Below are 142,503 nucleotides of genomic sequence, written 5' to 3'. Positions count from 1 at the left end.
CTTCACCTCGAAACAGCTGCAACACAAGAATGCTAGGTTTAACACTTACGCTGTCGAGACTGATTTTTATTATAGCTTTGTTGCCCTGGCAGGTGCTGTTTCCGAAATAAACATTCTTCTGAGGAAGTTCAGCCAGGTTTTTGTAAGATTATTTTTGACAGTAAAACATGAATCAAAATTAAACTTGCTGTGCAGGGTGCCACAGCACTGGGCCAGTGATTTCGTGACAGAGAGCCTCCCTCGTGAAGCTGGCAAGCTTCTCCCTCTCATTTTGCGTGACTGAGAGCAACCACTGTTGTAACAGACCCTGCATGGCCTCCACTCATTCAGCCCTGTCATAAATATACATTCATTACAGAACTGAAAAATACTAATTGCTCAAGTTAATGACAGTTTTATGAAACCAGTTCTTCTCTCTGATAATATACCTGATACCATTTTTTAATTACGGACTTATTATTCACCCAATGAAAACAACAGTCGTAATTTCATTGATCTTTTCAGTTTGTAATCCAAGGAGGAAAACCACACTGGTGAAGCGTACAAATTAACATTATGCTTGTGCTAGATATGTACTCCTGAGAGTAAATCTCCGTGTACCGTGGCAGCAAGCAAGGTTAGTACTAGTTCCTGTCTTTGAACACACAGAGACGGACAGCTTTTGGATGCACTTGCTGCCTACGAGTGCAAGTCAGGTAGTTATTCAGCCAACGCGGCTCAAGTTCAGCACTTGGGCAGCACAGCACAAGCCCAGCTTTTAAGCCTGCAAACTTTTAGGGTTTGTTGGCTTGGGCTTCCGACAGCTGGGGGTGTGTGTAGCATCTGTAGGGCAGACAATGCATTACAATACAGCGGACATGTGCGCTCTGGGGCTAACACCAGGAGAGCGTTACTTGGCCAGTGAAGGCACTCAGCAGTTATCGCTAATGCTATATACATCAAAAAGCAAGTTAGATGCTCTGTCAGTAAGGTCCCAGTTCCAGCTAAAAAGCCGAGAGTTTTGGCATTACCTTCTACCAGTGAGATTAACAGGTCACCCTTCACGGCCATTTCTCATTCTTTTGCCAAATGCTAGATTTTTATTAGTCATATTTATAACAGTGTATTTTTTCATCTCCATGATATTTATCTTATACACAACTTCAGGGAGAAAAGCCTCTCAGTTTAGAATGACACTTCTAGAGCTTATGAGGCGTTGTGGATCACTTGGCTAAATCCGATTCAGTGAGGCTGAAAAGGGGGGAAGAAAGGAAGTTATGCGCAGGAAAAGGGATAGAGCAGAAGAGTCACAGTCGGGAAGAACGATGCTACCTTTGATGGAAGAAAAGATGTCAATCAAGGAGGGAGGTCACAGCATGCAATGAAATAGGAGATGAAAAAAAAAATTATTATTCAAATAGAAGAGATCAGGATTCGTTGTTACTGTGATCACCAGGAGAGCTGGGGAGTTTGTTACAGCTGAAGGCAGGTATCTAATGTTCTCAGGATTGACCACTGCCTCTTCCCAACCATTTTTCATCTGCCCTGAATCACAGGAGTTTCATTGATATGATGAGGAAAGAAGGGGAAAGGTGACCCAGCCCAGGACTGGAAGAGTAAATAGTCTTAGCTAGTAAAAACAGAGACAGTGCTTTGCCTATGAACAGAGTTCCTAGTGAGGAAGCTCAGGTTTATCAAGCGTAGCTCCATCCACCTGGGGATATTCTCTTTCCAAGTAATTTACCATTGTTATTTCATTTTGCATGTTTATATATTTACTATTATTACACTCACAAACACTTTGACTGTCACTGAGTTGGCATGACTAGTAGTTTCTGCTTGGGCAATATACGATTGCCAAGGACGCTTATGCTCGGGCCTGAGGTGTGCTGACAACACATGACTTTATAATGCCAAACCTGAGTCAGTCCACGCATTTTTATTTTCATTAATATCTTTATTTTCATGAATATGAAACTGGCCCTCAAACTTTCCTTAGAAAAGAAGAGATGGTTCTATCTAGGCTCTGTATAACCCAGCAACAGCAGTGCAAATAATTTCAGGTTGCTACAGCATGTTCTTCCACTCCACCCTTAAAATAAGGCTTTTGGTGAGAACACTGTTATGTAAGGCTGCAAACGAGATTTGGAACAATAATAATTATCCAACTTGCCACCTATTTTTAATACCCAAGATGGAAGGCACTGAAATTCTGAATGATAATATTCAAAGAGCAAAGCACAGCAGTGAATCCACCTATTACAATGAAATCTGATTCAGTATTAGGTTAAAAATAAGGTCAGGTTATTATTTTGTATCTAGCTATTACTAATAATACACTTGTTAACCACAGTGAAGCGAAGTCATGATCTAAGAATAAGTGTGCCCGTGCAGTGAATATATCACGGTTCTCCTTTGTCCTTTAGCACATACACAAATAGATTTCAAAGGAAAATTTCCCTCCCCAGTCTCTCTATTCAGAGGAAGCGTTTAAGCAGCAGCCAGGACACAGCACTGCTTGGAACTGAGCTTGAGAGCTGCTGCGGAGCCGGATGGCAAGGCAGCAGTTCAGGCAAGCCATCTTTAGCAGGTTGTGGGTACCTGTTTTGTCATGCAAGACATCTGTGACATCTCCGAGACAACACAGATATTGTATTAACACGCTTCTAGAAGTCATGAGTATTCCCCAACTGGGTTCATCCTTCCTTCACCACAAGATACTGGCAGTGCTATGAAGATTTACCTGGCAGGAAAGTGAGGGAGGAATACCTCACATTTTCTTGCTGCAATCCTTTTTTGCAGTCCTTCTATAGCTTAACTGTCTAGTTGCTTGGCCCAGATGAAGGTCATTATGACAGTAACTGTGATATAGTATTAACCGAAGAGTAAATATCTGAAAAAAAAAATGCACTAGCTATAATATGCAGAGAATCTCATTCATTCACTCAAATGAATAGGCTGCAGAATGGCTACATCAGTTAGGTGTTGCCTGGCTTAAGTGTAACAGGATCTCCAGGACAAGACAAGAAAAAGAGGCACAGAATAAAGGTAAGAGTCCTACTTATTGGTTCAACTGCACTGCGTACTGCTTTGCAAGGGCACAGTTAAAGAGCAGAAATGTTAAGACAAGCATGGGCAAAACGTCTCGGAGAGTTCGGGCTTAGTATCCTTAAGCCTGCAGGTACAGCACTTGGTCCTCCTGGATTTATAGGCATTTAATAGGATCGCAATCTTGTTCCAAGGAAAACGATCCTCATTATGGCCCTGAAGCCTCCCCAGCTACACTAGCCAGCTGCCTTCTTTTGGATTAGTTACTGCATTTTGCCATAAGTCCATGCACCAAGATGAGGAGAGAAAATACATCCTGCAGAGGTTTTAGCCATAATTCAGCCGTCACACTGTGTTTGAGATTTCACAGAAGTGAGCAGCGCAGCCCCTTGCTAAGATGTTGCGACTCGAAAAAAAACACTTCTTACAAGTCCTACATTTTTCAAATTCCTAAAGCCAACCATCTGAAAGCCAGAAGCAGTGGTTTCTCCGTAGTGTGCTGGCACAAAAAGCAAAGATATATATCTATCCCATGCCTAATGCAGGAAACATGTAGGAATTGTCTGTACATGGCATGTGGGATGTGTCAAGTTTGTGTCATTTATTTAAAAAAAAAAATAAAATCACTTTGGATCATATTATCTCCATGACAACTGCTTGTATGTATTAATAATTTGTTGCGTGCCTGAACGTAGCTTATGGAAAAGACTGAACAATAGGAGAGCTTTTCCAGAGGAAGTACTTGTAACATGAGCTACACCGATCGGAGCAGCACACCAGCAATCAGCAGGCCTAAAGCCTCCTAGCAGAAGCTTAGCAGGACATTTCAGAGACGTTTACATTATTTGTTTAAAAGGGAGGAATTTAAGCATGTGCCCAACTATCTGTTGAACTGGGGTCTCTACTCTCTAAATGCTTCTGTCATGTTTGGCAAGGTGGTTAACTTCAGCATCTGTTTCCTCAACGGGGCTGAAATCGTGTGTTTGTCCATCTGGCAACGATAGCATTTGTCCTGGCAGCGGTAGCATTTGTAAAATGCTCTAAAGATAAGAGCTGTTAGAGGATACGTAGCATTTTCGGGACTGAGGAAGAACACGGCCACGTGCTTGGGTGCACAGTGATGTGCCGGTGCTCCTGCCCCGCCAGCCAGGAGCCAGTGCCAGGCTGGATGCGCAAGCTGAGAGCGGCGTTCGGTGCCATGCTGTGGGGAGAGAGTAGGACACAAGATATTAGTGAAATATTAAAAACCTAGTATTTGCAAATGAGCACCCTTTTCCTAGCTTTTTAAAGATTCTTGACTACGAAGTATCTGTACCCACAGCGATGTGAAAATGTGATTTTCACAGTTAGTTTGTAACTTCTTCTTTCAATAAGACTGTACACTTCCCGCTTTCTCTACAACACCAGAGCGAACTATGAACTAGCACATTTCAGGTAATAAGTTTTGCGGTACATGAGGTGATTAATAATGAGATTCCACCCTGCACAGAAGCCATTTAATTGAACTTTGCAAGTGAGTAGGCCTCTGTTGATAGTGGTATTACTGATGTCACTGATTTTGTCACACACTATCTGGACTCTGGAATGAGTCAAATATACAGAAATAGTATTTGTTCATGCTGATGTAACAGAAATATCTGATGCAAGCAGCTTCTCTCTAGATCCTACCTTTTGCAATTGTTCTACTAAAGATTGCAAGATTTATCTGATTGACTGGGACTCCTAGGCACAAAACATACAGTATTTTGTCTCAGTAAGTGGCCAGTATCTGAATACGTGAGAGATGACACGATACGTACTTCTGGCTTCATCTGATCAGGAAAAGCCCCTTTCCCCATAGAGGCAGTTGACTTCTACACTATAGTACCAGTGTCTATATCCCTTGCTTACAAAAAAATGTAGTAATCAAAGAAGGCAGCCCTCCATCAAAAGGTGGCAACTCATTATTACAATACTGCATAGCCTTTTAATTCTGCATTTAGTATTAAAACACCATAGCAACAGACACTTCAGACATGCATTGACAGATAATTTAGAACCAGTAAAATATTCAGAGGGAGCTAAGTGTGAAGAAAACTAATTTACGTGTTCCTTACCCTACAATGCTTAATCAACGCTGCATTCACAGAGTTGTACAATGCCCGGCAATATAAATCCGCCTAATTTAAACACTGACTGATGTCTCTTATACTACAACAGAAATGTCGGTGTTACTGCAGTAACCGATAAGCTTATTGCGATTGCTAACACACACGTCGGGGAGTTTGAGATTCATTTCACACCCTTACAGAAATAGTTGGCACTATAGGTGGTTTTGCAAAAAAGCTGAATAACCTACCAACTCGCTGTGTGTAAACGTTAAGTGCAGTCAGCCTGAAGAGTTAATCTTTTTAAGGAATGCCGTACATATGAAGCACTCGTCACCGACGCAAGTGCTGGGATCGCGTACAGCAGCATGGGCTACCCTTGACTCATCGCGGCAGCCACACCCAGCCGATCTCCTTAGTTACAAACCACACACACACGAAAGCCTGGCATATATTCACATACTGAATGCGAAGTATTATTACTGCCGTCTCACAATTCGCAGTTTAATCTTACTGTCTATCTGAAGTACTGACAAACCCCCAACTTATGCAACACAGCAGGTATTCTTTCATTATTTAGTTCTCCTTTGAAGGCTCAGATAACTATCTAAGAAAGAAGAGAAAAGCAACCGTGATTCTCTAAACTATTGATTATGACTCTCAAGTAGGAGGGAGGAATGAGATCTGACTTCTGATCCACACACAGACGATTTGAAAGAATATGAGGATAAAATGCAGAGCTAATGCTTGGGGTGGAGATGGAAACCAAAATTTTCCCCTTCTCTGTGAGTGTCCAGATAACCGAATCCTGAATTCCCTGTGCTGAGTCCTGAATTCTCTCCCAGACAACGGCACAGCTTCAGCTGCAGGCAGGGAGTGCTGAATCCCCTACCCCTTCCCAAGTGGGGCTCGTCCTGGCAGTTAAGAGCTCCAACTGAGTCTTTTCAAACAAAAAGGGTTCCTTTCTTAGGAACCTTAATGCCATAGCACTTAGCGCCTTAGCACTTTAACACTATGCTCCTGTGAAACAGCGGTGGGTTTGGGAACCATCACACTTGCTCTAAAGACAGCAGCGATAGTTATTGCAATCTGTAAGGAACCCTGTCTAATCCATGCTAGCTGTGCTTTCCCCACACCTATCAGATAAAACATCACAAGAGTTTGGTTGTAGTTTCATAAGCAAATTAGCCAGGTTAATAGTTGCCTGCTGCTGAGAAGGTTTTGTTTCAGCTCTCGCTCCATCTTTCCTATTCCGGCAACGCAGCCGGCAGCGGGCAAGGCAGTCCTGCCCCGTTTTGAGCACTGGGACCGCTACCCAGCACAGCCTCTTGTTCAGCTGGACCAACTGACTGCCACAGAGAGCCCCAGAACTGCAGCTGACCCCCCAAACCAAGGCGCTGCCTTCAGCTGAAGGCTGGACCAGGCGATCTCCACAGCTCCCTGTCAACCCGGCCCCTTCCGTGATCCTGACCCCCTGCCTCCCTTCCCACGTCAGCTCAAACCAGCTGTACACCCGCATAAAGAAGTGGACAAGGGTACAGATGCAACAAAGAACACTTTTTCAAGTAGATCAGGTTTTTCTGAACACTCATTTTTGCTGGCAACAGAGGAAATAATATTGAGAGGGGACTGCCACCGCTGCCCTCTTCCTGTCAGCCCAAAGTGACTGTCACCCAGCGCAGAGAACACCTTGTTCTGGATCAGAGTTCAACCGCAACAAGGTGCTGAAGCACTCATTTCTCTTGAGACTGAGGCACAGAGTAGCAAAAATTGCAGGTTCGGATTTTTCTGAATGTTGTGGACAATAAGTAAGAAGTAACAGCAATTAGTTACTTGTTGTAGACAAAAGCATAATTAACTGACACCGTGAGTTCACAGATGCAACCTACTTGAGTTTCACCAAGAACTTCACTATCTGTATGGAAAATACTGAGCTAAATGTGGTGTTAAAACATCTTACTATGCCAGAAGGTCAACAGTTATTAGGGAAAAGAAACTTTAGCTTGGCCAGTTACACAAGAGGTGATGGTATTGCTTCATGTTCTCTGCACTTATTTGTTCAAGATTATTTTGGGAGTATTAAGGAAGACGTGCTACAAAGTAAATTCTTGAAACCTATCATTTTTCAGTGAATAACACTTCCCCTTCTACAACTTTACGTACAAAACTAAGAACATCGAAAGACGGAAACCTATGTAAAAAGTGCAAAAACATCCTGGGAGAAAAACAAACCACCCGAGTTAGGTTATTCAAACAAACTGATGTCTACTAGGAGAGTATGACACCAAGAAACCGAGACTGACCTATGAAAGCAAACATTCTTTTCCCCTTGCTCACTATGTAATTGTTAATTTGCTTCAATACTAGGCAAAGAATTTAACAATTTAGACTCTGTATGAGGCAAACCCTGACCAAGACAATTAACCAGGAAAAGTCCTTGCTGATGTGAGAATTTCAACAGGGTACATTGTCCAAATTTTGACCCATTTCAGTGAAAGAATTTTTTTTTACTGATCATTTCATGCATTTAGGAAGTTATTGAAGGGAAATCTTGCATTCTCTATAATTTAAGACGCAAACTGCAATAAAGTACCTAATCCATTACAGATCACTGATGCATGTTTCTTTCGCTCCTTTTTATTGCATCTTATTTGTCTCTTATCTTGCTGACATATTTTCCTTTAGGTAGAACACAAATGGCTGAGTACACTACGGTAGCTGAGGTCCACCACTAGTTTCCTGTATTTTGCTGAAAGCTTACCCGTCGCCTCACTTATTCCTTCTCACTTAAAAGGGCATAATAAACTCAAGTCTTCCAAGAACTCTGTCGGTATAAATAGTTTTAAGGAAAAGCAAAGCAATACAGCCTTTTTTAAACTAAGCACTACGTGGTGGTACAACCGAGACAGTATTTAACGCTCATGCTTGGGCTGGAAAGATTTATTTCCGAGTACCTAACACCAGCAAGTGCCCTCCACTGCCTTGTTCCCAGAGGGACGCGGTAAGCGTGCTCAGGACGGCAAGGAGAAGCACGAACACCGTGAAGCCGGGCGGAGCGATTGAAAAGCACTCCCTGACCCCCCGGCAGGTATTTGGCAGGCCGGCCACCCCGTCCGGGCTGTGCCCCCGAGGAGCCGGCGCTCAGCACACCGGGGCCAGGCCGCCTCGCTGCCCTCACGGTTCTCCCGGGCAGGCACCGCCATGCCAGGCCGCCGGCAGCGGCCCCCTCACGGCAGCGGCCCCCTCACGGCAGCGCCCTCCGCTCCCGCCTCAGGGCTGCGGGCAGAGCCCCGCTGAGGAGGAGGGCGCCGGCCCTCAGCGGCACCGCTGGTCCCACGCACCAGAGGCCCAGCGGAGTGCTCGGGACCAGGACCGGGACCCGGCGCCTCACAACGCATCGGGCGGGAAAGACCCGTCCCCACAGCCCCCCCCGCGCATGCGCCGCAGCCCCTCTCACCCGCAATGCGCAAGCGCCGCCGCCGCGCAGGCGCAGCCGCGCCCCGGCCCCGGCTCCGTCCCGCCGCCGCCGCCGCCACCGCCGCCCCGCCGGTCGGGCTGGTCCCGCGCAGGCCGGGCCAACGCGCAGGCGCGGCCCCGCCCGGAGACTGCGCATGCGCCGTTGCTTAGCGTGGCGTCTCCCTCCCCCCCCCTTCCCCGTAGTAGAAGCCGAGGCGGTGACGTCAGGAGCGGCAGCCATTACAGGGTCTGGTGCGAGGCAGCGGGCGGCAGAGCTGCAGCAGCGGGGAGCGCCGCGCCGCCCGCTCGACTTCCAGCGCCCCGGGCCGCTTCCGCCGTCTGTCTTGCCGCGTCGCGGCCGCCGCTGGGTAGCGCGGATCGCAGGGGTCTCCGGGGTGGTGCGGCAGCAGCAGTAGCAGCCGGCGAGGAGGGGGGAGAGCGGGATGGAGGAGAAGGTCTTCACCAAGGAGCTCGACCAGTGGGTGGAGCAGCTCAACGAGTGCAAGCAGTTGTCCGAGGGGCAGGTGAAGAACCTCTGCGAGAAGGTGAGGGGCGGCGAGCGGGCGGGCGGGCGGGCGGGCGGCGGGGCTGCTCCCCGCCGGGCGGGCGAGGGGTTGCGGGAGGCGGTGGGGGCAGGGGCCCGGGCGCTGCGGGGCCGCGGCGCCCGGTGGGGGAGCCGGGGCGGCCCCTGGGCGGGAAGGCGAGCGGCCGGGGAGCCGGGGAAGGTGCTGCCGGGCGGGGGGGAGGCGCCTCTCCGCCGGGTAGGCGGGGGGTCTGCGGGCGGGACGCGGGAAGAGGCGTCGGGGCGAGCGGGCTGGCGGGCCGGGGCCTCTCGGGCGGCCCCGCGGGGCTGGCTGGCGGCCGTCCCGCCGGCGGGGGTAGCGGGCCGGGGAGCCGGGCGAGCCGCGGCCCCTCGGCGGGCGGATCCGCGCCCCCTCTCGCTGCGCTGGGCCTGGCTCCGCCTCCCGCCTTTTCATCGCCTCCTAAAATGGCGCCGCTGCCGGGATTCTCGGGAGAGACCCCCGAGCGCGGCCGCCATCCCGGGGCGGAGGGAGGCGGGGGGCCCGGCCGGCCGGCGGGCGCTGCACCGGCCCCGGCGCTTCCCCGCTGCCCCGGCCCCTCCTCGGGCCCCGCTCGGCGCCGGGCTCGGCTGGGCGGGGGGAGCCGTGCCCGCCGGTCTGGCCGGCCGTGGTGCGCGGAGGGTCACGCGTGAATGGGCGCGACGGCCTGTCACGATACGGTTAAAATTTTAAAGCAGCCCCGAAAAGCGTAAGTTACTACAATGAAAATAAAAGCTTATGGTAATCAGTTGAAAATTACACGGGGTAAAGAGCTGCTGCTTGAACCTAACAGCTTTGATTTTTTTTTTTAATGCTCTAAATAAGCACAGACGCATTTATAACTAATTGAAGGGTAGATGAGCTTTGGGACTTTGGTTTCTCTGAACATAAGATTCAGGGTTTCATGAAATTCATGGAATAGGCAGTTGGGATGCCATACAGCTATTTATTTTTATGGTGACGGATTGAAAATGTTGAGACTTGGATGTTAGAGTGCTGTGCTGTTTGAGGCATTTATACTTTAGAAAGGTCTTAAAATCAGCCCAGAATAGATGGCCTTTTGGAAATTCAAGGAGAAATTTGTTCTAGTAGCATCCAGCTGCATTTTCCAATTGGATTCTAATTCTGGATGTAACTTAATAGCTGAGCAGTTTTTTTGGTTACTGAAGGTTTTATGTGTTCCTACCTTTCTAGACCGAAGGAAGTAGTATTTGTGGACAGTTTGGGAACAAGAAATTAAGAAATATGGGAAGATACTGGTGTCCTGAGTTCTAAAGAAGGCTGCATACCTGCCACAAGAAGTAATGAGAATATTTTAAATTTGGCATCATGCCTCCAAATACTACAGTGTGTTGTTTTGGAAGCAAATTGTTTCCAGAGGACTGACCATGAACTTACTAAAGAACTTGCAGTGGTTTTGGCTAGATGGGTTCTTGCTCCAGTTCAAATTTTAGTTGACTAGTATTCTAGCAACTTGAAATTGTTACCATTTGATACAGTTTGTGTATTCTAAATTGTGTTGCAAAGAAGCGGCAATGTCACGGCCTGGCTATTTTTCATGCGTGTCTCTAATGACGGTGGTCCAGCTTCCTCCTTGTATCGCTTCGTTGGAGAGGCGAGTATTCCACTTGCCACCGTTTATAAACCGATGCTGGTACAGGGGCCCAAATACCGCGTGAGTGGGTGTGTTTTGTAAGGTTGTGTGGTAACTTGCAGGAGCGTGAGGAATATACAGAAAGCTTTCAATTTACTGGGAGTTTTCAATAAGTGAGGAGTAGGCAGGCCATTAGAAATTCCTTACAGAAGATACCGTAGTCCCATTGTCATCGTTGTTGCGCAAGATGACATTTTCATTTTTTCCCCAGTGAAGAATGGAAACGAGCTGTATTTCTGGATAAATGCGTAATGCTCGTCACCAAAATAATGGCGGGTAAAAGGAAAAGTTACAGCAAGTTGTGTCTCTTAACTGCTGTGTTTTGAGAGGAGAGACCGCAAGAATGTGCGTGAGAAGTCTACCTGAAAAATACCATTTATCAGTAGCATCTTTGCCTTGAGTTGGGTGGATACGAGCCAGCTCCAGACCAAAGGTATTTATTTCTCTGGGTAGCGTGATACCGTGCTTGAGCTGAAATTCCCTCTCTCTGACTGGTTTGCGGTCAGCCCTTTGCAGAGTACAGCCACATGGCTGTTTATGTTAAGGAAAGGTGATTTGTTGCTGGTAACTACAGGTGCATTTACTGGGACTTCCTGCTAAGAGTAGTGAAGTTCTTACATAGTTGCTGATGCAAGGAATTGAAAGTAGGCCCCCAAAGTCCGAGTTTTCCATCAAGTTGTCTCTGCCCCCTCGAGTGGGAAGCCATATTCGGGAAAGTAGGGCGTTAGTTGAATTCTGTGCCCTCCTGCTGAGAGACAGCGTTCGCTTTAACGTGTTTCTGCGCTCCCAGCACTGACTCTCAGCAACTTCGCTGAGTTGTGCTTCGTGTTTTGATTGTCTTAAGTAGTTTCGTGGATGTAATCGCACCCAAAGGTTATGTTTTTCCATAAATAGCTTAATGTGTTAAGGATGGTGTCACATACAGCTAACTGTTCCAAAGGACAGATAAAGACCCTACCAGGTACAAACTGGCATCCTTCACCACATGGAATTGTAGCTAGGGCTAGTTAAAATAAATAAATAAATAAAAATCTTTGTGAGGACTTTTTCCCCATAACGCTATTTGATTGGATGATCTTCCTGACTGGTATTTCTTGATCTGCTGGGACTTGGTGTGTGCAGACTGGTGCCTGTCTAATAAGAATAAGCCTAAGGGCTCTCTTGTAGTTCAGTATCGATATCTAAAGAACATAACAGCTATTTACAAACATAATAATTAAGTGTGGTCATTCATTCATCCCAGTTACTTTCCTAGCGCCTCTTACCTTGTGCCTGGTTACCTGCGTGGTGGTGGTAACTGGGCAGAAATGTCTTCTCAGTCTAGGAATAATTTGTAACCATGAATAATACATAACACTTTCACAGATGATTTGAAAAAAATATGAGCCTCTGAGTGGCAGTTAAGTTATTCTAGGCTTAATATGTGCTCTGTATTTTATGATACATCATTTGTGTGACCAGTTGTGCGTGCTTTGCTTAAGGATTTGGTAAGTGTAAGCTTTGAAGAAGCAGTCAAAATGTACACCGTATAGTCACTGTTGCATATCAGCAGCGTTTGTCCTGCTAACGCTGAATCATTTATTGACTGTTGTCCATGAACAGAGGAGAAAGGAAGTCCTTTATTGCCAGGTGAGGGTTTTTCCGCTGGCCATTTTGAATAAAGGGATGCTGTTTTGGAGTACTGTTGTTTTCCATACTCTGTGAGAGTAGAGGGAAGCGGTCTTGCCTCCTCACTGTGTGCATAAATGCACTTTATCACAGGAGATGGGGGTGTGGTACATTGCTCAGGAAGGTGGGATGACAGTCTAAAAATTCACAAAGGAATGAGTTGAATTTGTGGATAGAGTTTCCATTGGTTATTCCAGAAGGTATCTAGTGCAGGTGGAGGGAGAGGTATCGGAGACTCTCCCCTGGAAATACTCGCTGTAATTAAGTGGGTTTGAACATGGCATCCAGTTTTTAGAAAAAGATGACAGTTTGGTCATATATGCTGTGTAGAGTGTTCGGGGTTCTCTTCCAGTGTACTTGAATTACTGCTAGTAAAATACGTCTGAATAGACGGTGCTGCTATCGAAAATTTTTTAAACGAAGTGAAGGGCTGATGCTGGTAAAGGCATTCAAGAAACATTAATTCCAGCCTTGTCTCCTGCAGCTTTTGATCTGTAACAATGATCTTGGTTACATTCGCTTTTTCATTTGTCACCAGCGCTAATTTTCATGGTATAAATATGTTTCTGGGCCATACTGTTCTCTGGTATGTACCTTGTTAATGCTGTAGTTTTCTAATTTTTTTTCCTGTTGCAGAACTTCCACCTTTGTTTAACACCAGATCTTCCATGTTAGATTTTCTGAGGCTGATTGCAGATGAGAACTAACCAAACATGTGTGTACCCACTGCAGCTGCATAAGCTGCTTGAGCTCGTTCAGCTTATGTTAAGTGCCTTAGTTCTGGGAGGGCAGTATGTTACTGATGAAGCTTTCTTTTGGGTCAACACCCCCCGCGCAATCAAAGTTCAGTTCCTTGCACAGGACTGGCAAGTTTTGTCAACCTCACTCCTGTGTTTTAAGCTATTACGGCCCTGAGATGTCTGCCCTGCTGCTTTTTCAGACAGAGAGGGGCACATGTTCCCTTCTGCTGCCTTTGCTGTTGGGGAGTTATCTTTCTTAGGTAATTATTTTAAATTGTCTCCAGCCATGTTTGCAAGGGCTTTTCCATTAGCTAGCTTTTGTGTTCCCATATCTTTACATGTAACAATCACATATAACTATTTTTCAAATAGGATGATTGTAAAAATGAATGTTCCCGTCTGAACCTGCTGTAAATCAACTGAAAAACCTGCCCCAACAGAATTTGTAGCTATTGAGAGTTTCCGTGCGGTGGGCTGTGTATTGGACAAGTTCTGTGTCCCTCCATCCCTCTCCTTCGCCTGGCAGAAGAGGAGCGTGGGTCTGGAAGGCACCGCATTTCAGTTCCTCCTAGCTACTTGCATTGGCTTCTGGATTCACCCACAGGGAGACCCTTAAACCGCTGCCGATGGCGGGAGGGCCCTCTTCAGTTGTTCCAGGGGCTGTGGGAGACCAGAGGATGGTTTAGGACTCCTTTGCTGCTGCTTCGTTGAACATAGCCGGGGATCGAGCTATTGATGGGTGCATATAGTTACACCTTCCATCTCTGAAGAGTTACAGGCGGATTGTGAAAAGCTTTTTGTGACATTTTAATAACCGCATTTCAGATTATTCTGGAACACTTGCACAAAAAAAGATCCTTTCACTCCCAGTGTTCTGTGGGGTTTTTCTTTTTTTTTTTGTGATGGTTGGTAATATAAAATGGAAATTGTCTCTTTACACAAAAGGCATTTGAAGTGTCAACCTTGCCAGCCTTCTCGCCTAGTCCTGATTCTACTTAGAACATTTTGATGTGCGTATGAGAGTTTAGTCTTGTATGCGCCAATTCTTGTAGCATCAGCACCTTTCTAATTTTTTTCAATTCTAGGAAATTCTGTAAAATTGAGTTGTGCTGGCGGTGGGGTGGTTTTTGGTTTGTTTTGTTTTAATTACAACATGAGTTGTGATCAAATAGGAGTGACAGATATTTTTGTGGTGTTTTGGGAGTTATTTTGGGCATAGCTTAAGATAACAGAAGTAAGGACTCTTAAGTCAGAGCAAGTTCCTACTCAAGTTGTACCAATTTAATGCTCAGGACACGGATGAGGCTGTAGTTTGATGTCCCCTTCCAAATCCACCTGTGGTGAGGCTGTTGCCTCCTCAATCTGATGACAGTGCTGCTCTGTGATTGCTCCCCAGCCATTTTCAGTTAGTCATCTGGGTTGCCTTAAACAGTGTAATAACCTGACCTGTCTGGCATGAGTTAAGGAGGCCTTGTGCAAAAGGCTGTGCGAAGGGAATCGAAGGAGCAGTACTTGAATTTCCATCCTCGTTTAGGGACCCTTAAACACTACACCCATATTCAGCGACATAGTTGTTACCCTTGGTTCCTTTTCTTTAGCTGGTATGTGAAGCTGGAAAACAGTCCTAGCTAAAGAATAAATACTGGAGCTCAATTGCTCAGTAGTCAGGTCTCCAGTATTTCTGCTGGGTATATTGAAAATACCTTCCAATATAGGTGTGACCTGCTTGCTAGCTGGTTTTGAAGTACATTTCTTGAGTTTTGACAGGCGTGCCTACCCCATCCTCCAGTTGCTATCCTGACTGTACCTTTAACATGACCGTACCTAGCTGTGGTTGGAGTTATTTGAGCAAAAGAGGTGAAAACCGCTTGAGTTTATTACATGAAGCTGGATTTGCAGGTGCTGGGCACAGCTAGTTTGGGAATACCTTTAGCCTATTTCTTTTTTTAACAACTTGAATGATACAAAATGGATACAGCTTGTTCTACAGAGGGGACTGAAGACTATCTCTGTGTAAGTAAGCAGTCAGCTTCATGCATTACTGCTGTTGTTGTGTTTCTTGGAACTCCCGTGTAGAGAGGATGGCATCTGGATTTCCTGACCTATTTGGCCTCCTATATTTTTTTTTAGAAAGATTTTGCTAGACTTTGTTTTTCTTTTAATTCAAAGTTAAAGATGCCAAGATCGTTTGTATGAAGCAAAATAATGACATCAAGTTCTTTCAGAGGAGCCCCTTCCTATCCTCTTTTTCCATCTGGTCTTGTCAGCCACTGATACTTAAATAGCAGTTCCCCTTTCCTTCTCCCAAATCTGTGTCTGAGGGAAAGAATGCTCCTTTCAGTTATGCTGAGTATGTACTATTGCTAATGATTTTTCGAAATTGAAGTGTTGAGGGGACTACGAAGGCTGCAAGTGTTGTCAGTCATTGCTTTCTAATACAAAGGCATAGAGGGTTATTTGGCAAAATTTTACTGCCTGTATGCTTTCTTGGTAGAGCTTCTAGAATTTACAGGAGAAAAAGGAAGGTGGTTGTCTCATTTAATCTTACATGCAGTACTGGCATTAGGATTGCTCTTCTGGTTGGCTAACATCTTGCGTTTAACTGGACTCTCTTCTAACTAAACAGGAATTGCTAAAAGAGTAAGGGAGCAGTTGTTGCCAAGTTGTGGGGCAGTGAAGAAGGGTACTTTGTTGTGTGTTGTGAAATACAAAGCTGGTTGGATTTTATGCTTTTTTTTTGGTGAGTTAATTGCCTGGTTTTGTTCACTGACAAATAGTCGTTGATACGTAAGCTACCAAACTTTCATTTTGAGCAATTTGAATTAAAATAAAACTTTTGAGTTAATCTGTTAGTTCTATTTGCCTTATCCCAAGAAAATTAAGGGCTACAAATGTAGTGACCACGTTGTGACACACGTTCTCAGGAGCTGCGCTGTGACTCTTTGACCGGGCGCACCTTGTTTTCTTTCACCGAGTTGTAAACCTCCAGTAGTGAAAGAGGTTGGAGATGGAGGTATAGGTGCTAGTCACAAAACCAGAGAGAAATCCTGGTTTTACTTACTTTGGAATACTGAATAATTAAATGTCAATGGGGAACTTTAATTTTATTCCTACTTATACATTCACATTGAACTCCTTAGTGGATTCTGAAGTTCAGAATGAATCAGTTTCCCATTTGTGTCATATGTAATCTGACTGCTGTCGTACCTTCACAGAAGGGCAATATTGGAGGCCTCATTTCTCTAGTTTTGTTTAAAATATCAGATGGTGGGTGACAATACTTTTTGTGCTAAAAATGGTGAGCCCATCTTGTCTGAACACCTTCTCCTTCCTCTGCAAGTAAGGGATGGGGGGAAACCCTTAAACTGAAGGCAACCAATGCATTCACTCTTCTGCAGAAGACTTGCTGACTGTAATGGGTGACTTTGCTTGGAACTGGAATCTCTTCCAGGCCACGATGTTTGGCCAGCTAAAACCAGTATTCATCCCAATTAGCTGATCGTTGTGCTGTCTTTAGTCACATCCTGTGCATCTTGATGACAGGAAATTATGGGTGTGGTTGAAGCCTTCGATCTCATCAAAATATCGGTATGGTAACTATAAATACCTTCCCCCCCCCCCTTGGTTACAGTGGATGCCTCTCAACACGCGCTTTACTAGACAGCATGGTGGATTGCAGGTGTGAATTCTGGGCTGCCAAGAATGACACATGACCATCTGCAACCATGACTTCGGAGCTGTGTTGTCTAATTAAAATAATGGTTGTATTTCCTTTACTGAGTTAGTGGTAATCTTTTGAGAAGTGCTTTATAGCACTGGTTTGCTGCTATGCAGCAGTTTCAAGCATTGTTCTACATTCTACAAAGGCACAGTAATGTTTACTGCTTTTTTTTTTTTTCTGATGTGCCCCAGAGTTTTTCAGGGTAGATACTTGGTTTGAGCTGTCAGCTCTTGCTGGAATGTGTGAATCTAAGAAGGGGTAGGAGTAATGGAGAAATAACTGATATGTTCTGGAAACACAAAGGAGTTTGGGTGCAGATGAATTCAGAGGATTTTTCCCAAAATGAACCACTTGAATTCTGTGAGGCAAGGTTGATGATATACTCTGCTCATGAGGGGAAACTTGCTTGTCCTCAGCGTAGAGCGAGTTGAGAGAGTGGATGGATGGATTATAGCCTTTATGGCACTGGACTCTGAGCCTTAATCTGTGACATATAGGATCAAAATATATGCAGGGAACAGGGGAAATAGGAGATACCTCTGCATACGTACAACCACTGCATCTCATTAAATGAAATTGTGAAGATCTGAAACCCATATGGTAGTAGTAGCTTTAATGGTTGTACAGTTTTCTTAATTCTTATCCCTGACTGTTCATTAAAAAAATGCAGAGTTTACACTTAGATCTTGCATTGTCTTAAAACAGTGAAGCTAATATTTGTATTTTAAGAACAGTGTTTTGCATAAAAGATGTTTTTTGTAAACAAAGGCAACCAAACAGTGCTTTACTGTTCGTCTGGCCATTTAGAAGATGTGCTGTGGTTCAGGAATGTTTTAATTCTTAAATAGTAGGTTGTGTTTTTATGCAGTACTACTTGCTTTACGATGAAGTGAAAATGGGATGTTTTCTTGTGTGTTTAAACCAATATTGCTTTTATTCTTGTTGTCTTTTGGGTGTTTTGGGATTGTACAAATTGCCTCTGTCCAGAGAAATTGCTGGGTAAGCCAATATTTCAGATATCAAGTAGGAATGAGTTCCAGTCACTATGACTAAGCTGAAGTGTATTTGATATGTGCTTACTGTTTGAACTTTGAGATTGCTCTAAGTAAAATATGTGACTTTCTGCCTCAGCAGTTGTTGTCTACAACAGTGTTTTACTTAGTTCTTCTTATGCTCTTCTTGTGCAACTGTGTCTTACAGCTGCATGTTTTTTCTGCACTAGACTTTATTGGTGCTTGGCTGTAAAATTAGCATTTATCAGTTTGAAATAATGGGTTCTTTTCAGTCTTAGTCTGCATTTGCATTTGGTTTTGAAATTGGAGCGTGTAGTGAAAAAATAGTTAAGCTGCTTTGGAGGTAGGGGCTTATAATTGTAAGGTAGTATGCTGTTGATATCAAGTTTTTGCTTAAGTTTATTCATCTTTTTTAAATTGTAGAATACCATCACAAGTTAAACTTCCTGTGGTGTGGTGTACTTACGAGGATTGACAGAAGTTCAGGGCTGTCTTAGTATTAAGAATTGCTAGGAACTGAAAAAAGATTGAGAAACCAAAGCACTGATAAGTGTTCAAGAAAAATCTGTTTCAGAATTGCATAACTGTTTATCCTAGTGATAGGCAGTGAAACGTGGGTGTTTCAAAACATTGGTGTCAAAACGCTGCAAAGGTATTGCACTGTTATCCTTCTTGGCAGTAGGTCAGTGGGGTTTTGAAGTACAAGGGACCAGGCGCATGTCCCTCATCGGGTGGTTTGGCCAAGGAGTGCTCTGTCCTGTGTCGAAGGCTGCTGCGGTGCTCTGCTGCTTCCCTGCCCCGAGGAAGTGCAGGAGAGCTGCTGGTGGGAAGCCCCGTGTGTTGGGGGGAGCATGGATGGGGATGGACAGGGAGGGAGTTGCGGGATGTGGCTGAGCGAGCAGCATCATTGCGGATCTTGGGGAGAGGATCCATGAAGGGGGAGCGGAAGCAGATGAGGCTGCACAGGGCGGTGGGTGGTCCAGTGCAAAGGCAAGGTCACAGATGCTTCAGTCGTATTAGTGATAGCTTAACTTCTGTGAAATTTGAATTGTGAAATTGTAATATTACATGTGCTGTTGTCTTACCAACTTGTGTTTCTGTTATATTAGGGTATATTAAAACAATTTTTGCTTTACCCTTTTATAAGCATTTAACGTGGAAATTTGGGGTACAGTTGATGGACCACTTGGTGCTGCCTTGTTTTCAGGGTGTTGGTTTTTTCCCCACTTTCAGCTCTGCTGAAGCTCCTTTGTGGAGGCAAGTATGCTGCTTAGGCACTTCAGCATATGCCACTGTTAATACTGTGGGACATGATAAGACTGTAAATGGGCTAAGCAGTTCATGAGGCAGTATTTCATGGAACTAGTTTCAGAATGTGGAAATACTGAAATCCGTGCACCAGCATTCCTTCATTGCAGGAGTTAAATAGGGATTGCTGTTTTGCAAGTTGACCTGGAACAGTCTTTTTCCATCAGAGTAGCTGTCTGACTTATCTGCGTGTTTGGTCATATGCATATCTGAGTGATTTAATATTTCAAGAACTGAGGAAGCAACAACTCTGTTGCCGAGAACTATGCCATTTTAATCTCGGTCAGCATAAACGTCGCATACCTTTGATGAAAAATGAATGCTGCATTCTTTGTGCAGTGCTTCCAATGTGTTAAGAAAATAAGGCAGTAGAAAACATTCCAAATTAAAGAGTACGTTTTTTTCTATTGAAGCACTGTAAGTGTCTGCAACGTTCTCTGTCAAAAGGAGAATTAAGATGGCTAATGCTTCTGAACATAATAGTGTCTTAGAAGAGGCTAAGGCTGTTAAAACACCTTCAAAACATCCGGTGAGTGTCACTGCATTAAAATGAACTTAAGTCAGGCTATCTTAAAATAAATCTACACTTTTAGCATCTACCACAAGCCAACGATGACCTATCTTTAGTACTAGGCACAGCATGAGTGGAAACTGTCACATGAGATTGACTTTTGATGTAAATATGTCTGCAGAGTGATTTAACTCTATTGCTCATGCTGTAATATCTGAAGTTCTGTGCTGTGCAGGGTGCTTAACCATGATTGCGTTTTTGCAGTTCTTTCCAGTGTGGAATTTCATGTATCTCCATCATTAAACTACGTGTTGCTGGCACTTCTTGTGTTTGAAGTGGTGACCGTGGTGGTGAGCCTGGACAATATGCTGGAACAGTGAGACCACTTTTGGGGGCGGGGGTGTCAGTCACTGTCCAGGTAATGGCTTCATGACTAGGGTGGAAACCTGCACACAGCAGCACGTTTCTTAATAGCTTGGCTCATGTCAATACCCAGTATTTAATATACTGTTTTAGATTTTAACTTCAAATGTTTCTTTCCCAACCTTTTAAAATCCAGTGCTCTTCAGATCATGATGGATTTTTTTTCTAGTGTCTCAAAATGTTTCTTTGCTTAGCAACCCACCCCCTCCCCACCCCCACCCCCCCCAAAAAAAAAGTATGCTGCTTTAGTTGTCAGGTCAGGTTTGATAAAGTTAAGAAAAGTGACCCTAAAACCAATGTGGTGCTGTTCTTCCATCTGTCTTACTGGTGTACGTTTCAGAATATTTTGGATTCAGCATGGCCTGTGCATAGGTGGTATTTGGTGCTTTTTTTGCAAGTCTTGTAGATACCTTGGGTTATAAAATAGAATATAGTTTCTATATATTCTCTTGTCATTCTGGTAATGAGGTAAAAAAAGGGATCCTTTTTGAATAGGAACATTGGTGCTTGAAAGGCATGGAGATCTTTGTAGATGGTAACTTGCAAACTTGTTTATATTTCTAATAATGCATTTCTAATTGTATTTATATTTCTAATACACTCTTGATTTAGAAAATTAGTGGCGTGTTTGGTGACTTCTGGGAACAAACTAACAACTGGCGGTGTGATGGTACAATTAAGGAATTATTACGTTATTTCAAAATTACCTTTCTGATGCTATATTTAGCTTGTGCTTATTCATACGAATTGCCTTTGTCTGCAACTTTTATGTACATGGTTTTGTGGGAAAAATGGTGACGACAAAGATGTTTCCTTAATTTGGTTTATAAAGACACAGCTCAATGTTACTTGTGTGTACTGAAATACAAAATGTGTTCAGAAAGCTTGTGCAGGTAAATGACCTGCTCTGCAATTGCTGATACCACTGGGTATTAGTTACGTTCTCACTTCTGCTTCGTGTAGGACTCCCTGCCTTTGCCTTCCAAGCTGTATGTATGGATGGGTGGCAAACTCTTCTGAAGCAGGATGTCTGAATTACCGAACTTTTGCTAGCTGATAGGGCTGTGTTCACCTCGCTGAGGGAGAGTCTCGGTTTTGGCTGTGTCTGAGTTCAGGCTTTTGGCAGGTTGGAGATAAGACATTGGCATGATTTTTAGATTTAGTTTTTCCCAATACGTATGAACTTCTTCAGTTCTAGCAGTGATGGTCATTGTTTTATGCTTCATGGAACTATTTTTGTAGAAAGTCTAAGGGTTTGATGTGGTTTGGTGTGTGGTTTGTTCCCCCCCGCCCGCTGGAAACTAATTCTAAAATACCCTCCTTGAGGAGCGAAAAAAACACCAAAACAAAATTCTGCTACTAATACAGGGTTGCATAAAAGCAAAATTTTGATTTAAATAAAGATAAACTCTTATCCCAAGTGCTTCAGACAAGGAAAGGGACAAGAGTTGATAAAGAGGGCAGGCAGTAGAGAGCTGGAAGTGGTGTAGAGCATATTTTGAATAAAATAACTATACAGAGAAACTCACAATTTCCATGTCTTTTGTTTTATAGGCTAAAGAAATTTTGACAAAAGAATCTAATGTACAAGAAGTGCGATGTCCAGTCACAGTCTGTGGAGATGTCCACGGACAATTTCACGACCTCATGGAACTTTTCAGAATTGGAGGCAAATCACCAGACACAAACTACTTGTTTATGGGGGACTATGTTGACAGAGGCTATTATTCAGTCGAAACAGTCACATTGCTTGTAGCCCTTAAGGTAACTTTCCTTCTCAGCTGTACAATTCTGTATAAAACATATGTAATTACTATCCTGACTACACTTAGTATCTGTTATGATTTGTATTACATTGGTATTCTAGGTACAAAACCGGAAGTGTTGGCTGTCTTAGTTTTCTAAGATACTTCTGGGGGGAAAAAAAAAATTAATGTTCAGGTGCAAGCCTGAACTTTTTCTAAAATGAGTGCTGTATTTATTTTTTTATTTGCCTAAGTAGCAGTCTTTAAGAATTTGCTTGGAGAGATCAGCTTAATGCACAGGTGTAGTGAAGTCCACTTGTAACAATGAATAAAATTTGTAATTAATCTCAAAATTATTTGGCAGCTGACAAGTTGAATGAATTATCCCTTCTTTTCTCAAAGGTTATAATTGAATCTTTGTCTTGAAAAGGATTTGGTTTTTATAGCTTTATTGACATATGGGGGGGTGAGGGGTGCAAATTTTGTTTTTTGGGAAGGCATATGTATTTTGATGTCTCTAAACTCTTGTGTTTAGGTCCGTTACCGTGAACGTATCACAATTCTTCGAGGGAACCATGAAAGCAGGCAAATTACACAAGTATATGGTTTCTACGATGAATGTTTAAGAAAATATGGAAATGCAAATGTTTGGAAATACTTTACAGACCTTTTTGATTACCTGCCTCTAACTGCCTTGGTGGATGGTCAGGTATGTTGAAATTGTACAAAGTTAAATGTTACTACTGGTTGTAAAGGGAGCTATTAATGCTGTATTCTATCAGCTCTGAGCTTTAAAGGAATCTCTTGCAGATTTTTCTCCTAAACAATTATAATTGCAGTGATATAATGAATGTAAATGAATGAGATAAACTTCATATATCTAACTCTTCCAGATTTTCTGTCTACATGGTGGCCTCTCTCCATCGATAGATACACTGGATCACATCAGAGCACTTGATCGCTTGCAGGAAGTTCCCCATGAGGTACTGAAAAATAATTTTCTAAACCCACAGTGGGATTCATGATTCAGCATATACTGGGGTTTTGGGTGCACAGGCCGAAAATGAAATTGAAAACAACTTAGCAATATGAAAGTACCTGTCTTCCTGTTCTAGTTTTTTGAAGGAAAAGTAAGGGGGATGTTCTTGCCTAAAGAAACAAACATGTTGTAGTGTGCCTAGAATCTCAGCAGGTACCACTTAATGATCTCAGAGGTGAGAACTACTATGAAAATTCTTCATTCAGATTAACTTCTTGATAGTATTTCAGGTGTTAACTGGACTAGCCGTTGTAGTTGGTAGGCATGGGTTCCCCCCCCCCCCCCCCCCCCCCCCCCCCAAGTCTTAAAGAGATGCTGGAACAAGTTGTGCAGGGGTGGTGTGTGTGTGGGTTTTTTGTGAGGTCTCTGTTTCTGAAACATCTACATCTCTTACAGGGTCCAATGTGTGACTTGCTATGGTCAGATCCAGATGATCGTGGCGGCTGGGGAATTTCTCCTCGAGGTGCAGGTTATACATTTGGACAGGATATTTCAGAAACCTTTAACCATGCTAATGGCCTTACGTTGGTTTCAAGAGCTCATCAGTTGGTAATGGAGGTAAGCAGGACAGTCTGTGTGTTCAAACTCTTCATTGCATAGTTGGTGTGTTATACTGTACTCTGTGTGTCAGAGATGTGCATGTGCTGCTGTGACAGCTGTTGATCCAGCTGGGAGTCTTCCAGAAACTCTATTTTGACAGTATCCATGTGCTACTAAAGGAGTTTCTTGGTTTGACAGTGGAGTAACCTTTATTTTGGCCTTTTTTCTGAAAATTTACGGTAACATCCCAAAACAGACTTAACAGTATATGTGGGACTGCATTTCTGTGTAGATAAAAAGGTTCTTAAATGTAAATGCTGAGTCCCTTGATAAGAAAATGCACACAAATATGTGTGCCTTGAAAAAAAGATGTATTTTTCCTTTTTACCTTGGGGGTGGGTGTCTGTGTGTTCTTAGCATCTAGTTATCCCTGGCAGGTAAGATTTTTAAATGTATGTCCAGATTCTGGTTTTGTTGATTGCAGCTGAAGGTTCAGAATAGATTGTGTACTTCAGAATTGCTGTTTTAATTTTTTAATGCTAATGCAGTGGAGAATTTTTGCTGATTTTTTTAAAAATATGTTTAGCTGATGCTTACTAGTAAGAAGAAATGTAGGAAGGCCAAAATTCCTTTTGACCCTTTTTCTTTCAAGATGACAAATAAAGATACAGCCTTAATCTTACTTAAAATGACCCTACCAATGCTACTTAGGGTTTTGTGCTTTAAAAATTCAGCCTAGTAGTCAGATGGTTATATGGGGTACAAAAAATGAACTTGGTTGTCATAATTTTTCCTTTTTTTTTTTTTTTCCCCTCCTCTCCAGGGGTATAACTGGTGCCATGATCGGAATGTAGTAACAATTTTCAGTGCTCCAAATTATTGTTACCGTTGTGGCAACCAGGCTGCAATTATGGAACTCGATGATACTCTAAAATACTCCTTGTAAGTATGTTTAAAAATGAGATTTACATTGCCCGTGACTCTAAGATAGTTGCTGTAGCAAGATGCCACTTAATTACTGTGTTGAGGTGTGGCTTTTCCCTATACGCTTTTTGGGAGGTGAAGTGAATGTGGAATTGTTGGGTTAGTCGCATCTAAAGTCTTGGAGCCAAATATCTGGAACAGTTGTTGCTGATATCCTGTCTGTCAGGTTAAAGTGAGACTCCTCATTTTTGTTTTGTGTACCTGGAGTTTAATGAAATACTAGAGAGGTGATTTGAGAGTAGGAGTACTCTGTCACGACTGAGGTGGTGCCCTCCTATCAGTCTAGAGCAAGAGACTTTTGGAGTCTTTGAATTCTTCAGATGTTAAGATGTTGGCTTTTTTAACGAAGTTTCTGATTAACTACCACAGCAGCAACTTTACTAGTAAACGAGGCAAAAGCATTGTGGAGACTTGAACTTTCTAAATGTGTACTCATGTTTGACCAATATGAGTCTTCAAGTGAAGACTCATTTCTCTCCAGTTGACAATAGTAATCATAAGAGGAGTTTAAAATATGGGGATTATAAATACGTGCTAATAGAAGGAGTGGAAGAAGTTGAACGCTTGTTCTGGAAGACTTGAATTAGTTGAAAAAACTTGAAAAGGCTTACCTGTGTTCAGACCGCTGCTACTGTAATTCACATATAAAGCATACCTGAATGTCAACTGAACTCTTGCGGTTTCAGTAATATCTGTGCTTTTCAGTTTGCAGTTTGATCCAGCGCCACGTAGAGGTGAACCGCATGTTACTCGTCGCACCCCAGACTACTTCCTGTAAAGAGATTTTAGACCTGTACAGTATTGCCATGAACCATATGTTGACCTAAAGAAAATGGGAAGAGCAACAGTAACTCCAAAGTGTCAGAAAATATTTAACATTCAAACTTGTTTTCACATGGACCAAAAGACGTGCCATATTCAAATACAAAGCCTCTTGTCGTCAACAACTGTGACCACTTTAGAATGAACCAGTTCATTGCATGCTGAAGCAACATTGTTGGTCAAGAAACCAGTTTCTGGCATAGCGCTATTTGTAGTTACTTTTGCTTTCTCTGAGAGACTGCAAATAATAAGATGTAGACATTAACACCTCGTGAATACATTTAACTTTCCATTTAGCTATAGCTTTATTCAGCATGACTGTAGATAAGGGTAGCAGCAAACAATCATTGAAGCTTAAAGAACATTTTTAAAATAAGTACCAAGGCCTCATTTGTTCTGAAACTGTTCGTTTTATTTTCAGGGAATACTGTTTAATTTAATTGTATTGATTTTTTTTTTTTGTCTGCACTCAGTTCCCTTTTCCACTCTTTGCCCTACCATATTGTCCCTTGTAATTGTCCAAGGATAGTGAATTACTTTGAAGAGAACTGTTTTTTTCTGTAAAACAATGTTACTGCAGGACAGAGCTGCAGTGTTTTTCATAATAAACTTGTGAACTAAGTATGGAAAAATGTCAAATCCTAATTGCATCTCAGGTCAACTGTGGTTTAATAAACTAACATGTAGCTGGATGGGTTTTATAAACTTGCATAGAGATTTCCACCTTGAATAACTAAAACTGAGGTGATTGGAGTATGCTGGAAAACTCTGACCTTTTGAGCTCTGTCCCAGGGAGGTGCCTGGTCTGTGATCTCATGCAGCTGAGAACAGAGCTTGTGTATTACTGACACGTTGCTCTCTTTCCCTCTTGGTGCTCTACTGAAATATTCAAAACCGGAAGAATATAGGAGAACTTAATTGATTTGAGCGTGGCTTTTTTGTCAAGTGTAAATCTAAGTTTGAGTAATTTACAATGTAGGTGCTAATACTTAAAATCATTTTCTGAAAAACTAAGAATAAAACCAGTTTTCTAAATATTAAAGGAAATAACTTGAAATGTAGTACTACGTGTATTGCCCAAGCTTCCCTTCTGAAGAATAGTGGTATGTGTTTTATGTTAACTTCTGTTAAAATACTTGCTTTCTACTAATTTGTTGCAGAATTTGAATCCTGATTTGATTATTTTGTTCAAAACAAACTCAAATTTTATGCCTTCTGAAGGCTTGTCCTTGAAAACTGAACGGGCAGATCTTAAAAAGATGTACCTGGCCGCTGTTTTAATAGCGGCCTCAATATTCATGTTGGTTAAGGGACTGGAAATTCCTTGGGCACAATGTAGACTCTGCAACAACATAGAGGATTTTTTTTTTTTTTTTTATTGCTTGCTTCTAAGGGAGAGTACAGAAATTTTGCAGACGTCCAACTTACCTGGAGGCCTAGTCCTAGATGTACTTTTGGGGGCTTTCTTGCTCTTCTGCTGGAAGACTGCTGAATTCTCTTAGCTTGCAAAGAAGGTGCTGCGTTTCACCAAGCATTACTTCATTTCACCAAGCATTACTCCTCTGGAAGGCTTGAGTGGTTGCTTTTTTTTTTTTTCTTCAACAATAATTCAGACTTGTCCTGTAGGTTGGCTTCCAAATGGTTTCTGAGAGCACTTAGTCTTCTGCAGTTTGATCTCTTACAGGAAGAAATGCATACTAAAAATAAGTGCATCTGAAGTGTCTTTTTTTAGTATATTGGGAACTTTTGCTTTGATCACTATTAAAAAAAAAAAAAATCCTTTGCTGTAGAGAGTAGTTCGCTTTAAATTCCTTTCGCTTGCCATTCTCTGTCAGTGTTTTTTGTAGATAGAACTTTGTGCCTTAATTGACACCATTCCTTCAAGAGTAATGACTTTGCCCTATTTTTTGTTTTCCCTGTTATTTTAATTGGTGCGACTCATCTCCTGCTCTGGGGGGGAGCGCTCAGCTCATTTGTTCAGTTTCTGTACACAAATGCAAGCAGTTGTTAGTAGAAGCAGTGGAAAATGTTGAAAGTCACTCCAGATTTTGCACTTTCCCCCATAATTATGCTGTGGCTGGCCATTTGATGAGTTCATTGAGAATATCACGTTGTGAACAAAAAAATGTTACTCTGATGGAGATTGGCCACCAGCAGCACTAACCAGCTGAATGTGTGTTTGGAAGATTCAAGAGGAGAAGGAAAACTTCAAGTAGAAATAATTACTGTCTAATTGGTAGCTGATTGACTAAAGTTCACCTGAGCAAAACTTCCTTCACTTCAAACTGTGATGATGCTGGCTGCAGAGAAATGAGCATAATTTAGGGTTTGCACTTGTTTTGGAGATCAGTGTTGATGCTCCCTTCTTCACTACGAAGAGTGGTAAATTCCATAAACTGTGAAGTAGGAGTAGGTGGAAAGCCCGTGTTGTGGTAGTTCAAAAATATTTTTTTAAGCAAGATAGTTAAACCCTGTGGTTAGTGAGGGGAGCTGACACTGGGATTTGACTTGTCAGAAGGCAGTCGTGAATGGAACTAACACTTTTCTATGAACCGCTCTAAGAACTTCCCCTTTTTTTCTTCTGTTTCTCAGAATTTGGACAGAGTCAGTAGAATCCTGTTGTTGGACAGACTGGGGGTGGGGGGGGGTGAGCTTTCCACATTGCATTGCACTGAAGTCACGCTTACTGATGTCCTGTCATTTGGCCGTTTATCTGAATTTGTGTAGCAGACTGAAGTGAATGCCCTTCGTTTGTGGAGGCCTGTCCTTCTGAACTAGGGTCATTAGGTTAAAACCAGACGAAATTACACTCCTACACAGGAAAACACTCAGTAACGTTGTTTTTCAAAGGCAAAATGAGATGGATTTGAAGTGCGAAGATTGCCAGTTTTTTTTTCCCCTTCACACTCTTTCCTCTGCCTGTTCCGATCCCGTGCTCTGCTGTCCCTCTTCCACGGAGCAGGGCTGGCTGCTGCAGCAGCCCCTGCCCCGTCAGTGACTGGCAGGGAGTGCCGCCTGCATGCACGGACGTTTTCTCTGAGGTGGATCCGCGCGGGTGTTCGTCGGGTCGGATTGTTTCCAGCTGCTGACATTTGCATACACGCTCGGTCTCCCTGCTCCGAATGCTTGGGCAGCGTTGCCTGTTTCAGATCTGACAATACCCTGGGAGGGTACTTGATGCACGGGCGAGCGAAGACACCGAGCCAGTTGCCCTGTTCTTCCCTGTGTGTCTGGATGACAACGGAGTAAATTCTGCCTTGGGGAAAAAGGCGGCGAGCGTACGTACTGCTGATGAAAGCTCTGACGTTTCATCTGCCTGTATTTCAGTCTGGTTAGTATCAAAAGTCCATCTGGAAATGTTAGTAGAGAAAAGATTTCTGGGGGTTACTGATACCTGCTAATCCATGCTTCCACATTCCGCATGAGGGATTTTTTTTTTTCTTTTTCACAGTAGTAAACTTAAACACTGAAAGTCATTTTCACAAAGTAATTGTGCGTTAAGAGCCTGGGACAAAAATCTTTGCTCTGGCGATTTAGGAATTCAGCCAAAATCTTAAAGGCAAAGGATTTCTTCATGTACAATACAAAACCAAAACTGTTGTGCAAGTGCTAGGTTTATCTGGGGCCTTTTTTCATAGTTCAATAAACACATCCCTCCGTTTCTTCCCTCTCGCCCCTTCATTCCCTCAGTAACGCTGGAGCGCGGTTCCTGCTGTCGGAGGAGCTGTGACCTAAGGAGCAGGAGGGTCTGAAGGATAAATGCACTTGTTCGTTCTGCAGAAATGGGCTGTAAGAAGAGGCAAGTCTGATCAAATCACAGTTTTGAATTTCAAAGTCAGTGCTGCTCCAAATTCAATTCACTGCAGATGTGGCTCTGCTCTCACCACTTCCTTATGTACCTGTCAGGCGCTCGTTTATCACTTACTCTTTAATTGCTGCTTTTCTTATCTGTATGCTGAGTACTCATGGAAACTCGAGATAAATTTTAGGGGGTTTTTGCATAGGTTAAAGGAATGGTTTTTGAAGTCTCGTAGAATGCGTAGGGTGCCTTCTGCATGTTACGACGAAGTCTACGTGGAGTATTGGCTCTCTGCAAGTTCCAGGGGAAGGTTGGAAAGTGTTAAAGGTTGGAAAGGTAAAGTGTTAATAGAAGTCTTTCAGTACCCGTGAATACACTAAAAAAAGCCCTGCAGAGTAAGCATTCATGAGTCAGCCTACTGTGGTTTTTTAAAAAGTTATTTTGGTGCTCTAATTCATTTGGCTGTGCTCCTTTTGGATGAGAATAAAGGCAAGCTGCTCTCTTGAGCAAGGGACCAGAGTTCCTTGGCATATATACAGGAAAAAAAAGGCTGAAACAACAGTTTTGGTTTTAAATTAAGCAGTGCTGCATGTTTTAGCTTTGTAAAACCTGTGCTGTGGCTTAAAAGCTTTATTCTTTAAGATGGGTTAAACTACAGCTCCTGATCTCTTAATTACTCTATGGTGAACAGAACTGCTTTTGGATGAAGATTAAACTGATTGCTGGTAGTGTATAAAACATTAATCGCTAGCAGTACCTACATATTGTGTGTGTATATAGTTTGCCAACATAGGGGAAACATAGGAAAGCAGGTTAGATGTAATAGCTTTTTAGAACAGGAGGGCACTGTAGCACTGGAACAGGTTAACTAGCGAGGCTGCAGAATATCCAGTCTTGGAAATTTTCAGGGCTGGGCTAGAAAAAGCCACAGCTGAGCTGGCACGGGTGCTAGTGCCACTTCAGGGGGGAGAGCGAGGTCCCTTCCAGCCGACGTTTCTGTGTTTAAAACAGCATCTTGCTGGGTTACGGTACAGGAGGCTCGGGATCGGTGGCTATCCTGTTGGGCTCGTCCGTCAAGCAGCGGTGAAGCCAACAAGACTTTGGTTGTGGTTTGCAAAACATCAGCTAGAAATAAACGGGGGCGTGGATGTGTTCCTGTAGCTTCATACCAGCATCGGTTCGTTGTTGCTGACCTTGCCAATGGCTGCATCGTGCCAGGCTGCGCTGCCCCGGGACTGGTGATGGAGGAGCAGCAGCGTGTTAGGGGTGGCTATCTCAGACGAAAATCTGGGGGCAAGTGCTTCTGAGAAGACGGTCCATTTTGCAGATACTTGTATCATTGCATAGGGTTGTATAAATAAAACTAAACCTTTCCTATTTCATCCTTTTGTTGACTTCAGTATACATCTTCCTCACCAGATTTCCCCCAGACGCAACTGGAGTTTTTTGGAGTTTGGGTGTGTTGTTTTGGGGTTTTTTTTTTTTTATTTTCATTAAATATATAAACTGTTTTCTGGATTGTGCATTTAAAACCAAAAGTGCTGAACTGTCAAAGAGAAGTGTACTGTTGAAACTGCTAATTGCGTGATCGATTAGGCTGAAAGGCTTTAGCCTGGCTGCAAACTGCCTTTATTTTTCAGGAGTTTTAAAAAACACCGATCACCACCCTGCCTAATCATAAAACTTGCTGTGAAAACCCCTTATCATAGCGGTCAGGGACCCCTGCTCTCTTCTGTCTCCTTATTTTATAAAGAAAAAGCGGGGGTGGGGGCTGGAGGAGCCTTGTCTGAGAGGATCCCACGGCGTTCATTCCATGCCTGACCCACTTTGCAGGCAGCGTGGCTCCTTTTCCACCCCCGTGTTTGTCCTCGGGGAAGAGGAGCGCAGCCCGCCGCTGCTGAAGCGGGGACCCCTGCCCACGACGAGGGGGGCCGCGGCTCCGTGGGAGCCTGTTCTCCTTTCTCCCCCCTCTCAAAGAAAGGCTGGTAATGGGTTCTGTGTTGTGTCTGGTTGTGAGTTTATCTAGCTTTAGCTCGGCCATCTCCAAATGGCACTAGACTGTTCCTTTTTCCCTGCAATCTCTTTTTAAAATGTTTTGAATTAGCCTGACTTCTGAAACACACGCTATTTTTATTCCCATGGACTTTGAAACCTCAAATCAACCGCTCTTTATCATCTGTGGGGGCAGAACCAGCCCAGAATCTGCTTTTTGGACTTTGAACAGCTCCAGGGTTGAAGACCGGTGCCATGCAACCCTTGAACACCAACCTAGTTCACTTACTCTCACGCTTGGTTATTGAGGATATTCAGAGTTTTATACATTGCCGCTTAAAGCAGTTCTTCAGAGCGTTTAAAGCAAGGCTGCTCTTTTTCCATCTGTTTGTGGCATAAATACGAGCCTGACTTTTCCAGCCTAGATGATTCCGTGGTCTCTTGGGGGGGATGAGCCCCAGGAGCGCTCCGGGCCCTCGGAGCCCGGCACCACCGCGTGGCTGCGTCCCCCATGTCCCCGCCGCGCCTCCCCCGGGGGATGGTCGCCGATCGCCGAGGCTCGGGGTCCCACCGTCCGGAATTTGGCAGCCTGAGCAAGCTGGAAGTGTGGGTGACTCCCACCCAGCGGCATCTTCCTGGGTGCGAACGCAGCCCCAGCGGCTGCAGGATCTGAGCTTGGCTCCTGCTCCGCAGTCCGAACGCTTCCAAAGGATGCAAGGGCAGGAACGGTACAAAAATCGGTCTCTTCAGGTACGTGGAGGTGGAGTGAGGATGAGGTTAGGAAGCAGATGCTGCAAATACGCTTGAGGTAGGTGTGCTTCTATTTTTAATCTTCCCCCGCCCCCCCCCCCCCCATCTTTAGTCTTCTAAACTATCTTGAATCCCTGTAGCTACATCAGGGGAATATGAGTGTTATTGGAGGAAGAAACAGAAGCTGATAAAGAAAAAAAAAACAAACCAAAAACAGTTGGTGTCTGCTTGAAAGGATTTAGTTATTGAGTTTTGTCGGTCTATCAGTGTGTGCTGGTTTTGGCTGGGATAGAGTTAATTTTCTTTATAGTAGCTGGTATGGGGCTGTGTTTTGGATTTGTGCTGAAAACAGCGTTGATAACCCGGGGATGTTTTAGTCACTGCTGAGCAGGGCTCCCGCAGAGCCAAGGCCTGTCCTGCCTCTCACCCCACCCCAGCAGCGAGCAGGCTGGGGGGCACAAGGAGCTGGGGGGGGACACAGCCGGGACAGCTGACCCCAGCTGACCCAAGGGATGTCCCATACCATATTCCACACCATACGGCATCAGCTCAGCATATAAAGCTGGGGGAAGAAGAAGGAAGGGGGGACATTCAGAGTGATGGTGTTTGCCTTCCCAAGTCACCGTTACGCATGATGGAGCCCTGCTTTCCTGGGGATGGCTGAACACCCGCCTGCCCATGGGAAGCAGGGAACGAATTCCTTGCTTTGCTTTGCTTGTGCGTGCAGCTCTTGCTTTACCTATTAAACTGTCTTTATCTCAACCCACGAGTCTTCTCACTTTTCCGATTCTCTCCCCCATCCCACTGGGAGGGAGTGAGTGAGCGGCTGTGTGGTGCTTAGTTGCCAGCTGGGGTTAAACCACGACATTGTTAATCAGATTCTCATCCAACATGTGGGCTTTGCCACCCCCCCGTCTTGCATTGCGGGGGTACGACTTGGATGAAAAGCCACAGCTTCCCAAGGATGCTCCTGTAATACAAGTTTTGATGAAGTGGAAACGCAATAATTAGCTTTTTCCAGAGTTGTATTGAGAACAACAATTTTCCTCTTCTAGCTGCGTTGTTGCAAGATCGCTTTGAACAACAGTGGCACAGGCCTTGGAGCTCAGCAATGTCTTTCTACCATCTCTCTCACTTGAATAATTTTGATGTTTTCTGTTTTTACACTGATCCAGCCAGTTCCAATTTTTTTCCCCTTGTTGATGTGACTGTTTATTTTAAAAAATGTTCCCTATCTTTTGTGTTCCTGAAAAAAAGGAGGATTTTTGCTGCAAGTCTCATCCTCCCCTACGTGTAGATTAGGTTCTTGCTCAGAGTCGATGGTCACACCTTGCTTTCCAGCAAATCAAACCCAGCTCTCTCTGCTAGAGCGGCTGTGCTCTCAGGACAGAGATTCCCTGCAGTTCAGGGAATCCAGGCTGAGTTCTGTGAAGTTTCCCAGCTTGTCGATGGAGCAAAGCGGAGAGATCTCAAGCCTGATTCTCACTAGGCTTTGGCAATCCCACGTCACGCTTGCGGTATTGAAAAACGCTCACTGGTGTGTTAGAGCCATAGTCCCTACATCACCAGCAGCAGCAAAAAAACCCAACCCAGTTTCTCTGTAAAGGTGGGGAATGCGAGGTGGGGGGCACAGTAATTTTTGCCTGAGAGAAACAGCCCGGAAGAGAATCCAAGGTTGTGGAGCAGATGCAGTGCCGTGTCCGGGAGGCTGCTCTCTTAACCTTCAGTGGGTTAAAATCCCCTTCCCCCTGCGGCTGCGTCGCTGCTCAGCTGGCTTCGCCCACAGCCCGGTGATGCTGCGAGTATGTAGGTCAGAGCTCTTCTGGATCTGGTGAGCGTTAAATCAAGCTTGCGCTGATCTTGGTTGCTGTAATCTTTCCAGGTATTTGCTTTAGCGTTAAGCTTCTCCTTTTCTCCTCGGGGTTCTCAGTGGTAAAAGGCCCTTAATTGTAATTTATCTGTGGCTGATACGTGGTGCAATTATCTTTACGGCTCAGGGTGGCCGTGCTTAGGTTTAGGATTATTTGCATTGCAATGATTACCTATGTGTGTAACAATTGAAATTGGGACACCCATTTTTTGAAAAATCTTGTTCTTTGCCTTGCAGCTTTAGCGAAGGATGGGTCTTTTGTGTTATTAATACTGACTTACTCGCAGGACTTTGGCTATCAACGCTGCAGCAGCTGCTTTTTCACGACAGATAACGGAGAGCATCTGGACTAGCTGGGGAGGTTCATTGTACGATATGTAGGGCACAGCGGGAGGTGGCTGTTGTGCGATTATAGAATATCTGTGACAGCCATCTGCCACTTTTTTGGGGGTGTGTTTGTCGTTTTAACTTTTCCCAGACTTCAACAGCTAGATTCAAAGTCCACTGTGGACTGAATTTTCTCTTTTAGAAAGCTGTAGACAGCTGTGTCAAGTATAAAGCTCATCAATGGTATCGCTTTGAATTAAAAATTCATACACAGATCATAATTAAGCATGGAGCTAAGCTTCCTGCCTGTTCCTAGATTTTATTAGATTTGTCTTCAGCAGAGAGCAAACCCCATCCCCCCTCTGCTGAGCCTGATTTGCGGTCTGAGAGCTCGTGCTCACTGATCAGGAGCCAAATCGGAAACCTTGGTCTTTGGCAACTTGGGGAGAGGGGATTTAGGATTTGCAGATATGTTTTCCACAGACCACCTTCTGTCATCGTCTGATCCTCTAAACCAAGGAGCTTTAATATAAATAAAAAAAAGAACATTTAAGGAAAATAAAGGCAATGTTGTTTCCTTTTTTTTAGCGCAGTGAATGTGGTTCTTGGTGCTGGAGTACAAGATAGAGTGACTGAGGAGGAAGGAGGTAAATATGATGGTACCATCAGAAGGTCACATCAGGCATAGTTTGGAGGCTTCACACACACACACATATATATATTTATATAAAAAATACGATAATTAATTCCTGATGAGTGATGAACAAACAGCTTACCTGGTTACTAATACCAGGATCTTTGAGGAACCTCTGTTAGCATCAAAGTCTGCTGTAAAAGCATCACCTGACATCTTCGGATGCTCACTCAGCTGATATGAAGAGTTCCACTGAAGCGCATGTTACAGAAGCGTACAGTAATTCAGGCTGGAAGGGACCACAGAAGGTCCTCTGGACCACACTCTGAATTTACATCCATCTTCAAAGTCAGATCAGGTTGCTCAGAGTCATCTTCAAGTGTGCTGTAACGAGCTGCTCGGCATCCTAAAGCCCATGAAACAAGACTCCCAAGTCAGGCAGTCATCTCCAACAGTTCTTTGGAATTTATGTAGAAACCTATTTAAGTGGTATGACCCGATGTAGAACAGCTGGTCACCTGAGCTCAAAGAGGTTCTTCCTGGCTGAGAGTCTGTATTTGAGTCTTCCATCTCTCCAGAGTCAGCTCTAACCAACAGACTATTTAATATTAAATACTTCTAATATTTGTGGTCTCACTGGTTACGTCACTCAGGAAGAAAACTAAGGAAAAAAAGATGACTTGATACTTCCGTGGCTAGGCCACTGTCCTGGGCTGTGGACTCTGAAATGAGAATTTCTGAATCTCAGGAAAATTCTTTATGTTAGAAGGTATTTTCTAGATGGTACGACTGTCATTTGTTCAATAAGGTATGTGGCGCGCAGCCTGGGACCCTCTGGGATCCTCAGGAAAGGCAAAGCTGTGACCTAGGCTGTACTTGCGCTCTGCCCTGCCACGCTGTTTCAGGTACCAGTCTGCTTACAGGTAGCCTGGCTATGTCTGCACTGAAATGCTGTGAAAACATACTTTGGCTCTAAAATAATTTTTAATTAAGATTTGAAGTAAAGCAAACTGTCATATAATCATGTCACTATGTAAATATCTTAACTACTTAAAAGCTACTTCGCTGTGGACAGCTGATGCAAAACCACGCTTGAGTAGCGTGGAACGAGTGCTCCGTGTGACAGCACCCCGGACACCTCACAGTTACTTTGGCGGACTCATGCCCCGCTCTGCCTTCCTCACCAAGCAAAAACCTTCAGCTCTCCCTTTTTCTGCAAACCTAATGCCTGTTGCTGTCTAGCACATACTCCTGACCTCTCAGGAAATGTTACCTGCGCTGGGGTACAGCGCTCGGGTGGGCTGATGTGCTAACGCACCGCTGCTTTGGCTGCGTTTCACAGAATTGTAGAATCGTAGAATCGTTTAGGTTGGAAAAGACCTTTAAAGTTCTTAGCTCCTAGTCTGCTCCTCCGGCCTGGTGCCTCCTTGCGCAGCTGATGCCCGCAGATGCTTTAATGGGCTCCGACCATGGGCAGAGCTGTAGCTGCCTAAAATTCCTGGTGGGAGCTGGGGTAGGTGATCCGTGGTTGCTAGTTAGACCTAAATCCGTTTCTAGCACTGTGACCTGTCCTGAGCTGTTGCTCATGTACTTCCACTTGAGGAAAGCAACCTGTTGTCGTAACAATTTCAAATTCGCCAGTTTTTCAGTGTCGTTTTTTAGTTAAAATGTTTGCTGCTGCCCGAGCAGCCGCTGAAGATCGCGCATCGCTGTATTTACATGTGAGACGCCACCACAAACATAAAATCCTAGAATCGTTTAGGCTGGAAAAGACCTTTAAGATCATCAAGCCCAACCAAGCAGAAGTGGCCTTACCCGGCTCCCCGCTTTAAGTTCCCCTCACGGGGGTTCGGACACCCCCCGGGCCTCGGGCTTCCTCCCCGTGAAACCCCGCTAGAAGGAGAACACCCAACGTGGGCTTTTTGTGAGCAGCCTGGGTTACTCTCAGTTACCGTTTTTAAGCACACACGACGGCAGCCGTGCCCGCTGCCCGCCTCTTTCCCGAGGAGGGCACCGGGCCGGCCTCCAGCTACCAGCGGCCACCCGCCGCCATCACGGGTGGTTTCCACGGGGACCCCGCGCTCCCCCTCACGGGCGGCGCCACCGGGCCGCACCCAACGCCCTGCCCCGGCCCTCCCCAGCCGCCTCTCCCCCCCCGCAGCACCGGGCCCGGGGCGGCGGCAGCGGCCCCTTAACGGGGCGGGGCGGGGGGGGGGACACGGCCGCCGCGGCCGTTGGCCCGCGTGAGCCGCCCCCGCCCATTCTGCGGCTCCGGGGGCGACCACGTCGCTGCCTGAAAGACCCCACCGGGCCGGTTCGCCCGTCCCGCCTCGTTTCGCTGTAGCTTCCCCCTTCCCCACCCCGTGAAGGCGGCGCGGGCCCGTGTTTTTTTTACCTCAGCCGCGCTCCGCGCCGTTTGGGCGGCAGGACGTGGTGTTTTGCTCAGGCGTTCGCGGCGGGCAGCCCGGCAGTTGCGAGGCGGCGAGAGGCGGGTCCTTCCCCCTCCCTCCCGCCATATAAAGCCGCCGCCGCAGTTGGGCCTCGAGCGCTGCCGCCGCCGCCAGGCCCAGTCAGCGCCCAGCCGGACGCCGCCGCCTCACGGTGAGGCCTGAGGGCTTCGGGGGGGGGGTGCGGCTGCCCGGTGCCGGCGGGGGTGGGTGCTGGAGGTGGCGGCAGGGGCTGAGGCGGGGCCTGCTCGGTGTGGGGAGCGGGCCCGGCCTGGCCCCGCTGGGCGCGGGCGGCCGCGGGGCTCCCGGTGGTGGTCTGGGAGGGCCGCTGAGGGGGCGGGCCGAGGTCGGAGCCTTTCCTGGGCGATGTGGGGCTGGAAGGCCCGTGGGCCCCCTTAGGAGAGGGGAGGCGGCGGTGGGGGAGGCTGTGCGGGGAGGCGGGGGTCTGGTAAATAAAGCGGGGGCGGTCCCGCCGCCCCGGGCCGCACAGGGCCTGCGGGGCCGGAGCCTCCCCCGGGCGGCTGTCAGGCTGCTGCGGGGCACCCCGGCTGTCCCTCCGCAGCGAGGGGAGCTCCCGAGCGTCAGCGCAAGCAGAGCGTCTGAGGTGTGACTTTATGAAATAAACGCAGCGTTATGCCCGGTGACACGGGGCGGTGCAGGGGGGCATCCATCTGGAATGGCTTCGGGAGGCACGGAGCTGCCTTCTAGCGTTGTTTTAGATGGCCGAGCTCTGCGTTTCAGGCTTATACATGCAAATTACCGTCGTAATTCAGGTTTGTCTCTTGACTAGCTCCCAACCTGTTTTGCTGTTGTCGAGTAGAGCTTTTAGGACTAGCCTGCTTAGTCACCCAGTTGTGTTGCTATCCAAGGCCTTTCTATTTCCAGAGCTGTACTGCAGTTTGCTAAAAATGACTTTTTATTATTATTATTATTCCTGGTGACTGTGCTCAGTGGTATAAAAATAACAGATCAGGATTTCATCCAAATCTTGTTATCAGTGATAAGGCAGTAGCTTAACTTCATTCTACCCAATTCAGACTCGTAACAGTAACCTAAAGGTCTTGATAAAAGTGGCTTTGGGTGATGCAAGGGTCTCAAATGCAAATGTTCTTGCAGGGGCTGGACTCGATCAGGCAGCATCGCTGCCTTGCTGGCTCCGCTGTGCAGCATTATGTAATCCTCGACAAGCACAGGAAGGCTGGCATCTGAAGCTGGGTTTGTTCTTGAGTCCTCTCAGACAATCACTGCAAGAACAGATGCATTCAATCCAAAATGTATGCCTAGATCGTTATTTTTCAGAGCATCGTTCAAACTACCACCTCAGAACTATGTTTTAATCAGAATTTTATTTTTGTGTATACATATATATATTTTTATCTTTGGAACAATCATGACCATGCCTCTCCAGAACACCCATCTTAACTAGTAGTAGCACTGTCATATAGGGTTACGTGACTGTGTAAACATTAACTAGCTACTGGCTCTGCCAAATGGAAATTAAAGCAATGAGGACTTCAAGCTGGTGTGAGCTGCTTAATAACGTCCTTTGGCTGGCCTCCATTGGACTGGGTTTGTTGCAGTACTGTCAGGCTCGCTCATACTGATGAGCTACAGCAGGCCTTCAAAAAGCGATAACGTAAGTTTGCTGAAAGTGGTCCAGCTAATTCAGTTTTGGTGGTTCAAGTGCTACTGCAGGGAACTGACATGCATAGCTCTTAGGTTCCGTGGGGGAAGAACACTTGAAAATTAATTGAAATTAATTTGCAAATCTTTGTTTCTAGAGCTTCACTTTACAGTGCCTTGCAGGCTGTATTTACAAATACATGCTTTAGAGATCTTTAAGCAGGTAACTTGAGGGAAAAAAAAAAAATGAAGGTGTTGCAGTGGTCTGCTGCTAACAAATACTGTGAGTGGTAAAGGGACTTATTATAGCACATCCTACTAACTTGTTGAGAACTGACATAAAATTCATGTGACCAAGCAGTTGTGTTTATCATGTCCTTCAAGTCAGCCGATTCAAGTGCATTGATACCCAAACAGACTTCATGTGGTGTTTGAGGCAGAAGTTGTAACCTGCCAGCTGCTGTATCAAGTGCATGACTTCTGGGTTTCAGTTGTTAAATATCTGGAAAGATGCATTCTTGTAAAGTTTGATTATTTTCCTGCTAGTGACATCTTTGAAGTCTGCTGCTTCTATTGTAGGTCTTATCACAGCGTGTTTGAAAAACTTTGTTAAAATGCATAGTCATCTTAGTCTTTCCTAATGCTAACAAAGTGCTGATCTAACTTCCCACTCTGTTAAGGGTGGTATTAGGTGCTGAAAGCCTTCCTTGTAGTGGTACACTGCTTTTAATCTCTTCAGAAAACCAGACACTTCTCTGAAGGAAAGCCTTTGATCCTGAGTAACCCGGTCTGCTTGACTCTGGAGCAAGGGAGGCTGTACTAGTCTCTGCCTTGAGGGGTTCCTTCCAACCTCAGTTTTGTGATTCTGTTCCAGAGGCTGTCATTTGAAAACTGCTTTTGAGATCTGACTTCGTTTGAGTAGTCAAAGTGAGTAGCAATTGTTTGAAGACGAGTACTGTTTTGGAAGTGTTGTTGAAGGTTAATTCAAGAGAAAGATAGCTCTAGTGTTGCACTGTACAAAATGTAAGCGCTATTGACTAAAATATTGTATATTTATGCTTTCAAATTAAGGAAAAAGTTCTCTTAAATTGGTGTTAGGCTTCTTCCTCTCAGTCCCTGTTTCTTAAGCATGAGGATTAATGAATTTAGGCCTGTTGATTCAAGCAGTGAATAATCTGAGCGTGCTTCAAGTGGCACTGGGCTGTCTGCTGTTGGTAAGAACCAGCATAAATAGTAAAGGTAACGTACATCTTTGAGTCAGCTACACTTGTAATGCTTGCTGAATATTGTGTGGAAATAACTGTTCTTCTCTTATAGATGCCTTCAATTAAACTGCAGAGTTCAGATGGAGAAATCTTTGAAGTTGATGTTGAAATTGCAAAACAGTCTGTAACTATAAAGACTATGCTGGAAGGTAAGAGTGTGAAGCCTGAGGATCGCTAGCTCATGCAGAGGTAGCTGTGTGTTCAAGGAAGCCTCTTGAACAGGAATTGTGACCAAAGGAGATAAACCGGTACTGTGCTGAAACAGCATTCCTAGGCCCATGAAGCAGCTTGCTGTCTTATGTCAACAGCTAGAACAATTGCTGCTGTAGCTGAAACTATGTTTTGGGTGGATGTGCTCTTGCAAAAAGCTTAAAGTTCACTCCTTTTGTTAAGAGCCCTCACAGGGAGGCTAGTGAAATATAAGCACCCCACTGCCTTGCCTACAGCCTACTTGAGTTTTGTAGAAGTTAAGCAAACAGAACATACAATAATATTAAAACCTAAGTTTATTTAATCATACAAACCAGTCTTACGATGTAAGTACCTTTTAAATGGGGTGGGAGATCATAAACCAATGCAATAAAGAAAGAGCTAAAGTGAAACCTATATTGTGAGCTTATGGTTACAGTTACATTATTTGGGAAAAATACTTAGTTCTGATCTCCTGCTGACATAAATTTGAAACAAAAGAACTCATGGCGGGGGAGGGGAAATCTGCCAGATGGCTAGGATACAGAGCAAACTGTGTCTAATCCCTCTAGTGCAAATCCTCATTGTTTACTGGTGGTTTTTTCCAGTTTTTGGGTGTATTCATGAATTAACTTAGGAAAAAAACCCCTTTCTATAGATGTAGTTAAAATGATGTTCTTGGGTATAAATCTTTGTCTGGTTGTGACACCTTATACAGTGTCAAGAACAATAAAAAGAAGGTTGAAATACTCCAGCCATTGAACACTTCCATTCTGTTCATAAGATGCTGTTGATCATGACTAGCAGCATGAGCAGCAAACACCACAATCGGCTGGAATACATGAGGGAGCACAGCTCTTCTCGGTTTTCTCATGCAGAAGCTGTGTCACTGCCAGTGTTTAGTGACACTCGGGTGTTGATGAAAGGGAAGTTACACATGGTAAGTGTTGCAAGCTAGGCACCACAACCTAGCCTCTTGCTAGTCTGGGTGAGAACCAGTCCTAGTACAGATGAAATGCATTTGCAGTACAGCTAGTTAAGCATCAGTTAATGGACAATGTTTTGTGTGTCAGGTGCTGCAGCTGAAAGGGGAGGAGCTGAAGGGTGGGGTTGTGTCAAGCATTGTGAGACCACCAATGAAGTATCAATTTTCTGATACCAGATGAAATTGCTGTTTTGGAGGTGGTGGGAAGAAGTTGAGCAGAGTTGACTAAACTTGAGATACTGCTTGAATTATTTCCCCATACCAACTATTTTGGACTGGTCACTTCTTAAACTTGTATCTGCCACCATGCTCAAAGTATGCATTTGAAGTTTCATTAATTGGTGACATATCCAGTACCCTTTAATGTCAGTGTTTTAGTTTCTGAATCTATGGAGTTACTCATTCCAAACAAAAAGTAGTAATAATTAATATCTCACTAATAATAACAGTAGTCGACTTGCCTAAATGCAGAGGTACATGCTATTTTAACCGCACAGATCTGATCACTGATGATGGTGTAAGTCATCTGTTCTTAAAAATTAAGTTCCTTGATGATGTAGAATTGGCTCATCTGTGCATATAATGAGTGAAGTCTGTAGTTACTCAATTACATAACTAATTACAAGATGTTACTTTTGACAGCTAGGGTGTCATCCAACTGTTAGCATTTGTGTAATAAAGCATATTTTTATGCTAATCAAAGATGGCTGGTGTGGTATTTGTTCTGTGTATCAAGTTGAAGTTTTCATTATGTTTTTCTCTCCACTTTTACTTTTGAGCCCTTAATCATATCAAGGGGACAGAGTGGCAAACTTTATCCAAATATGCCTTGAGCATGCTAACAAGCTTTTAAAACAAGGAGTATCAGAAGCATGCTTTAGAAATGCTTTTTTGATTGAAGGATTTGTGCCGCTGTCTTAGCATGTGAACTTCTTCAGCTGGTAAGAATCGGTACAAGTGCTTCAGAGGCCAGATAACTGGCATCTCTATGGCTACAGTATTTACTGCTCCTATAGAGGACAAAACATGGTCTCTCCTTAGCACAGTACATCTGAATTCTTGTTTAATAATAAATTGAAAGGGAGATCTCAGTTGGAAGACTGGTTTATCTTGTGGATTCAACTGTTGGAAGTGGCAAAAATACATAAATATTTGTCTGATTCTTCAACATATCCTATTCCCAGAACACTGGACTAGCACGTTCTGCTCTAACAAGTAACTGACTGCTTAACTGATGGTTTGTTGACGCTCTCATTTGATGAAGTAGCCTTATTAGCTACTTAGCCTAAACTTGATATAACCTAGTATGTATAATGCAGCCATGGCTCCACAAAGCCTCATTGAAGCTTTCTAAAAGCTTCTGACTTCACCAGTTAGAGATCCTTTGCTACCCATCCATTCAGCCTCTGTGATGTTAAAATAGTTGAGAATTGGTGAAGTGGCCCAGTTCAGAAAAGAGTGAATGGTTTTGCCTGCCAATTGCTTAGTCATCTTTCCATTTTTAGATTTGGGAATGGATGATGAAGGTGACGATGACCCAGTCCCTCTTCCAAATGTTAATGCAGCTATCTTAAAAAAGGTAAGATGCTGGAAGTGGTAGGGTTGTATGTCAGTAACAAAATGTGGAATTCATGTTGGAGTTGGATATTGTGAACTATTGTATGAAAGGTACTTCTTGTGTGCTAGCTACAAGCTTAACCAATTTGAGATGTGGACACAGGCATCTAGGGTATCTCAGAACTGGGGTGGAGCTGGCAGAAAACCTACAGGAGACACCTTCTGGAAGAGCAGCTGGAGGCCAGACAGGCTTCTGAAGGTGTTGAAGTGGTGGACATCTGTGCACACTAGTGTTTCATGGTATTAAAGCACTGATTTTAATCGGATTCTGTGAACTGAGGTAGCTCTTTGAGACCCAAATGTTAAGAGAAAAGGATTAAGGGACAGGCAGTGGTGAGAGTAGCCATGCCTGTGTTTCAGTTACAGTGCTTAAGAGACGCTGTGCACTCAGTGGTATTAAATTCAGTAATAGAGCCTGATTATTGCTGGGTCGAGTGAGAAAAGTGAAAAAGTATGTTGCTGTCTTCTAAGATGTTTTTCGCTCTGAAGTAGAAACTGTTGTGCCAAAACAAGCACTGGACTGTTTTGGAGTAAATACAGGGTTAGGAATTGTTTCCTAGTGAGCATACACATAAATAACTTCAAACTTGTGAAGTCTCTTGGGTTGGCAAAATGGAACAGGATTTTACTTGCAGTAGATCCCTACTCTTTTAATTGTCTGGGTCATGAGATGGTGGTGTTTTTAAAAAAAAAAAAGCAAGCTTGGGAGCATGCAAATTCTGCCAGGTGAAGTTTGTACTGTGGTGACCATCTCCTGCTGGTAGCTATTACCACTCTCTGCCCTTCCCCTATGTAGTAGTCTGCTTAAGAATTATGTTTCTGCAAACAGATTAAACACTGCAAAATGAGGTTTAGGTTTCCTTTGTACAGTCTTGTGTGTGTCAACACAGGGTTGAATAACTTTATAATGCCAGCAGTTGGCTTTTAAGATTGTAAGTAATTAACTAGCTACTGTCCCAGATGGGATTCTTGAAGGCTGTTGTACTTCAGGATTGGGGAGCCGTTGTTCTAAGATGAAAATACTGCTTAATGGAGCATGTTCATACAGGATTCTAATATTAATCTAGAAAAAAAGGTACAGTTCTTATAAAATGAAGTTAAGTTATAGTGGTGCCTAATGGGAGAATCATTTGGACAAAACTTTAATATCAAAACCATAATTAGGTGATTCAGTGGTGCACCCATCACAAGGATGATCCACCTCCTCCTGAGGATGATGAGAACAAAGAAAAAAGAACAGATGACATCCCTGTGTGGGATCAAGAGTTTCTGAAAGTAGACCAAGGAACGCTTTTTGAACTTATCCTGGTAAGTATGTTCAAGAAGCGCAAGGGCTGTGCCTGTGAGGTGCACTCTATTTGTGCACTTGACAAATAAAGCCTGTATGCTTCTTGAATAACAACTTCTTGGGGACTGTGGGGAGGGCAAGTAGTTCTGGCAAACGACTGGTTAAAATTGTTGAGGATGTTAGAGTGCTTGTTAACCTAATGCTAGACATTAATCTATAGTTGCTGACTTACCAATTAATGTACTTTTTCTCACTATGGGGCCTGACAGCTGTCTATGCTTGTGGCTCTTGAGTCTTAGTTGAGGGCTTATTACTAGAAATGGGAGTTCTGGAGATTGGCATCCAAATGAAAATCTAGCTTTGACTTTTAAAATCTGTACCTTATGGGGTACCGTGAGACAACATTACTTGTCTTAGCTAGTTAACAGCACTTCAACACTGAAGATATCAAATGTTTGCAGACTTCTGAAAGCCCTTTGTAAACGAAGGAGCAGGGGGGTGTGTCTTTCATGGTATAAATGACGTTCCCTTCTGGTTGGCAAGGAAGTTTTGGGTACTCTTACTTCAAGGTTCTAGCTAAAGCTTCTCAAAGTGGAGATGATGTTTGCAGTTACGATATTCTACAATTTCAGAGTAAGCATAACTTCGGTAGTACATCTACAGAGGCAGAATATTGATATGGAGGCTTTAAATTTGGAAACTCTTCTACAGGCTGCAAATTACTTGGACATCAAAGGTTTGCTTGATGTGACATGCAAGACAGTTGCAAACATGATCAAGGGGAAAACTCCAGAAGAAATTCGCAAGACATTCAATATCAAGAATGACTTCACTGAGGAGGAAGAAGCACAGGTACTTCATCTGGGTTTAATTATAATTTAGCTGGTTTTGTGCTGAATTATTGCGTGGTGCTTCAGAAAGTAATGTGTGATGCAACTGATTTGTTAACAATAAATGTAAACTAATGCATTAGCTCCTCATAATTGGGTTGCTATGGGTGGAAGACCTTTCAGTGCTTACAGTGCTTGCAGCCCATTACCTGAAAAAGTCAAAACAAAGCATACTGACTTCATAGCTCAAATGTGTGTCTGGTAAGAAGACATGTAGGGCTGTCTGTGGCAGGCTTAGTTTGCTGTTTTGGAGCTGTAGTAAGAATGCTGAAGACGCATTGTTGCATGTAGCAGAAAGGCAAGATGTTTGGATTCTTGTCTTTAACGAACTCATTGATCTTAAACTTGAACAACAAACCAACTGCAAAATGGCAGAGTTGGAAGATCAGAACAAGATGCCCTGTTTAAATACAGAGGCAGTGACTTGTACACTTAGGTTTGTCTTCAGTGCTATGTCATGAAACAAGCGATTTAGTCTTAAGCTAGTCCATTTGCTTTACTTGGTAGAAAAAATTCAGTTCTGATCAAATCTAGGCATGAGAGATGTTTCTTGGTTTATATTAACAGGTCAGTTTGTAAGACTTGACTTTCTAATTACAAACCCCACATGAAAAATTGAAGCGGCTTCCGAGTTTATGCCTTCCTGCAATAAGTAATCCTGAATGCCTGTGGGGATTTTAGAAGTTCACTGCAACATATTAATAATTAAAATGTTCTTTCAGGTACGTAAAGAGAACCAGTGGTGTGAAGAGAAGTGAAGTATTGTGCCTGACACTCGAACACTGTAAGGATTGTTCCAAATACTAGTTGCACTGCTCTGTTCATAATTGTTAATATTAGACAAATGCAGCAGCAAATGAAGTTGTGTTAGCAGGATATTGTTCCCTTTGCATGTGTAGTGTTTTTTTGAGTACAAATTTAAATCTTCTGAGTTTTTACTAGTGTAATTGGATGTCTTTTTACTTTACTCTGCAATGAATAAAACCGAACTAAGTGTGGATTCTGTATGGAGAGTAGCACTTAAGGTTGTCATTTTTGTTACACTTTTAAACTGTTCCAAGTCCAGTTACAATGCTAAAGATTGACTCCATTGTAAATAAAACCACCTGTGACTTCTTCCTCAAGAAGAACAAAATGCTTGTATTTACAGGGTATTGATAGCTTCAGAAAGACAAACAAACTAGAATGTGTCTTGGGTAACTAGGTGAAGTAAAAAAAAAAAAGTTACTGGATTTCTTCCAAAAACATTGTGGGAAAAATTAGTGTTACTTATCGCTATATAACTTTCAAGATGGTTTTTGTCCTGCATTTAACAAAAAAGAAGTATTTGACCACTTTCTTGTCCTGTTAGTCTTGCCTTATAGACTAGTGAAAGATGTGATCTAGAACTAAGCAAGCTCCTGACAGTTAAATTTGAATCCTTCAACCATGTCTTGAAGACCTGCCTCTAGCTGGGAGCAAAAGTGTGTTGCTTTATGCACAGGGTGGGTGTGTTTTTATACATGTTACTGCTAAAAGTGGAGTCCAGGCTTGACCAAAAATGACTGACATTACCAAAGTTAATATTATTGACCTGTGCATGCCATTAGTGGCTTGTTTTTAGGCAATTTTAAACAACCCTTGTGATGTAGCTCTTTAAAACATGGTTTCATGTGTCCACAGGAAATCTTAGGCCTTTGTATGTGATACTTCAGCTTGTAGAGACTTCACTATTGCATACAAAGCTAATGCAATATCAAGCTTAACTTCTTTGGACAAAGCCACTTGCAACTAGTTAAACAGTAACTGGTTTTCTGATTTTTATTTTTTTTTTACAGTTCCCTTATAGGGAGTAGGGGATGGTTGTGTGGTAGATCTTTTGAGGTGTGCTCTTAGCTTGTATTGCATTCCATTCTCTGTATAAACCTTAGAGTAGAATGAACCGTAATAAACATACTTATCTCACTTTAAATATCAGTGTTTCACTTCTGAATTAATAAAGGGCTTTTAAACTTTTGTTTGCAAATGGTTCTAGTTATTTGAAACTAGACAATCTTGCTGTCACTTATTGCCGAGTGCACTGAGGAAGTGGTTAATTGAAATAAAACAGATGAAAAGATTTTGTTAAATGACTAATGCAAGCCACTAGTCAGACACAGTGGGCAACTTCTCAAAATAAGTCGGAAGTTAAATAGCAAGCAAGCCTGACGGGTATATCTTTTTGATGGCTTACCAGCTTTTAGGTGATCTTTGATATAGGTATTAATGAAAGGATTCATAACTTGCTCGAAGGCAGCATTCAGAGCTGTGCTTTGGATGCAGCTGCTGCTCGCATCTGCTTATTCCTGAGGTTGCTGGGCTTGCCTTGGTGCTGGTGTGCGTATTATGTGGGCATATTACAGATCTTATACTGTCTGTGGGCATAAAATACTCCAGGGCTAGACTTGGACACGATGGAGCTGTTCCAGCATCCTGTATTGCAAACAATACACCGCAGTTTAAAAGTGCTGCTAGAGAAAATCTCCTGGCAATTCTCTCTGTGGCTGCATTTGTAGTTTCATATTCAGCTTATCCTGGATTCTTCCCTAATATAAATCCATGTGTGTGTGAAGTTAGTGTTCCAGAAGACACCAGTTCACCCTTGGAGTGCTGTGTTGCTAATAAAGAAGCCTATACTGCAATGGCGTTCAATGGTGGAAGCCTATATAAATTCCTTTAGGTGCTTGTCATCAGACTGGGATCCGTGTGTGTCAGCAGCCGCTGCCTCAACGATGCCTCGCTGTGCTGTAGGATGAGGAAGAGACAAAGACCTGTAGTTTGTCTTCCTCATTACCTCGCTTCTACTTTGCCATACCTGCATAAAGCACAGCTGGGATCCTGTGGTAAGACTTGCCAATTACTAAAAGAGTTTGCCTAAAACATAATCCTTGGTGGTCAAATGCTGCAGTGGCAGAGCTTCTCCCGAAGCTCCAGGCTTGTGCTGCTTGGCTGTTGGTACTGATGCAAGTGTGGAGGTACAGCATAGCAGCATGCAGAGGGAAAAAAAATATATACAGTTTTGACAGATTTCAATATTCTTAGTAGTCCTGGTAGTTAGGATTCCATACAACTTATTTTCTCTAATTGAAATTTGCCTGTAGTACTCTCAGCTGTGTGCTTAGAAATTCTTGAAATGGGGAGAGACTGTCCAACTTCCAGCTATTAAACTTCATCTTGCTCTTCAACTTTTTTTTTAAAGTCATGATCAGGGACAGCTCTTGGCTGAAGTGATTCAGTGTAGGGGTAGGGAAGGCAAAGTGTCCATAGGGATTGTAGAAGAAATTTTTTTTTTCTTAGTCTTGGTTTACTATTTCAGTCTTATCCATTGAAGACTACTGGAAATTATTCTAAAAACTAATTGTACATACAAATGCTGAAGGGGGGGAGGAAAAAAAAAAGAAATCCTCTTGAGTTCTGAGAAATAGTTATTTGACAGTTTGATAGGATTATAACTTCCAGTGGCCTCTTTTGAATAGCCAGTCTGGCAATTACTTTATTTATAAAGCTATAAACATATTTTGAACATAAAAGCCAAAAAAATACAAACTCAATGAAGTAAAAAAATTACAACAAATGATGGATAGTCATTGGACAAATGAAAGTACAGCTGCAAAACATTATCCCTGCTACATACATACAGTGGTTTTACTTGGTTTAATGAAGTGGTACTTCCATGACTTCTACATTCAAACTGATTTCAGGAATTCAAATATGTATTTCAGAAAGAGTTGAAATTGCTGTAAAGGAACTAAAAAAAAAAAATTCTCATTGTGATAGAAACTTAAGGGCAAAGTTTTCCTTCTATTAAAAAGAGTATTAACACAGAATAGTAACACTTCATATAGCATTTTTAAAGACACTTTTTTGGTATTAATAAAAGTAACTTTGTTTTGGCATTGGTTATCAGCCGTGGGGCAAGTAACAAAAGTTGGTCATGCTCACTGTGTTGTCTTGGAAATGGGCAGCTTAAAGTTCTCTTGTGTGTTTTTTTTTTTTGGGGGGGGGAGAAGAAAAAGATGAAATTTTCTCAGTTACACCAGTATAAACTGACCATGTTACAGTATGCCAAGTGGGTGTTGTGATTTTATACTGCGGTAGCTGAAAGCGCAGGGTAGGGTCTGGCTGCAAACCTGTGCATCTGGAGCAGAGCGCGGGCTCGGAACGATGCGAAGGCCGCAAGTGCCCCGGCTCCGCGGCTGCCGAAACGCTGCTGTGCCGCGCGCGGGAGGAGAGGCTCCCGGAGAGGCGGGCGGGAGGTTTCTCTAAGGAGATTTTGCAGGAATGGGATGGAGTAATGCCGAGAGGAGGCTGCGGTACGGACGGCCCTTCTGGCGGGCAGCGTGCCCTGCGCCAAGGCAAGCGTCCACGCCGCGGAGGGGCCGAAGAAGCCTTGAAGTAACGGGGTGGAAGCCAGACACGAGCGAGGGCTGGGCTGTCTGGGCCCTGGGCGGGACACTTGGCTTAATACTGTTCAGGACTTCCCCCTCCATTTCCTCTGCTGTTATTTAGACACATCTGCTTTTTTTTTTTTTTTTTTTTGAATACCTGCTTTTGCTTTGCTGCTAACTCATATGTTTCGTCCGACCGCAAAATACCAGTGGGGTATTAAGTTATGCCAGCTTTACGCCCAGCGGTGAGTTACGCCAGGCCACTGCGGCTGGTTTCTCATCTCCGGCGTTTCCAGTAGCTGACACTTCTACAGCACCTTAAATCAGAGGCTCTCGGAGTGACAAACGGTGAGCTGAGACACAGCTGTATTTCTTTTTTTAATTTTTTTTTTTTCTTTTTAAATCAAGTGATAAAAAGAGGCTATGTCAGATCTGGGAAGAGTCTGCCAAGCTCCTCTGTTGAGCACTGGAGCACGCTGTTGTCGAAGCTTGCTAAAATAATTTAAAAATGAGCGGATTGCGCATCGATCTAGTGCTGTATCATTAACCCTCTGAGCGCAGTACGTACATGGCTAAGTGTACAGTTGGCAGTCGGTTCAGGTAATGCTACTTCTCTAAGGGTTAAAATGGTTCTGTCTAACTTTAAAATGACTTTTCAAACTTTTCAGCCTTGTGCACGTAGCTTTCATTCAGTGCTTCCGAAGTTACATTTACACAGGAGAGGAATAAAGCAATAGGTTTAGATCTTCTACACTAAAACTGGAATTAAAAAATCTACGCTACTATAAGCAAAAGTACCTAAATAAAGGGAATAAACCCAAAGCTGCTCTACAGACTAATCAGGTTGGTTGATTTTTTTTTTAAAATTTTCAATCTTTGAGGCATAAACTTGTTTCAAAAGTTACGTTTAGTCCAATGTAAAAAATTAGGGTTTTTGTTTTTGCGTTAAGAAAAAAAATACAAAAATATTTTGTATATTATAAAGGTCATCTTAAATTTCTTGCAGTTCTACAATAATATTACTACGCAATTTGTATTCAGTACTCTAAAACCTATTCTGTAAAGTAGAAAAAAATAGACCCCCCTCTCCCTCTGCATGGTGTTAATTTTTTCTCTTCAGCAGTCTAGAATATATTTCTTTGAAACAGGAAAAAAATCTGCCCTGGACTAGATTGTGGTCTCTGCGAGAAGTCTGTAAACCTGAAGTAAATCAAGGACTTGGATTAATTGGGGATTTACATCAGTTCAGTGAGGTCACAATCTGTCCATGGTGGTTTTTGCTTATCAAGCTCAAAATATAAATAAAATACCAGAAACGGGTGAATGTTTTCAAGCTGGAGAGAATATGTTAATGTTTGGCATCATCGTGGGGGTGGAGGGAGGATCTTTTAGAAAAAGCTAGAATAAGGTTTTTTAAAAAGTTACGCACCAAATCATGAAAAATAAAAGGGTTCTGATCCTGCTGAGGGGACGGACGGACGGACGCCTGAAGCCAGGAGCAGGGAGGGCAGCTCGCACCTCTCCGCCCCGCCGTCCCCTGCCTCGGTAGCAAGCCCATTTCTGAGGCTCTGCCCAAGCCTAGCTGGTGAGATTTCCGGGCGTCCGCGTCCGCGATGGACAATTCCGAACAGCAAGGGAGACCCTGCACCGAGCCATCGCCCGTCAGACCTTCCAGCGGCCGGTCCGAGCCCCTTGCGCTGTCCGGTTAGTGCTCCCTTTCCCCCCGCCGCGCTGTACGCTCGCGGAGCGGGGCACGTCTGCACAGAGACCTGTTACCTGTAAACAATACCTTCCTGTTCGCAAACAAGAAGTTGACAAAAAAAAAAAAAAAAAAATTCACCTCGACGGTTTAAATATTTCATTTCTCTATTATCCAGTCAGATCAGAAAGCTAGCATCGCTACATTTAGTTTTCGGATGTAAGGGCTTTTAAAAAAAAAAAAAAATGCTCCTATTCCAGCTTCTCCAGCTCTGTGGTGTAACGGCTACGAGAGATGTGTGAGTGAGTGAGTACACTTTAAAGCACCTGGCAAGGCAGGGAGTGGAAGCCAGTGTTAGATTGATAGCACCTACCATCTACTGCAGCAAGCTGGGGAGTTCGTCTGCTTTCTGCCGTACTTGAAGATAATGCAGTTAAAAAGAAAAAAAAAACCCAAACAAACAAAAAAAGCAGCACAGGGCAGGGACAAAAGGCTTGTTTACTCATCAGCACTTTAAATTTTGGCAAGAACTTATTTTTTACCTTTTTTTTTTTTTTTTGAAATCGCTTTTCTATCTTAACAACCCCCTCCAAAAAAAAAAAAAAAACCCCCAAAAACCCCCAAAACCAAAACCCCACCCAAATGAGTTTTCCAGCATCCTTAAGTCATTCTGTTGCCTAACTTTGCGCGTTTGACACCGAGATGGGGAATTTGGATGGGCCTCCGGTCCTTGTCCACGGGCAGCGGGCCCGGGCGGGGGAGCGCGAGGCGCCGGGCGCCCCGGCCGCGGGACTATGTCCCGGTGGGGGCCACGCTGTACGGCGGGGGCTCTGCGGGCGCAGAGGAGCACCTGATGGTCAGTCTGGAGGAGCAGGCGGCGGTTTGGAGGTGAGCGGAGACGGGGAGGGGGCCGGGCTGTTCTCTGTGTGCGGAGGCAGCGGGGGCTGCAAGCTTGTCTGAAGGAAAAGCAGAGGAGATGCATTGGAGTGCGTCCAGAGGAGAGGGGGGGGAGTCTATAGCACTTCCATCGGAAGAAACTGGGCTGGCACAGCGTCCTTCTCCTTGTAAGTACCGAATGCACTTCTTTTTCCTCCTACGGACAGCGAAGAGAGTTCTCCGTGAATAACGCGGGAGCTGGCGGGCGGGCGCCGGCCGTGACCGGGCCGACGCAGCCGCTGGGGATGCCCGGCCCCGCTCCCGCCGCCCGGCCCCGCGCACCCGGCCCCCGGCCGGGCCTGCCCTCTCCGCGGCCGGGGTTCGCCCGCGACTGGGACTGCGACTGGGACTGGGATTGCCACTGAAACTGGGATTGCCACTGAAACAACTGGGATTGCCACTGAAACTGGGATTGCGACGGGGCCGGGCCGGGGCCCTGCGCGGCTTCGCGGCGGCCGCCAGGCGGCGCCATAACAGCGGCCCCGCGGCGCGGACGGGGCGGGGTGCGCGGCCGCGCACAAGCGGCCCTGGCCCGGGCCCTGCTCCTGCTCCTGCTCCTGCTCCTGCTCCTGCTCCTGCTCCTGCTCCTGCTCCTGCTCCTGCTCCTGGCCCGGGCCCTGCTCCTGCTCCTGGCCCGGGCCCTGCTCCTGCTCCTGCTCCTGCTCCTGCTCCTGGCCCGGGCCCTGCTCCTGCTCCTGCTCCTGCTCCTGGCCCGGGCCCTGCTCCTGCTCCTGCTCCTGCTCCTGCTCCTGCTCCTGGCCCTGCTCCTGCTCCTGCTCCTGGCCCGGGCCCTGCTCCTGCTCCTGCTCCTACTCCTGCTCCTGCTCCTGCTCCTGCTCCTCGCCCTGCTCCTGCTCCTGCTCCTGCTCCTGCTCCTGCTCCTGGCCCGGGCCCTGCTCCTGCTCCTGCTCCTGCTCCTGCTCCTGCTCCTGCTCCTGGCCCTGCTCCTGCTCCTGCTCCTGCTCCTGGCCCGGGCCCTGCTCCTGCCCCTGCTCCTGCTCCTGGCCCGGGCCCTGCTCCGGCTTCTGGCCCTGCTCCTGCTCCTGGCCTGGGCCCTGCTCCTGCTCCTGCTCCTGGCCTGGGCCCGGGCCCTGCTCCTGCCCCTGCCCCTGCTCCTGCTCCTGGCCTGGGCCCTGCTCCTGCTCCTGGCTCTGCTCCTGCCCCTGCTCCTGGCCTGGGCCCTGCTCCCGCTCCTGCTTCTGGCCCTGCTGCTGCTGCTGCTCCTGCTCCTGGACGGGCCCTGCTCCTGCTCCTGCTCCTGCTCCTGCTCCTGGCCCTGCTCCTGCTCCTGGCCCTGCTCCTGCTCCTGGCCCTGCTCCTGCTCCTGACCCTGCTCCTGCTCCTGGCCTGGGCCCTGCTCCTGCTCCTGCTCCTGGCCCTGCTCCTGCTCCTGCTCCTGACCCTGCTCCTGCTCCTGCTCCTGGCCTGGGCCCTGCTCCTGCTCCTGCTCCTGACCCTGCTCCTGCTCCAGGCCTGGGCCCTGCTCCTGCTCCTGCTCCTGGCCCTGCTCCTGCTCCTGCCCCTGCTCCTGCTCCTGGCCTGGGCCCTGCTCCTGCTCCTGCTCCTGGCCCTGCTCCTGCTCCTGACCCTGCTCCTGCTCCTGGCCTGGGCCCTGCTCCTGCTCCTGCTCCTGCTCCTGGCCCTGCTCCTGCCCCTGCTCCTGGCCCTGCTGCTGAACGACCACTCTGCTCTGTGAGCAGAATTCAAATGGAAAGGCTTCACCCAGAAAACGCCAAGAGGAGGTCGTAAAAACAATAACAAAAATCAAACCATTAACAAAAATCAGTAATAAAAATCAAACCAATAATAAAAAAACCAAATCAATAACAAAAGTCAGAACAGTAACAAAAATCAAACCAAAAGCAAAAGTCAAACCAGTAACAAATATCAAAGCAATAACAAAAATCAAAGCAGTAACAAAACCCGAACCAGTAACACAGACCAACCCCAGGAGGCCGTTTCCCACCACCCAGCACTAACCCACCCGCCAGGCTTATCTACTGCTGGGGGCTTGAGTGGGGCGAACGCGCTCTCGCCGAGTCCAAGACCAAAATGTCCCCCGCCACGCACGAGCCCCACCGGCTTGCCGCGGCGCACGCGGGCCACGCGTGCTGTTCACGGGCCGGGTCGGCTGGCACACCCCGGCACGGGGCCACCGCGCAGGCAGGCGCCCGGCCCGCCGGGACAGGGTGCGGGGCAGGCGGCATCGCCGTGGCCAGGAGCGCCAGCTCGCGCGCTGCCAGGACGCTGCCCTCCGCGCCCGTTTTGGCTTCTCTCCTAAGGCTGCGAGTCGGCTCCAGCTCGTCAGGGCGCCTTTGCCGTGGCCCATTTCCTAGCACCTCCCTCGCCTCGTGCACCACACATCATCTACTCCGCTCTTCTTTCTGCAGCACAAGCCTCTCCTCTCAGCCATCTCTGCAGCTCAAGATACTGCACGATCACTCCTGACTCAGCGACGCCGCGCAGTTGAACGTGCTCAACAGAGGTTTAGGAAGAGGGAAGAAAACGGCCTGGGACCGGCTGGAGGAAGCCGTGGTCCGAGACTGCCTGAGGTCCTGCTTTGGGTGTTAGCCTGGTCCTGAGCCCTCCAGAAGACTCGCTGGCCTTCGGAGCGTAGGTCACCTTTCCAACTGCTAACTAAGCTAAGGAAAAAAACCAGCCCTGACGGTGCTACTGTTCACTCTTCCACCTGTGGCTTTCCTGGGCAGGAAGCGTTTGCTGTGATCTCCCCCTCAGGAAGCAGAGCCACAAGTACAAAATGCAACGCAGACAGACCCCGGGGAGAGCGAGCAGGCAGAAGGACCTGAAGGACCCTGCACCGGTGAAAGACTCGGTTCCACCGCCTGTCTGTGAAATAGAGCTCATCAGCTGGGGAAGATTTGCTCACAAAAAGTTTTTTTTTTTTTACAAAAAAGCACCCCATGCATGGCACTCTCCTCCCCTAGCCCCGCTTTTGTAGTAAGAAGCCCGCTGGGACCGGGAAAATCCCAAAGACAGCAGCGCCTGGGGAGCAGGGACCAGCCGCCCGTCACCCCCCGAAGATATTCAGGTTCCCCGCTCGGTATGGTATGATTTGGGGGGTCTCAAAAATACAAGCCATACACCATCCTCGCTGCAACTGCATTTGGGCACGGTTTCTCCACATCCCTCGACAATTGTGCTGTTCACTATCAAAACCAGGACTATTTCGCCCGCGTTCCAGCGGTCATCTCATATGCCCGGGTTCCTTCAACCACTCCTGGCTAGCCGAGTCAGGCCCTCGCGCCGTCTCATGTCGTCTTTACACGCTCTCTGTTCAGCTGGTTTTCCTCCTCTTCGTGTGACAGCTCCCTCACGTCACCTGCTACGGGTCCTCGAGCATCTCAGTGCAGTTTTAAACACAAGAGCTCTCAAGATGTCACCTTAATAGTAGTGAGGGAACAATCCCTCTGCTGCAGACGGCATTAATGACTTTGCAGCTAAAACAGCTAAAAGGAACGTCCCAGCTCCCTGCCTTGGCGCTCTCATTTGAGGAAAACGGATCAAATGGAGACCTTGCTAATGCGGGCATACACCTTTCTTTGATCTTACTAATGAAAAACTAGACCGTGTTAGAATATGGATTAACTAGTCCAATATTAAACATGACTTCGCACTGGATGCGAACAAGAGCAGTGCTATTACCGCCGCCAGTGTCATCGTTAGCCGTGGTGACCCAATTAAGGCGATATGAAACGCGACAGCCCTGCTGAACTGAATATTTAACTGGGAGGTTATTTCACGCGGGCTGTAATTTCCCAGAGCAGACGAGCCCGAGGAGAAGCCGTATTTCCCATGGACCTCTCAGGAGCAGCTGCAGGATGGGGAGTTGCAATGACCTGTTTAAGACGATACAAACCTAGCCATTGATTCACTGGTTTGATTTAAAATAACGGGCGGGGGAAAAAAAGCAGATCCGATACAGATTGCTGATACAGAATCTGATACAGATCGCTGATAACAAACCAGTAAGTGGGCTACGGCTGAGGTGGCTGTTACACAGCTGAAGGGATTTATCCCTCTCCCTTTAGGAATTACGGCACCCTGGAGCGCTTTGCCTGGGGTGAGGGGAAGGAGGGTGAAGGCTCTGGAGCAGGAACCCCCAGTTTTAACCATTTAACCTCTCCTGTGGAGTGGAAATCCTCCGGTGGAAGTTGCTCTCTGCGGGTGAGTGGAGCGCGTACGACAGGAGCCCGTGAGCCGGCGGCAGCACGTTAGTACGGGGAATTGCAGAACAGCTGTGACTAACCAGGGTCTGAGAGGCAAAGGTTAAAAAATAAAAGCATGCTAAGGTCTCCGAGCACTTCAGCAGCCTGTGTTAATCGGGAAGCAGTGCAGAGGTGAAGCTGAATTAAGAGAGTTCAAACGAAGGCAGAGTGAAGTTGGAGGAACTGCTGCAGAGCTGCAGCCCTGCCCTGCGCTGCGGTCCGGGGCGCTCAGCTTGGTGGCATTGCTGTGACGGGGGGGGTCGCAAAAATCCCTGTTGGGTTGAGGGTTGGACTGATGATCTTAGAGATCCTTTCCAATCTTAATGATTCCCAGTTTTTACTTTCATTATAAACGATCTGGCCACCAAGCCAGGAAACACACAATTGCTGCTGTACCCTTAATGGGTTTAGTGGTGGACTTGGTAGTGTAGGTTAATGGTTGGACTGGATGATCTTAAAGCTCTTTTCCAACCTAAACGATTCTACAGTTCTATGACACTGAAGGTAAAGTATTAATGAGACATTAAGGGAGCTTTGTCTGGACTCCTCATCAGTTAAAAACCGTGGCGCTTGACGACCTCACCCAGCGTGCAGCAGGCAAGGGGGGGCTGCTGTTGCGCAGCACCCAAGGCGCCGGCCGAGCACCGTCGGGGGTTCAGATTGGGGCAGACTAAGTGATTTTAGTCCCTTTACGCTGCGCTAAGCGCATGAAGCAATACTTGACATCCAGCTTTTGCTCGAGTCCTCAACGCATTGGGATAAAAAAGCGCTACGCATCGCAGACCTCTGTCCAGGCTGGAGCCTCTCGGGGCTTCCGTGCCCAGGTCCAGAAGCCCCCCCCAGGAGCTTTTCCCACCTGGCTGCACTTGCAGACCCCCTGAGCCAGGCAGCACTTGGTTCACGCGCCAAGCTTTGCTATCGCCTGGCCGTGTCCACCCCTAGAAGCGCGAGGCACAGGGCGCTTGCAAACTGTCTCACTGCTCGAGGCTCTCCCACCCCACGGTGGGTACTGCAAAACTGCAGGGCCAAGAAGAGGTGGCTCTCCAAAATACATGGTTAGCCCCGGTATAAATAGGAAAAATAAACATATTAGCTACTCACTGCTGGCCCTAGGGTGCTATTTATACAACAGGAAATCGCTAACAGGGGGGAAAAAAAGCTCCACATCAGCGTCTCAGAGGTCTCCACCCTGGAAATAAGCTTTTAACGCCAGGGCAGTCCATCAGCCAAGGAACACGTACAGCATCACACCGACATCGCCCGGGGTGGGTAAGAAACCCAGGCTTTGGGCTGACCCTTGCAGCTCGGACAACAACTCCTGCCAATGCCCAGAGAAAACCCCATCCCCGCCTGGCCGGAGCAGCCCTCGCCGGCGCTGGGACGGCTGCAGGAGCACGCACGGAGCCGAACCCGCTCGCCCAGGAGCACCCCAGCAGCGAGGAGATGCTGATACACACCTGCACGGGCCGCACCAGTCCGTTTGTTGGTTGAGGCCAAAGCGAGCTCTGCATTTCTTAGGAGAGGCAGGATCTGAACACAGAAGCATGCGTGGCGGAGAATGGGCAAGGCAGAGGCACAAAGAGGAGGAGGAGCAGGAGGAAGAAAAGAGGCAACATCATTTTAGCCACTGTAACACACGACTAACAGACTACATTTTTTTTTTTTTTCTGCAACAGACCAGTGCTGGCACCACCTCTCCTGGAAAAAAGTGATCGTTAGGCAAATATCAGTGATCACTGCTGGCAGCTGGAGAAGAAGGAGGTTTGGGAAATGGCCTCAGCGCTGGGAAATACGGGCAATTACAGGCAAATTCACAGCTCTTTGAATTTCTTAAGTTTGGAAAAGCTGCCAAATCCCAGAGGTGCTGCCTGCCTCCTGGGTCTGCATCCTTACCTGCTCCCTGCCTTTCCAGCAGCGACTAAAGGGGGCTGCCAGCGACCTCGGACTGCGCACGGAAAAGAAGAGGAGGAAACGTTGCAGAAGCAGGCTGAAAGCAGAGTTAGCACCAAGGAGACCCAGGCCCAGGTTATTCGACTCTGCCCCCCACCATTCCCCTTCCAGTTTTCATGGAGAAGCTATTCTCCATGGCCTTTCCTAAAATGTTGCAGTATAATTATGGGACTCATTAGGGTGAAGCCCTGTTAGCTTTCAGGCACATCATGTTTTTTTTCTCTTAGTGCTGTAAATGGGATTTGAACAGCACATTTCCATGCCGGATTCACGCTCCCTCTTTCAGCCACCACCAGTGTCTCCTGTTGTGTACAACCAGCAGTTGGTTTTCGATCCGTAACAGGTGAAATTATTTGTATCACACAGACAAGACATATATATGGATATATAAACATATATATACACACACTACATATAAGGCTAAAAGCTTGTATTCCCCTTATCAGTCTACACACTGAATGAGATAAACAGTGTTAACTAAAGATATTACTGGGACACAGTCACGGAATTGCTTTTTATGGCCAATTCAAAGAGGTCACCCAACGGCGATTCATTAAATCAATGAGATAATCTGAACTTTAGGAACTAACGCAGGCTGCGGGATTCTGGTCGCACGGGCGTGTAATCCACAGCAGTAACACCAGAGCTGGACTCCCATGTCCTAAGCCACAAGTGACCTGCCCAGATGCAGCCAGCTGTGCACCTTGGGGGCCCCAGCTCAGGTGTGACAGCTCTTTGCGTGGGCGTGCGAGGCCAGGAGAGCAACAGCCTGAGCTGGCACCCTCCCCAGGGAGCATTTCTGGAGGGAGGGAGCACTAGTGCTTCGCTTAGAAAGCCAACCGCCCATCGTCTGGCTGACTTAATTTCATCCAGAAGTGAATAAGAGCAATGAGCAGTAATGAACTGGTCGGCTGGGGAGTGGGAAAAGCTCTTTGTAAGTCTACAGGCAATCACAGAATGGACGTACGGGAAAAAACAGGCTGTCTAACTTCATGTATATGCGATGCCATAGTCAGCAAGGACAGTCTCTCGACGTTTTCTAACAAATATTTAGTGGTGCAGGTATTATTTATTCCCCATATGGCAGCAATGCTTCAGAAACCAGCACAGGAATAGCCTCGGATGATGGAAGCGTGCGTGTCACCAGCCCAAATCTGTCAAAAGGGCCTTTTCTAATAAACAGGGTGGTGCAGGGAGGCAACTGGCACTGGTTTTTTGTATGACTTTGCTTGAACTCCAGGTTATTTGAAATGAAAACCAAATTTGGGGTAGCCCCATGGGTGATCTTCAACCCTGTCACTGCACTTAGTCCCACACACAATACTGATGCGTTTGAGAGGAGTTTTCTTTAATTAACCATATCCGTAGGGCTGATGGGGACATTCACCGTGGATGGCTTGAATAGATGACAATTTGTATGAAGTTACACACTTGCTAAGATCTAGTATTTTCAGTTTTCACGAACTACCCACGTTCTAATTTAAACATGTCTACGAAAATGCCACAGAAATGTTAATTTACTGTGTCTTGAAAAAAAAAAAAACCCAAACCTATTTCTTTCGTTAAGCTCAGGAGCATAAAAGAAAACATGGTAAAACACAACAGCTTTGCTTTCAGATTATCCTCTCTGAGCAGAAACGAAGGGACAGCCACCGAGCCGCACGCATTTACCTGAGTTGGAATCTTGCTGCTTTTCCCGTGTCCGTCTCTTCTTTTTCCCCTAGGAAATCAAAGTAAAGGCTGTTAGTCCGTGCTCCCAGGAGACTGAGGGTGCTGCGCAGGGTTTTCGGGGCTGGATCGGGCTGCCGGGGAAGGCGAGCGGCCAGGTCCCAGCTGTAACAGCCACGGCACGGCCAGCTCTGCCCATTCCAGGGAAGAGATGAACTGGGAATCACTGGGTGATGAACTGGGATCTGCTCAGGTTTATCTGCGCGGGCATCCCTTTCCTTTCCCCAACGGCCCAGTCCAATGCTCCTGAGAAGAAACGCAGGAGGAACTCGCAAAGCAACCACCCACTGCTCCCCTGCTCTGTTTTGTGAGTCCACGACCACGCCACGAACGCAGACCGAGACCCCGATTCATACCGCGCGCTGCGTTAAGAAGTCGCAAGAGAAAACGTCAACGGGTGCAAAACAAGTGTAATAAACCCAGCGCCTGTGCCTGCGCTGCTCAGCACCTCTGCCAGCTCCTGCCAGTCCTCCTCGGCCCACCCTGATGTGTCTCGCCCGGGAATCCCACCCATTATTGCTGTAATTAATTAATTAATAGATAATTTAATTAATAGATTTAACTAGATTCATAGAATTAAACAAGATTTACTGCATGCAGTGGAGGCAGCCTGATCAACAGCTGATCCTCCCAGCTGGATTCTTATTCCTCCTCCCTCTTTACGTTTCTAAAAAGCGCTCGGCCCATTTTAGCACCTTCCCTATTTCCAATACGTGCGTTAATCCGGTGCCTTGTACCTGAACAGAAATTGTTCCATAACGTGTTACCAGGAGGAGCATCCCTGATTTCAAATGGGAAAGAAAGTTTTAGGAAATCCCCAGAAATTTATTTTTAAATAATACTTATCTCTCTGTTTCAGTGCTTTCGCAGCTCTGGACCCATCTCTCATTCTTCTGTTTTCTTCCCTCACTAACAAGAAAACCCAATTTTATCCCCAAACTGCCTCTCTCACTCACAACACGCAACAACTCCCCCATCTCCTAATGAGCTTATTAACGAGGGCACAGCGGCGCAGGAGCAAATCTGGCCTGCGTGGAGCAGGCAGCTCGCAGGGCTGCCTTCGACCCGTGACTTTTTATATGACTTCTTGTGGTTTGAGTGAAGGTGGAAAGCTCCGAGCTGCGGTAAGCTTTTTCTTCAGTGTGGGAGCAACTGTATTTCCTGCCTGATATCCGCATCACGTGCTGCAGAAGTGACCTACATTCCTCCTCCTCCTCCTCTTCCTCCCTGCTCAAGCTCCGGAGAGAAAAGCATCTCTTGCAACGACCATAAGACCTGTAGCAGCTGCTTGCCGGTGCTGGGAGAGCCAACGTGCACCTTCAGAGGGAGGGAAAAACTCTTCTGGAGCAAGGAAGCAGCCCTTGCCAAGACGAAGGATGCTACGGGATTGAGATTTCCATGGAGGATGCACTTGGTTTTGGAGGAAGATGATGCCTTGCTCTCAGCAATGCTGCTGCCCTCCAGATGCTGATGCTCTCCAGATGCTGCCGCCCTCCGGAGCAGCCCTTAGAGAAACCAAAGGTGCTGCCCCGGTTTCTCTAAGGGCTGCTCCGGAGGGCGGCAGCATCCAGCACTGATCCTGCAAAGCTGCATATGGATGCTGAGCTCCTGGTCTGTGCGTGCAAGGAGGCAGGGATATCTGTACCGCTGCAGGGAAACGCAGGCTGGGGGCTTCCCGTAACCTCTGCTTTCTCTGCACCATCTCTATCCTCCATTTTTTTTGCTTTTTGGGTTTTTTTGGTCTGTTTAAGGGTGTTTTCTCACCCTCGGTGGAGTTTGGGCTTTCTGGAAGGAGGGCTCGGGTCGGGGTGGGCTGGATGGGTGCTCGCTGCGCGGCTCCCGGGGGAAAGCAAGCGGCTGCGAGGGACACGACGGAGCCTTAGATCAAAGGGCAGAGCCCTAGAGTGGATGGATGGACAGACATCTGAAGACTGACATGTGCATTGCTTCAGGTCTCTAATGAGAGCTCGTTAGGCACATAAGATCAAATCAGTTGAGAAAGCCACGAGAAAAGCCCTGGAGTGCATCCCGTGCTTCTGGGGCACCACTATCCCTATGCAACCTCGTTTAACACGGTGCCGCTGAAGTGATTGATATAGCTAAGAGAAAATGAATTTTTTTTTTTTTAAGAGTAACCTCCATATGTTCCATGGAGTAGCCCGGAGGCTTCCCAAGTGCTGGCCCTACCACCGTGAGCCGTGAAGCAGCTTCGTCCCGCCGGCCAAGCCAGGAGCTGCCGCCGCTTCTCCCCGGGGAGCGGGGGGCCCTGGGAGCCCTGGCCGTGCCAGCGTGGCCGGTCCACCGCAGCCCCCTCCAAAAAGAGCCACTGTTTCAGATGTAGAGCCAAATCATTCCTCTATAAAAACCAAAGGCAGTTTTTTCTCTGCTCGTGCCTCGGGGATCGGTTTGGCATCGATTGCTGCGGCAATGTACCTTGCTACAGCCAAAACTGAGGAAGACCAAGGCTGGAGCTTCCCTTCTTTCCCTCATACACAGGGAAAGCTCTTCTGGCTACGGGAACGCACGATCCCAGCACTCAGCACGTTTCAGGGCCCTCTGCACTAGTTAATTTTTTATTGCTGAAACCCACCGCTATTTGCTGCGTGGCTCAGCTGCTCTGCTCAGCAGCCTCTGCCAGGTTTGGGGGATTTTTTTTTTCTTTTTTCAATCTAGAAAGGTTTGGGGCTTTTTTTTTCCCCCTAATAGCAACCTTGCTTGGGAAACAGGCTCACCAAAGAGCTGGGTTGGGCTCGCGAGCTCACAGAGCAAGCAGCACTGTTGTCTGCGTTTGCTCACGTTGCATTTGAATACTTCAAACGTGGCGTGCTTGATTTGGTCAGGGTCCTCAACTATTGCTTGGTCAGGGTGGGATCAGCGTCCCGAGGGACAGACAGAAATCGGTGACCATCACCCTGCGAGCACCGCTTATGTGCCCTGCAACACCCGGGGCTGCTGCTTGGGATGCAACCCCATGGAGAGGTCCGAAATCGGACCCGAACAGCCTGCGAGACTGAGGTTTGCACTACGACGCATACAAAGCAGCTTCTGCTTTCCTGTTTTGCCTTTTTAACAATTATTTCCCATTATTATTATGCTCCTGTGAGCGTGGTTCGGGCAGACACCCCGTGCTAGTTTTAAACCCGCAGAACAGAGCCAGCAGCCCGCAATTCAGCAGATCCCCCCAAACCTGCAGCGCGTCCTTGGGCCCAGCCCCTCATGGCCGCGGCTCCGGAGCCCGCGGTAGCCAGCCCCGGGATTTCAAGCCGATGAACAAGGCGCTACCGCAAAGCGAACGGAGCCAAGCAGGCTGCGGGTGCCCGATCAGCACCCCCGGCCATCGCACCCCAAGTTCCTCCTCCCGCATCTCTGCCCCATGCTCTGCTCCCACCGGGCCGATGCCTCAGCTGCTGCCCAAGATGCACAAAGCAGTGGGTTTCCATAAAATTGTATTTCCAAAGATCTTCCGCATCATTTAAAAGTTCCTCTTCCTTTCTGCTCGCATTTACTTGGACAACAAGCGAACAAACGGTTGCGGCAGCTGGGGAGCTGTAACATTCGTGCTAGAGATAGGCAATGAGCCACGAGGATGTTCAAAATACTCCTGAAACGTGAATTTCTATAGCTATCGTGCCGTCAGGAACGGCATTACCAGGGACAGGGGGGTGGTTTGGCAAACACCAGTTGTCAGCCTCCCCCGGTCATTCCTGGCCACGCCATGGGAGGGGGTCCGAGCCGCGGCAGCCACTTACGTAGTTGTCTCTGGCAGACCAGCCGGGGTAGAGCTGCATGTGGAGCTGCCGTTCCTTGCGAGCCAGTTCGTAGTACTTGGCCTGCTCCTCCCGGGACAGCGCGTGCCACTGCAAGGACAAGCGCGGCGGTGAGACATGGCCCCGCCGGCCCCGCCGTCCCATCCCAGCCCGTCCCCACCGCAGCCACCCCGCTCCGGGGCGCATCCGACTCCGCACGTTTAAGGGGTGAGAGCACCCGGGTTTGAAAGCAGACGCTTGTTACGTGCGTAAGAGCAGCTGGAAGGGACGGGGATGCTGCAGTGGGACGGCGGCACTGAGCCCCGTGTGCTCTTACCCTCCTTCCCAAGATCTGGTTGATAGCGGCGCTCTCCTTCAGGGTGCATTCGGCAATGACTTTCGCCCGCATTTCTTTCATATACAACATGAAAGCGTTCAGGGGCTTCTTGATAGTGGGCTTCTTGGCTTCCTTTTCTCTCTTTGGCTCTGGTTGAGGTTTCCTTGGTGGGACCGAAAGAGGAGCTGTCAGCATCAAAGCCACCCTCCAGCCTGGCTGCCTTGGCGGCACCAAGCTCGGCAGAAGACGGCACCAAACCAACCCGACGGCACGAGCGGGTGGGGGGACCGGAGAGCTGCACGACGCGCGCCGTCGCCTGATGCAGGCAGAGCTCGGTGTTCGTCCATCCTCCCCCCCGTGCAAGCATTAATAGGGATAAACGAAATGGGTATGAAGGCGCTAACGCCGCTGAGCCCTGCCGGCACTTCCAACTTACATGTTTCGGTCATAGTGCTCCATCTCTTGCTTGCCGGAGTGGGGCACGATGGCGGGGTGCGGGATGCCGGTGGTGTGCATGCCGGAGCCCAGCATCAGCGGGTGAGTGAACCTGCAACAGAGAACGGATGAGCCGCGCCGCGAGGGCTGCGCCGGGGATGCTCAGGATGCTCGGGCAGCCGGAGCGGCGTGTCTCACGAGACGGCACTCTGACGTGGCAGAAGCAGACGGTAAGCGGAGGACACGGAAAGCAAACCCGCGGGTGCTGGCGGGCTGGCGCGGGGCAGGCAGCACCCACCACCCCGGGGTCGCCCCCGCCACGCTGGCAGCGGGCACGGCCGGCCGAGCCGCGGGCACCGGGGTGGAAAGGGTCTGGGTGCCGCAGAGCGGCGAGGAAACTAGCCTGCAGCGGGAGCCAGCCTGACCGAGATCAAGGGCGCTTTCTACCAGCGGTTTCAGCTACTCAGATCTCTGTTGCTGCAATATCTTATTAGCCGTGCAGAAAGGAACAACAAACTCAACCCGGGGTTTGGATGGGAGAGATTAGGACCACCCCGCACCTTTCTTTTAACAGAAATAGCATAAGTCTGAACATGAACCAAACTGCAACTCTAGGAGGTGCACCTTGCCTAAGCAATGTTCTCCACCAACACGGGACTGAGATCACGAGAGGTCTCGCTAGCTTTCAAGCTTCATTAGCTCACTCTTGAGTTTTAGAGGGTAAAGCCAGCGCAGTCGGCTTTGCCAAGCTTGCCACTTTATGGCTGCAGCTTGAGATGGCAGAATTGCCCATGGGAGATGAACTGTTCGTTAGATATGCTGGCACAAAAAGAAAAGCTGTTTAATTTAATCCACCAGCACAGTCTGATCCTTATCTGACCAGGTGTACTTTCTCGGCTGCAGCAGCGCTGCAAAATCCGCCCCAAAATCCTGCAAGTGGGAGCTCCTGCGCCGGGCTCGGGGAGGCTCCGGGCCTCCGCAGGGAACCGTTAGCTCCTCTCCGGCCTTCGAGGCTGGGAAAAGCGGTACCTCAGAGAGCAAGGAGGGCTGGCAGCGCTCCCTCGCCTCTGCTGCAGGGGTAAGGGTTTGCCTGGATCGAGGGCTGCGTGGATCAAAGTTTTTGCGTGGATCAAAGTTTTTGCACGGGTAAGGGTTTGCACGGGTAAGGGTTTGCACGGTTTGCAGGGTTTTCCTGGGGGATATCCTCCACTAACGGCTCTTCAGGACAAGACGAAGCAGAAGCGAAAGCTGGTGCGTGAGCACACACAGCGTGCACAGGCATCCCCGCGGCACTGCCGTCCTCGCTGGAGCCACGGGGGCTTTGCCCACCAGCACGCCCGGAGGGGCTGGGCTCTCTGATTTCCATCCACAGGGGATGTATTTTGCTCACCGGGACATCACTAGGGGCCGGGTATATTTACAGAGGGCAAAATTTGGTCCCAGGTGACCATAAACTCGCAGCACAAACGGTCCGGGGCTGTGCTACGTGGCTCAACCTGCTCGATATTTAAGGCGGGTTGTGCCGCAGGGCCAGGTCCTCGCGGGGGGAAGCAGGGCAGCGACGTGGCCGGCTCCTGCCGACCCCATCGGGGCCCGCGGCCGTGCCAGCCCCGCGCTGCCCGATGATGGGATGGGGGAGGCAGGAGCTGCGCTTGCGTCTCAGAGGGCTGAATGGTACCGATGGGAGGACAGCAAATCGCTGCCCGCTGCCTGTGCTGCTTTTAAGGCTGAGACCAAATAAAACGGATCGCTCTCTGCAGAGCGGAACTCAGCGGTGGTGGTGGCAGGGGTATATTCAGGGTTCGGGTTAGCGACAAGGAGCAAAATCCTGAGCAACGGATTTTACCGCCTTTTCCCAGTGCTGAGCTGAAGGCAGGGGTTTCAGGCTTTGTTTTTGACTTCTGCTGATTAAAAACCCAATCGTTGCGCATCCTCCCAGGATGCTCGATATTCCCCTGACCGCCCTTTGGATCAGGCACTGCCTAAAAGCTCCTTTTTTTTCCCCGGCTGCCCGGGGAAGGTGCATGGCCGTCCCTGGGTGGCCGCGGGCTGCTGCAAGCTCCTACCGCACAAACTGCAAGCTGCGAGACCAGCCGAGCTGCTGCCCTGGCTCACACAGCTCATACTCACCTGGAGAAAGAAGCCCCAGGAGAAAGCGCTGACGAATACGGCTGTCTAAATCCACATGACGGGAGCGGATAGACAGACTGGCTCTGCCTGGGATCGGGAAGAAAGAGTCTATAAAGTATCCACAGCTACGTGGCGTTTCCTAAAGATACCCTTTGCTACGGGGACTCCGAGCACCGATGCTGCAGGAGCTCTGCCTGCTTGGGGTGTCCCCTGGGCTCAAGGGGCAATGCGGGACTTGGACTTTATTGGACTTATGGACTTATAAATCCTCCCTGCAAAGGTTGGATCCGACTCTGACCCCCCCTCCGTCCCCTGCGTTGAGTTAACGCTGCAGCTTTGAGTTCATCCTGTTAAAACGCAAAATGCGGAAGTGGGCTGAAAAATTAGGAGATGTTGCTATCGCACAGAAGACGTTGCTTAAAAGAGCACAGTTTGACCAAAAAACTAAAGCCTGCTCAGAGTCTCAGCGCGCAAGAGGCTGCACGGTCGCGGGATGCGCTGGGAGGATGCCCAAGCACGGGAACCTCCCGGCGCTCAGACAGACAGCACCTACTCTGCTCTCGTACGTGCTCCAGAAACGCTCTGCTTTCTCCAACGCATCCTTTTAAGGATGGCTGTCATTTTTAAACAAGCCAAAAGCTCGGTCCTACGTTTCTTTTGAAAGTTGTTTCATACAGGGGACTGGGCATGTACCAGACCTGGAGCTGGAAATTACTGTTGAGGTAGTAAAATAACTATGAAGGAAGTTCCTCGCTGTTCCCAGCAAGGGAAACCCCCCACGTTTTCATACGGAGATAGCTCAAAAACACCCCGGCTTGTTTTGTAAACCTGCCAAAAGAAGCTCCCAGCTTCAAACTGCGTGTGGAAACCGAGATGCCCGAGAAGGACGCGACGGGGTGCTTAAACCCGTGCAGATGCTCCGGCCAGCCTGCACAGAGCCGGGCCTAAGACCAGCAGCAGCTCTTTTCAGCTCCACTAAGCAGAAGCAGCCCGTTATCATTAAGCGCTCTGCCCTGCGAAGGACCGAGCTCCTGGATGCCAGGGATTTTTCAGGGCTAAAGACGGTTTCTGCCCTGAAGAGGAATAACGACAGCGCCGTGGCCGTCAGGCCCTCGAGCCGTGCCGGGGAGGAAGGAGGTTTCTGTTTCTGCCGCTCCGGGAGCTGCTGTGTCTCAGCTTGACCGAAATCTGCAGCATCTGTCTGTAGGAAAGGCAGCCGTGGCGGCGGGGCTGTTTACACCCTGCCAGGCAGAAGCCCTCTCCCACCCCTTAGATGTCGGCGGGTATAAACACACCAGCAACCAGCCAAGTGCTACCGCGCATCGGGAAACCGAAACGACCTTTGAAGTTGAACGCGGCTGCCCCAGGGCTGAGAAAACACTCGGAGCTAATCCAGAAGCGACATGCGTTACTGCAGAGGCTGCGATACTGGGATGGAAAAGGAGCCGGGCGCTCGCGGCTGCGTTCAAAGTGATTCTGACGTGCAAATGAATGCGATTGCAAAATCGGTCCCTGACGGTCGGGAATGCACGATTTCCAGCCCGAATCACCTGGTGATGGGAGGGCGGCTTGGAAAAAAGACGCGGGATGGCCGTGGAGGGGCTGCCGTGGCACCGCCGCCGCTCGGCCCGGGGAGCGGGTGAGCGACACGGTTCACAGGCTCCCAGCTGATGTTTGCTGCCAGGCTCCTGTGAGCAAAACTCACTCGACAGGACTCTGGGAGGCTTTTATCCGACCGTCATCCCAGCTAATTACAGAGAGAGCGATTGCAGCTCCTCCTCCTCAAGCACTCGGCGAGAACAAAGCCCGTTTCTGCCCAGCTCCTGCCTGCTGGCTTGCGGAGGAAAAGCTGCTTCCCACGTGTGGCCACCCCGGCTCGACAGCACCGGCACAAGCATCCTCGGCACGAGCATCCCCGGCACGAGCATCCCCGGCACGAGCATCCCCGGCACGCAGCCCCTGCTGCCCACTGCCTCCTGCATGGGGTCAACGCTGCCGCTTCTGCACCCACCCGCACCGCCGTGCTGAGCTTCGGCTGAGGACTGGGCACTTCGGGAGAGGTTTTGGGGCTCTCTTCATCAATTTTGGGCAGGCAAATGGATGAGAAAAGGTTCTATTAGACACACGCACTTCGAGGTGCTGCTCTCTGCTCCGTCGGGCCGCTTGTTGCTTTTCTGTATCTGCTCTATTAGTCACTAATGAATGTGTCTGACGAGGTTGCTTGAGGGTGCCAAACCCCGCAGATGCTGGAGCAGCTCTCAGCAACGCAAACTCCCTCCGCCACCAACCGAACGACAAAACCTCGTGCAAACCAGACTTTTTCCCCACCACGCGCCCGGGGCTGCCTTTAACAGCATCCCACCCCAAGAATGGACCTGGCATTTGGCAAACGGGCTCCTTTCTCACCCCCAACTATTTCTTTCATGTTATAGCACAGTCACCCCAGTACTTGTTTTTCCTGAGGATGAATCACATCATATGAGGAGTTAAATCATCGCCCAAGAGTAGCAGATTTAGCACAGAAGGCAAAATGTAATCTCTTTGAAGCCGAACTCTGTATCAAAAGCCTCAGCCTCTGTTTCTTTGCGGTTAAATATCTGGAACATGAAATTCAAACAAAACAAAAAGCTAACACTTTACTTTGTGTTTTAATATGCTTTGCCTCTCCCATTTTGCAGCATGTTCTTGTACCTGGAGGTCTCTGCCGGGCTTTGCTGGGGTTTTATCAGCCAGCACCACGGGGGATCTGCCCTCCTGCCCCCGCAATTGCCCTCCCTGCACTCTCTCCCTGCCCCAGCCACGCCGACCCGCTGCCTGCAGCCACCAGCCTCCCTGCGAGCCTCTGCAAGCTCCCTGCGTCACCAACCAGGATTAAAAATTAATCTGAAGAGTGACGATGCCCACACGGCACCGCCCGCCAGACCTGCTCCCTGTGCTTACGATCACGGTGACAAAAGCCAAGTGGCAATGACCACAGAGCACATACCGGTGTATTTTTAACTCATGTCCCTGGGGCAGGTTTCCCAGCGGGCTCCGCTTTACGGGATGCTCCTTGGAGCTGGTTTGTGCAGGGGGGGGACTTTTTGGGAGTGCTCCAGCTCACGGTCCCTCCTTCCCCGTCCCCCCTGGGGCAGCGGGTGCTGCTGAGCCGGCTGTGCCACGGCCAGGCTGTGGGTACCGGGGTCGTTCACCGGGGCCGGTCTCTGCCACGATGCATTTTTTCCCTGCGTGTCAGACCTGGAGAAGCACCGTGGCCCGGCGGATGGAGCGTCCCATTAGATTACGCCATGCCAGCAGCACGCTCAGGGAAAACACTGTTTGTGCCGAAAACCCCAGAGAGGGAGAAAATTACCTCCTACTCAAAAAGACGGGCTTTTCTTGTGATTAAGAGATGTGGGTAGGAAGCTCTCCCTGGCTTTCCTAATCCACACAGGCAGCTAGATATAAGGCAGGAGACAGTTTTGAATCGGGCAGGTTGTAACCCTGCTCCAGGAATGCCCCAGCCGGGACAAAGCCTTCAGCCTCTCCGCGGATCTGCTCCCCATTTCTAAAACAGGGCTAAATCCTCCTCCTCATCACACAGCACGCAGAAGGGATGAAGCCAGGGGAAAGCACCGCGGAGGTTACGGAGAACGGCTGCACGCGCTTTGTTCAATAAACCGTCCCCCGTACGGAGCTGCGGTGGGCTGGGGGCTGCGCGGGGCCGAGCCCTCCACACTCACCATCCCATCGACGGCGTGATCTGTCCGACTCCACCGGGAGGGAGGGGGTAGAAGCCGGGGATGTCTGAGGTCTGGGAAGGACGGTGCACTCCTGGGAGAAGGGAGAAGGAGATGAGTTGGACCCAGCACCGCGCTCCCCGGCTGACCCACACCGCTCCCGATCCCCCGGCTGCTCCAGCTGCGGGCACTTGTGGGCAGCAGGGAATACATGTGAAATAGCTGTCTGCAAGTGGCAGGGTGTTATAATCGCCCTTTTTATTGCTGCACTTCTCTCTGTGGGGGGTCATCCACGTTGCTGCAGGGTCACAAACACTGCTGTAACGGGGTGGGGAAGGCAGCTTGCTCCTGCGCAAGCATCATCCCTGCTCCGTGCCACCCTGAGGCCAAGCAGCAACTTGCTTTGGTAAGGATTTGATGGACTCCGGAGATCCCTCTGCCCTTCCCAGAGAGCCTGCTGAGGTGCACACCGATGGTCAAAGCCGTTCCTACACCTCCTTCCCATCAGTCATCCCTCGGAGCCGCCATGAGCGGCCAGCAGGGATGCCCCAGCAGGCACCACTTCTATCTTGATTTTAAACAACCTGAGTCCCCGTTCAAAGCAATCGTCTCGCAGGCTCTGTGGGTGCCAAGGAACGGTGGAGGTGGGTACGGTGCCAGGTGGGAATTCACCCTTCGCACGGGGAATCCCTGCGTGATCTTCAAAGCCGCTGGCACGGGCGGCATGGCCAGAGGAGGCAGCCACAGCATCTATCCGTTTCTACCTGGACTCGAAAACAGCGCGCGGAGCCCAGGGCTGCGCGTGGGACTTGGAGAACCGCGGTGCTGCTGGCAAAAGCAGCCCCCAGCTGACCCCAGACCGGCAAACTGGAGGGGAGCTGGGGCCGAGCTCTGCCGCAGCATCGTGTAATGCTGACTGCTAACGAGCCTCAGACAAAAAATCGTGTACAGAGATGTAATGCTGACTGCTAACGAGCCTCAGACAAAAAATCGCGTACAGAGATGTAATGCTGACTGCTAACGAGCCTCAGACAAAAAAATCGCGTACAGAGATGTAATGCTGACTGCTAACGAGCCTCAGACAAAAAAAAATCGTGTGCAGAGATTGTCCAGCAGCCGTGCTGGGCAATAAATACATTGAATAAATTGGTGACTAGTTGCAAGCAGTTTGCAAACTCCAAAGTCTGGATTATTCTCCTAGGTGTATTGATGATAAATTATTAATTAGGAATGACACCAACAGATCCCAAGCATCTTATTAGGAGTTAGGTAAAATAAATATGTAACTGAACTGAAAGGAATATATAACTTAGTATGAGATTTACCTACAGCTGTGCTCACGGGGGACACAGCAGCCCCCTGAAAGTCAAACAAAACCAGCATCCGCGTTAGGCAGCTGCCAGGATTTCCTGAGATTTGCACCTCCAACAATACAAGTTGCATAAGCCAGAGCACAAGTTATTCTCGCTGGCCCAGTGGTTGGGGCACCAGCCACTGACTCAGAAGATCCTGCTTGTATTTCCTTGTCTGCGTGTCCTTGGGCTACTGTGAAATGCTTTAAAGGGATGCTGTGAGAATGAGTACGACGGTGACTCTCAAGCCCTTACACTCGGTGATAATGGGAGATATTTCAGTGATGAAAATAGAGATGGGACACATCCAGAATGAACGGGGAAGGAAACCCTCGCCCCAGCAGCGTAGGGATGGGGGATGCAAAGCCGATCACAGCTGCACCACGGAGGCAGGTCCCAGCTGAGGATGATGGTCTGAACCTCTCCATAAATAGGACCTGGGGGGTCTCTGGGATGGACAGACTCCCCCTGCCTCCGATATAAATGTACAGGCTAAATGGGAAAGGGGAGACTGGGAAGTGCCTGCACCGAGGGTGCAGGCGGGTGTGCAGCCAGAGGACAGCTCCCCAGAATTACTGACCCACCGCAGAGATGAACGCTTAGGGACGACTCCACTGCTGATCGTAGCCCCCATGGAGGGGTGTAACCAGCTCATCCCTTGGCTGAGCTGCTCCCGTATTGCTTAAGGCTTTCCAGGCTAACAGCGAGTCCCTGCAAGGCATCTGCAAAGGCAGTGTGAAGGAAGGTGCGTCGGGTTGCCTTCCCGGGAGACGCAGAAATCTGCACGCTTCCTCTCGAGATTCGGAAATCTGCCATTAGCTGAGCTTTTAATAGGTTTATTTTGTTAACTCTTTATATTTTTCTGCTGAGCGTATTATGCTCTGGTGGCTGACAAGCAACGTGCTGGCTGGAAAAAACCCAGCCTGTGTATCTCTTACACTGGACCTAAATCCTCTCCATCAGCATCCCTGATGAGTCAAGAACATGGGCATAATTCAGACCAGGGGTAATTCAGCATGTCCTCCGGCCAAGAGCATCCTTGATACCCCATCATTTTAGCAATGATGTTAACTCGGCGAAGCCAATGTCTCCGGGACAGTTTGGATCACTCTTGGGTGGAGGCCTTTGCCCAAATCACAACAGCTGGTTTTGTGCCTCCATTTTCGTACTGATTCCTGGGCTCTGATGGACCCTGAATCCCTTCCTGAGTGTAGTTTGACACGAAACAGTGAATTTGCTTGCTTTCACATGAAATCAAGACCAGCTTTGTGCAAAAGCCTGTGTAATCTGAACAGATGTTGAAAGATTCTGTTGCGCTAACGTAAGGTTGAGAAAAGTTTGATTTTACACTCAGCTTGCCAGTAACCCACGAAGAATGATGGGCTGGCGTGAATTCCTGTGCACGTACCTATATTTTACAGTTCAGGGTTTAGCCTCTACCTACTGTACTTTCCTCCGTAGCCTCACGAGCTAATTGACGTGTCCTGGACTCACACAGCAACCCAAAGAGCCAAACCGTGTGGCAACCACATAACGTGTGGCTACGGACACGTACATATAACAATCCAGTTAGCTATCAGACACCGATCCTATTTAGTCAAAATATTTCCTGTTTCAAGCATTTATTTTCTCAAAATGACAATCTGACAACAGTTTGGGTATGAGTCAAAGGAAAGATTACTTTCCATTTTCTGGTTGACTCTTATGCATCATCTCGCAGGCTCTGGTCTGGTCTCAAGCTACAGGACACCTTGCACAGAGAATTGAGCACACTTGATCAGCAGAGTTGGCACTTTCGATATCAAACTCCTCTTGACCAGGATTACAAAGCATTGCCAATAAGCTAAATAAACTCCTACTGCTAAGCAATGCCCCAGTTGACCAAAGCTCTTGACTTTTCCCATCGATTTGGGACCAGGAAGGTGACAACCTTGATCTCAGTGGTCTCCAGCACCGTCCCCTTCCCACCACGCAGATCCCCAGCACTGCCATTACCTTGCTTCTGGTTGATGTCGGCGGGCAAGTGGGGCGAGTGGGAGCCGTGGCTGAAATGGTCGTTGCTGTAAGGGATGAGCGGGGTGAGCGGGTGGACTCCATGGGACGGCTGCACGACGGGAACTTTGTTGGACTGCAAGACACAAGGAGGGAGAGGGCTCAGAAGTCGTCGAGCTCCGTGTGCCAGGAGGGCCAGTGCCCTTTGCAGTCCAGTCATTGAAGTGAGGCTGGGAATTACTAAAAGTCCCCAGTGTGTCTCAAGGGCAAGGCAGAAAAAGCCCTTGCCTACTGAAATAAACGCTATGGCATCCTGCAAGAAAAATCCAAAAAACAAGCAGTGACAACAGCTGGAGACGATTGCATGGGTAGGTGGAAAACAGCTCAAATCAACATGAAGTTTTCAAAATTCAGAACTTTCTTTCATTCATTTCCACTATCTTTTATTCCAGGATGAATGCTACAAGCATGTTACCCAATGCATTACTCTTGTTTTCTGCCTTGTGCTATCATAGGGTCTAAATCTGGACTTTCACATCCTGCACATTCACTCCGAAAGCCATGCTTGGGCTTTCCCATAGCCATGCTGAGGCAATGCCTTTGAAACCTTGAGGTGGTCACCAGCGAGCCCTCGGGCTGAAATTGCCCTGGGTCCAAGCTCCAGCGCTGGGAGAAGGACCAGAGGGAGCTGAGGCAGCACTGGGCACGCAACAAACCCAGAAAAATTTAAAAAAGAAAAATCCAATCTCCTCTTGCAGCTCCTCCTGGTTACGCACGGCGAGGCCATCGGAGCCCAACATCTTTGTAAAAGGCGCTTTTTTGTGAACACAACGGGGAGTACTTCTGCGTGTTGGAGCAGAGAGAGGGGAACCTGTTCAAAAGAGCTGTAAGAACACACACACGCACACACACACACACACGCTGCCGTCTACCACCAGCCTCCTCGCCTCGAGCGTCTCGAGCTGCTCCCTACATGCCTGGTTTCGCCCATGGTTGCCTTTAAACCCAAACTGACTTCGCCTTGGTGGTGGAATGTTAGGATTTGTCCCAGATAAATCCAGAAAGAGAAACAGGACTGACAGCACCCCAAAACGGGGAGAAAATGAGAATGGACCAGGTAAGACAGCTCCCTGGGGGCCAGGAGCCGGGTATTGCTAGCCAGACCTCTTGTGTCCCACCAGGACATCTACAGATGATTTGCTGTGTGACTTTTGACACGTCATTTACGATCTCTGGACTTGATTCACTGGTGCCTTTCACTTCGGTAATGATTTTGCTCAGGCAGAGTGAGCACAAAACGCCAGTCGGCTTTGGTGGAGGTGGTGCAGCCGGAGCCGATGGCTCTGGAGGACCTGTCCTGGACCCCTCCCTGCCGCCCTGAGCTGCTTGCACAGCAGCCCGAGAGCCCTGGGCAGGTCCTGTGTTTTGCATGGCTGCTCCGAGGAGGAAACCCATGGAGCGGAAAGGAAAACAGACTGATGGAGACGCCGCTTTACATCTGTCTTTCCCACAAAGGTTTGCTCATGCAAATAAAACCCAAGAGGCGTGCAGGTTTGCATTTAAGAATGAATGAAAACCCCAATTCCTGATGCTTACCAGGTGTAGATTTACTGCGTACAGTGGGATACTGGGAATGTAACCCCCCCCTCCCCAGCGTTCCTGTCCTACAGCAGGGCCATGGGCTATGTGGTTTTCCCATCGAGAACGGCTCTGGGCTGGCTCCTGCTCAGTTAAACGCATGTTTGGAGCTCTGAGCTTTTACTATTCTTGCCCATGAAATGAGATGAAGAATAGCTTTTCAGTGATATTTCTAAAATTAGCTATGGTTTAGCTTATTTAAGAGCCAGAGAGCCTAAATTAGGGATATGCAGTTCTACGTGTACATTTTAACATGACACTGGAGCAGAAAGAGCTCGACGCTGAGCTGTTTTGAAAACCTCAACTTAAGCATTTCTGCCGTTCGAAGCGGGGCAGATCTTTCCTTCCCATTCGCACCGTGCCTGATCCAAAGCAGAGCACCATCCACCAGCCAGCCTTGCTGCCTGACGACTGTTAACAGCTTTCGGAGCGACGACAGAAGACGCAGACCACTACAAAGGCAGCTGAACAGTCCTGATGCTGATCCACAGGATACCTCAACAGTGAAAAGCACAGAGCATGTGCGGTTACAGCAAAGGCAAGGGCTGTCCTTCTTCCCCATCAAAGCAGAACATGGTAGCTTGGTGGTACAACAGGTTGCAGCTCAGTTACTCAGATTTTCCATCAGTTCAGATGGGAAACAAGACGTTGCACCAGTAAGAAGAGCTGGCCTTCCCCACGTCCCTTCTACGTTTGCACTTGCCTTGCTCAAAAACTTTTCTCCTACTCTTTAAAGCCATAAAAAGCTGGTGGGGAAGGATGCTCAGGAGGGAGGCAAGACAAAAATTTCTGCAAGAGGCTATTCATCCCCTCCAGCTTCCTCCATTCAGAAGTGTTACGGGAACCCATCTCCTACATTGAATCAACCAAGGGAAGAAGGAAACATTGCCCAAAGATCTGGAGAAACAGAGAAGACCCCTTCAGTGCTGATCCCCAGTTTAAACACCGCAGCTGCTAATGGTCGCAGTCCACGGCCACGTCCGCAGCTCCTGGTCTTCACCAGGTGCGCTGTGGCTGCCGCACACGTCTTCGCCGTGAAATCATACCTCGCTTATAGAAATCTGTACGCCAGAGAAACGGTATCAATTCCTCTTTTTCACAAGGTCTAGATTGAGTTCCTGCAAATCAGCTGCAGCACATGAACCCTGAAGAGGCTTTCAAAGCCAGAACTTATCAGCTGACAATGTCTTACGCCATAAAATTAACCTGATGTAAATGTTTTCTGCCGAGCGGGCTGATCTAACACAAGGGCAGTTGGTTTGGCGTCCTCTCCGCAGGTCCCCCGGGAGGACGCGGGGTGGTGCTGGTCGGGGCATCGGGGCGATGCGCTGTGGTTTGGTGAAGCATCTTATTGCATCTCCTCCCCAAAGCCGCGTTTCAATACAGCTCAGAGCGGCGGTGACGGAGCTGCTGGCTACCCACCCTCCCCCCCCAAAATAATGCAGCTGGTGCCCAGCGTCACGGCCCCAACCCCAAGTCATCCCAAGCCACCTCCCATCGTTGGCGGGACGCGAAAGGGCTCTGAGGACAGCTTTGCCTCACCTCTCCCAGCACAGCCCTTTGAGGGCAGGTAGGGGAATGAGCTGTGCAGCCACAACCTCGCTACAGAAATGAAGAGGCGCATTTACAGCAACACCAGAACGGTATTTCCAGAGGGGACAGAGCAGCAGAATGGGTTTTGCAAGCCTAGAGGGCCGCCTTCCCTCTCAAATCTGCTAAATTTCAACTCTCCTGAGTGCCCACCTCCCCGACCCCGCAGTGCATCACCCTACCGGCGTTAATCAGCCCCCATCAACCTGGCTGAAAATAGTTTAAGAAAAAAAAAAAAAAAGACTGTGAGGGAAGAAGCTGAAAGACTGTGAGGGAAGAAGCTCCCACTTCGAAGCCAAGAAGTGACTTCAACAACTAGAGGTAATTGGATGAACAAAAAGAAGATGCAGTCGCATTAATTATTAAGAAAGACTAATTGTTGGCAAGGCAAAATTAGGAGACCTCACCGCTCACGCACGGGTGTCCGATTGTGACGGAAGCTCGAGGCTAGCTAGAAAACTCCCCTTTCGCTGAGCACACACAATCCCAACAGGTCTCTCCCACGAGGATCACCCTCACGATCCGAGCCGCAATGCTGTGCGGCTCCGAGGTGCCCGGTGGGGCACGGCATCCTTCGCCTTTGCTCCCATCCCATGCGGCACGTGCCCCAGCAAGGCCCGCGGCGGGCTCCGGCCGGGGGGGTATCCAAGCCTGCCAGCACGGCACCGGTTGATCAGAACTATAAATGATTTTTTTTTTTTTTTAAGCAAAATGTGGGTTTTTCATTAGAAAATGGTGAGAGATTGTAATCAAACATTTTCTGGAAAGCACCTCGTGTTAGCAAGTATTTTGACTCATTTTTTAAAGACTGATCTATTTAGTCGTTACATACTAAAAATAAGTAGTTTTACCTTGCCGGCTTGACAGACTTTTTTTCTTTTAAACTTTAAAGCTAATCTTAGCAAAATGTAGCACAGAAGGTCAAAAGCCAAAATTTAAGTGAAATGATCAAACCAAAAAATTTCCATGAACTGCAATACCCTTTGGGTTTTTAGCTCTGTGAAAATATTAGAAAAAAACTGGAAAGAATTTTTTCTGCTTGCACCCGTTTAGGAAAAGAAACAAATAATAATAAAAAAAAGAGCTGAATGTTTTGTAACTTGTGAAAACTATTCCTCGCTACAATTGAGAGCAGCTATTAAAAGCAGCGGTGGTCACACCGAGCTGCTGGGGATCCCAGCATCCCAGCAGTGCTGGGCTGCTTCTACGGATGGGAATTTTTTAAAATGCATTTTCTGGTAGAAGGCAATTCGTACCTAAAATAAAGCAGCTTAATTCTACTGCTCCTTCCGACACTTGGTGCCTGATTTAGTGAAAAATGTTTTGTTAAATTTCAGGACGGCTGCACCAAGCACCCAGGATCGGCCCTTGCACGGGGCGGCCGGGGCTGTGCACCCGACCTGCACCACGGCGAGTTCTTTAATACACCAAAGGAGAGGAGTAAACCTGTCTGGCACAATTCGGATTATACCAACCGAATAGTGGAGCTCATCTTCCAAGGTTGATCTTGATCTGCCCTGTTGCACACAGGCACAAGGCATCCTTCCTAGGAATAACCCCATCTCGGTTTTGATGCCTATACTCCAAGAGTTTTTATGTTTTCCCCAAATTTTGAACAAAAACAACCTAAGCGAAAAGCTGGCGCTTTTTATAGTTTGTTTTCAAGGCAAACTCACATAAATGACGCTGTTTTGTAGGAAAGAAACTTGTATTTTACAGATTTCCCATATGTTTGAAATAATGGAACGCATTTAAGACTTTGCTCTCACTTTATAAAAGTCAGCCCTAAGCCCCCGGGAGACGTGCCGCGCCGTCAGCCAATTCCGACCGTGCCGTATCGCCTTCCTGCAAAACCCGGGGATCGCTCACAGCATCACCCGGCTCCCCGCTCTGAGTGGGGAAAACTCCACTCAAGGTTCTTCCACAGGATTTCTGGATGTCTTAATCCTGCTATGCCACTTCTGCATGGTTTTTTACAAGGTGTTTTAATGGCTACTCTGAAATGAGAGACTGTGCCTGTGCAGAAGAGCCGGCCGGGGCTTCGTGGTGGGAAAGCGGCTCCGGCATTCGGGCTCCAGCTGCAAGCAACATCGGCAGAGTCAGCATCGGAGAGGCGGGGGGCTCCCAGCTGATGGGGACCCCGAATGCACAGGGGATCTCATAGGCACAGCGGACTTGGCACACGTAAGGGACCTGAAACACATGGGAGGCTGCAGGCATCGTGGGTGCCATGAACGCGGGGGATCCCGTGCACATGTGGGATGCCCTGCACCCAGGGGACCCCGTGCACCCAGGGGACCCCGGGCACGCAGGAGACTCCTTGCACATGGAGGATCCCACAAACATGGGGGACCCTGTGCACCCAGGGGACCCCATGCACCCAGGGGACCCCGTGCACCCAGGGGACCCCGGGCACGCAGGAGACTCCTTGCACATGGAGGATCCCATGAACATGGGGGACCCCATGCGCCCAGGGGACCCCGGGCACCCAGGGGACCCCATGCACCCAGGGGACCCTGTGCACCCAGGGGACCCCAGGCACGCAGGAGACTCCTTGCACACGGAGGATCCCATGAACATGGGGGACCCCGGGCACGCAGGAGACTCCTTGCACACGGAGGATCCCACAAACATGGGGGACCCCGTGCACCCAGGGAACCCCGGGCACGCAGGAGACTCCTTGCACACGGAGGATCCCATGAACATGGGGGACCCCGTGCACCCAGGGGACCCCGGGCACCCAGGGGACCCCATGCACCCAGGGGACCCCAGGCACGCAGGAGACTCCTTGCACATGAAGGATCCCATGAACATGGGGGACCCCATGCGCCCAGGGGACCCCGGGCACCCAGGGGACCCCATGCACCCAGGGGACCCCGTGCACCCAGGGGACCCCAGGCACGCAGGAGACTCCTTGCACACGGAGGATCCCATGAACATGGGGGACCCCGGGCACGCAGGAGACTCCTTGCACACGGAGGATCCCACAAACATGGGGGACCCCGTGCACCCAGGGGACCCCGGGCACGCAGGAGACTCCTTGCACACGGAGGATCCCACGAACATGGGAGACCCCGGGCACGCAGGGGACCCCGGGCACCCAGGGGACCCCATGCACCCAGGGGACCCCGGGCACGCAGGAGACTCCTTGCACATGGAGGATCCCACGAACATGGGGGACCCCGGGCACGCAGGGGACCCCATGCATATGGGGACCTTGAAGGGAATGGGGACAGCCCGTCAGGACTGTGCACAGCACCAGCGTGGCTGGGGCCCAGCACCTTTGGGGACAGGACTCCATGGGGTGCTGCGCTCCCCGTGAAGGATAACAGGGTGCTGCCTGCCTTGCACGAACCTCAGCTCCCAGACACCCAACACATTCTACCGGTGCAAAAGCACCAGCCAGCACCCCGGACAGCCGAAATCCCAAAAGCAAGCAAAGCGGGGATGAGCCCACTGGAAAGCCCAGCACCATGGGAGCCGCTGGCAGCCCCTCCACGGATGCGGAGGAGTTTGCAAGGGAGAGGAAAGCCCCGTAACCCCGCTCTGTGATGCCCGGAGCCGGGTGCCCCCATCACTCGGGCCGTGCTGGCCGTGGCAGCAGCCTCCCGGGCCAGGGGAGGCTGGAAGCACCCCGGGGGGTGTAGCATCCGTCCCCCGTGGCACGGTCGCACGAAGCGCCCAGGCGCACGAGCCAGCGGCCGGGGAGAGCGCTGTGGTTTCCAGCCTCGCCGGGGAGCCGAGCCGCGGTGAGGCGAGATTAGTCACGTCACTTTCAAATTTTCCCACATCGCCGGCCCCAAAAATAGCGAAACGAAAAAGCCGTGGGCCAGCCCGGTGGCGGCTGTTGTGGGGCGAGGGGCCTGGCTGAGGGACGGCAGCTCGGGCTGGCGGGTGTGCCACGCCGGCGGCCGTCACCGCCAAGGCAGAGGGGGTTTCAGCACCCCCGGAGCCCCGTGCCGCTGCCTGTGCTGTGGGTCCAGCTGCTGGGAGCAGCCCCCGGGGCCGGTGCCAGCTCGAAGCAGGCAGGTGGATGGGTCTCTGTGCTCCTCTGCCCTGCTCGGGTGTCTCTGGGGTGAAAGCCCCGGGTGCAGCGCACACGCTGCAAACTGCAGTCTGGCCCCCCAAGCTGCCCCAAATGTGTTCGCTTCGACGTCACTTCTCAGAGAGGGCAAAATGAGTCGACGCGCCGGCTATGAAAAAACAAAACCTACAAAGTTTTGCTGTTGCTGATTCAATGAGGAATTAATTCCTTTTCACTGCAAAATTACTCATCGTGCCACAGAAAGAAGGGTATAAGGTCAGGCTGCACCGAGCATGCACGGCTGCTGCAGAAGGTACCCGTTACCGGGGGGACTGTGCCTTTTGCTCTTTATCCAACAAGCAAACCAAATTAGCGAATTATTAGGGACATATTATTAGCGACATTACTGGGTACATCCCACAGCATTGGATCTGCTTCTGGGAGGGCTCGCAGGGCGACGCTGTCATTCGGGGTGCTCGGGGACCCAGAGCACCAGTGACTCAAACCCAGCCCCGCACAGTTTCAGGGTACCTCTGAGTTCTGATAAAATCTCCCAGCGCAGGGCCCCAGACTGTGTCAGCAGACACTTTCACCCCTTGTTTCCCCGTGGTGTTGCACCAGGAGATGCTACGATAAAAGATCGCCCCAAATACCCACTGCAGACTGTTTTCGGCACTGACTGCAAGCGCCGGGGCCTGAGCCCTCGGCAGCCCGCGGGCGAAGGCAGCGTCGACTCATTTCTCGTCTCAGCACGCTTTTTTCTCTTATTCTCACTTTTGCTGCAGTCACATCGCCCCAGCCCGCCGCTGCGGCAGAAAGGAAACAGGGAAAGTTAAAGCCACCCACGCTCGGGCGCTGCCCTCGCCCAGCCGTGCACCCCTCCAGCAAAGCCAAATTTTAGCAGCAGCAGCAGCAGCACCTCTCCGGCCCCTGCCCGGGCCTGGGCCACCCCGCGCGGCTGCGGCACGGAGCGCTGGATGCGGCCCTTTAGCCTCGGCGCCACCAAGGCTTCCTCCAGGGACCAGGAGGCCACGTCTCCCAGAAGAGCACGGCTGCCCTGCGCACCCCGGCAGTCAAACCAAGGGGAAAGCGCTAATACGCAGCTATTAATTCTGGCGTTAATTCCGCACACGAATGGCAGCAAGGAGCTGATCGGTTTGAGATCTGCGTCGCACACGCAGGCAAAGATTGGCCTTGCTCAGGTTTTTTCTCCCTGCGCTCTGCATTTTGTGGTTGGTAGAGTCCCGCAACTCTTCCCTCTCCCTCTGGTTTCTTTCAGCTTCTTTAAAACCCAGCTGGGCTTTGAAAAACGTTAATAAGGCACCTGAGCAGCCCTGCTCTTTTTTGCACGTTGAGGGGGATGCGCTCGCCTTTTCAGGGCAAAACTCAGCTCCCGTGATGCTGACTCTCCCCTGCGACTCGGATGTGCATCGCAGCGGCGTCAGGGGACTCGGCGGGGGTATCCGGGACAAGTTCCCCGGCATTTAACACCTTCGGTGCCCCAGCACTCTGAGAGGTGGCCAAGCTCCAGACACGATGGGGACAAATACAGGGAAAGAACTTCAAAACATTTAAAAAGTTCTCAGTGACCTTCTGTGCTGCTGCTGGTTTCTGTTTTTAAGCAATGATGGTTATTATTTTTAAGTTAAACTCTGCAGGGGAAATAGCTGAGTTTTTCGCCGTTTACGGGCACAGGAAGAGCTGTTTCACTTCTCAAGTATTCATCTTCTAAGAGAAAGATGTAGGTGGTTCTTCATGAAAAAAAAAAAAAAAGGCATGGAAAAATAAAGATCAAAAGTCCCTCCCAGAGGCTGCTCTCTTATGGTGACAAAGGGCAAGCACAGAGGCAAGCAGACTCCATACTAGAGAAGAGAAACCCTCTGAAAAATGAACTTTTGGCATCAGCGCCCAATGCCTACAGTCACATGCAGCAGAAGAGCCACCTCACTCCAGAAGCCTCCTCAACCGTGCAGAAAGTCCCCTTGCTCGGCACTCGCCTCGCTCGGGAAACGCTGCTGCTGCGATGCTAAAAGCAGCTTCACGGCGGTCCATCTGCTCAGGAGGGGACAGAAACAGATATATTGCCCGGGCAATATAACCCAGGAGCTGCACTGCAACACCAAACCCCAGCTATTTTCTCCCAAATGCCGGGGCAATATAACCCAGGAGCTGCACTGCAACACCAAACCCCAGCTATTTTCTCCCAAATGCCCGGGCAATATAACCCAGGAGCTGCACTGCAACACCAAACCCCAGCTATTTTCTCCCAAATGCCGGGGCAATATAACCCAGGAGCTGCACTGCAACACCAAACCCCAGCTATTTTCTCCCAAATGCCGGGGCAATATAACCCAGGAGCTGCACTGCAACACCAAACCCCAGCTATTTTCTCCCAAATGCCCGGGCAATATAACCCAGGAGCTGCACTGCAACACCAAACCCCAGCTATTTTCTCCCAAATGCCCGGGCAATATAACCCAGGAGCTGCACTGCAACACCAAACCCCAGCTATTTTCTCCCAAATGCCAGGGCAATATAACCCAGGAGCTGCACTGCAACACCAAACCCCAGCTATTTTCTCCCAAATGCCAGGGCAATATAACCCAGGAGCTGCACTGCAACACCAAACCCCAGCTATTTTCTCCCAAATGCCCGGGCAATATAACCCAGGAGCTGCACTGCAACACCAAACCCCAGCTATTTTCTCCCAAATGCCGGGGCAATATAACCCAGGAGCTGCACTGCAACACCAAACCCCAGCTATTTTCTCCCAAATGCCGGGGCAATATAACCCAGGAGCTGCACTGCAACACCAAACCCCAGCTATTTTCTCCCAAATGCCAGGGCAATATAACCCAGGAGCTGCACTGCAACACCAAACCCCAGCTATTTTCTCCCAAATGCCCGGGCAATATAACCCAGGAGCTGCACTGCAACACCAAACCCCAGCTATTTTCTCCCAAATGCCGGGGCAATATAACCCAGGAGCTGCACTGCAACACCAAACCCCAGCTATTTTCTCCCAAATGCCGGGGCAATATAACCCAGGAGCTGCACTGCAACACCAAACCCCAGCTATTTTCTCCCAAATGCCAGGGCAATATAACCCAGGAGCTGCACTGCAACACCAAACCCCAGCTATTTTCTCCCAAATGCCCGGGCAATATAACCCAGGAGCTGCACTGCAACACCAAACCCCAGCTATTTTCTCCCAAATGCCCGGGCAATATAACCCAGGAGCTGCACTGCAACACCAAACCCCAGCTATTTTCTCCCAAATGCCGGGGCAATATAACCCAGGAGCTGCACTGCAACACCAAACCCCAGCTATTTTCTCCCAAATGCCCGGGCAATATAACCCAGGAGCTGCACTGCAACACCAAACCCCAGCTATTTTCTCCCAAATGCCGGGGCAATATAACCCAGGAGCTGCACTGCAACACCAAACCCCAGCTATTTTCTCCCAAATGCCGGGGCAATATAACCCAGGAGCTGCACTGCAACACCAAACCCCAGCTATTTTCTCCCAAATGCCGGGGCAATATAACCCAGGAGCTGCACTGCAACACCAAACCCCAGCTATTTTCTCCCAAATGCCCGGGCAATATAACCCAGGAGCTGCACTGCAACACCAAACCCCAGCTATTTTCTCCCAAATGCCGGGGCAATATAACCCAGGAGCTGCACTGCAACACCAAACCCCAGCTATTTTCTCCCAAATGCCCGGGCAATATAACCCAGGAGCTGCACTGCAACACCAAACCCCAGCTATTTTCTCCCAAATGCCGGGGCAATATAACCCAGGAGCTGCACTGCAACACCAAACCCCAGCTATTTTCTCCCAAATGCCGGGGCAATATAACCCAGGAGCTGCACTGCAACACCAAACCCCAGCTATTTTCTCCCAAATGCCCGGGCAATATAACCCAGGAGCTGCACTGCAACACCAAACCCCAGCTATTTTCTCCCAAATGCCGGGGCAATATAACCCAGGAGCTGCACTGCAACACCAAACCCCAGCTATTTTCTCCCAAATGCCGGGGCAATATAACCCAGGAGCTGCACTGCAACACCAAACCCCAGCTATTTTCTCCCAAATGCCGGGGCAATATAACCCAGGAGCTGCACTGCAACACCAAACCCCAGCTATTTTCTCCCAAATGCCGGGGCAATATAACCCAGGAGCTGCACTGCAACACCAAACCCCAGCTATTTTCTCCCAAATGCCGGGGCAATATAACCCAGGAGCTGCACTGCAACACCAAACCCCAGCTATTTTCTCCCAAATGCCGGGGCAATATAACCCAGGAGCTGCACTGCAACACCAAACCCCAGCTATTTTCTCCCAAATGCCGGGGCAATATAACGGCGGGGCTGCATCGCTCCCCCAGCTATTTCCCCTGTTCTGCAACATCCATCCCTTGTTATTGCCTCTCTCGTGTTCTGGGCTACACAGAAAAAAAAAAAAAAAATCTCCATCCCCTTTGTGCTACGTGGTTCTGCGAATTTGAATCAAAAACTGCAAACCCTGGAGTTACCGGTAACACTTGAGGCTTCAAATGAGAAGGCACTTACTTGACCCACGGAGGCTGATAATATCTGACCTCCTTTATTTCGCTCTGCTTCTCAAAGGCGAGTGGTCGGTCTGTTACCCAGAATTAATCAGGAAAATGTCCAAGAGGGCAAGGGAGGAAAGCAAAATAAAAGCATGACACAGAGCCAAGCCTTGCCCTTTGGTAAGGCTCGAGACACCGTTTCCAAAAGCACCAGCGACGTTACCCTCCGTGTGCCCAGCTCACGGGCAGCACCGGGACCAGCCCAGCCTCCGGGTGCGAAGGCTCGGTGAAACGCCGACGGTTTGCACTGTATGAGCCGGACCCCGGTCTCGGGGGATTTTCACCGATTTTGAGAAACTATTTGCAAACCCCAGCCCTAGCTGGGTCCCGGTTCCGAGCCGAGGTGGCTTTGACGGCGGGTTGTCACACCCCTCCCCGCAGAGGACGCGCTGCAGCAGCAGATGGAAAATCCCGTGAGATTTCTGGGTGCATCTGCCGGCGAATCAGCCCAACAGGAACCCTCCAGGTGTCAGTGCTGCACAGTTTTCTGGAGGCAAATGTTTGCTTACGCATTCCCTGGGCATCAGGAGAGGGCTCCCGGCTGCTCAGCTGCGCTTTTTCTTTCCATTTAAAACAAAAACAAAACCAGCCCATGCACTTGAAAGAGCGCAGGGGAGTTAACAAAACACAAACCCCAAAAAAACTCTGATGTGATTTAAGGCGTTTCGATTCTCCGAACATCAGAGGGGGTGAAACCTGCCCCTTTGTGCTGCAGTGGTGCCGGGGTGCCCGGCCACCGTGGGTGACACCGTCGTGCTGCTGTCACCATCGTCACCCTGGGACCTGCACGGGAGACGCCTCACAGCACTTTGGCCCCTGTCTCTAGACCTGAGATGGGATGGCTGCCAGCATCTCCTGGCAGGCACTACACTTCCTATTTTATTTTATTTTATTTTATTTTATTTTATTTTATTTTATTTTATTTTATTTTATTTCATTCTGTTCTAGTCTACTCAACTCTACTCTACTCAACTCTACTCTACTCAACTCTACTCAACTCAACTCAACTCTACTCTACTCTACTCTACTCTACTCTACTCTACTCTATTTCTTTTCAATCTGCTAGTCTCAAAGCCCAGCTTCAGGGGGGAATCTCACCACGTGAGAACGTCACTGGTTGAAAAAAAAGACCACAAATCAGAAGCGTCCCACCCCATCTGAAAGTAAATCCCCGACTCGGTGACTGTGCTGTGAAAAAATAACAGTAATAATAATAATAACAATAATAAGGCTGCTGACTTGTTCAGAGAGCGCTTTCTCCCGTGGCATACGGCCACCGACGCCGTGCACTCGCACAGCACCGGATGACACCAAGAGCTGAAGATATTTTAACATGTCGGAGGCGGCTGCGCGCACGCCACTGGCTAATTAACAGATCACACCAAACAACCGGGCATGATAATTTGTAATAGTTATCACAGTTCTTGGGTACGCATTTCCCTGCTACGGTGAAATCCTTTGATATCTACATGGATGTCAAGCGCATTTCCAACACGGATGGCCATGAACGAACGAACCGCGGCTGATCCGGGTCTTCTCCGGGGTCTCTCCCAGACCGTTCCGCTGCGTTGCTGGAGGGGCAGGAGCACTGCCGGGATGGCTCGGGGATGGCCAGCTGCGGCTCGGGATGTCGCTCCCACCGCAGCATTCATTTTTCCAGGCGGCTGTGAAGCCCAAGGGGCGAGGGCTGGAGCGAGGGGCATCCCTCCCCAGCGAGCTCCCCAAAACCCATCGGGGACCCCCGGGCAGGAGAGGGGAGAGCTGCCCGCTGCCCAGCCCAAAGCCGCCCCCGCATTATCCTAATCAGCACTCACACTTATTTCCCAGTTTCCATGATAAATGGCTCTCTGGAGGACGCGGAGGGAAGATAATCCCCTCCGGAGCCGAAGGGATGCTTTATTGACACCCTGCAGCTGTAAGGCGATAGCAGCTTTCCTTGTTGCTCACTTTCAAGGGTGACATGTTTACAAAGAATGCTACAGCCGCTAATCCTGGATGATACCCTGTGTCTGCCTGGGAGAAATCCTAATTTTCTTGATAGGAGGAATTAGTTCCTTTAATGCTTAAGACCCCTTTTTTCCTCTGAAAGCAAGCAAGCGTTATTGTGCAGAGCGGAATAAACATTTTAATTAAAATGTGGAATTTATCTTCCAGTCGAATTCGTACGAGCCCCTGACGATACGTCAAACTCCGCTTTCCCGTTTTGAATCTTTCTCTGATCTCTTAATGCGAATGGCTGAACTAAAACCTGGGCTCGGCGGATTTGCATATAATTAGAGAGCAAGGGAAATTAATAGGGAATTGAATGGTTTTCTCCTCTGCCCATCTGATGCTTTTACCAGATTAAAAAGAGTCGATTTTTTTTAATGACTGTAAAAATGTATTAAATATTATTTAACCTTTTTGTGTTGGGGGGATGGAAGCAGACAGACTAAAGAAAACAAACTTATACATATGGTAATGAACGCCTCCTATCGTGGGAAGCAAATATCATTGTAATTAGGATTAGAAAGGAATCCTAATTAATCTTGTCCTGCCACTTGACTTCTAGAAGTTCCTTAAACGTTACCTCCAATGAGATGTAAAAGAAGGCGCAGTTTAAAGGCTTGCCAGCTAATCCCTGCACACAGCGGTGAGCGCTGTCGTGGCCATCAGCGGCACGGGGCGAAGGTTCCCCGAGCCTCCCGGCCGAGAGCCACCAGATTTAGGACTGAGTGCTCCGACCCCGGCACGTGAGCTGGATTCAGACTGAAGGGGAACACGCAGCTCTGCTGCCTGAACTTCCTAATTCCCCACGACGAACTAGGTAACGAGACAGCAAGCCAAGAGAGATGGGATGCACCGAGTACCACAGTGACGCCTGACTCCACGCAGGGATCTTTTCAGATCCTTTACCATGTTTTTTTTCAGTATTGTCAAGATGGTCTATTTAGCAACACTTACTGGGCTCAGTTCCAGGCTGGGACTCAAGGTAAGGGGTAGGAATAAACGAGGGAACGCCAGCGCTGTGCCATCCCCACCCCATGCCTCGATTTCTTCTTCTCTACGCTCGTGATGCTCAAGATTACCTACCGTGCCGGTATGAAGTCATACATATTTTAACTCGGCTCCTGTCATGTGTCATCTAATCCTGTTTTTCAGGTATTGAGATTCATAGATTTAATTGCATAAGATTTTACTACAGGAGTGGATGGTCATGAGATGATTTTCACCTTTGGGTCTCTGTATGGAAAACAGCTTTTAGAGAGCTGGTTTCCGAACTTCAGACCCTGGCTGAAGGTCTCGTTTTCTAAATACAGCTAAGTACAGTGCAAGGAGGTGCCGTAACAGGGATTATAACTTGGACTAATAATGAAACAGAGCAAACTTTATGCTTTATGCTAAGTAATAAATAATAAATGAATCCTGCTACGGCTAGGTTGGCTTCTTAGCATATTTCTTCCAAGAGCTCCGGTGAGTTTTTTATGAGGCTTTATGAGAGCGACTGTGAATAACAGCCCAGGAATAACATGGTTAGTACAGACATGAAAAATTTTCACTTCGAAACCAGAGACCACACAAAATGTGCCCAGCCTTGGGATTTCATTTTAACCCAGGCTGATCAAAAGTTCACAAGGCAGGACTGATCAAAGGCTTCATATTGAAAAAATGAGAAAGTCACAATTTCATATGGTTTTGATGAGAAAAATAATTGATGAAACTTTGCTCTTTCAACTTGGTTTTGCTTTGAGTTTGGGGTTCATGTAAATACAAGAAGCAACGGGCACAAACCCGCAAGGGCTGAAATCTTAGCACAGTTTTAATGATCTACTTCTTACTATGGGAGCTCGCCACCTGTTCCAGGACCGAACGGGCTCAGGAATTTTAAGCAACATTATTGATTTTCGCCAGAAAAAACAAGTCATGGAAACCACAACTCTTCGTAGGGTGCATCTTCACCAAAGTTTTGTTGGGAGAAGTTTAGGTCCAGGACAGAGTTCTGAGCCAGCTCCTGGTTGACGCACTCGCCTTCCCGGAAGGCAGAAGACCTAGATACAAGCCACGCTCATCCTGAACCTTTCTTTTTATTTTCATGCTCTGATGAGATTGCAATTGCAATCTTTTGCCGGACTGTGCCACTTAACGTGAACCACACTGGCCGACCACGAAGAGGGTCCCGGTGGCCCGACCTCGACTTGGGAGAGCAGCCCAAGCGCGGTGGCTGGTGGCACACGTCCATTCCCATCACCACAAATTGGAGATATCACGATTTCATGCAGGTGGTGAAGGGGAAAAATGTTAAAATACCAACTTTTCTGGCTGAGGTCAGACTTGTTTTCCAAAACAGCTCGCCCTGGGAGCTCGCCCTGCCCCGCGGTCAGCGGCGACACAGGACTCCATGAAAAAGGTTCTCCAGAAATGTTAAACAAAGCAGAACTGAGCAAACAGAAGGGTGCGGAGAGAGCCGGTCCCACGCTAGGCAGGCAGCGGGGCCGCTGAAGCGCGAGCAGGCAGCTGCGTCCCCGCGCAGCCCCGTACGTCGCGGGCGCACAGGTCTCTGCAGGGTCGGCAGGACCGCTGCCCGCGCCGTGAGACCCCAGCGATGCCACCGCGCGGGACGCTGGTGCCACCAGGAGTGTCCCCAGGCAGGTGGCTCTGTTCCTTTAGGCAGTCCATTTGGGGGGACTGCCTGGGAAGTGGAGGGGGGGTCCTTAGCTCCTCCTGGGGTTCACCTCGGGAGAGCAGGGGGGCTTCAGCCCTCTCTGACACGAGAAAAAAACCTCGGGGTTTCCATGGAGGCATTTGCTGAGCTCGCTGATTTGGGTCCTACCCTGTGCCAGCTCTTGCCATGAAATACAAGCTGATTCGCTACAACTGCCGCAGCATTTACACCCATTTAGATGAAAAGAAGAAGAAAAAGAATTCAAGAAGAAGGAAGAACACATGATAACCCAGGGTACCATCAGTATATCAAGCTTCTGGCATAGATTTTTTCCTAACCAGATAATTAACTAATTTAACCCACTACCAGGGATCAGCTATTTCACTGTAGGTCATTTTGTAACACAGACTTTTTTTTTTTAACTTAGCTTTAACTTTGTAATGTCCTCTGTTCTATTACGTAGTTGCTGAATGATGAAACTGAGGTTACACAGAACATCAATTATACTAAAAAAATGTATCTACCACACCTACGTGCACACAACCTCCACATGCCTACAGTGCAATTTTTTAGCTTAGGTATTATTTAGGGCCTGAGCTGGAAGTCCGTGTGTCCCGCGTCTGCTTTCTGAAAGTCTGGGAATGAAAAACTTCTCTTGCTATCAGGACAATGATCCACGGGCAAAAAAAATCCTTGCTTCAGGACATTACTACACGATCAAATGCTGTAGTAGTATTTCATTTTTTAAGGTAAAAGTGCTCTTCATAACCAGTGGATTGTACATTTGCTGAAAAATCCAATTAAAACATTACTTCCATTGGGTTAGGATCTACATTTCTCCCTGCAAAGTTTGCAATTAAAAAAATAAACCCATCTTATGGCCATTATCTAAGCTCCTTAGAATGCAAAAGGTAAAAACCATATAGATTATAAAGGATTACGCTTTGGTACACCTCTCTTGGTTTTAACTGAGGTGCTACACAGAGAGAGCAATTGCTTCCTAAAACACATGCTCACTATAGGATCTTCCCTTTAATTTTTTGGCTGGCTCTCTCCACTATTTCAGGACATGAAGCAGCCCGGGACTTTCTGAAGAAATAAATCCCCAAACGCAGCCAAGACCCAGTCGATGGGATTTAGGAGGAAACTCCACCTCAGAACAGGCGAGTCCCTAGGTCCCCAGCTGACGTGTTTGGGGGTGACCCTCCCTCCCAAGGGCACAATAACGCACCCGTACGCTCGGGTGGCTGCTCCCCAGCCTGCCCCCGCATCTCCTGCGCCGGCCCCTGCAGGGACACGGCACACCGCATCTCAGCAGCTTTTAGCAGAAGTATAACAACTGAGATATTAGATTTATTAGATACAGAATGAGATTTTTCAGTGTACAGGATGCTTCCCTAATTGAATCCATGCCAAAGTCAATGAACGTTTCCCCAGTGATTTATCCCACCTAAGGCCAAAGACACACCGTTAACTCCAGTGCTGGCAGGCACTCATTCCGGTTTTGAGACTGTAAAAGTGAGAAATGCTATACCTCACCGGCCTGGGAGATTTCAGGTGGTTTATCCCCTGCATTTTCTTTTTGTAAATGTATATAAGCAACAAAAGATGCCTTCAGCTTGTCAGGCATGCTGATTCTGCAACACCATGCACGGTAGAAGCGCAGTATATAAAGAAGAAAATCACTCTTAAACTGCGAGTTTAAGAACAGCAGGAAATTTTAGTCTGTTGAGCTCTGCAATGTTTTAGCACCTCTGCTCCGACTCGAATTTACTCATTTCAGAAACCCGCTTCACTTCCCGGCCGCGCTCCTCGGTGCGAGGAGGCACCTGCCCGCGCCGGCTCTGCAGCTGCAGGCGCTCCGTGCAACGTTCCCGGCTCCGGCTCCGCAGCAGAACCACCCCAATCCTGGTTCCCAGCCCCACCACATGAAAGGCGCTGGGTTTCGGAGGGGCCGTGCGCTGAGCAAAGGCCACAGCGCTGCATCACCGGTTATCTCCGGCGCTTGGGGTTCCTGCGAGAGCCCCACCAGTCACCCGAAGCTTCCCACAAGATAAATACTTGTTTGTTGTGTTACGGGGAGACTGGTGACACGGCCCGTAAAACGGTGCCTTTAGTCGATCTCGCTTATCTTCGCATCCATCTGTCTCTGCGTGACTGTTTCGTATTCGTACGGGGCTATATTCAGACCAAGAGTTTAACAGCAATCGCATGTCTCAACTGTAAAGTGTTTTTTTAGGGCGGGGACCTGTTATCTCCTGCATCTGAACAAGGTTGAGCTCAGCAGACTCGCTTCTGGTTGTGATACTCACCATGCAAACAGTAAATATTGCTTATAACAGGAGGTTTTATGTAAAGTATTTCTATACGTTTTATACAATAGCATAACAATAACAACTACCATTTACTGAACAAGCTTTTACACCCAGCTCGGTGGTGTTTCTCTGTCTGTCTGCTGACCCCAGAAAGACAAGAGTTTGGAAGCTACTGAGGAACAGAGGCTAATGAGCATTTTTCCTTATTTTGTCTTTACGACAGCGAATTTTGCCACTGATTTCAACAGGAGTGTCGTCTTGGCACTCTACAGGCATTAGCAGAAAAATTTATGAGGATTAGAAATTGCTTAGAAAGAGCACAAACACGCGCACATACGCACACGTCGGGGCTTTCCCGCGCGCTCCCCGCGCGCCACCCCTCCATCCCAGCAGGAGCTGCAGCGCATTTCCAGTTGGCAGGCAGCGGGTTTGTGCAGAGAGGTCTTACACCCTGCAATCCGTGTGCTGCAGAAGACGCGACGCCGGCACGGCGATGCTCAGCCGAACTGTTTGGCGGGCTCGTTTCCCCAGGTCGGCAGCATCGCGGTCCGACTGCGTGCTGGGGACCGCGTTTTCCGTACTGACGGAAAACGTGCAGCCGGTGCAACTGTGATCCGCCCCCCTTAGCCATCCCCAGGTGCTGCACACACCGCATCTGTAGGGTGCCCGCACCAAGGATGGATGCAATTGCTTTGAGCCGGTGAGAAAATGGCAATAAATCACCTGGTGCTTACGGACAAGGCACGGTGACCCCCGCAGCAGCACAACTCCAGTACATTAAACTCAACCCCGTACCAGGAGGTGACACAAAGATGAGGTCTCGATGGTCCCAGCGCCGCACGGGAAAGGATGGCACGCCATTGCCCGGGCAGTTTTTGGATGACGGCACTGGGCACGGCCCCCAGATTTGGCCAGGCTCTGGGGATGGTGCAGTGCGAGGGCGATTTGGCCACGAGACGGAATTACTGCTGAAGCTTCACCGACATCGACACCACCGCAACATGGGGATGTGCACAAACTCCCAGGTCCTGGAGACCCGGCGGAGAAAACAAAGGAGGGAAGCCAAGATAACGCGACCGGTGCTGTCGCTGCTCTGATCAACAGCCCGGCTCCCGGCGCAGCCCGCGGCCCCGCGTGCCGCTGGCCCCAAGCCCCCCGCTCGCCTTGGAGGGGCCAGCGTGGGAGGCAGCACCGGAGCACCGGGCACAGAGCGTGACCTGGGAACGTCCCACGAGCTCCCGGCGAGGAGGGAGGCAAAGGTGCCCTGCATCCCCAAACAGGCAGGCTCACCCACCAGCCCCCGAGCACCCCGCCCGACATTACTGCGAAGCGGAGGGGGAGCAGCCCACCAGCCCTCCTCATTAATCCTTGGGCTCGTTAGGTTATCGGGACCCAGCTATCCCCATTAAACACGATCCGCTTGCGCGTTCCTTTTTTAAAAAAGTAATAATATTTTAAATTACTATAATTTGCGCTTGGGACTAATAAATCATAATTATTCAGCAGAAAACAAATTGTAGTGTGGGATTTAATCCCTCATATCTACTCTATCTACTATAAACTAGCTACCAAGTGATCTCAGAATGAGCTACCTGGCAATCAGAGATTACGTGATTTATTTTTTAATTTTCATTTCCCATTGGGTATTATCTGAACACCTGCAGTGCCTCTGTTCTCACCCAACGTGTCCGAGGCTGCGCTGGCTGCAATGACATCTGCTGGTGGTTACAAACCTTCTCAGCCAGCCCAGGGACTTTTATTCCCTGGAGTCACAAGAAGCAGCTATGTGCTCCTGCACTTTTGGTTTTGTTGTTCGGTCCCACCCCACCCCCCCCCCCCCCCCCAGCTCAGCGCAGAGCTACAGAATGGTATTTATGTGAAAAAGAAGAATTTTGCTGTATCTGAACAAGCTCAAGAGGTAAAACTCAACTGACCCACCCCAGCAGTCCACAGAGCACAGCGCTGCTCTGAAACTTCTCAGTGGTTTCTTTAAAAAGCCCATGTGCCACGGTTAAAAAAGGAAGGGGCGGGTTTCACCGTAATGGAAGAGTCAGTGTAATTACAAGTTACATGGCAAAATCCAGAGCAAAGAAAGGCATTTCCAGTGGCAGATCTCCAGCAGTTTCAAGGAAAGATAACCTCAGTTCTGCCTCTGGGTGGCAAAGACGCATGTTGGGGACAGGACAACGGCAAAGGACCACATGGACTTGAGTTTTGTCGGGCTCCTGAGCCCGCGGACTAGAAAACATTTTCCATTTTCTTGCTCTGGGGGTCTGCTAATGAGCATCCCCTATCTCCCAGCGAGGCTGCAGCAACCCCGCTGCCGCTGTGCCGGCATGGCTTCCCAACGGGCCAGAGCGCCCAAGGAGCCCATGACCTCTTCCCAACGGGGCAAGGCTGTGCCGTGCCAGGTGGACCTGGACAGGGCCACGCTGCGCATCGGCTGCCCAAGCAGCTTTAAAAAAATTTCCTCATAGGGTTTGGGTCTCACCGAGAGCTAATTATCTTTACGCTAATGGCTGAGTCTGAATCCCGATTCCCTTTGCGGCAGGATTCCTGCTACCAAAGCCGAGGTGCGCAGGGAACGCAGAGGAGGAGAGGCACCACCAAAGCCAATGCATTTCAAAACCTGGTGGCACGCTGCAGATGCCAATACGTAAAGGAATTTTTCATAAATAGTCCTTCAAATAGGCCAGCAGTCACAGAGGGTGGTGTTTGATGGCGTCTTTTTGCTGAGACTGAATTCCTCATGCTTCTGCACCGCAGACTTGAACGCTGATTGCAACACTCCTGCCCCGACCAGGGTAAGACAGCTGGCACCCAGGCAGGACACAGTAAGCATTTACAGTCATCCCTGTTGCTTGGGATTTTTTGCTAGAAGGTACATTACTAGAAGAAAAAACACTGTAATATAATTTTAAAGATTTCTATAGAAAGTTAGTCCCCAAAGTATTAAGAAGGGAACACAGCCTGATACCACAACTACTCTACATAAAGGAAAGACTCCTCATTACCACTTACTACACGTGATGGGACCTCTCTCTTCCGTGACATTGCCAAAGTTAAGAGTAATTTAAATTCTGGAGATAGTCACTTAACGATTTTAATGGGAGGGGGCTGCAGGCAGATTTCTTGCAGGGAGAAACTTTTAAGTCCAGCAGCCATCCCACGCCACAACGTGACCCAGCTGCGATCGGTGGACTTTCAGGCCATGCCGAGAAGCGAGATGATGGGTGAGATCAGGGATGGAGACTGAGGAACACGAAAGGGTTGTTAAATTTTGCATGGCACTAAAGACTACCAGTCTACCAGCTTGGGAGCTTTGAAGAGCCCAATTTGTAAAATCGAAAGAAATGAAAATAAAATAATTAAATAACTCAGATGGCAGCCAACAGACTGCTCACCTAGCATTTTCCCACCTCGGGCAGGAGCTCTGATTAATGCTAATTAGCTTATCTTCACATTAGATCCTGATGATTCATCACTTACTACCCCAGGAATTATGACGCACTGGGGAGAGATAAATTTGTAGATTCCATGGGTGTATGCCATGTCTGGAACACTTAAATGATTTTGGCATGAAAAGGGACCAACCACAAGCCCAGCTAATCAAACCAGCATTTCTCAACCTACACCTTCCAGTAGTTATAAAAAAGATTCAGAGCAAAGACAAGACTATGGCACTGAAGACAAATTTATCTGCTTCATCAGTGGTGTACAATCTTTGCAGAACAAAGGGCTTTATAGGCAACCTGCCAGGAGCCTGTGGCTGCTCCTCGTTTGCATATAAATTTAAAAAGAATTTTAATAAGTGTTAAATGCACATGATTATTTTTTATTTATAGCCGAAAGTAGGTGTATGCAGCACTTTATGAAACACAGAGAAAAGAAAAAGTACCTTTGGAAGTCTGAATGGAAATCAATGGAAAAACCTGCAACTGCTTCTCTGAACTAACTTCTGGGTACGCGGCTTTATTCTCCCGGGGCCATGGGCACAGCGGAGATGAGTGTGAATACGAGCATCCTCCTTTCACATGTGAGGCACCAAATCAGAAAGGATGTGCTCACAGGCGTGTGCACCTCCCGGGAGAGGTGCGCAGATGGTCGGCCTCCCCCGTGCCGCCCGGTGACTGTCACTCAACACGGGCTGGGAAATGGAGTAGCGCATCCTCACGCAGCTTTGATGGGGGTGGTCTGCAACGTGGGGGCGGGCAGTTTGGGGTGGACTTTGGCCTCAAGTTTCTTTGCATTCAGTTGCTAGCAAGCATGCAAACAGCCTGGAGCTTCCCTTCTTCTGATAGTTTTTGAACTGTTGATTACATAAATCCCAAACCCTCTTTTTGTATGTAAAACAGGAGTAGTTGTCATACTCCTTCCAACTGAAACATTCTATTCTATTCTATTCTATTCTATTCTATTCTATTCTATTCTATTCTATTCTATTCTATTCTATTCTATTCTATTCTATTCTATTCTATTCTATTCTATTCTATTCTATTCCATTCCATTCCATTCCATTCCACTCCACTCCACTCCACTCCACTCCTGTTTCTTGAGCATTTGCCACTGAGCTGCAAGGAAGGGAAGGTCATTCCCTCGCACTCATCTCACCACCAGGTCATGCCACCTGCCTGCGTTTGTTGTAAGCAGGATTAAAAAAAAAAAAACCAAACCAAAACGAAAAAACCACCTGAATTTTTCTGTGGGGGTTGAAGATTCAGCTATCTTTCAAAAGCGATGTGGAGTCATGAAACAGAAGAGATCAAAGACTTATTTGCGAACTTTAGAACTATTATTGGATTCAGTACCTTCGCAGTCAAAGCATCTTTACCACTTCTGGAATTCAGAAGAATTTCCTCAGAAATAGATCTTTGTGCCACTGCTGAGCTGCAGTCTATCACAGCACCTTATTTACACGAGGTCAATTAAGGAAACTGTTCTAGCCCAGTCATCTCACAGTGACGACATCAGATACGCTTCCTTGAAGCCTGTTTTTTCCAAGGAAGACTTTCGTCAGACCATGCACCTACGGTACCAATTTTTATTTTATCCGCGTGACAGCAGGCAGGGAAATCTGGGACAGGACGCTCCCTGACCCACTCGCTCGGGAAAGCAGCACCCATGACCGGAGGCATGCCGTATCATCAGCACTCTCCCATTTTTTCCTTGCTCAGGGCTCCTGTGAAACATGAGCCTAAACTAAGCACTAAGCTTAATTTGGAGAACAATATTAACCCCAGACGCAACCCCAGTCCCAGCTCATGGGACCCTAGATCTTAGTGTGGTTTCTACCAAAAAAAGCATTCTAGTAGCTCCATCTGGATCCCGTTTTAAGGCAGGTTGGATATAGCTTGCATCTTTATGGCTCGGGTGAGAGTTTTGGTTAGGGTTAGTATTTGAGAAGGGGAAAGCGATGGTGTTGAGGTTGGAGTAGGTGCTAGGGTTACAATCCAGGATGAACAGATGAAGTAGGGTCATGAGAAGGCTCACTGGAGGCTGATGCGCAAAATAAGGGGCAAGGACATAGAGCTCTTTGAGACCATTTTCTTCTGGGACTGATGATGGCTGCATGAGTTTGGGAAGGACCAGAATTACAGATTTATTGGAAGAAACTGATGGGGTAGGATAATAAAGGGATTTGGGGGAGACAGCACCAAAATTGAAAGCTCACGTTGAGTGAATCTGTGACTCTTTTGAAATCTGGGGTCACCAGGAGTCACTGGAGCAGTGAAAGGGTTGAGGCTGAGGTCAAGGTTAGAGTTTGAGTCCAGCAGATTATATGGTGGACTCTGAATGCACCGCCACATCTGGAGCCATTATTAATCACAGAGTATATTTAGTTTGGGAATGGGGAGACATTCGTAGGGCTAGGCTACCACTGAGTGCAGGATTAGGGCTTGAACCAGGAGAAACCACTGAGATTGCACTACAGAGGAGGTCACTGAAGCGACCTGAGAACTGCTGAGTGCCCCTGGGCCACGCTGCCAACCGCAGCCAGCAAGGCACTGATGATCAAGGCTCAAGGTAGTAGGTAAAGCTCAGAGGGAAAGCGCCAACTAAATAGTGTATCATGGGAATTCAGAAGCAGCTACGCTGTTTCCTGGCTTTTCTCAGCCAAATCTTAATCCTAAAATTCTCCCCTCCTACCCAGTGTCTCCTAGCAGCCCTAACCCCCATGCAGGCCAGTGCTCTGTCTTGGTCCCCAGGCTCACTTCCAGCTGTAGCTTGTGCTCATTTAGTTCATAGGTCTCTACCAGCCCAAACCTTAACCCTAACACATCTCATCCTAACCCAAAACCATATTTCTTTTTTTTTTTTTCCTAAATTGTACGTTCAAGCAAATTCCACACAAAATTGTTGCCATGTGAAAAATGATCATGTCTTGGTTCTCCCAGCTGCAGCTGATGTTCTGTATTCAGCTCATTGTGGTCTCTGCACCCATGAAGAATACAAGGAGTAAATGAGAATGAGAAACTGCACATGAAACCTGTTTCCTCCAGGGCAGGCTGACTGAACATATTATGTTACAGATTGTAAACCTTCAACACTGCAGGAGGAATCAAAAGTAAAAGCAATTATGAATGTGGAAGGCAATTCTCTCACCCACCCCATTAATGCATAATGATAAATACATCCAAGCGTCCTTTGCATAGAGTCTATAGTGGGAGATACCTTTTTTCTTCCCCTACTCCCAAAGTGGAAACTTTCCATTTCAGATGATGCATTGTAGATCTGGTCAACCACACTTTTCCCCCTTGCTTTTTGAGTAACAAACAAATAATACCACCACTGAGACTCACATTTTGCCCTTCCTTTCACAGGCGCAAGTCACTGGAAAACAGGCAGCAGCTGTAACTATGCTGCTAAGGGACAAGACACGAAAGGACTCCTGACCCTCCTTGTATTTTTAGGCTTTACTCCCTGGCTCTTCATGTTCAGCGCGTTTGGCAGCAGAGCAGAGGCAGCCTAAATGAGTCCTGTGCGCAAGGAACTCTTCCCGGTTCTCTTAGCTCCTGCAGAAGGGCCATACCCTGCCTCTTCCCTGCCACATCCAAGCTGGGAAGATACTGTCATCGACGTGGGACGTTGAAGTGTATAGGTCTTGTATGAGCAAAAGCAAGGAAGATTTTTATGCCTGATTTCTGGGAAAGCACTTATGAATTAAAGACTTACGAAGACTTGAACTTGCCTACAAAGACTCATAGAGGCTAAATGCCTGTCAGGTTTGCACAGAATACGGCTAAGGTAATCTCCATGAGTGTTGACTCCCTCCCACCGCTGCAGCGAGCTCCTGCCATGCAAAACCCTCCCTCCACGGCTGGGGGGGGTCAGAGCTCCGCTCACCCGCTGCTCCAAGGTGGCCTCAGGCTGCTGCTCACTACCAACATAGCCGCTCTGCAAACAGAAATGGCACGAAGAAATCACCCGACAGCAGCGTATGTGCGTGTGTGCTTATCTGTATTGGGCTGCGCGCACACCGAGGAAGTTAATTTTAGTTTCGCGTCTGAAATTCTTCACTGCTCGAGCTACACGGTCTACTCTGCCTTCAGTCTGCGTGTAGTGAAGTTCAGGTGAAAAACACCATGTCTGTATTTTCCATGGTAAACCACAAGGGGTTTAAATTCACATCACTGTATTTGCAAACAAGCAACTTCTGCATGCACAGAATCCTGTTTCATTTGAAACCCTCACCCCCAAAGTGTCTTACGTTAGAGCGCGTTCAGAAAAAAGAAAGTTAAATTCTCGACCACAAGCAAAAAACCTCACACTGGCCCCACTGTATCCTGTGTACCATTAGTGAAATAGGAGCCTGTGTTTTGATTTCCATGCCATGTTGTCTTTCTGGTCTGGCTAGGGTTGGTCTAGACTGTATTCTGAACAGAAGGAGAAGCTAATCCTTCACGTCCCTCCGCTGCGCATCTCTGTGATATGGGATGAGCCCAGGCGTTCTCAGGCACGGGAGCAGGAATAATCACCCTCCAGGACCACACGTTAATTTGTGCTGCTCTGTTCCTAAATTCAGTCTCTCTGCTTCAATTATCGCTCTTGTTTTCCACCCAACCCACAGCATAAGACTTTGCAGGCTGGGTTTTTCAGGCTCTAGGGCCCAGATCCTAATTCCCCGTCTCTGCTCCTGGCTTCCCATGCTATGGGAGCCTTTTCTTTGCTCTATACATTGGCTAAAGAATGGGAAGCAAACCCAGGGTTCTAAAAATACTTTTTACCACCCAGACACTTCATTATATTGCTCTCTTTTTAGCAGGTCCTTTAAACAGAAACACTCGACTGAGGGAAAAGAAGATTAATCCATTTGTGAATGACCAGATACTCTCATTAGCACTGGCTGCTAGTCTTTTCTTCAGAAAGTTACACCATTGAATCTGGCTTGCCTACATTCTTTGTAGGTAATGTAATCCTCATTTAGAAGAGAGTTTGTGGCTATCCAACGTCACTTGTTACCTCCCTTCCACAAATAGCAGTAGAAGGCAAAAAATGCAGAAATTCAGACTTTATCGTTGGCTTGCACTCTACGACGTGGTAGAGGCTTAGTTTACCATGACAGAAGTGAACTAAAAAATGGGGACAACTGAGCTGAATTCCTTATCCCAGCTCCTGCAGCATCAGCGCTGTGGCAGCTCCAGGCAGCGATGCCCAGCGCTTGGGGACAGGATGAATTTGGGATACACCCGGCCCTCGCCACGGCTCCAAGTACCTCCCTGCGTGCTCCCTGTGAGTAATGAGCATTATACCCTGCCGACTCATCCATTACTCACGAGTAAATCCTTGAGTGGTGGCTTGGAAATGTAACATAAAAAGAGATTTTTATATAAATATCTATCTAAACGTGTTGCTGAGACTATTAGCTAGACTGAAGGAAAGTACTGTGCAAGGCCACGTTAGCATGCATTTGCCGGGAGGGTGCAGGAGTTATTCCCGGCGTTTCCAAGGAGTGGCCCCACCGCTCGCTGATGGATCGTTTCCAGGCATTTCCACTCCTACCTGTGATTACAGCAGCTCAAGCTTCTTCCCTCCCTCTCTCCGGGCTTGTTTTTTAGGTGACCCAGCAGTACCTTGGATCTCCACAGCTGGTGGTGGCCCCAGCACTTGAGGAAAACACTTCACCCATGCTCTCTCCATCAGACAGCAGAGCTGACTCCCCCTCCTTTCCAGCTGATTTTACCCATCCTCTTTGCAAAGGGAAAATCCAAACCTCTGTGAACCTGTTGTTTAAGGGAGCGGGAGAGCAGAGACCAACATCCAGCAGCTCTCAGCATGCTCTGCTCGTCATTTAAGAAGCAGAGTTTTAAAAAATACATCAGAGTAGCAACATTTTGCTCCTTTCCTGCTCTCTCCTGATCCGATGCTCACGGAACGTGTTGTGCCTTAACCAAACGCGCCAACGGGCAGAGCGATGCGGCCCCGTGAATCACCCTAAATAGCACACGACGTCCCACAACCGAAGTGACGAACCCGACAGCCGGTTCTGCTGCGTATGGAAGTCGGGACATTCCACACATATGAAACACAGAGATTGCAACAGTTGACATAAACCAGTCCTTTCCATAAAGCTATTCTTTTCCAAGAATACGCTACGCTGAAACGTAGGGCCACGGGCGGTGCTGCGGAAACGGCAGAACCCCAGTGCCGTACCCGAGGATGCTGCTGTTCTTAGGCACCCCACCTCATGCGCTCCCCTGGGAGTTTGGTACCCAGGAAACCGGTGTCACTGGATGAATTCCCTGTTTTGTAAGCGCCACTGTGCTGCTGCACCTCCTCCCTTCGTGTGTGATCTGCCTGCTGTCACCGCGCCAGGCATGGGAAGATGGAGAGGACAGAGCGGCCCGGGGATGCAGCCGGGGAGCGAGGGCTCAGCACCAGGCGGCACGGGGATGCAGGGGAAGGATGCGCTGGAGACACAGTCCTCTGCCCCAGGAAGATGCAAATAAATACCCCACTGCCACCCTGACCTGTATCTTCCCCCAAGGGGGGAATTCCTCTGAGGACTGGGGAAATCCCACAGCATCCCATAGATTTTCTGGGAAGGCTGGAGGACAAAAAAGGCACCTGCCTCCCTCCGAGTCTCTAAAACCTTAGAGGCCTCTCTGCCAGCGGAACATCAATGAAATAATATGGGGTGGTTTGTGGGATTGGGATAATTTTATGTAGAGGTATTTTGAAAAAGCAGCATCACCACCACCTGGCAACAGCGTGAGTCAAAGGTACACCTGAAATCCTCTTCAACTGCAGAAGAGGTGCTCTTAACAAAGCGAAGTGGTTAAAAGGACATACATTTACAGTTGCTTTCCAAAAGAAAGTAGCGAACTCTTTTTTCTTAATTCAGGTGGATGAGCATCAGTAAATGGCTCCAAGAAATGCCCATATTGGGTTTCATGGTTGTCAGCTTGTGATTTCATGATGCAATTCCAAGACTGAAATTAAATGGCTGTTTGCTTAATGTTAGTCATGCAACCTTCCTCTGGGATCTGAATGTCAACTTGGGTCAAGCTCTCTCCTTCCTTCACATGGTCACCAATTCTAAGGAATATATAGGTCAAATTCTATGCAGACACTCCTGTAAAGCGATTATTTCCAATTATACGTCAATTATGTATGTTGAATTTAGCAGCTCTTCCTTTTAAATGCAAGCTTGCTTGAGGACTTTAAAACTCTTGGTATCTGCAGTAAAATATTTCGCCTTACAGTTGTTGTCCTGAATCCAGACAGGACCAGCAGTGAGTGAAAGTTGTCTTCTTCAAGGAGCTGTGTGGTGGCCTTTGAAATCAATTTCTGATGGTCACAAAAACTCAGCCAACAGAAAATCTCAGCACCACCATTACTCCTAACACCAAGAGAGAGGCAGAGAACTGAATGGACAGAGAAAAGTAATGATGTTCGCAACCTAGAAGAAGAGATCATGTTGATCTAGATCTTTCTACCTCCTTAGGAAGAACCTTTACACTTCAACGATGTAGGAAAATTGCACAGCAAAGAAAACTATGCTCACATGTAACTCAGGTGGAGCTGGGGAGGCTGGATTAGAGTTAGGATCTAAAGAAAACATTAAAGAATCATTAAAGAATCATATTCCTTGTTTTGCATAGGGCAGTACACATGAAAAAACACCTAAAGCCCAGAAATAAGCATAATTAATTTTCTTTCACCTAATCTGGTCATCTGCAAAGAGACCTGGAGAGCATTATACACACGGGAAACCAAAAATGTAAGAACCCAAGCGCAGCCAATGATTTGAACAATTAAATGAAGAAATTCAAGCAGAATGAGATGAAGATGAAAAAGAATTTCTGAATGACGCCTTTCGGAGTCATTTTGCAGGACTTTGCAGCATCACGTACTGGTTGGCTCCAACAGCAGGACACGAGATTTTACCACTTCTGTATTTTTCCTTCATAAACTAGAGATTATAGATTTGTGGGTTAATTAACTAGAACTAATTCTCTTTTATTGTTGAAGCACAATACTGACAAAATGACGGAAATCCGTGATTGATCCAGCAAGAAAAAACCCACCTGAAATGCAGATAGAGTCAAACCAGGGGGAAAAGGCGCCCCCGACTTTCCCAAGCAAGATTTCCTTTAGTTTGCTCATCTAACTGCCCTACACTTAGTGCACAGCAGATTGCAGGCTCCTGGTGAATCTGGAGAATGCACCGTAAGCCCTGCCAGCTCCCAGACCACATGAATCATGCCTCAGGATTTTCAAATTCAAAATTGCAAGAAAAATGATCCCTTTTGATACCACGGAGGTCCTAAAATGTCTTTGGGACTGGGATTTAGCTTTCTCTACTCTGCCTGTTCATAGAATCATAGAATCATAGAATCATTTAGGTTGGAAAAGACCCTGAAGATCATCCAGTCCAACCATTAACCTACACTACCAAGTCCACACTAAACCAATCAAGGGTAGACTAGACTGTTGATGAAGTCCCCTCCCAAGTGCCAGTGTGCAGCACATCAAGAAGACCTTTGGGCCGTTGCAGCGATGAGGTGCACCAGGGTTACCACCTGGGAACGTTTCGGACATGTAATGATAAATAAAACAATGATGGCACTTGAGCAGGTTTTTTCCACGTCTGTCAGAGGTAGAGGTGTTGGGCATGTGAGCAAGTGGAGAATTCAAGAGCTAATTTAGCAAAGAAAAGGAAGTTTGACAGGCTTTGAGGTCAAAGTCATTGTATCGTACTGAGGTAAAATAGCCAAATATACGAACCCCACATCATCCTAATCTCTGCTTAATCAATTGCATTGGAAGAGGCTGAGAAAGAAGTGTATACTTCATTCTGTACGAAACGTGCTTTTTTTTTTTGATTCTAAGTTGCTGGCAACACACCATTTGAAATGTTGCATCCTACACAGAGCTGACCTGCTGGAATATCCTTCAGTTTATCATAAATTTTAAAACGTTACAAACACCCATGTGTGCTCGGGAGAGGTGTCTGAGTGGTTGCTATTGAAATTCAACAGGACTTAGGCAGCAGAGACCTCTGAATACCCAGTCAACAAAGCTTTTACGTATCAAAACAAAAAAATTTACAAACTAAGTCCTTGATCTTCCATGTATAAATCCAACACTTGCAAATACAAATACATACAAATAATTTCATGCACAAATTGTCAGTCTGGTTTCGACAAGACCATCCACAGAAGTGAAATCATTTACCTACGTGAACACCTGCAGGTCCGAGCCTTACGCACAGCGAAGACTTCGGGAATGTTGCCCATAGAAGAGGCAGTAACCATCAATTTATCAACACAAGGCATTTACGGCCATAAATCTTTAGCGTCCACACAAATCAGACAAGACCTGAGTTTTTAATAACTAATATATAGGTTGTGCTGCCTGGACTTCGGTCCTCTCTCCGTGGGACGCTCACCCACCGATGGTGAAGCTGCACCAGTTCCAACCTCTCTTGTAGCCAGGTTGTGCAGTGTCAGCCACAACTTGTATCGCAAGCTTATCCCAGATAGCCTGTATTCACTACTTAAGAGAATTAGAGAACTGAAAAGGGATTACACCAATAAAATACGCAGACATTAAACAGCTGCCTTCAGAATTTTATCTAAAAACCTACACTATTTTTAGAAAATGCCACCCTTTGTGATGAGCATGTTAACCGTGGTATGGAAAGGAGTGAAGAATTGTATCTCTGAATTGTATTAGACAGTTACATTCCCTGCCGCAGAATCTGTAGGCTAGAAAAAATACACCATAAAAAGATGATCTTAGATCCTCTGGGAGTCTTGCACATGGCCACATCCCACCTGGAAGTAAGTTTCTGAGGACTCTGAGGACACAGCTCTTTTTGGGACCAATATCATTAGCAACAAGAACAGCCAAAAAGTAGGAAGAGCTGCTGCCGGAGAGAAAGAGCAAACCTGGATCACCCAAACCAGGGGAAAACACGGAGCGCTGGGATAACGAAACCGTCAGAGCTTTCCCAGCTGCTGACAGCACGCAGACCGTGCCCGTGCCAATTCACTGCGGCCGAACGTCCAGCCCCAACTCCAAAGGTAGGTATCCAAGGATGTCATTCCAGCTTCGAAGCTGAAGAAAACAGATTACCCACCAGCAAAGAGATCATTTTTGCCACTAACGTGTTTAGCAAGTGTAGGATACAGCACTCCCAGCTTCTGCCTTTACTTGTCATTTTGTGTGCATAGCAGCAGATCCAATTCTTTCCTGATGAGATAAAGCACTTCTGCGCAGCGCTTGTACCGAAGGCAAATTGTAAATGCAGGGTTATAATTTATTTATGTACATTAGAAACTAGCTAATTTGCACTAGTGACTAAATACCCTATTGGAGGTTTTCATATTTTATGAATCAGCAAGCAAGCTAATGAACAAACAATTAAGGAGCGAACAAAGAAATGTACTTTGTTACTTTTAGTGAGCCCTAATAATATATTATATTAGTGAATACATTTGGTTCAAGTGATGCAGTCTAGACAGTAACCCACACCATGCGCTAAGATATTTTAGAAGAGACGTGAAATGTCTGCGCCGGGTGTGATCATGAGAAGCCGGCGAGCGAGGCAGGGCCGCCGAGCGCTTGTGTGCGAACCGGAGGCCGATGGGCGAGAGCGACAGGCAGGCAGGGAATTTCTGTCCGACGGGATGAGCTGACGACCGAAAAAGAGGAACGCTGCCTCGAAGGGTCTGGGTTTACATCCTTAAATACAGCTGTGGGTCAACAAACACGCAGCCAGTATTTGCATAGAGAAAATCAATATATTTAGAGGAGGTAGAAATTAAAGCAATTTGCACGGGGTGCTGTTGCGCTGCCCGGGGAAGCGCGGATGCTGCTGTCGGCTGACGATGTGGGAGGGCTGCGACTCAGCTCCCAGAAAAGAGGTGAAGGGAGGTGCTCCGGCAGCGCATCCCCCCCTGCTTTCAGACCAGCCTGGTCCTCTCCACCGCCGGCAGGAAGCGTGGCACATCTGCACCCCACCGTGCACCCCGCGGCGAAGGCACCTTGCCTTCCGGTACGGTGCTACGGGCGCGCAGGCTTCACACGAAACGCGCCCGGCAGCTCTGGGGTGGCTGGCGACGGGGCACCGCGGCCACCCCGACTCTGCTGCCCAAAACCGGGGCCACGGCTGCGTGCCGGCAGCTCTGCTCTGCTGTCGGCTCTCACGCCCGAAATACCCCATCGGGCAAACAAGCCCGGCAGCTCCACTAGCTACCAGCAGCTACAGCTCGCCGGCTCTTTTTAGGCCAGCTATAAAGCTGGTAAACACTTGGACTCGTCTGACAAAACATTCGAGCAGGAGGAAATGGGGTGTGTGCAGAAATACTCCATTACATATTGTAATGGCAGACATTAATTCAATGTTAATAACACTTTGCACTTTTCAATCACATATTCTAAAACCCTTTAGATAGGTGGGGAAGCATTTGGCTGATGATTACTGGGCAGAGCCCAAAGGTGTATTCTTCCCTTAGGCACGAGGAGATGAAGTGACTTGTCAGAGTGGCAGAGCTGGGAAGAGAATCTACATCTACCCATTTCCAGACCTGCATTCCCATCTAGTTGCCAGAAAGAGGAGTTAATTTAAATATTACCGTTTGCTGACCTACTTACGACGCTACCATCGCAACTTGGAAGCCGTGATCAAGTACATTCCCCTCTATACTTGGACTTTTTTAGGATAACGCTATCTTTGAAGTCCGCCTTTCAGCTGCCTTCAACAGATGGATCATTATTATTTGCTCCACTTTCTTAACGAGTCCCTGTCTGCTGCGATTCGGCTGCTGCAGGCTTTGGATAGACCAGCTCAGCCTCGCAACCCTGACGAACGCCTTCCCGGCGCAGCGACTGCTCGCTGTTCTTGTCACCCCATGGCCATCGTCACACCTCGCCCGGGGAGCCGGCGGCACCGACAGACACGGTGCCTGCGCAGAAAGAGCAGAAAGCTTGCCACCGTGCCCGCACCTGCTCCTGTTTGCCCTCTTCCCCTCGGGTTTCTTTCTAAACAACCTTCCCCTTCCTCAACCAGCCCATTTTTGGTACTTAGTGGGCCACTTTGTCACCTTTTATTGTCAGCCTTCCTCCCCTTCACCAAAACCCCAAACCCTTTCCTGCTTGCAGAGAGAACTACAGGCACAACCGAACGTCAACAACCGCAGCGTGCAACGTGGAAGACGAATTCAAAATACACGCCGCCTCCTTCCTGACGGCCAGCGTCACCCATCACGGCTCTCCTCCTGCGGTTTCGTGGGTCCCGATCCCCCGCAGCCTGCCGGCTATCCCGGCGCCGGGCCAGGCAAAACCCCACCGGAGGTTTAAGCCACTGCACTAGATTAAAAAGCCGATAGTGAAAATTTTAAGTAAGAGGGCGGAGGAAATGGTCAGCGTTGTGCCCAGTTTTGAGGGCTGACCAGTGCTTCCTAAGTAGGTCGCACCTTGCGGAAGGGAAATGACTGTCGCTACGGCGCGGGCTGAGCTGTCCCAAAGTGCCACCCCGGGTACGGCCACCCCGACCGCGCGCCGCTCATCCCACGCGCTGCCTGGAAAGCCGACCCATGGAGCAAAAAATCCCCATTTTAATTACACCACCCCTCCCGCCGCCCAAGGCGATTCCAGCCCGCCAGAAACGCCGTCCCCAAAACTCTGTGCTCCTCTCCCTGCGCTCGCCCGGGTCGCCAGGAGCCGTTAGACGTCCCCAGCCTCGCCGTAACCTCCCTCTATACAAACTGTTTACAGGCATTTTATCGAGGTGCACCAGGTGTGGATGCGGTTACCGACTTTGAGACTGTTTACCTCATCCTCCTGGCTGCATCACATTGTCACAGACTGTACATAAAAATCAGATAACAATGGTACTTCGCTCACAGCCAGCTCAGCCTCCGCACGCTCGACGCACACATGCGCCGGAGGACGCGGCGCATGTACAATCCTCGCAGCAAACCACACATGAGCTGGTGCAATCAACTATCTGCCTTATCTCATTTTTTGCTGAAGTAAATTACACTGAATTCTTTTTTTTTTTTTTTTTTTTTTTACCCTTTTCAAAGCTAATACACAAATGACAGGATGTTGTTGAAGGAAAATATGAGCTTTCATAAGCTATTATTATTAGCACATGCGCACCTCTCCACTGCTTTGATCTTACTGTAGGTTCGTGTTTATCCCTCCTGACTCCGCACCGGCTGAACTCAAACCCGATGTCTGCTCCGATCGAGATCACGAACAATTAAAGCTGGACTTGTTAGCCACAACATCGCAGAGCCAGGGCTACGGGGTAATTACGAGGGTGACATTCGGCCGAATACGCTATATATAGTTTTCCCAAAGTCTCTCGGCCGTGACGAGGTGTTTGCTGTAAAACGGAAGGGTGGTAATGTTTACTGAATAAGCGCGCTTTGATATTTCGCGTGTAAGTTAGAGCATGTTGAGGTTTTGTTTGCAGCGGAACTGTGTTTCTTCCATTGTTTTCCAAGCAGAAAAAAAAACCCCCAACGTTCAAAAAAGCCATTACAAGCTGCCTGAAAAATGGTGTCAAGGATTCACAGCCATCTCAGCTGGTTTCAGTGACCAAAATAAGTTTATATATATTATCATATACGGGTTTTTTCACACTTCTGCTGGCAGCGCAGAGTCAAGCCCGCTGCAGAAAAGTAATTCCTAGGTTGTTTCTGCTTCGCTCATCAGGGGAGTCGTTTGCCGAGTGCTATCAATTACACGTCCAGAACCTCAGCGAAGGCAGGGGATTTGTACAGGCAATACTCAGGGCATGATCTGGTGGTGGTGCACAGAAAGAAAAAAACAACTTGGCTCTCAGTCCCTGGACTAAACGTGCAAGGCCAGCAATCAGAAACAAGCAAGCGGCCGTTCAGTGAGCAAATAGAGAATCATAGGATCGTTTAGGTTGGAAAAGACCTTTAAGATCATCCAGTGCAACCATTAACCTGACAAAATACGACTCTATTATAAATTAAGTCCTGGAGACTCCGGTATCCGGCAGGATTCACTTTTGGTGCTGTACAGGCTTACAGGACCGGAGTCCTTCAGCTGCAAAGCCAGCTGAATACAGCGCCCTTTACCAAAGTAAATGGAGGGAATGAGTTAAAGGGAAAAAAGTAACAGGAACAGGATAGGTGGTTCTACCAACTGGCTTCATACATGACTAGACAATAATTTTAGACAGCTTGTGTTTAAAGCCCAGCCACGCTAATACATCAACAGGCCACGAAAGGCAGCGTGCGGGGATGAAACGCTGCAGCGCTGGGAGACCCTCGTCTGGACCGGGGACTCGTCCGTCCGTCCGTCCTTCCCTGCATCCGCTGCTGCTCCATCCGTGTGCCCCAGCTCCCCCTCCTTTGTCCCCATGGGGCAAATGGAGACGCATTAAAAATACCCCTGAAAAACGAGGCGGGGGGTGGTGGCGTATTTTTAAAACCCTGCTCCGCTCATTGAGCTCAGAAGCGCTCTGCCAGCGTTTGCAGCCCCTGCCACGCTGGCGGCACGTGAGGGCTCGGGCTCGTGCAGGGCGATGCCGCCAAAGCCTCAGTGAATGCCACCGGCTCCGGAGGTGACACACGCGGTGGCAGGCGGCTTACAGCGTCGGCACAGGTCCGCTGCAAAACCAGATGCTATTTGTATTGAAGGGCGATGGGAGGCTGGGCGACAGTAGCATCAGGAGGCTGGAAAGAGCTATGTGAAAAATACATCAGGGGGAAAAAAAAGTCCATCAGGGAAAAAGAGATATTCTCGATGAATGTTTTTGTGAAAATTCTGACCTGGTGAAAAAGGTTACTTATTCAACAAATGGAGTGAAAAACATCGACTGAGCACCGGCAGTTTTTGAAAAATACCAAAGACAAGAAGTTTGCAGACCTCTGAAAATTCCCCATCGGCCCTAACAACTGTGGAAAGGGAATCGGGAATGGCAGCAATCACAGCAGACAGCGGCTGCCACTGCTGCTGAGTGGTATTTGCATCAGTGTCCTGCCAACAGTACCATTACTGGATTATGAGGGCGGATTAAGCCTTTAGCCAATTACCCCGACTGGTAAATTGTAGATTGTCTAGACTTCTTCATGTTCAACAATATGCATGAAGTTTCTCTTTATCGCTACAGCATCACACGATGCTCCTGCGGGATGTAATCCTGCGCTTCCCCGGGAGGTTCAGGTGAGCCGTGCCTGCAGCTCTGGGTTGACTTAGTGTGGCCCTGTGCACAGACAGATTTATTTCAGACAGGATTCTCATAAATTCAGAACGACTTCCAAATTTCTTGACTAGGAGATCAAAGAGGCAAGCATTCGCTTCATGCCATCTGTGGAGCTGCTCGACAGGGCAACGCAGTCTGGGGAGGGGGGAGGAGAAGGGAAAAAAGAAAGTCTCGGAGATTATGCCCTCAAAAACAAGCTCAAATGCCACCCTCACATTAAAAAGCACTGGTTGGCAGTAACAATTAATTTCTTAACTGAAACCCGCCCAACTGTGTCCAAGTGTTTTAATTTGCCTATTGCTACAATATGCAAGGGAGCTGGCAGTAATGGATTTGCAATTAAAACCAAAACTGGCAAAGAAATCGCAAAGCTGGCAAAAGAGCTAATCTGCAAGCCATGATCACAAGATTACAAAGTGTTTATGCACATGCTAATTACCCGAGTACATAGCTGAGAATGAGTTGTAGGAGAGAATACTGGGTTTGCGTGATCTAAATCCCTGGATCCGCACAGCCAGCCCAGCCGGCATCCTACCTACTTCCCACAGCTCCCGCGAGCCGAGGAAGGCAGGGGGAATCGCCGCGGTCCCTGCGTGGAAGCAGGGAGAGGGACAAGGGACAGGCAGGCAGGGTCCCCCCGGTGCCATCCCACATGGCACTTGGGGAAGGATGGCAATTGCTTCTCGAGCAGGTCGACGCCAGTGGTCACCGGGAGCCATGTCCTCGACTGGAATATGGACCCACCGGTGCAAAGTGAAAATCACCCTCCATAAACTAGCACCCAGTTATTCACCCTATTTGCTTTCATCCTGCTATCTCTTGGCTCTAAAAATACGTTATTCCAGCAGGTCCCTGGAGATCGGCGAGTTGCACCGCACATGGCCCTGCGCTGCAACCACCAAGGACAAATATGCACGCACTGCCACGAGCACGAAAGCTTTACAAATTACCTGCAAAGGACAGGATGGGAAGGGAGAAGGACTTAAAAGTGATCAAACACCTGTGCAAATAGCTCATAACAGAAAGTGACAGTGGTCAGGGGCACCATGAAGAGCAATTTTGAACCACAGGAGAGAATTTCAAGGAGAAAACAGAGTGGAAGAGTAGTCCCGGAATAAAAGGCTGCTGGGAAAACTAAGATTCTTTAATATATGGGATTAAGGATTGCCAGTATCCTCAGGGAGGAAATGCAAATGGGGTTCAGACCATTTTTTCCATAAAAATTAGGAAGGAGAAAGAATAGACTTTGAAGTTCAACATGTTAGTAAATGAAAGCAACAGCAAAGGAGACACAAAGAGAAAGCAAGCCCTGGACGCCTAGAATTATGTCTTAAACACTTGGTACTGAAAGACAGAACCCGAGGTGATGAGGAGACTTCCCTTCATGCCACGCACAGATCCCAGAAAATCTCTAGATTAGAAACTGCCTGAGAAAAAAGTATTGCATAACAAAGGTAGGATGGAGTACGGCATTCAAATGGGATTCTTTGTGCCTCATTCAGGCAGGCTGGGATGACGAGGCTGTGAGGAGCACATCAATGAAGACCTGGTGCATATGCCAGGCTGCTCTCGGATGCACAGAGCAGGGAAAGGATTTCTGGACGGTGCTCTTTGCTCTATGAAATGGTGGCTGGACTCGGTACGGAAGGAGGTGACAGCTAATGGACACAGAATCACAGAATCATAGAATCGTTTAGGCTGGAAAAGACCTTTAAGATCATCCAGTCCAACCATTAACCTACACTACCAAGTCCACACTAAACCAATCAAGGGTAGACTAGACTAAACCACGTCCCCAAGTGCCACATCTACGGAGATGTGAGAAATCCAGTGGGCACCTCTACAGAGATTTGCAGGCTCAGCTGCGTTGATGGGGGCTGATCATTCCCGACACCCTCAGAGAGGCGGTGGAGGCCCCATCCCCAGAAACATCCCAGGCCAGGTTGGACAGGGCTCTGAGCACCCTGCTCTGGTTAAAGCTGTCCCTGGCACTGCAGGGGTTGGGCTGGGTGGGCTCTGAAGGGCCCTTCCCACCCAAAGCATTCTCTGATTCCATGATTCTATGAAAGCCGGACGGTCAGTCCAGGCTGCACGGAGGTGGTGAAGGACCAGAAGGACATCGTAAGGACGCACAGCAATAGTCATTGCTGGGTCCAGCGGAGGGATGGATGGTCTTTGTGGTGACTTCTCGGAGGTACCAACAGCCTTGCTCGGTTCTGGTAGCTGGCTGAGATGGGCAATTTGTATTTGGCTGATGGTCATTGCAACCTGTGTAATCGGGTAAGGCAATTACAGAGTGAGTTCAACCCATCGTTACTGGTGGCCGTGGAATGCCATGTGTCAGGAAATGGCATCCAACCACCACCGATGCAGATAAGCGATACGGAATTAATTAGTGCTACAGAAAGGGTGGTTCAAGGGAGAAGTGCTTCAAAACTTGGCTTGGAGATTAATTTATCCATCCCCACCTGTAATGCACTGTCAAGCAGTTAAAGTACGTCCAGCTATTGGGGTAACTGAGTGAAATTCAGGAGTCCACGGCGCAGAGGAGATAACACACCGTGATAAAGAGGAGATGATATAATGTTGGGTCCTTCAGACTATAAACTCTCTGACTCTACAGCTGTTCCTTGCTCCAAGTGAGATGCGTGGACTGCAAGCTTTTAGAGAATATAACACAACCACAGAGTCTTTTGTTTTTTTTTTTTTTTTAAATACATTTGGGAGAAATTTTTCCTTACATCCAGAGATTCGGTTGGCTTCTCCGTACTTGCTGCCCGACATCTAAGCCAGGCTCTGCTGCTGGGGTCTGCCATTCTGCCTTTCGCAAGGAAAGCCCCAGATACAACTGTTGCCTATTTAAAGTCATCTACAAACCAGTTTAATAAAAGCTGACTGCATCTGCTTCCATGTTATTAGTTCTGCCCCAAAACTCTGTTCCTGGCAACACAATGTTCCACGCTAATGAGCCAAATCTTCCCCTCCCATGGCAGTACTCCTAAACCTCCACACCATTCAGTTCACAAAGTTACCACCCTGTTTTTCCCTCGGGGGAGGGAAGGATTGCAGCTGCAGAGGGGGTTCTTCAAATAATATGAAGGCCAAAAGATCTGTGGGAAAATCTGCTCTCAGACAAATAGCACTTGGGGGCATCTGCAGAGAGAACCAGCCCCTCTTTACTTCTGTCTGGGTCCCACGTCCTTCTGGCAGCAGAGTTTTTTATGAACCAGGCTGCCATTAATCCCCTGCCAGTTCCTACACCCTACCATCCTCTGTGGGTAGACAGCACAGAGTGGGAGATAATGCTGCAGGGAAGTGGTATTTACTTCAGCTGGATTTTGCGGCTTCATGGGAGAGTTTCTACTTGGGGCAGTTATTTCTCACCCGCTTCTGCTGCAAGGAGGAGGGATTTGGTATAGATTAGGACAACTTTTCTCAGCTCCTTTTCCAGTGAATTTTCACCCGTTCTTGCCACTTTTCTCCCTGCAGCACCGAGCACGAGATAAACAGTGAGTCGAGGTTATCGCGCTGTAGCGATGCTGCTCAGATTAAAGAGAAATCAGATAACTCTCATTACCTAACTGAAACTCGCTGCTAGACTTTTATAGAGAAATGATAACATCTGAGAGCTGGAGGAGTCTGCTGCCCCGGCAGACACCCCACGGCACCCCAGCTGAGCTGGGGGGGCTGCGCCCCGGCTCTCCCACCCACCTGGTCCCGTGCCCGGGGTGCAGAGACGTGGGGGATGCAGAGATGCCGGGGATGCAGGGATGCCCGGGATGCGGAGATGCCCGGCGTGCGGAGATGCCCCGGGGCGCGAGGCAGAGCCCCAGCCGCTGCGAACACGTGTGGTTTTGGCCTCTGTACGCTCACACCTGGAGCCTCCAGTAAAGAAAATGCAGGCTTAGAAGTTGACATGGGCACGATTGATGGCTTTAATATTTTACAAATGGATGCGCTAGCAAAACGGCCGTCCACCCCATCATGCCTCGTTTCCTTGTGTTTCTAAAAGTTGGCCTGAACTCATCTGACCGCCTCCTCTAATGCTTTCTGTTACAAACCTTTCTGCACCCCATGCGACAGCAGCATCTCCCTGGAAAAGATTTCATTCGCTTCTGACTTTGCCTCAAGCCATTAACTGACAAACTGGCAGCTAACTACTGTTAACAAATGATTTCCTAGAGATTACTGTTTAAGTAAAAAAGGTTCCAAGATAAATAGACTCATTCTTCATGACAAGGAATTTGAATTATGCATCCAGGGGTTTGGTACGTGTGTCCAAAAACTATGCCGTGCAATCCTGGAGGTTGTTCTCATCAGCATAGTACAAGCGGGTAAATAAGAAATGACATTTTGTCCTCGGTTTCATAGTGCAGATTTGTGTATCTGAGACGACGTGTTGGAACATCCAGTCATCATTCCCATCCAGCTAATGCCACTCTATGAAATTACCGTTTAGGCTGAAAACGCGACTTGTTTTTAAAGCGAGCAAAGATGCCAATCGCCTTGAAGGAGTTGTGGTTTTAGGGCCACCTGCAACTTGCTCAAAGATTAGGAAATTGCAGTTTGTTTAATATCTTGAAGCAAATGGTCCAATAAGCAGCACAGCTTACTTTTTTGGGCTAGTCCTTCTCTGATCGTTTCTGAACCATCCCTTCTCGCAGCAGCCCGTGTTGGATTTTATGGGGTTTTTTCAGTATCGATGTGGCTTTCCCTGCAGTGCTCTCCAGACATCGCTTACACATGAAACGATAAAGCTTCAGAACGCTCCTGGGGGGAACTGAGTCACGGAAAAACAAGCTCCTGGGGGACTGGGAGCAGAAGCTGGGATAAAACCGCGCTTCCTCCACCGCAGCCCTGCACGGCAGTTACAAGACTATCCGGTTCCTCCGCTATAAAACTTGGTAACATGCTTCACTTCTTACCTGATTTTGAGAATGTCCTGTGTTAACACATAAACAACTGGTGTTACTAATGTCTGTTTATTTGCCTATTTTCATGCGTCTCGCACGGCACCTGGTGCTCTCCGGTAAGAGGATCGCTCGGCTCCGTATCAAAGGAACTCCCAGGGCGCAGGCAGGAGAGCGGCAGCTCCCACCCACGGCAAAGAGCAACGCACCCGCCTGGGAGTCAGACATTTACCACAGCACGGTTTTTGGAAGAAAATCGGGATGAAGAGTTGATGTGCTTTTGGATATGGGAGCTGGTCTTTCGGGGATTCACTGCAGCCTGCCTCATCCCTCAGCATGCATTTACATGCAGATCCACGTACTAGATCAGTACAAATACTTTAAAACATTTTATTTTGCAAAGCTTAAATATATGCATGTAGTTATGCACTATTTCCAGTAAATGCCAATAACCAAGCAATATGCCAATAACTGGCACTGATATATTAGGCAATTTTTTGTCCTCTTTAGTGAAGACATTAAATTTTCCTCTACAAGAGGTCTTGTGTTCAAGCGCTGTCAGAAGTCCCAGCCAGCCCACATTTAGTGTTTTTACCAGAATTCTGCTCCTAGCAGGAAAAACCCAGAGTTCACCAGAATAGTAAAGAACTTACACTACCAGATATAACCCTGGTTTCAGCCACCCAATTCATTACGGACAACACAAAAGGACTTAGGCGTGATGTCAACTTCAAGCCAGAAGTGTTCAAAAACTTTTTGGCTTTTTCTGAACATCAGTATCTGTTGCATTATACGGAGCGCGTATGCCAACATGAGCCAACGTTTCTTAGCACTTAGCTGGAAATACATCCTTAATTACTGACGACTGCTTTTAGAAATGAACGCATTTACTCTATGAGGTTTAGATAAAATTATTGCCTTGTCAAGGTGTTCCCACGTCCCCCTGCCCAGCTGCTTTAGGGAGCTAAATCAGCACCAGCAAACACATTTCTGTGATGTCATTTTGCAGCACTTGATTTTTCAAAGTTGCTAACAGCCTGCAAGAATTCAACTGTTCGATCTGAAAACTTGAGAGCCCGTTTCCATGGAAAAAGGACTCCAGAGCTGGACAAGGGACAAGAGCTGCCCTTCAGCCAAAACAACCCGGAGAGTGACTGTAAGTCTCGGAGTGAATCACTCTGAGTCGCATTGCTTGAAGAGTTTGTGTCCTGCCCCATTACCACCACAGCTACGTCTGATTTGAATGAAACTTCAGACTTAAGGATTTTCATGCCAGCTCTTTAAGAAGCAATGTCATCTTCTTCAACACCCTATTATTTCATTCGCTATCTCCAAAGATTTTGCTCCAGTTCCAAAAGCGAACGTATTTTGAGGAAATAGACTGTTTCCAACCGGCTTTAGAGGGGCCACACACTTAAAACCCTGGACCCACTCAAACCGCAGCCTTCAGACATCCTCGTGTTTGAGGGTGTACGTCTCCAGCATCCACATCTCTACTTATGAAGAAAAATGCAAACAAGAGATCAGCACTGAAGATTCAAACGTTTTTTTCAGAAAACTATCCTTATAGTAATAATTTCAAACAAATAACAAGCTAAAACCAAACCACAACAGCAATAAAATAAAATCTGATGAGCTCTTCAAAAAGATCTCCAGTGATATCAGTTGGCAGGACTCTGTTGTCTATCCCAGAGCTATGGCAGTTTATCCCAGCCAGGGCTTTGCTGCAAACACACCAAAGCCAGGAGGCTGCATCCTTTCATATTTCAAAACAAAAGCCAAGTTCTGATCGCTGGGATGAGGAAGAAATTTTTTGTTGTGGATACATTACTGTGTAATTACTGCAGATTTCATTTACTTTCTTTGGCCTGCTGCAGCAGATACAAAGGCCGGGTAGATGTGGCAGCTCCTCATGTTATCATCTAATGCTCTGGGTTTACATTTTGACAGCGAGCCCTCCAAAATATCAGGGATGTGTGTGTCTATTGAAGGCAAAAGAAAATATTGCCATTGACAGGAGACAGGGAAATACAACTGACACTGTCAACTGCTGTCAAACTGATAGCAAGGAAAGAGTTTCATGTAAAATTAAAAAAAAAAAAAAAAAAAGAATCATTCACCCATTTTCTCAATAAAATCAGGGTTAGAAACATGGGGATAAGATCAGAAAGGAACACCCCGGGTAAGAGACTATTCATGGGACCAGAACGTGGAAAATTCCATAAAGCACAAATGTTGCTAAGAATATTCAAAAGTCAGAGCTTTCTGTGGGTGTGCATGCATAGAGATGTCAACACAACTATTTCATGATCACCGAAATTGCTACTAGCCTGCATCCTCTCTGAATGGCTATTTTTAGGACCCAGCCTTTCATGTGGTATAATGATGTGGATTTTACAAGAGCATTTATAATGTGTTTCATATGGTGTACAGTCCTAGAGAAATTGCTTTGTATCAGAGAAAGTTAAACAAAAAGGTTTGGGTGGGTTTTTTTTACATTTTATTTCTTATTTTATATTACTGCTTCTGTTTTGGATTTAGGGTTAGTATGCATATTTTAATTTATCCTATATGACAGCCACTGGCTGTCCCAAAGGAGTACTCAGCACAGCACGATGCCATCCCGCAAAATGTCACCTGGATTTCTGAATGCATACGTCCCTTTGGACGGTCGGATTTCAGAGCTGGCAATGCCACACTCTGCAAGTTATAGCAGGAAGCCAAAGCTCAAAGGCTAAATTTTGACCTCGGGTATGCTGGTGTCAAGGGTTGTGCGCTGTCTCCCACGTTAGAATCGGCCTTTCTTCTTTTAGGGCAAAGTCATACAAAGCGAGGTTTGTAGAAGACGATGACGACTCCTCGCTATCTCCGCTCCCGCGCCAGTAATTCCAGGGCAGCGGCACGCAACGAGAACCAACTCATCAGCCTCTCCATGCTAAGAACAACAAATTTTCATGTGGTAGATCTTACGACGGTCTATTTACTAAACATGAAAGCCGTCTCCGCAGTGCCATCTCCTCAGTGTTAGAATAAAAATTCCACATTTCTGATCCTTTCGGAGCATTTTGCTGGGAAGAGCATCTGCCCAGCACTTCTTCCACAAGTGTGTTTATAATTGTAACCCCCTCATGCTGAGTCAAGCATACTTTACGATCTTGGGCTTTCACATTTTGCTTTTGTGCAAGTCCCATCAGAGGAGAACCTCTGTTTACGCTCGTGTATGCTATTCCTCAGAGCAAACCACAGCAGAAAACAAATTCAACATATAGCATACAAGTTGAATCACTTAAAAAAAGTCTTTTTTTGGTCAGTCCATGATTACTACGTAGCTCTTCAAGGCAGACGTGTACTTTGTATATTATAGCTCCAGATTCTCAATGGAACAAAGGAGATACTGTTGAGAATTTTTTTGCCTATCATTTAATCAAATGTAAAGTTGTTATAACCGGAGGGGAAAAATGCTCTAGATTCTAGTATCCAGCTTTACTTTGGTTTCGAAAACTTACCACAGCATTGTTGAGTTTATTGTTTTGTTTAACAAAATACTAATTTTGGGACCCCATGAAACACAATGAACCAGATTCTTTGTGTTCAAGCTGAGCTGTGTTTAGCACAGAAGCGGCGGATGGGAGAGGAGCGGTGGTTTGAAGTCGCTTTGGTGACCTCCTGCCCAGTGCTTCCAGCCAGCGGGATGCTCTGGATGGGTACCGCTAATTCTGCCAGCTTTTGCTAACCCTCCTCATCCTCAGTATTGACTAAAATGTTCCACTTTCTCTGTGAAACCGCTCCACAGAGGCAGCGGTGGTGGGACAGTCCTTCATAACTTTGGGAAGGGTCATAAATTATAAAGACCCAAAGGCAAAAATCAGAGAAAAGGGCCGCAGGACAGAGCAGTGGTAAGTTGCTCCGTAAGGAGGTGAGGGCGAGAGCAATTTGTCCAAGATCGTTGGGAGGTGACCAAGGAAAAGATCGTGCCGTAACCAAGGCTCGGAGGCGCGCGATGTTGCAATCACTTCCTTTAAGAAGTGAAGTAGGTGGGTTTGTGAGCCAGCAGCATGTGCTGAACTGGCAGTCCCAAGGCGAGAACGAAGACCTCGGCTGACACTCGCAGAGGGCTTGGCACAGACTTTGCAGGTTCCCAGGACATCTCATCGTTCACGCCATGAAACACTCGCCCTGCCTGGGGGCTGGAGGCAGCCGTGCCCTCCCGGACAGACCGCTGGACAAGCCAGCAGACAGAACAGGCGTTCGGTCTTTACTGATTCAGCTGGATTAAAACTGGAAACTAGGAAACGAACAACTCTGTATCCTGTTACCAACCTTCTGAGTCACCCGTCCTCCTACCGAACCTTTGTTTCATCCTCCAGACGCAGAGACTAATGAGCAAGTATCATGTTATAGCCTATTTTTTAAAGGGAGATTTGGAAGAATAGCACATGAAAGAGCCTGTGGGGGGGACTCACGTGTCCCAGCTTGGCACCAGCCTGGGATTTGGTCAGGCTGAGAAGTTTTCCCTGCCACAGTGGCTCTGCAAAGAGTTCAGGAAGCAACTTGTACCTACTCCTATTTCTGTGCCCTCCACCCACCCTTGGTAAATGATGAGGTAAGAGCATATAGACATCAGGCTGGGAGAGATGCTGATGTAAGCCATCTCCTGGCACCAAGAGCAGTGAGCTGGAGCGGCAAAGGCATGGGAAACCAAGGGAATGAGCAGCAAAGGAGAGAAGGCGTTACGTGATGGCTGAGGACAGCCCAACGCCTCGCAGTGGGATGGAGAGAGGCTCCCGCAGCGGCAATGAAGGACAGCGCTGGGGATGCCTGGCATCTAGTCCCTCTCAAAATCAATGCCACAGACAGGAGAAGACAATCCTTAAAGATTTCTTGAGGAATTTGTGACTCACACGTGGTGCAGGAGATTTTAGTAACTGAACGGCAGCACGTGCTCGACTGTTGTTCACCAACCCAAACCCGCCCGGTCCAGCACAGCCTCCCCGTGAGCGTACGCGATGCTCACAGATGCACGGGTCCTTCCTTCACCTTCTCTACGGTGAATTAGCAAGGGGGCTCAAAGGCCAACACGTACAAAACAAAGACTAAATTCGGCCTTGCTGAATCACTCACGGCCCAAGGCCAGACAAAGAACTGCAGGTGTGAAATTAATGGCAAACCGTAGATATTTCCTCAAAACTGTTGATGTTTCTCAGCACTTGACTGTGCTCTACCAATAACCATCGTGTCATGTACGCACAGACACACACAGTCCAGACCAGATTGCAATCTGAGGTGTGCAGCTCACACCACCTGTATCCTGAAAACCTGCTTCACTTGCAGATCACGCTGCAGATAGAGAGGGATTCAGCCTGTGATTAGGATCTGGCCCTTCACAGATGATCTATGAGAGCAGTCAAGAATCATCCCTACGGAGTCGGCAATGTCTGTTTAGTCACAGGAACACACGCGTGGTTACTTGAACGGGTACCTCGGAACAGCAAATGCCAGCACTCCCAACTGTACGGATTTGTCAGAGTTTCCACCCGAACGCAGCAATTTAATGGTGCCTGTAGACTTAGGGCAGGAGAGGGACTGCGAGGTGACACGCGTCCTGCCGGCGAGCAGCAAGAGCGCGTTGCAGAGCTCCTCGTTGCCTTCCCGCCGCTCCCCCCGCCTCCCAGTTAAAGCTTTGGATACCAGACCAGCTCTGGTCTTTCATCTGGGACACGTCGTGTGCCGCTCACCCTCAAATCACTTTGTTCTCCGCAGTTAAAATTTCAAAACTATTAATCATTAACATGGATGAGCTTTGGGAGCTTGGGTTGATGTTAGATTTTGCTTTTCTCTCCAAATTCTCAGCCGCTCGAGCTAGTAACATTTCACAAACAGCAACAGTTGGAAGCTTGCAGGAACGGTGCCTTTACCGTACATAATCTCATAGCAACTCCCCACCGACAAAGCATCCCGCGCCTGGGAAGCCACTTCCAGGGTAGCCTGCGAAGGAATCCCAGTGGGACAGCAGATATTGTTGAACGGTCTGAATCACGTGCACGCTCATTCACATGCAAGGATTTACATAAAACTTCCTTTTGTTTCCCTGTGACATTTTTCTTTCTCTTTTTTTCATTCCAAACAATTTTAAAAATAAGGTTATATTAGACCACACACAGGCAGTGCTGTATCATGTCACTGCTTCTTAAGCAGAACTCTCTAATTTATTTCAAAGGCAAGTTCTGCTTCAAAATTGAGGGTGTGATACGAACTCAGAAATTAACACAAGAATTTTCCTTGGGGGGGAACCAAGGCTGAATCAGACATGCAATAAATGACCTCGGAAGCCCTGTGCCTTCATACATCCACCTATCCAACATTATGCTTTAATATAAAAAATGATTTTCACCATTATCCTATTTCAAGCCAGGCAGAAGAGCTGGAAGAAGTGGATTCGCTCTGGTCAGGAGGGAACAAATTACTCCTCTGTCTGTCTGCCAGGACATCCATCAACAGCCACCGCGCTCCTAACGCTTTCTGCTGGGAATAGAAGAATTTATGGGGACAGAATACTGTCCCAGCGAGGCCCCATAGCGCAAGCCCTGCTGCCACGGGACCTGGCTGGGACGCTGCCGGCGATGCTGCTCTCCCGCAGCAGCAGGCACTGCTGGTAACGCGCGGAGCTACCGTTCGCTTGCAGCTGCCCTCCCTCCGCGCACGACATCTGGAGAGGGATGCAGCAGCGACAAATCCCCATCGCAAGGCGACGCCGGGGAGTTTTCCCACTGGTTTCGACAGGATCAGAACTCGACACAGGAAAAAACAATACGAAGCTATTGCCCTGACGGCGCGAGCTAGGACAGAAAGACTTCTACACAGAAGCAGCCGAGCTGCAGATTTCCTTCCGCCAACTGCTGCGGGGGCAAAAGCCTCCTCCCGCAAAGGGATGGAGCAGCCTTGGGGCAGGGGGCTGCAGCAGAAGCGGCCGTGTCCCAGGGCTCAGCGGACGCTGCCCGAGCTTCTGCCCGGCGAAGGGCAGCAGGAGACCTGCAGCTCCGTGCTTTCTGACCTCATGACAGACGTTCGGGACCTGTGGCCCCAGGCCAGCAGTAACCGCGCTTTCGTCTTGCCCTGCCCAAGGGGACGTTTCAAACCCACTCAACGGGAGCCGAGCTCAAGGAGCCCGGCGGACCCCAGGGAGCAGGCTCTGAACGTGGGCGTTATCTCCCAGGCCGGCCATCTCACGTGGGGCCTTCAGACGTGCAGAGCTTGGGGAGGTCCCACCACCCTTCTGCTCCTACGTCAGCTCTGGTTAGACGACTTAATAATTAAGAAAATTAGGTAGTGTCTGTTTTCCACAGAAATAGAGGCTCTTGGCCCTCCGTTTCTCACAGAAAGTCCGGTGCCCCAGCTTTATATATAAAACCTTTTAGTTCTGCCTTCACACACCTCACGACGCACCAGAGGTGCACAGAAGGTGTGAAGAGCTCCCCCGGGAGCTCTCCCATCGACTGGAGCGGAGAGAGCTTGCGCCCTACATACGGGACAGCATGGCTCATTCCCCTATTTTATAAACTTATTTACAAAAGGAACTTAAAGGAACTTATAAGTGCTCCTTCTACCATTTAACTACCACATGGTACAAGATATAACAACGTTCAGAAAACCCCCTCGGGTCTAAACTCAATTATACAACTGTAGCAAGAAAAATATTTTAATCTGATCAAAGTGTTAACATGTTTGACCATGTCTGACCTCTAATGTTTGTAACCACCTAAAAGGCTGATGTTCTTACTAAGGATGTACCTTAATTTGATTTAAAGTCATTTGTACTATTTAAAAAAGGATATAGTTTTATGATTTTATATTTCAGTTAGAAAAACAGTTCCTCAACTTGTTACTATTCTTTGGAAGTTTCTTGCAGATTTTTAACCAGCAAATCCTATATACTCCACTCTGGGAAAAGCTGGACTTTCCAAGAGTTGGGAGAGCCAAAGCAGAGCCATGAAGCACCACGCATGCGACACCCGAGAGCCGGGTGAGAAACGGTTCTCCTGGTGCCTTGCAAAATTTCGAGATTTCAGATTGCACGCGCAGTCTGCACCCAGATGCTCTTCGCACGCTTGACCGAGCGCGCGCCCTCCCCAGCCCGGCCAGCCGACGGGGGTTCACAGCACGCTCCCAAAACACGGCACACCTGGGCTCAGCCCGCTGCCTTGTCCCCAGCTCCAGAGACGCCTTCACCTGCACGCCCTGGCCACCCCCCAGCCTTCCTTTCTCTCTCTGCCGACTCGACTGCCAGTCCAGGCTACTTGTGCACGCTCAAACCAGCATCGCTCCAGCTGAATTACCCTAAACCGGCGTTTGCCACCTGCAGCAAAGGTGGCCCGCCGAGCCCAACGCCCGGGATCTGCCCGCTGCGGGGTGGCTCTCGCCACATCCTGCTGCTCGCTGGGGACATCAGCTGGGCTTGGCATCGCTGCTCACGTCGGGTACCCGGACGCGTTCAGTGCATCACTCGGGAGCGACACCGGAGCATGTAAATAACACAAGTGGGTGTGTTTTGGTCAAAAGAGACAATTTTGGTTGGGGAGATGCGGGCAGCTTAGCAGGATCCTGGGGTGAGCAGCGTAACAGCGGGCTACAACCACTTTGAGGGAAACAAAGCAAAAGTGATGCTGCTGAGAAAATAAGAAAGAAAAAAGGAAAGCAGCACGCCGGTAATGCCGGTAGCGACACACCCACCAGGCAGGCACTCCGGGCCGGCTCCAGCACTGCTCGCAGCACCCTGCCGGGGTTCGGAGGGAGCCCACAGAAAAAAAAAAAATGTGGTTTTCTGGTGCGTCGCAGGGCGGGGGTTCAACCCGCAGCCTCGGTGCCGGCCGCCCTTCGTCGTTCAGGGAGCGGTATTATATTTTTCAATCAGTGAAATGTAAAGCCCTGACAGTTTGCCAAAGTACTCCCGGATTAATTTTTCTAATTTTTGGTTTTGAAGATTCTGAAATTAATCCTAGCTGCAAACAACCGTTTCCAGGAAGCCCCATTAACCAAAAGACAAGCTCCACTATCAAGTGCACGCACGGCTGTGATACGTAAGCCCATTCACTCACACAACCCTCCTCCCCGACTCTGCTTGTGCTAAAGTGTTAATTAAACACACTTTTATGGATGGTTAAGTATCTGCAATCTTCGGTCACAGACCTGACCTCCTCAATTATCGGAATCAGCCACCAGATTATAGCCCGCACTTTATATAATATACACAGCAGCAATAAATCTATATGACAGCAATACATAATTTACTATGATACCCTTTGTGCAGTCAATATAAATACAAGACAAAATTGGCCAGAAAGATCTATCGCAATAGCTGTTGTACCAAGCTGAAAAACCAAAAGACCAGCCTTTATCTGAGGAAGAAATCTTCCCATGTCTGTTAGGTAACAGATTTTTAGCTGAAAACATCAAATCAGCTTTTTTAAGTCCCACAACATAAAACACCGCAGGATTTTAACAGGCCTAAGTAAAGCTGGCTGAGGCAGTGGATGATTTCTGTGGCTCTCATGGGGACGGGATCATTCCTTTTCTGCTACTCAGTTTTCCCCCCTTCGAGTTCTGCACAGTCTATTTACTCCTGTCTGTTGTTCCAACAGTAACCTCTTGGGTTTTTATTACATGATCAAGGGGAAAGGCGATTCACGAACCACAATCTACTTTTTAGCTTAATTGCTAATAAATAGCCTATTGCACTTTGTTGCCCATCTAGTAAGGTTTTAAGATTAAAAGAAATATTCTACTACAGCAAATGCTGCGCTAATGTAACTCTGAATTTACCCAGATTCTCTACCAGGGAGCGAACGAAATGTGTTTAAATAAGACAAATTTAATATCCTCATGTAAAACGTAACAAGAAGAGAGCAACTTAGTATTTTAGAGGGGCGAGGGAGATACCTGGAACCTGGAGGAAGGGACACGAGGGGGGAAGCAACAGAAGGAATGCTGATTTGGATTACAACAACGTACACTGGCCCTGCCTTGCAAACGCCTCTTTTCCTGCTGTAAACTGAAGGAAGATTTCAAAATTTAGGGAACAGATCCTCAATTTCTGCAAACTGACTTCAGCAAAGTTCCCGCAGCCTGCAGCCGGGGAAAGGGGCTCCTCCGAGAGGGGCCGTGCTGGCTCCGGGCAGGCTCACCGAGGGACCTGCCTCCTGCCGCACCGGCCGGCAGCGTCGGGCGGGAGGACAGAGCAGTGATTCCAGTGAACAATATGTCATTTTTTAACAGTTTTTTACCTCCAGCTTCATACCCCACAATCTATCAATTTTTCGTTTAACAGCCTACCCCTCTAGCGAACAAATGGTTGAAATGAAGGAGGGCGTTATCAATTCTTTTAAACCTTATCCCTTTAGAGGTTAAAAACTAAAACCGAAATAAACCAAATGATGTTCTGCTCTCATTTACCGACTGCAAATGCAGAATAACGCCCGAAATGAATGCAGCAATGCCGGCTCCCCAGGAACGACACGAGCACTGACTGTCTGCTGCTGTGTCGTGACATTATTTCTGAAGTTGTGATAGAGATGGCGATGGGAAAAGACAGCTTTTATAGAGAAGCCTTCAGAATTCTTCAGACAGCAACACTTATAAACATTAGAATAGACAGAATTACTAAAGCTGATTTGACCCGAGGGGGAAAAACTTTACAGGAAGACGACAGCAGTAGTCCTCCAGCAGCATTAAGCCTTTTTCTAAAAACCTCTATTGCCATTTTAGAAGCGCAAGATCCACTTTCTGGACCGTCATCCGCAACAGAGCCCTCCCCGAAGGCAGGCCCAAACCTGGCCATTTTACCAAGCAGATAACGTCAAACCAAAGTTCAGCTGCGGGACACATCTCTGAACACAAACACCAGAAGCCGCCTGCCTCCAAAGCCTGCGACCCAGAAAAAGGAAGGGGCATTCTCACATCAGATATTTGAGTTTGATCGCTGGAGGAGTCAAGGCGAACCTAGAGGATGGGGAGATGGGAAAAGCAGCTCCTCCAACAAACTGAGAGCCAAGCAGGCGCTTGCTGCTGAGCATCGTTCCCCTTCCCACTCCTTCCCCCTTCGGCCTGGCCAGAACAGTTTTAGAAACAGGGCTGCAATTTGCCAGGAAAAAAAAACCCCAAAAAGCACATGTAGGTGCCTGCACAATACCTGCAACATAGTTCAGCAGTGAGAGAGGCCACGCAACTTCTCCGTAAGGAGAGGATGAACTCACCAGAGGTGACATAGATCCATTTGGCAGATAGGGGTCTGAGAGCATGAGGAAGGGGTAGCCAGAATACGCAGATCCTTTATACATCCCTGGGTCCTGATGCTTCATACCTGCTAAAATTAAAGTTCCCCATCAAGATTCGCCTTACCGCAGGTGATTCTTCCGCCTGCCGGGGGCCCCCCGAAGAGGTTACAGCGTATTTTGGGAGTCTTTTTTTTGCCCCGTGCTCCTCGGAGAGGGTGCTGGGGGGGTGCCAGGGCCCCCCGGGGTGCGGGGTGCCGCGGGGGGTGCATTGGGTGGTCTCGCTGCTGACGGGAGCGGCTTGCCCCGGAGGGGCCGCGGTAGCCAGGCCGGCATCCCTCCCTCCCGGGGGTCGCAGGGCGGCAGGCTGGGGGGCTCGCCCACCCCGGGGATGGCGAGCGCTTGGCCGGGGCGAGGGGAGGCCAGCGGGGACCGGGGATTGGGGCGGGGGGGAGACCCCCTCGCCCCCCAGATGCGGGGGGTCGCTGCGACTAACCATCATCCATGTGGTCCGGGAGCTTCTCCTGATAGACCCGCTGCGGATCCTGCACACGCCTGATGGCCTGCACGGGGAGGAGAGACAGAGGCAGAGCGGGGGGTGGCGGGGCGGGGGGCCGGGGCCGGGGCCGGGGCCGGGGCCGGGGCGGGGGCGGCGCGGCCGGGCTCACCTCGGGGTCGGCGGCGGCGGCGGCCGGGCTGCCGCTGCCCTCCGACTCGTTCACCAGCGAGGACTTGAGGTCGGCCAGGTCCCGCTCGGTGAAGGCGTTCTCGGGGATCTTCTCCTCCTGCTCGCCCTCGTCCTTGAAGGCCAGCATCTCGTCCGTGGCCCCCAGGTCGTCCCCGCCGCCGCTGCCCAGCTGCGGCATTTTCCTCCCGCCGCTCCCTCCCGAGCCGCGCAGCAACTTTTCCCGGCGAGTATTGTTCTCCGCCGCCCGGATCAAGCCCTTCGCAACTAGTTTTTTTTATCCTCCCTCAATTTTTTTTTTTCCCCCCTCTTGCAAAAAAAAAAAAAAATTTGCTCCCTCTTGAAATTTTTCTCCTTAAACTTTTTCTTTCCTCCTTTTTAACTTTCAAACTTTTCCCCCCCCCTTTAATCCTGTTTCCCCTTGCTCAAATTCCCTTTAAATCTTCTTTTAAAAAAAAAAAAAAAATTCTTCTTGCTTCTTGACTCTTCCCCCCCCTCCCTCCCTCCCCGGCAGCTCGCTGGGGGCTCGGCAGGCTGCGGGCGGGCGTTGCGGGATGCCGGGCTCGCCAGCTCCCCCCCCCCCGCGCCGTGCCGCCCCCCACCCACCCCCCCGAGCCCCGCAAAGTTTCCCCGGGAGCAGCGGGCGCCGGCGGCAGCCGAAGGCACGGAGCGCCCGGTGCCTGTGTGCGAACGCGGCGGCGCGGCGGCCAAGGGCTGCCGACATCAAAGCGGCCGCCGGGTGATTGGCAGCTGCGGGGAGGGGCCGGGGGCGGGCGCACACACACGCACACACACATGCACGCGCACACACACATGCACATACACACATGCACATGCACACACGCACATACACGCGCAGCCGCACGCATGCACACGCGCACACACATGCACGCACACACACATGCACGCACGCACACACATGCAGCCGCACGCATGCACACGCACGCACACACGCACACACACACACACATGCAGCCGCCCGCATGCACACGCGCGCACACATGCACATACACACGCATACAGGGACACACACACATGCAGCTGCACGCATGCACATGCGCACACACATGCACGCGCACACACATGCATGCACGCACACACATGCAGCCGCACGCATGCACACGTGCACACACATGCACATGCACACACATGCACACACACATGCACACACGCACACACATACACATATGCACACATATGCACACACACATGCATACACGCATGCATACATGCACACACACATGCAGCCGCACGCACGCACACATGCGCGCGCACACACACACTTGCATACACGCACACAGATGCACACAGATGCACACAGGCACACACATGCAGCCGCACGCGTGTACACGCGCATACATGCACAAATGCTCCAGCGCGGAGTCCCTTGCCTTAAGGCACCGCCAGCCCCCGTGCTATACCGGGGTGCCCCCGCCCCGCCGTCCCGGGGGGTTTGGGGGCGCAGGGGGGGGGTCCCAGTGGTGGGCGGCTCTGGGGGACCAGTAGCTTCCCCCCATCCCCGGCTACATGTGCACATCTGTACAGCCATGTGTCTGCACACACGTGCTGCTTCACACGTCTGTGCGCACACCTGTGCCTATGCATGTACACAGCCACACCTGCACATGCATCTGCGCACATGTGCGTCTCCGCATGCGCATGTGGGCACACACGCACTTCTGTGCACGCACACACCTGCGCACACGCACATCTGTGCACACACACTTCTGTGCCTGCAAACGTCTATGCACACACACTTCTGTGCACACGCACATCTGCGCACACACACACCTGTGCACACACACATCTGTGCACACGCTTCTGTGCACTAGCACATCTATGCACACGCACACCTGTGCACGTGCACATCTGCGCACACGCACTTCTGTGCACACACATATCTGCTCACATGCACCTTTCTGCACGCACACTTCTGTGCACGCACACATCTATGCACATGCACTTCTGTGCACACACACGCTGTTGTGCCCGTGCACATCTTATTTGCACGCACACAGCTGCACGCGCATCTGCACGCATGCATCTGCACAGGTGTCTGTGCGTGGCTCTGCGTGCACGTGTCTGCTCCTGCACAGGCCGTACGCGTGCGTCGGCGCGCATCTGCATCTGCGCAGCCCCACGCATGTCTCTACAGGTGTCCATGTGTACATCTACGCGCATATCTGGGCACACACATCAGCGCGCGCATCCACACATCTGACACACGCGAGCACCCACACACCTACACGCTCACCAGTGGGATCCACACACATCCCCGAACACATCAGCGCAAATGAGCACTCATCTGCGCATGTCAGCATGCACACATCAGCGTGTGCACACGTCTGCACACACAAACACATCTGCACACACACATCTGCACACACATCTGCACACACAAGTACATCTGCACGCTCACATTTGCCCACAGATCTACAAGCACAGATCGGCAGCGCACGACTAAACACAGAAGTCTGTACATGGAGCTGCGGACACACATCAGCACATGCATGTATGCTCACGCAGAGGCACATCAGGATGTGTACGTGTGTACACACAAGTACACACCAGCACATATACGTGCATGCACAGAGGCACATCAGGACATGTAGGTGTGCACACACAGGCACACATCAGCACATATATGTGTGCACACGTGGAGGCACATCGGGACATATACGTGTGAACACATGGGCACACATCAGCACATATATGTGCGCGCATGCAGAGGCACATGGGGACATGTATATGTGCACACAGGCGCACACCAGCACGTATATATGTGCGCACACAGAGGCACATCAAGACGTGTACATGTGCGCACAGAGGCACACATGAGCACGTATGTGTGCGTGCACGTCGAGGCACATCGGGACATGTATAGGTGCACACAGGCACACATCAGCACATATATGTGTGTGCATGCGGAGGCACATCAGGATGTGTATGTGTGCTCATATGGGCACACATCAGCACCTCTATGTGAGTGCACGCAGAGGCACGTCGGGACATGTACGTGTGCACACAGGCACACACCAGCACATATATGTACACGCACGCAGAGGCACATCAGGACGTGTACATGTGCACGCACGGGCACACACCAGCACCTATATGTGAGCGCACAGGCACACATCAACACATGCGTGCGCGTATGAGAGTTGCGTCGTCGCGGCCGCGGGCGCAGGCAGTGCGCGCAGACACGCGTGGGTGCCGATGGACACGCAGAGCGTGGCCGCAGCGTGCACCCCGGGCACGGGGCGATGCCCACCGCGCCCGGCTCCCCGCCATCGCTCCCTCGTCCCCGGCCCCTTCGGAGGCACAGACGTGACGTCGGATTGCAGAAAATTATTAGTTTTCCTGACTGGCCCCGAGGGTCAGGAAACATGAAATTACCATCTTCGCAGCCAATTTCGAAGACACTAGACACTTGTGTGTCTGCGTCGGAGTTTTTTCTTTTTTTTTTTTTAAAGCAGTTCCCATGGAAAAGGAAACTCCCCATCTCTTCTGATCACATACGACAGGTCCTGTGCATGTCTCCGGTAGCTTAAAACAACACACCGATATTTATTTTCCTTAATTAAGATTGCATAAGATAGCCCTGGGTCCTGGAGACTTTTCTACAGACTGTAATGACGCCATGTAAATTGTTTTTTATGACCCAATATACTACATATTGTCACATTCAGCCCTTGAATAGGAAGCTAAAAATCTCGGTCCCTATTTTTCTTGTTAATTAGGGTATTATTACTAGGGATATAATCTCATTACTTTTTGGGGAGGAGAAGAACTAGTTGGAGCCACTTTGAAAAGTACTGAATATATTTAAATGAAGCAAAATCCGTCTTTCTGCTAATTGCTGATTTTGCATGACATAGAATTATTGTTCTGATTTAGGGGGCACGGTTTACGCTGGGCTGAGGGAGGTGGGAGAGGGAAAGGATGCCGGTTGCTTTTTTTCCTGCTCCGCTCTCCCATCCAAATGAACAAGCGGGCTACCCCATAGGAAACTCCGTCTGCAAATTTCCATTCTTTTAAACATCACAAAAATAAAATAAGCTGCAGCCACTTTGAGTAATAATCATTTGAATGAAATATTTGCTACTTTAAGATTTTTTTTTTTTCTCCTTTCAGATGATCCTCCTGTTTTGCATGTGAAAAAAATCGTCTGAGATTTACAGCCCTCCCAAATGGAGATAAAGCCTTGGCAATGAGTTGGAAACCTGTTGTAATCTGTGATCCAGGAAACAAAGAGCCTCATTAATGCAGAGACTTTGGTGAGCCTTTGATGTTAGCTAGCATAGCATTCACTCTCAGTTCCATTTGCATTTAAACATTCATAAAAACATCATCTCTGCTTCCTTTGCCTTAAGCAATTTAGGAGTAAAGTATAGCTTCTATTTAAAGAAACCCACTGTGGTGAGGCTTAGAATACAAATATCACATAATCTTCAAGCAGAGCAAATATTTTATCCTACATTTCTGGTGGGCACATTTAATAATATTATATTTAAGACCCAAAATAAAAGATCCATCTTATTTTCATTAACCTTACACCACATATGCGAGCGAAAAGAGAAACGGGCCCCTGTTAATTCCAAATATACTACATATCCATTTCTGGAAGTAAGGCAATCCAGAGGATTTTACATTATTCACAAGAGCTGAATTTTGGAAAATCCAGCACACCTACAGCAAGGTGCCTAAATCCCTGTTTAGGCACACGACACTGAAAATTTTGAACAAGGTTAGTTTTTTATATATATCTGTAGTTTTCTGAACTGCAGAATCTTCATCCTGGTTTTAGAATGGAGGGAAAAAAAAAAAAATTTGAATTTCTTCTTTCTAACAAACAGAAGTATAAAAGTAAGATACTAAAAAATCAGAACAAGCCTAACGTGTGGAGGTTTTCTTCCAAGAGAAGGCACTGTTGCTCCCAGACGGCATCCTGAGGGAATGGCAGCATGTGGGGAATTTGGGGAACCGCTTAGAAAAACAAAGGCCTACCTATCTTCTTATTTTCAGAAGTATTATTCACCAACACACCTATGAGAAGTGGAACAGTGCTAAAAATATTGGAGTCGGCTTGACTGGATGTTTGGAAATATTCCACTCCGGTTGTCCACGCTCGCTGTACCATTAAAAATAACAGAGCGAGTTGAAATCGATCCTGTGTCACATTGGAAGCTCTTTACGTTTTCACTCTTAGGAGCAAATATAAGGAAATCTTTATGTTTGCTGCTGTGAGTCAGTTCAGCCAGACTGATGTTTTAAGCATTATAAGCAAGTTTCCTATATGATGAATATCCAAAATTAAAAACTGAAATGGAAAACACTTAAAAACCAACTTTACCTTGGATAAAATATTTCTGGAGCTGGATCAAAGTAAAACAAAAAGCCTGGCTTACTTGTCAGATCATATCTGCACTGAACTTCAAGGTTTGATTTGTATTATTTACATGGAAAAGGTCCCAAGAAACCAATTTGGCACTAAGTATCTTCATTACGTTTTTTCGCTCGTATGGGTGATTAAATCAATCTAGGGTTCCTATTTTAATTTTTTTTGAAAGGTGCAGCCATCTGTGAATTGAGGAACTTTTCTGATGTCATCTTTGTGCTTCAGACATACTTTTTTTTCCCCTCCTTTTTTTTTTTTTTATAATAAGAAGACTTTTAGAGGAGCGTGTTTGTTTCACTGTTAGAGTTTCTAACTGTTCTTCCAGTAGCTGTTTAGAATTAAAGGCGTACAATAACTTTTTAGAACATTTTAACTGTAACACCTGCAGATAACAGTAAACCAGATTAAATTATAACCAAGTCCGCCTGTCTGTCAGTCTCTCTGTTCCTCATCCTGCATTTATCACCGTGCTCTCTGAATGCTGCGTGTGAAACTCAGCACATGTATTTTTGTACCACGCTCCGCGCAGCGGCATTCCGTGGCTTCGCCGTACGCATTCCATTGTGTGAAGCCTCTCCTTTAAAGTCAATGTAAATGTGGCCACCAACTTCTCTTAGGCAAGGGTTTCACCTTCTGTTCTTTAAAAGGGGCTTCGGAGTGAAGCGCTTGGATTTATTTCATTTAGTTTATTTGGTTTTCTCAGTTTTTTGTTTATTTAATAGAATCAGTTTGGAGTAGCTCCCGTTTTACTCTCTTTGGACACATTTTATCCTCTCACACAAGTTCATTTAATGGGGGTAAGGGACACATCTATGCCCAGCAGGTTGAACATCCTACATCTGCCTTCCTATTTCATTGTATTTGCAGCAAATATGTTTCCCTGATACGCATACACAAAGCAGAGTACGCTTTAATTTAAAACCAGATTTATTTCAGCGTGTTTTTTTCAGAGCCAATTAATCAATTCTCTGCTAACAGAGGAACCTTCTAAATATTTACCATTCTTTCAGAGAAAAAACATTTGCACGATCGCCCCATGAGGATGCCTTGATTGATAGATTGGCAGTGCAAATGGTTCGGATGAGAGGGATGGAAACTCCTGCGCGGGGTTCCAGCTGGGAGCAGGAGCTGCTGGAGGATAGGCTGGTACCAGCTGAACTAATCCTGGCAAGTGACCAGAGTAAATCAGGCCACTGAAAGCTCTGTTTTGCCCAAAGGGGTTTACACTGGTATAATTATCTCAGCATAGTCATAGCAGGAACATTTCCTTAGTCTAGACAAGCTCTAATAGGTAAAATAGATCTATCGTTCGCAACTGAAACATCTCGACCCAGCTGAGGCAAGCGCAAAGCCTCGCGTTCTTCTTTCCACTTTGCCTTTCCGTTGCTCGTGTGAGCCCGGGTACGGCGGGATTTTGTGCTGGATTTTGTGCTGGTTTGGAGTATCCTCCACTTTTGTTGGTCTGCGACAGAAAAAAGGGTCAAGCAGTCGCTCAGCCATTTCCCTACTTGATTCACTCTGCCCGACTTAATCTTGCACGATTTCAAGTGTTTATTTGACTTCATGCATTGATCTAAACGTACTTAAAGGATTCACTGGCAGCTGCCAAAAGATTGCTTTTAAAATACCAACAGAAAATTGACTCCCTGACATTGCAATACTTAGGTTGCTTTCGAATGCCTACATGCTTTTCTGGAAATGTTTCCAGCTGTTAGGACCGGAGACTCCTTTTTTCCCCCTTGGGAGGCAAGTAGCGAAGGCGCTGCAGCCTGCCGACTGGGGCCAGCATCCTGCTTTCTCCAGGAAAAGAGGATAATCTCTCTCAAAAGACTTCATCAGATGTCAAAAGCTGTAGTGTGAAATCCATTTTGGAGACTGTGATCTTCGGATAACTCCCTGCACCTACGGCACAACGTGGCACAAGCCACCGTCAGATCTCCCAGCGCAGTTTTTGGTTTTTCCTTTGTTTAGAAGATACCCTCTGTTTCGATTTTGTCAGGTTGTAAGACTGTCTCTTCAGGCAGTTTTCCCTTAAAAAGCCTTTTCTTTGTTCCTGATACAAACAACACTTCAGATTATTAAAGGAGTTCAAGAGACTCATCTATTTTTCGCTCCGTGTGTTTTGTTCACCTCCTGCTGTTGGAACCGGACCAAGCAACTGGCATCGTGTTTAATACTTATTACTTTCACTGTCAGGTTCTCAGGCGCTTGCCCGATGCTGAAAGATCTGAGTTTCCAACAGGAAGGAGCATGTTTATTTGTTTACAAAAACACTTTTCCAGGGCTGCATCCTGTGGTCATACAATCGTCCAAGTAGTCCCTGCTCCGATGAGTCATGCCGCTAAATTAAAAGGACCCATGGAGACGGATTTGCAGAATCACACTCACTGCTTCCACAACCGTTTTTCCGTAAGCCATAAGGAAAAGTATGTTGATTTTTGGGCCTATAAAGCCTGATTTTTACCAAACAAAGGTACTGGGTTCCTTTTTTCTTTGACAGTGTCCTTTATGTTTTAACGAATTCCTTACAAGCCGATAGAAGTAGCCCCTTGCCTGTACATTTGGTACAATAGACTTAAAGTACACTTTGTCCTGAGATTCCTGTTTGCCCATTGGATGGAACAAAGTACAGGAGAAATCCAAATATTGTTCTTTTAGCTCAGGCTCTGGTCAGACATGCTGTCCAGGCTGCAGCTGAGCCTGGTTAAGAGGTTGTTATCCAGAGGCAGCTTCCAACTGCTTCGTCCCTTCTTGCACACCTCCCACCGAAGGCGACCGTGCCCCATCGGATGGGGCAGCGCCGTTTCACACGTAGGCACTCCCCAGCCTGTCCGAACGAGCCCGTTTCTGAAAGACGGCCCTATTGTTAAAAGGGCACTAACAAGAATCATTTCAACAAACCTGGGGTAGATAGATGCGAATGAGGATCATTGCTGACAACGGGGCTGGGCGGCGGCAGGGAACTGCCGACCTGAGTGGCAGACAGTGAACTTGGTTTTAGTTGTTGTGACCTGGGACATCTGGGTGGAGAGCTGCTGCCTCCAGGTGCTCAAGAGGGCAGCGACAGGAACGAGACCCAAACTAGAGGCTGCTTCGCCGAGAGGTACCTGCGGGGACTGGTGCTGCTGGGGAAAAGTGAAAAGAGTTTAGGATTATTATGACTACCTTGGCTGCAGCTCTTTCTGTGATCCCCGCATTAGCACATCAAACTCCTGCAGAGCAGGAGCTGGAGGCTTTGGGGCTTTGGCAGTCTGCCTTACACGAGCACGCGTTTGAGTCCCGTGGCGGGAAGCCCTCCCTGAGTCTCTGCAGCCTGATCACCTCCTTCCCGGTGCCGGAGCTATGCAGAAAGAAAGGGGGAAAGAAATGGAAACAGCTGGTAGGAAGTGAGACCAAAAGGAAATTGTCAGGATAATGGTGGTGGGGTAGGGTGGCCGGGTTGGAAGCCAAAGGAAAATGATTCCAATGTCTAAACGGCACCCATGCCATGTGGGGCGTATTGATCACTTCTGAGGCATTTCTCCCAGCACCACTCCAGACCCACGGCAAAAGGTGTCTTTCTCTGCACTTCTTAGGGTTTTTTTCCCCCATTGTTTTTAGTTTATGATTGTTGCCTGCTGTGGGAAAGAAGAAAAATAATTGAAGAGATGAGGGGGAAAATGAAGCAGGGAAAAGAACACGGGACTAGGGGGGAACGCTGAATTTACAAATGTTCACACCAAAATTATTGAAAGGAAAAGGAGGAAAGAACCAAACATATTTACAAATCTGAATTCAGCAAGGCAAAGCTTTCTGCTAATGAATGCAGAACACTTCATTTCCTACTTGGAATATATTTTTATTTATTTTGCAGATGTGATTTCTTTCAGATCTTTACTGATGACTTTCTCGAGACGCACTGACAACAAGCCAGGGTGAGCTTGTCAGCATCACACTCCTCCGTACTTCAGACTGAAAAATGAAAGAAAAGTGAGGAAAGGTAAATGCGGAGGGGAGGCATGTATTCCTGCATCACTTATGCCATCCCCATTATCCTTGCCATTTCCCTCTTGCCAACGGTTTCATCACTTCCCCAAGTTCAAATGGATGTGGGGAACCTTGTGCAAAGTACAGCATGGTTGCTCCTACCTACTTCTCCGCACTTCTGAAGTGGCTATAAAGAAACCAGATTAAAGCAGCATTAAAAGCTGTGCTACAAATCCTACCATATTAAGCAAGACAATTCTTATAGTTGTTTTGGGCTAGCTGAACAGAAGGGGTGCCTTTGAGTTGAACTACATGTTTCAACAGTATGTTGTTCTGAAAAGTGTTGTATATGTGCCGACATCCGCTGTTGGCATGTGTACAGACTGAAGCTTGCCAGCTCCTCCTAATCTGGAAAGAGGAGGCATGCAGTGTTAAATACATGTGTCATCACTAGTCACTCCCCGCCCCCCCCCAATTTTATCATTTGGTTGTGCAATATATTTGAACCAAGTCAGCCCATTTAGTTTAGATGAACTTAGGCCAAGTAACTGTGCCGGAGCTGACTTCAGAGGCTTGAGAGGAGTTGCCGGAGTAGCTCTTCCATAAGTAAATGCAAACTCTGTTATGCTCCTTGTTCTACTCCTTAGACAAAGGCCTTTTGGTAGGGTTGCAGTTGGAGGGAGGGGGAGCCCCTAAGAAAACAAACAGACTACGCAGCTCATTGCATCACATGACTTTTGACTCCTATCACGTTAAATTTTATAGGCAAAACAGGGCCAGGCCAAAGCAGGGCTTACAAAGGGGACTCCAAGGAAACCCATGCTGCAAGGGATGCTTTTGGTGACTCAGTAGGTGACAAGGGTTCTTCTGAGTCAGGACTGAACCAGCATTTTTGCGTGACGTTAGCACACCCAAGCTTAGGATGTTGTTTAGACTGAAAGCCTGACTACTTATGCCAATAAGGGTCCTGGGAGACTTTTGCACTCATACGGACGGTGATTCCAGTCTCCTGGTCAAAGTCCAGCTGCGTTAGTTGTTTTTCCCCCTCAGTAACTGCTTTGTATGGTGTCAATTATTGCCCCCTTTAAGGCTGTGTCTGTGATCTGTACCACAGCCCCGAAGTATGACTGTAGCTGGTTGTGATGCACCTTTAACTAGTTAGTTGGAAGCTAACACCTGGGCAACTACAGCATCAGCTGCTCAGTATTTAAGCAGGGGTCTCAGGGTTCCCTCCTCTCCTCCTGATGATGGTTAAACCACTAGTGGTATGTGAGCTTGCCTGTTTAAAACCAGCTCGTGTATGTCCACAGGGGCTGTAGGCATGCTTTTGGGTTTCTGAGCTGATTTGCGCTGTCCTGTGTGCTTCTGTGCTTTACCACTGGCGCTTCACCGATCATGGGGTGTGTTCAAGAGTCACCCACAGCTCTCTTCTGCTTTTCTTAAGTGGCTTTGGTGCTCCTTATCTTGTCCAGCAAGTGGGCTGATAACAGAGGCCCTGAATACAGCCAGGAGTCCAAGGTATGGTTTGGTGGATCCCGGTCCAGGCTTTAGCTCCTGAGACCCCCAGTTTTGGGACTGATGTGTATGGGAGTTTGTGTCCTTAATTCTGCAGTGAATCTGTTTGTTGTCTGCTTGTGGTGTGTATGGATCCAGGAATGATGGGGTAGTAGTAGATGATGCGTTTCTGAAGGCTATGGAGACGTGGAAGATCTGCAGTTGCAATAGGCAGCTTGGTAACAGACAAATAGAAGTTGCTGAAAGTTTTGGTGATTAGAGAAGAAAGCACAGAAGCAGAGACTTTAGAAGGACAAGAAGAAAAAGTACGTAAAACTGTGATCACCCATTTTAATGGCTAAACATGAATTATGTTATGAGATGCTTTCATCTTAGTATAGATTAGCATTCCCTAGCTTTTTATATTTGTATATAAATATTTTTCTTGAAGTGAAGTCAGCCTAATTGGAAGAAAGAGCTATTCTGTGTCGTTTATTTTAATACTCTAATATATTTTCCCTAGTTAATCATTACTATTTCTAAATATAAATTTCCTTTCCTTTTCTTTCAAGTCACTTAAAATGAAAGGGCCTGCGTTACTCTTTGACCTTTTCTAACAAGCAAACCCTTGAAATGCAGCATTTCCAGAAAGCAAGCTGTAGGAACAACAGATGGATTTAGTAAATTACAGCCTGCAGATGAATTGTATGAGGAGTAAGTTTGGGATGGAGGCTTAAAATACACAGAAATTTTCTATGCTGGAGCTTGTTTCTTGCTGTCAAACACTGCCTGGTAAATGCATAGCTTGTGTGATGTTGGCTTTCTGTACTGATTGATTTGTAGAAGCCGTTCCATCCCAAATTACCAGCTATTTGGGTCTCAGCCTGCAATCCTACTCAGCCAGGAGACTCTGTCCTCTAGGTACGTTTCAGTATTTTGCATTTCTTTTATTTGCTAAAGCTATTCTGACAGACTACTTACACTGATCAGCAGATTCTAAAACCTGTTTGTGGTTTCCTGAGGATTTCATGGACAGATTAGTGCATGTATATTTGCAGGACAGGTGACTCCTAAATGATAAAAATGTAGTTTATAATCAAAGTGCCTTTCTTGTAACAATAATCTTGAGATAGGTATTTGCTTATCTTCCAAGGTGTTAATCTTTTTCAGGATTAACAACTCATTTTTCAGAACTGTGGTCTCGGTTCTGCAGATCTTGCTGACGCAACTAAATCTTACTGAGTTCATGAGGTGTAATTGTGTGCAAGGACTGCAGGAACGGACGTTCACCTCAATAGGTTTCCTGGATGCGATTTAGCTATTGCTCTGAGGTTTGAAGCTCCGTAATGTATTTGATACAGAGTAGCAGCAGTAAGTTGTCATTGTGATCAAACACAAAGCTTCTGTGGGGAAGAATAATTTATTTGCATGGGTGTGATGAATGCCTGAAGGGAATTTGATAAGTTGCATGTTGAGCACTGGGAAAATTTCTGAAAATGATCCACGTTGTTCCTTGCGGTGTCAGGAACTTAACGTTGAAAAGAGATTGTCTCTGGCTCTGGTTATTGTGCAGTCTTATTAAAGGTCTTCTGAAATTAGTATATCTAAGATAGTATGGCAATCAATACAAGATCAAGTAAGCTCAACATTTTTTACCTAAATAAGGACTTATTTCTACTCTTATAATCATAAGATGGTCAAAATATTTTACAAGTTCCTACACTGTGTCTGAGTTGGCAGTCCTTGAAGTCACTTGCATTTAAATCAGTCGTGCGACAGACTTCAGTGAATCTCTGCATCAGGGTTTTGTATGGAACCGATGTTGTTCAGTGTGGGACTTGCAGGAATCGTGTCTGCTTTAGCTAAAATATGATTCCCTTTTGTGAGGAAAAGACGCATATGGTACTAATGAGGATGGTAATAGCAACAATCTTGTCAACACTTGGGAAACCTGTGCAAAATATCCTCAGTGCTGCTTTCTGCTTGCCCTCTGGATGTGGGCTGCAGCTTGTTACTGCCTGCTGCCCAGACTGTACTGACCGGGGACCTCTCAGCGTGCAGCTGGGCTCCCATCCCCAGGCACGCTCTGGCTTCCTTACAACGGGAACTAGAGCATGTGGGGGCCGGGTGTGCATGCAGATCTCCTCCTGAAACCGAAAAAGTGTGGGGCGAGGGTGTGTACCCAGGGACAAGGATTGCAGGGTGTACTGCAGGCAGCATCTGCCCAGCAGTGTAGATGACTGCCTCTAGGGAACCTTCCCTTAGAAGGGTGTCTGGCGTTGTAAATGCTCTGCTTGCAGAGCAGGTCTCAGTGCTACAGTATTTAATGTGCCGGTAGCATCCAGTAGCCAGGCTACAAATGCCGTGCTTACACGTGGTAATGGTGTTACAAGAATCTGCCAAATTTTTCCATAACTCGCAGATCCAAGCAGGACTGCTTCTGTGAGAAACAGTGACACAATGCAAACTTTAACAATTAATTCCTGTAAAACAGCAATCCGAGCCTGTACCTGAGAGTTTCTTCCAAGGCAGATGCTGTGAGTGAAAATACAATCTCTCTTTTTTTCTTTTTAAAAGGCTCATCCTACAACAGTTATCTGCACAGTAGGTTTCACTGCATTCCTAGGGCTACTCACTTGTAAAAGGGCTGCAGCAATGCACAGTAACCCGAATAGTTTTTCCATAATGTGACTTGTTGCTTCTCCAGGGTTTGCGGCTCCATAATATGAGTCGTTGATGCAGAGTATCAGTGAGTTGTCACAGTGATCAAAGTCCTCTTCTTAAGCCACTCACAGCAAGGCTACATAAAGGTTTAAGATCTGAAATGTCCAGCTGAAACTCTACAGAGAACTGCTTAGGGAGGCAGAATGTAATTACCGATGTTGGAGTCTGGCCAGGTTTCCAAGGTTAACACCTTTCATCTCGACATCAAATCTTTAATGACCACATGTGGTAAAGACATTTGTTCAGCATCTCGTATGGGAATATAGCATATCCAGAGTTACTGTGCCTCTGTTGTCATGCTGGAGTTTTGGTTCAGTATTGGTCTAAAGGAAAATGGCTCTCAAAGTTGCCAGCAATACTTCACGGACAACCACACATTTCCTCTGAAGACTCCTATTTGAGTATAACCAGGACCTACTGGTCTGATTTTTCTTTCCTCCAAATGATCTGATCCTCTGCCCTTCTTAGAAGCTAATAGCAAACGCTGCCATTACCCTTATTTCCAGGTTGCCAAGTAAAATAATTAGAGAAATAGGTATTGTGATTTTGGAAAGATACATTAGAAAATGAAGGGGAGTGATGACAGCATGTTCATGTAGTGCCAATTAAAACTGCTGAGGAGATTCAATGCTACTTCCTGGAGATCCGAGCAGACAAAAGGGTTTCACAGGGATTCACTCAAACAGAAGGATTGCAGAAAGGCTCCCTTCTGCTTCTAAGCATATGGCAATACAGCTGGGGAATAATCTATAGAGTGACTTTCTTGAGCAGTACGTACCATTTAGGAAGCGGATGGAACAATCTGAAGCATCTTTAAAGCAGATATTTGTTGCGATATCTGAGGTGGTCTAGCTGAAGCAAAGAATCATTAGTTGCATTTACCTATTAATTATTCTTGTTCAGACTCTAACAA

The 142,503-nt window shown here is 48.1% G+C and overlaps 3 protein-coding genes across 9 annotated transcripts; 2 read left to right on the top strand and 1 right to left on the bottom strand.

Annotated features, from left to right (window-relative positions):
- Positions 1-8,940: 8,940 nt before the first annotated feature.
- PPP2CA (protein phosphatase 2 catalytic subunit alpha) lies at positions 8,941-25,943 on the top strand. Of its 3 annotated transcripts, none has more exons than XM_075715184.1 (7): positions 8,941-9,115; positions 21,723-21,932; positions 22,449-22,622; positions 22,807-22,896; positions 23,349-23,510; positions 24,316-24,434; positions 25,182-25,943. In XM_075715184.1, exons 1-7 carry the CDS (start codon positions 9,014-9,016, stop codon positions 25,252-25,254), a joined length of 930 nt encoding a protein of 309 aa, XP_075571299.1. In that variant the 5' UTR covers positions 8,941-9,013; the 3' UTR covers positions 25,255-25,943. The 3 variants fall into 3 exon arrangements, with proteins under 3 accessions (XP_075571299.1, XP_075571301.1, XP_075571300.1); XM_075715186.1 differs by lacking the exon at positions 8,941-9,115 and adding an exon at positions 11,197-11,217; XM_075715185.1 differs by lacking the exon at positions 8,941-9,115 and adding an exon at positions 20,094-20,163.
- Positions 25,944-37,231: 11,288 nt separating this feature from the next.
- SKP1 (S-phase kinase associated protein 1) lies at positions 37,232-46,969 on the top strand. 3 transcript variants are annotated; one of them, XM_075715774.1, is made up of 7 exons: positions 37,232-37,271; positions 39,615-39,667; positions 40,058-40,154; positions 42,685-42,758; positions 43,961-44,104; positions 44,796-44,936; positions 45,697-46,969. In XM_075715774.1, the coding sequence occupies exons 3-7, from the start codon at positions 40,058-40,060 to the stop codon at positions 45,730-45,732; spliced, it is 492 nt and encodes a 163-aa protein (XP_075571889.1). In that variant the 5' UTR covers positions 37,232-37,271; positions 39,615-39,667; the 3' UTR covers positions 45,733-46,969. The 3 variants fall into 3 exon arrangements, with proteins under 3 accessions (XP_075571889.1, XP_075571888.1, XP_075571890.1); XM_075715773.1 differs by having other exon boundaries at positions 39,480-39,667; XM_075715775.1 differs by lacking the exon at positions 39,615-39,667.
- A 1,315-nt stretch (positions 46,970-48,284) lies between these two features.
- On the bottom strand, positions 48,285-128,189 carry TCF7 (transcription factor 7). 3 transcript variants are annotated; one of them, XM_075715771.1, is made up of 11 exons: positions 127,992-128,189; positions 127,820-127,886; positions 127,306-127,415; positions 73,634-73,766; positions 70,290-70,380; positions 64,439-64,549; positions 64,003-64,165; positions 63,669-63,776; positions 59,863-59,911; positions 57,697-57,771; positions 48,285-48,740 (listed from the first exon to the last, which is right to left on the bottom strand). In XM_075715771.1, exons 1-11 carry the CDS (start codon positions 128,187-128,189, stop codon positions 48,679-48,681), a joined length of 1,167 nt encoding a protein of 388 aa, XP_075571886.1. In that variant the 3' UTR covers positions 48,285-48,678. The 3 variants fall into 3 exon arrangements, with proteins under 3 accessions (XP_075571886.1, XP_075571885.1, XP_075571887.1); XM_075715770.1 differs by lacking the exon at positions 48,285-48,740 and adding an exon at positions 51,872-52,172 and having other exon boundaries at positions 57,699-57,771; positions 127,306-127,412; XM_075715772.1 differs by lacking the exons at positions 48,285-48,740; positions 57,697-57,771 and adding an exon at positions 52,093-52,172.
- Between the last annotated feature and the right edge of the window lie 14,314 nt (positions 128,190-142,503).

This window comes from Pelecanus crispus, chromosome 8, assembly GCF_030463565.1.
Source record: "Pelecanus crispus isolate bPelCri1 chromosome 8, bPelCri1.pri, whole genome shotgun sequence".
Lineage (NCBI taxonomy): Eukaryota > Metazoa > Chordata > Aves > Pelecaniformes > Pelecanidae > Pelecanus > Pelecanus crispus.
This window is presented reverse-complemented; position numbering and strand designations above follow the sequence as displayed.

Excerpts from the sequence above, each read along its gene's own strand:
- SKP1 (XM_075715775.1), top strand. The coding sequence starts at position 40,058 with ATGCCTTCAATTAAACTGCAGAGTTCAGATGGAGAAATCTTTGAAGTT. Across the intron at positions 42,759-43,960 it reads ATGCAGCTATCTTAAAAAAG|GTGATTCAGTGGTGCACCCA; the intron begins GTAAGATGCTGG and ends AACCATAATTAG. Across the intron at positions 44,937-45,696 it reads CTGAGGAGGAAGAAGCACAG|GTACGTAAAGAGAACCAGTG; the intron begins GTACTTCATCTG and ends ATGTTCTTTCAG.
- TCF7 (XM_075715770.1), bottom strand. The coding sequence starts at position 128,189 with ATGCCGCAGCTGGGCAGCGGCGGCGGGGACGACCTGGGGGCCACGGAC. Across the intron at positions 63,777-64,002 it reads ACCAGATCTTGGGAAGGAGG|TGGCACGCGCTGTCCCGGGA; the intron begins GTAAGAGCACAC and ends TTGTCCTTGCAG. Across the intron at positions 57,772-59,862 it reads GCAGCAAGATTCCAACTCAG|ATCCTGCCTCTCCTAAGAAA; the intron begins GTAAATGCGTGC and ends TTCTGTGTTCAG.
- PPP2CA (XM_075715184.1), top strand. The coding sequence starts at position 9,014 with ATGGAGGAGAAGGTCTTCACCAAGGAGCTCGACCAGTGGGTGGAGCAG. Across the intron at positions 9,116-21,722 it reads TGAAGAACCTCTGCGAGAAG|GCTAAAGAAATTTTGACAAA; the intron begins GTGAGGGGCGGC and ends TTTGTTTTATAG. Across the intron at positions 24,435-25,181 it reads GATACTCTAAAATACTCCTT|TTTGCAGTTTGATCCAGCGC; the intron begins GTAAGTATGTTT and ends TGTGCTTTTCAG.